The sequence below is a fragment of the Manis pentadactyla genome, chromosome 16 (genome assembly GCF_030020395.1).
Source record: "Manis pentadactyla isolate mManPen7 chromosome 16, mManPen7.hap1, whole genome shotgun sequence".
NCBI lineage: Eukaryota > Metazoa > Chordata > Mammalia > Pholidota > Manidae > Manis > Manis pentadactyla.
The window spans coordinates 59,067,832-59,212,010 of record NC_080034.1 but is presented as its reverse complement, the minus strand read 5'-3'; the positions used below and the strand labels follow the sequence as shown (position 1 = coordinate 59,212,010).

At 36.4% G+C, this 144,179-nt stretch overlaps 1 long non-coding RNA gene and 1 pseudogene across 1 annotated transcript; both read right to left on the bottom strand.

The window, feature by feature from the left end:
- Positions 1-30,086: 30,086 nt before the first annotated feature.
- On the bottom strand, positions 30,087-31,241 carry LOC118914162 (archaemetzincin-2-like; annotated as a pseudogene).
- Positions 31,242-77,819: 46,578 nt separating this feature from the next.
- On the bottom strand, positions 77,820-122,445 carry LOC130681293 (uncharacterized). Its single transcript, XR_008994333.1, has 4 exons — positions 122,319-122,445; positions 90,952-91,093; positions 90,570-90,808; positions 77,820-79,751 (listed from the first exon to the last, which is right to left on the bottom strand). It is a non-coding gene; the product is annotated as an uncharacterized LOC130681293 (long non-coding RNA).
- Between the last annotated feature and the right edge of the window lie 21,734 nt (positions 122,446-144,179).

The window sequence follows — 144,179 nt, the reverse complement described above, 5'->3', positions numbered from 1 at the left end:
GAAGAAGAGACAGAATAAGAAAAGTTTGGGAAAATAAGATGGAAATTTGGAAATTATAACTTTTAGTTACCCCACTATTTTGAGCTAGCTATACCTTGTATATAATTCTAAAGTATTCCTAGTTTCAAATGCACATATACCATTTTATCACTTTTTCATTCATTATTTTGTAAAAAGCTGTTAACAGTAAGCCTAAAGGCCTACTTAAGCTATCACTTCAAAAACTATAAGGAAGGTCATTTGAGTCTTTTAGAAATAACATTGGTGTATTGTGTACAGCAAATATCAACAATTTATTTCACTTTTAGCTTATCACATAACCCATCCCAGTTATTCATGGATGTGGTTAGAGGAGGTTATTTTCCCCCTGACAAAAATGGGCCATTTTTCCCTGTTTAGAGAATCTGGAACACAGATCATTACAGTGCTTTTGGCAGCTAATTTGAACATCAGTGACTCAACTTTGAGAAGAATCTTTTTTCTGCCCTAAAGAATCTCTGAGTTTTCAGACTCCAGTAATTGAAAAATCCCCAAACACTCACTCACAGAGGAGATACACATTACTGCAGGAACAGTCTACAAATTGTAAAGTATTCAATTTACATCCCCAGCACCTCAGGGCAGTTCTGAAGAATTTATATCTTTGGAAACCTTTGAACTAACAAAAGATAACATTTCACAGTAAAGTCAACTTGCATAAAAGTTTTTAACTCCCTTCTTTCCTTTTATAAAGGGACTACTTCCTTCGCTCGTGAATCTGACTGGGGAGAGTATATATTCACTAAGATGCAACCCTTGGAAAAGGCTAGAAGAAAAAAAAAAAAAGCCTAAGTAGAAAAAGAGAGAATGGGAACATTTTTTCTGTCAAAAAATGATGCCTGAATCGATGTTCATTATTCCTGAGCCACTGTGGCATGGTTATGGCGACTCTTTGTTTTAAGATAACAAAACAAAAAGAAACTTTAATTCTTATGGTTGAACTTCAAATTTGAGGAAAAATTGATAAAGGTGATGCAATTTTTCTTTTTGGGATTCTCATCTGGACACATAGTTTTTGGATGAATAAATATGGCAGGCTTTTATATTTTAAAGAAGTTTAGGGAAAAAGTACTTTTATTAGAGCACTCAAATTTGGAATATCCATGAAACCAGTAGATTAACAAATAAAAACTCTTCTCTTTGTTAATTACCACTTGTACTGCCACAGCCAATGTACCTTAAATGATTGTTTAATTAAAAAAATATGGCTTTATAATATTTGGTTCTCCTTATTTTCCAGCTATTGTAAATGAAGCACTAAGAAATTTGCAATGGATTAAATTGGACCTGTATGTTCTAGGTAGGAAACGATCTTTCTCTGCTCCTTCCTGTGGCTTTTTGATCGAAGATGATTTCTCATAGAGTGGTTCAGGCCAATTTTAGCATTTGGGTTGAAAATAGGAAAAAACAAAGAAAAACTCCATTATGAAATCCTTTCTCCCTTCTTTAATTAGCATATTCATCACCAATACTATGGTAACAATAATGAAACAGTTTAAATGCAATATTTTGACAAGCATTGTTTAGGTTAAAAATTGATCAGTGTTTCTGTTAACTAATAACCTAGGAATCAACAATCTCATAAAACTGGTTTGTTCAGCCCAGAAAATTAGGCAATCCATCATGACTGATTTGCTCACATTTCCCCCTGCAAATAAGTGAGATGGAAACTTTAAAACCAATAAGATAATGCACTTTACAAATTCAACTGAGAGAGATGGATAAACTAAGATGCCACTGGCATCAGTTAGGAAAAATCTGTCATGTTTCCAATTATTTGAGCAGATTTTTGTATCCCAATTTGCTGCCAGCCTGGCTGCCTCTATCCCCCCTCCTCCTGTTTTTTCAAACCGAATCATCAGGTCCTAAATCAGAACAGGCTCATCATATCTCACTATGAAAGGCCAACAGGGGATAAAGGACACCAGATGTTATATGAGTTTTCTTTTAGGCTTGCATTTCAGTCTTTCTGATTCCCTGTGCTGTTTTTTCCTTGTCAAAATTGAAAATGTGCTTTGATAGATAACAAGCCTATTTTCTTCACTGGCTGAGCTTAGAGAATACCATGAAGTATTGATATCTAGGGTGCTTAACTAGGGAATGCAATCACAGCAGTCCCAAAATTGGGGTTCTGTTGCATTATTTTGCATGCCAAGATTCTTTGAAGACTCCAGATTAATTTTGTTTTCCTTAAGAAAAAACAGTCACAGAGTTTTAGCCATGAGAGATAGAAGGAAGGGGAACCAAGGCTTGTCCTTCACTCCCTCAACTTCCTCCTGCAGATCACAGCTTGTGCGGAGGGGGTCTGGTTACCCCTAGGAAGCCACACAGAGGTGAATTTTTGAAACAGAATTTTGGCCCAGTCTGCCCAAGAAAATGATTGTATTGAACTGCTTTGTATTTTTGAGAGTTTAGCATTTATACACCTTAGACTTTTTAACAAAGAATGGAAAAAACAAAGGGATCTTAATCATCTGAGGTCACAGAAACCATCTCATCATGCTTGAAGATGATAATGACGTGCGGACGCAGGGCAAATTAGAGCATCTTGATTCCCTCATGAGGGGTTGAAGGTCAGCCTACACTAGCAATAATAATATAGCCACAATAATAATAATAATATAGTTATGTGATTTGATTCAGGCAAGAAGAACTTTCTCCCCTGGCTTCCAGTAAAGCTGCATTTTTAAAAAAATTTCATAAGCATTTGGGATGTGTGTTGTAAAAGGATGCACCAGTCCTGCTTGTAGCCTCCTGGACTAGAGGTGGTGAATGCTCTGCTGAGAGGTAAACAGATGAAAATGAAATTGAATGATGAGAAGAGGTGTTTACCTACAGCAGCCTCAGGCCATGTAAGAGGAGGAGAACCGTGGAATCATGTTTTAGGAGACACACTGCTGTTGTTAGGTCTATAGCCGGGTCCTTAACTGAAGGTGATTCCTCCCTCTCCCGCATTTGACAATGGCGACATTTTCGATGGTCACAACTGGGGGTGTGGGTTTGGGTTCCTGGTATTCAGTTGGTAGAAGCTAGAGATGCCATTAGTTGCCCCACAGAGCAAGGTGTAATTCCAGAGCAAAATACCTTTGAAACAGAGAGCAATCAAAGGGAGAAGTAGAGTGGGAGAAACCCGTTTATTTCTTACAAGCAATCCTCCCACGTCTCTCCAGACCTGGCTGCAGAAGATGAGAGAGCTCCACCCGACCTCTGCAATCCAGAGAGGCCTCCTCCACCCATGTAATCACCATGAAAGCCAGACAAGAGATGCTGGAAATATTGGAATTTCACCCACACAAGGGCAGCCCGCACAGTGATTACCGAGCCTCAAATGCCAATATTGACCCAAGATTGAGAAAGTCTGTGTAAAACATGACAATGGTAAAAGGAGACCTGATGTCAAATACTGAGAGAACGGGAGTGGGAAGGTGGTGCCATGTTTGGCTGGGGCCATCAGTTCAGTGGAAAGTGGGATTGAGCAAAGACTGGATTCCTCTCACGTGGTTCACGTATGCACAACAAGATTGAACCTAAAGGAACTTCCAGGGCTTGTTTACAAAGATTATAACACTTCTGTAACCAGTGGCTGGACTATCAGAAATGATCCAGTAGTAATAATCTGCATGATAAAAAGCCTTCAACTGCTGAGATTAAACCCTGCAATCCTGTGAACCGGACACTACTAAATGGCACGTGGTGGCTACTAGATAAATGCTCATTTAATGAACAAAAGAATAATTGTTTTTTAATTGAATGAATAAACAAATGAGCTGTTTCTGGATGTCCAGACTTGGAGAGGCTTGCTGACTTTCCTCCGTCTCTAAGCCCAGCAGCAGTAGCTTAATGGCAAATACTTTAGGGACTTCAATCTATGGTTTATATGAGGAAGTATAAATTTAAGCCTTGAACACTTTATGATTTGTGATCAACAGCACATTCAAAATTATTTAGAGACCAAAAGTGTGTTGCTAGTTTGTTCTTTGTCTTCTTTGCATATTATTTCCAAAGACTAAGAAGGAAAAACATGTTAGAAATATAAAAGAGGTTAAAAAATATGAAGTTGCTAACCGTATAAATATTCAACCTTTTGACCTGCCAGAATGGCAATTTTATATGGTTCAACCTAAATAAAAGAAGTTTAGGATAAATAAGGTAAAACACATATAATGTCTTTGTGCAAACTATACACTGCAATTTTCCTAATCAGTAACCATGAAAATCCCATCAGCTCAGTTGATGCATTTGTATATATTCCATTATGCCACTGTCACATAGGTTCAGGAAGAGGAGAGGGGGTGAGAGAGAAAGTTATCTGAAGAGAGGATTAGAACTCCTAGTCCAAACGGAGGCACCTTGTCATAGATGAAGACCTACTGTAGCAAGTTAAAGTCAATCCCAAACTGGCCCAGAGATTCAAGGTTCGGCTCTTGTGGTTAGATTAGAAGATTTGGATATAAAGGACAATAACTGTAGCCTCAGATACAAAATTGAGTTTTACTTGGAGAAATCCTCCTTAGAAAAATCCGAGTAAGTGCCCACGTGTTTAATGGCGAGAAACCCTTGGGCAGAAGCCGCCAGTAGAGCGCAGGGCACACCCTAAGGAACATCTTAGAAACTGTAAATGGTTAAGTGCAATCTTTTGAAGACTCATTTTCTTTGGCTTCAGTGTCAGTTCCCATCTGCTATCTCCCTGCTTCTTTCCCTCACTGCCTCCTTCCTTTAACCTTGGTATTACTCAGGAAACCACCTTGATCTCTGCTCTTCCTGTTGCAGATTTCACTAGGGCCAGCTACATTCATGATTTTATTTCTAAGTGTATGTCATATACTGATGACTTTTTAATCTCTTCTCTCCATCCCCATGCCTCCCTTAAACTCCAGACAATGTAGCCAGCATATCTAATTCCTCTAATTCAATATATTTACCACTTACTCAACATCTCTACCCTATATCCCTTCTTACTACAACGAATCTGTTATTCACTATCCTCCTATACATCGAACACTGGCTAACAGTATGACCATTTTGTTTATATCACCTCCTAAAAGTTTCCAAGTCTGTTTTTGCTTTTCGATTGCCACCACCTTTTTTAGCTGTATGACCTGGGTGTGTTATTAAAACTCATTAAGTCTTACATTTCACCTACTTCTTGTCTTGCTTTATAAAATTAATTGTCCAGTTATAGACAGATCTACCTACCAATTATACAGATCCAATCATGCCATGTCCCTGCCTAAAAATATTCCTTGCAGCCTCATTGCCTATCTGCTAACACTCACTTATTTAGAGTTGTGTTTGGCACCATCCCTGATCCCAAAGTTACCTTTGTCTCCTTCCTCTTTTGCCACTTCCTGTCACTCTGATACTTTCTTGCTAGTTTCCCTTTCCTGCTCACATGTGTTGTTTCATGCCTCCATGCCTTTCTTCATAGTGTCCCCCTGGTCTTTAGTAGCCTTCTCACTGTTCACTGTCACCCCCCACTCGTGCTCCTATTCCATCATCTCCTCCTCATAGTATCTGCTGAACCCTGTATTTGGACCAGATGCCTCCTTCTCCTGCTTACCGACAGCATGCTGTACCTTCATTAAGTTGATGATATTATGATTTTCAAACTCACATTGAATACTCATGTCATTAAAGTTCCATAACTGGTAACAACAAGCAAGAAAAGGAAATGGGATTCTGACTCCAGCTCCACCAAAAACATGGAAACTTTGTTTTTTTCTGTTTTAAAATTGTCCACCCAAGTGAGGTTTCATCTAAAGAAAGTTATCTGAAGCAACATGAACAAGAACAACCAAATCCACTGAAAACTGTTTCTGTCATATTGAAAGAAATTTTCTGCTTGTGACATTTTTATAGTCTTTGATGTCACACACCAAACATAATGCTCAGAAACAAAAAATACTTGTTGAAGTGAACAGATTTAACCCATAATAAGCATTGAACACATGGTAGTTGATGGTAGTAATGATAGTTTTCATGCTAAATATTCAAAACTTAATGTTTTTGTATTTGGCAAATTTTTTGCCAAATAATGTGTGTGTGTGTGTGTGTGTGTGTGTGTGTGTATAAGTATAGAAAGTTACATATATTTAACTTTCTTTAAGTGTAGATATAAATATACAGATATATTTATATGAATCAAAATTCATATATAGAAATATAAAAATATATATGTAGATAAATACAAGTGTGTGTCGAAGACAGTGGTTTCCACCTCTGCCAAGTTTAGGGCAAATCCCAGCCCCTTGATATCTTACCCCTCTGGCTTGCCCTCAGCAAGAATGCTGTTGAGTACCTCTAACATGAATCTCCTATAACCCTGCTGTCTCCAGTTAGTAGTTTTTTATCCACCCACTCTGACTCCACTCCTTCATTATAAATCCCCACGTGCCCTTACTGGAGTTCGAGTTGAGTCCAACCTTTCTGTTTCACTGCAAAACTCCCATTGCTGTGGTCCCTATGCCCAACATGATGCCCCCCACCCTTGAATAAAGTCTGCTTAACCATTCTTGAACAGGTGTCATGGAAGACACCTGTTCATTTTTTTCATTAAGAGTTGGGACAATATTCTTTCTTTAACAAGAACATACATATTTGCGTGGACATATACAGTTATAATCAGCCTATAAAAAACATCTTTATCTGAAATTACATAAAGTAAGATGTTGAGTCTTAAAATCCTGCTTTCCCTGTTTGAATTTGGTATAAGAAATCCCTCATGTATTTAAAATTCCCTCATGTATTTAAAGTGGTTTGTAAGTGGGCACATGAACATTCAATGTGATTGTCATAAGAATAGATGTGATGGATTATAGGAAGTTCTTCTTGTCTTTCAACCCAATTGGACCCCATTCCACATGGGTATCAGTTGTAGACACCAGAAGAGATGTATTGAGTTCACAACCTGAGATGCTCTCAATCTGCAAGTGTTGCCATTAGAAATGAAGAGAGTGACTTGCAGGCAACCTGAGACCATCATTCAAACAGTGTGTGGATTTTCATGAAGGGAATCTGAGGCTGCAGCTGATTAATATATGGCTAGATAATCCACGGCTTACATGATGAACTAACAAATAATTTATAAGTTAAATTATAAATATACAAAGTCCAGGACCTTGTGCTTTAAGAAACTAAAATTTGTCACTGTCTAAGCAGGAGATACTGGACAAGAATTTCTGTTATATCAAAACTCATCACCCTAAAATAGAATTCAGGGAAAATTTAAATGGATTTTTAAAAAATCAGTTAACATAATGTATTAGTTATTAAATTCTTCCATAGAGCAAATAGAAGACTAATTTCTCTGGAGCCATTCATGCCCCCAAAAGTTATAATTAAAGACACAAATTGAATGATTTTAATAATGATGAACGTTCACCTTTTTAGTGCTTAGGTATGGTAATGTGATAGTCACAGAAGGGCTCCATCTTCCATTTTCATTTAACTTTCTCTCCTGGGACTTAAAAGGGCACTTTTCCTCATTTATTTATTTATGGTCATTAAAATATCGGGAGCGGAGTAGCTGTTCTTTAAAGATAGAATAGTGTCAACTACTCCAAAAGAACAAAGTAGGTTTCTGAGACGACTGGAGTTCTGAATTTCCCAGTGCACACATCTCTGCTGCTGTTTACCTGTTCATCTCTTTCCAGTTGCACAGGGTCCTGCCAAGAACAAGGGTTTGCACGTATGTTGGCGCATTGCCTCTGTTGTTTCCCTTTTCGCAGAACTCAATTACTGATCACTGATGCCTTCACAGAAATCAGTCATAATGGAAAAATGAAATAAAAATTATTCTTAAGAGATGGTGGCAAAATGCAGTCTTAAAGCTTCCTGGAAAAAAGCAACCTCTGCAAGCTGGTTGGTCAAAATATTTGTATTTTTGTATCATTTAGGAAAATCCTATTATGGCCTTAGCTACAGACACATCCCTGGTGTGCAAGATAGAGGCAGTTCATAAAACACGCAGCATTTTCAGCCAGAAACAGGGCAACCTATTGCTTTCTGTGGATGGCTGTTACACCCCAGTTCCCATCAATAGAACATAATCTCATTGCAGCAGGCAATACTTGGTGTCAATGAAACATGAGTATTTTTAGATATGTGCAGTCTGCTCCTACCTAAAGGACAAAAAGATTTTGTGGTTTTGCAATGACTAGTATCTTCGAAACATATTTATAAAACAAGGTAGTAAAACAAAGGTACAGTAATGAAATGCAGGTACTCAGGGAATTTGGTGTCCTCTTTTCTTTTTCTCTCAATCTCCTTCTTTCTCTCTGTCTTATATAAACTGTCAATTCTCCAAATGCCATTGCAAAACGATGTGAGTCACATTATCAGTTATATAATTAATCTTCCCATCAGTGGATGCCAAATTAGATGTCTGGCTCCATAATGCCCTCTCACTGTTAGGGTAGGGGGACTCTATGTGCATTTGACACTTGATCAGGATAATTGCCCCCCAAAAGTGGGAAAGATGCCAAATTCCAAAAAGCCTTAGTGTGTCTCATACAGAGCTAGGCTACACACCCAATTTGGCCAGTCTCCACCCATGAAAACTAAAATAAATTTTGCTGTGCTGTTATCACAATGATTAAAATATAATAAGCTAATGAGATTACAATAGCTGATTGTGAACAAGACCAATTGTGTTAATTGGAAGCTCCTGAATGGCAGTTTTAGCTGCTGCTGAGTTTTGAAATATAATCAGTTTTACTAATTTTATCTGATTTCTTAATGAAGCTTGCCCTGAGCAATTGCTCTATGTGTTCTTTAGCAAACAGTGTGTGTCATAACTGCTGACATTAATCTCGATTACTTTAGTTAAAATAAATAGTTATACTTGGGTGGCTTTCAGAAAATGCATCATAAGAGATGTAATACTGGAAAGCTGAGCTTTTCTTTCTTTCCTTTTTTTTTTTTTTTGGTTGTTTGGCTACCTTTTATATGGTGCATTCCAACCCTGAAGATTTCCTCTTTGGTAACACCAGATCCTTCCCAGAGTCCTACTGCCGAAATCAAGAAGAGCTACTATTTGTTGTTTTGTGATGGTTCTCCTTTATCAAGTGAGGAATGAAGATAAGATTTACACTGCAGAGAAAGTAACTGATATCAAATGTATCCTGTACACAAGACCAGAAGGGGAAAAAAAATTGTTAAAATATTTAGGGAGCATTTCCATCACAGGCTTTTCTGTTGGGAACACGCAGATCACGCCACCAATACCAGCCACCAGCGTTAATGGCTGTAACTGCAGGAGAGCGGGTGCTCAAGTTATTTATTTTCACAGTGGATTAATATACATTGGATGGCTCCTCTGAGCCTTTTAAGTGCGTTGGAAGCCTGTCATGCCATACAGCCGACAAAACACTGGGAATGCTAAAGGAAAATAAAGTTTGGGAAAGACAAAAATGCCACTTATGCAAGGTAAAGAAACATCTTTCATCCTTTCGATTTTTTCATTCAGCCTTTCAACATCTGCATTTAGGATCGTATATTTAGATTATTTGATGCCTGCGAACAAAGGGTAAATGGGTTTTTTTGGGAACAAGTGAGGGGATAGGATAAAAACAAACCCTTTTGGAATCCCATGAAACATCTAAAATGAGATCATGTAAATTAAAACACTGTGAAAGTTTTTTAAATTAAGTGGTTGCATAAACAAAGGTGTATATAACTCCCCCCATCCATACTAACACTTAAAAACCTTTCTATTGAGTTTCAATATTGCATACATAAATTGCACAAATCTTAAATAATTGGAGATTTTTAACCTATGTATATATCCATGTAATATGATCCATATTAAAGAGATCAAGAGCTAGAGCATTTCTAGTACCCCAGATTCACTTTGTAATTATTTTACCTACGTTGGTGTTTAATTGTCTCTATGTATCTATATTTATAAAAGAAATAAGTTATTCCATTCCTTGTGCTATCCTTAGCTAGGTGTAACGTTGAGGCTATATTGGCCCATACATTAGAGGTTTCCAAATTTTTCTGATTCTGTTCTCTGGAGTATAAGTTACATAAATGGAGAATAAATGTACCAGTTACCCATTATCTCTTTCTTAAAATTTTGATGAAACTCTCCTGAAAAACCATTTGGTCCATCTAGTCCATTATCAATATTTCTGTGATCATTTTCAGTTATTTATCTTTTACTAGAAAATTGTCAATTTGATTTCATCTAATTTTCAAATATATTGGTCTATATTTATTAATCAAAGCATTATATTTACTTTTATAAATATTTACTTTTATAAATATTTCTATTTGCTTATTTGTTTTTGAAAAATACAGTTGAATCTAAAACTTGAATTTTAGAGTCTGCATGTTAGCTGTTAGCAAATGTGGAGGAGCCTTTTCACATTTTTAATGGAATATGGATGTGGGAAATAAGCCTTTGATCAAATAACATATTTGTCCGTGGATAAAATGAAGAAACATATTTGATATTAGGGTTGGAATAAAATGAAAAGCTCTCAATTCAAACTCATGGGCAAACAACACTGACTTAAAAAACAATAAGGAAGTAACACTATTACTACTTGTAGGAAAGTATTTGATCTACATTCTTCAGATAACTGTTTGAAGTAACTGTCCACTGTTTTCACAGCTTTCTGATTTGGTATAATTTCAAATTTACAGAAAAGTTTCAAGAATTAATAAAGGAAACCCATACATTATTTACTATTCACTATTACCATTGACTATGATTTCATTTATTTCCCATGATAATGCAAGATTATCATTTTGGTATCAGAGACGCTTTATAAAGGGGCTTTTCCAAAAGTCCTCCTCTTGGGCAACCTCTTGTTTCTCCAGATACTTCTTTGTGTAATACCGTAATAGTACATAAGTTGCTGTGAAGATTAAATGAGATCAAATATATAAAGGATTTAATTTACTGAGATTAATGGTGATAGTGGCACACAGCTCAAAACACACACACACACACAAAATGCATTCATAAGGCTTACATTTCCTGAAGTTCATTTGGGTGTGTTGTTTTAAGTATGTTTTCCAAATTTGCCTGGCACTGATTCTCAGTATGCATCTAACGTCATGGAATTTTTGTTGTTGTGTGTGTGTGTGTGTGTGTGTACGTGTGTACGTGTGTTATTGGTTGCTCTAGACAATGAATGCCAAGTAATCAAAGACCAGTTTAAACCTCACCAATTATATTACAAATGCTACCATAGACAGGTAATCACTGATAGATGGACAATCATTGTAGGCAATTTTGAGAAGAGCTTACTTAAATTTTAAAATTGTAATTGAAGTTCTAGAATGTGTGTTATTAAACATGGATCATCTTTTTGGAATTCAATCCAATGCATGAAATATTTATAGATTGGTTCAGGTATATGAATTTGTCATATGGACAGGCATGTGGCAGCATTTGTAAATACTTGTCAAAATCTCCTCTTAGTCACAGTGGGCCCTATATTGCCCTCATAAGAATCCAATCATTATACCTATTATGTTTTATTGCTGACAAGAATGAGTTTGTGAATTTTCAAATACATAAAAGGAATGAGTAAAATAATAATAGCACAGGATTTACTACAGTGGCATTTTTATGTCAAGAAGAATACGCATGGACAGTTATATTCTGCTCAATGTATTTGAATAATATAGTTTATTTAAGTTCATATCAGCATATTATATAGATTTAGTTAAATTTTTTAAATCTGTGTTTTACTATGTAAAGCCTCCTTATTAATATTTGGAAAGTTATTATTTACTGATGTTGAACTGTCCCTGATAAATAATCTTATTTCATTTTAAGCTAATTACTCCAATGCTGGATTTCTTGTTTTATGTTCTGCCTTAACCATATGTCATCCAGACTGCAAATTATTCAATATTTCTTGGATGAATGAATAAATTGTATTGAATAAGTAAATTGAGGTGAGGAGAGAGAAAGAATCTGTCAGAATTTCATTTAAAATTATATTAAAAGGAGACGACAGGAAAGTAATAGGAGTGCATGGGTACCATGTGATCAGTAGTTTCTAATGCATATGGAAAATTATAATCCAGCAAACTGGACAACATAAAATAAATGGATAAATTCCTAGAAACATGCAATCTTCCAAGACTGAGCCAGGAAGAAATAGAAAATCCAAACAATTATTAGTAACAAAATTGAATCAGTAATCAAATAACTCCCAAGAAACAAAAGTCCAGCAACAGCTTCACAGAAGAATTCTACCACACATTTAAAGAAGAGTTCATGTGTATCCTTCTCAAACTATTTCAAAAAACTGAAGAGGAAGTAAAGCTTCCAAATTCATTCTATGAGGCCAGCATCACCTTGATAACAAAAACCAAAGAAATTATAAGAATAATTGGAAGTGTGCCACTTTAGATAATTTCAGTATATTTAAACTGTTTCTTCACCTACTGTAGCTCAGTGCACACCATCACCTACCTCTCTCCCATTTGTCCTCCTTAGCTTGGGTTCCTTCTCTGGGAGAAGAATCCATGGTTGATGGGGCACTTAGAATTTACAGGGAGGCTTAAAAAAGGAAGCTAAAAGGAAAATAAATAAAGAAATAAAGACATTTTATAAATTCTTTGCAGTGAAATGAAACATGATTCTCCTTTCTCTCTGAAGTGCTGTGTCCTTCCTCCCCATGCCTCCCTGATTCCGAGTTGTATCCATTACCCTAGGAGCCCCTGGGTACTGGGTACAGGTGCCCCACCTCACTCTGCACACCTGCCACTAGTGTTCCCAAATCAGAACTTGAACGAGTTAAGTAATCAACCAAGTAGTCCTTTCCTTCTTTATCTATTTTCATGTTTTAAGATCATTGACTCTATATTTAGGTTGTTTCAAAAATATAGCTACGTGGCTAAACGATTTGTATCATGTTCTCTCTGAAAACATATATCAAATTATAAAATATAATTTTGAAGATATTTCCCTTCCCACAAGATACCAGAAGGAGTTTAATGAGAACCCACAAATTTCCTCACCATTTTTCAAGTAAAAATAATGCAATATTGCATCTCTGAACTCAGTTGGTGGGAGAACAGTATTAGGAGTTTCTTCCAATGAGAGAGAGTCACGTTTCATATGCCAAATGCATTTCTAAATTCAGCTATCAATTTAGGGTTATGAAAGGGAAAATAACCAAGGGGGGAAAAAGAAGAGTTCCGAGACCACTCTGTGAAGAGAATTGTGCTACATATTGAGTCTCAGCTTTTCCACAGACAAGTCGTGTGATTTGACGCAAGTTATTAAACTCCATGAAACTCACATTTCTCAATTTAAAAGCAAGAGTGATATCACTGCTGTCTCTCCTTGAACATTAATAATCTATCATTCTACACAAAATCACATTCTTATTGACCATCAGAATTTCACTAAAGTATGTTTAAAGAATCCCCATGTACATATAATAGGATTTGAATATTTCAACATCAGAAAGAAATAATGCTGCTTTCCCATCACTGTGCTGGGAATAGAGCATGTGGTCACTTACTCAGGACTGCGGATTGGCTTCGAAATAGACACAGCCCTACACCTAAAATGCTTCATCAACAAAGGAGATAAGGGGGAGGCGTACTGCTCAATGCTTCAGGTACAGGCCAGGGAAGGGAGGCCACATCATGGGTCCAGCATATCAGAAGGGATCTAGAATGAAATTGCTGCTTTCATCTTGAGTCCTGTGTGATCTTGCTTCTCAAATGTTTTAAACCCTTTTTTTGTGGCATTTTAAATTATAATAGTATATGTTTATTGCTTAAAGCAAGAAATTAAGAAAAGCAGAGAATAGAATATGAAAATTCTGTGCTTATCTTTCCCCATGTCCCCAGAACAGCCATGATTATGAAGTTGACGTATGCTTCCTTTTTTTTCTATGCAAAACACACACAGACAGACATGGAAAGAGAGAAGAAAAGAGGGATTTTAATTTTAATATGATTTATCATATCACATGATATTTTGCAACTTCCTATAGTTACTTCATGATATGTGTGAATATACTTCAATGCCAATGCATTGGGAGTTCTCTCACTGAAAAAGAAAATAAAATAAATACATATATATACACAGTTGACCCTTAGACAACATGAGTTTGAATTGTGCAGGTCCACTTATAAGTGGATTTTTTTTCAATAAATATACAATATTTCTAATTGAATGTTAAACAGCAGAACCCTCAGGCGATGTGGCTGATGGAAATGAGAAAATATAAGTAGTTGCCCCAGCATGGGGGTGGAACTCACTACCCTGGAGTTGTTAGCACCTGTTTTAAGCAACTGAGCTAACTGGCCACCATATGAATCAGGCAGAAACACTAGGAGCTGAGAGAAGCAAAGAAGCCAAATCCAGGGTCAGGCAACTCAGAGGAAGAGGAGGAAACTTTTGCTCCCAGAAAGTGCCCCCTCCTAGCTGTGGCTTGATCCACCTGCGAGCAGGGACCAGAAGAGCAGCCAGTTCACCTCTGCCTGCTCTCTCTCCTCTGTTGGACCTCACAATCCTCAGTTTGCCACAGCTGAAGTTAATTGATCCATTTTATATAGTTAGGTTTTCGGGAAGTTGAAAGTTATACACAGGAATTTTTCAGCTGTGTTGGGGGCGTTTGGCACTCTTAGGTCAACTGTATTTTATACTCTTCTATTCAATGGATAAGTCAACATTTATTAAACCATTAGGTATTGATGGTCACCTGCTTTGTTTCTAATATATTGTGTTATCAAACACTGCTGGCCTGCACAGCCATTTTCTGTAAATTTAAGTGTATCTGTAGTAGAGTATGAGTTCCTAGAGGAGCACTGAGTCTTTGAGGGGTGGTCACTTGAGATACCACTAGACTCTAAGGAATTATCCTCTGGAACATGTCGTACCTCTTCATATTGCCCACCTCTTCAAATGGATATTAGAAACCATACAATATTGGAAAAATATGATGAGTGGAGTAGGGGGTGTCACTGCTTTATGTTAGATTTATCTGTCTAGATTTTGTAAATTTCTCACTTATCTTGTTTCTAAACACTTTGTGTTGCAGTTGTAAATTAAATTATCTTAATAATTTGCATATTACTTTGATTATTGGCATTTTAAAGAAATGCTATCGTTATTATACATTTATAATACAGATAGCCCCACTGGTGAAACCTCATATCATTCTCAATAATGCTTTTTCCTTTACTTTCTCTTTTGTTATTGGTAAGGCCTAAGTATTTTTTCACAGTAGAGGTACCAAAGAAGTATCAAGATTTTCCATTAAGTTATTAATATACTGAATTAACTTAATAATTTTTAAAAAGATTAACTAATCCTCACACTCCTAGATACAGTAGTTTTTGTTTATGTATATTATTAGTTGAATACCATTGGTTGAAGTATGTTAATGCTTTATTAAGGCATTTGTCTGCACATATGTAAATTATATTAATCTACAGTTTACTTCTTGGTGTGATTTGATGTCAGGTTTTTGGGTCAGGGATATGCTCGCCTTACAGGCTAAACCAAGGAACTTTCCATACTTTTCCATGTTCTGAAATATTTTTCATAGAAATTATTGAGAGCATTGTAGAATATTGCTGTCAAAATAATAAACTGAAATTTGAACTCCAATACTGAATTATAATACTTATTAGAATAAGAGAAGGCAAGTTCTGTCATAATTCTGAAGGTTTGCTTTCTTCTCTCCCTCTCCCTTCCTCTTCTCCTTTTCTATCCTTTCCTCCACACTTTCATTCTCTCTCTTTTTCGATCTTCCTCCTACTGCATTCTAATAAACAATTTTTTTATTATGTACTAGATGCCATGCTTTAATTAAGAAAAAATGTTATACAGCCTGGAATAAGACAAAATCCCTACTGTCAATAAATTAAAAGGAAGAAGATACACAATTTTAAGAATCACAATAGAGAATAACAATTATGGCAACATGGCATGTTCAAAACATAGATTTTAGGAATGGTTCATCTAGGAGGCGACACAAGAGTCCAAAGCTGAGAAGTTCTCACCAGTCTGGGGAGCTGCGTAGGATGCATTTCAGAAGAGGAAGGGCTGTGTTACTATAATACCAATTACTGTTGGTGAGCCTTCTGAGTTTATGAGAAAAATAGTAACATCTGTAATTGCTAAATAATGCCTACATATGATTATAATTATAGTTTTTCTTCCTGATACGGAAGAGCAAAATAGACTCTCTTATTATATCAGCCTGGGTACTGGAAATGTGCAATGTTTCTCACATGGGTCATATACTTCTTCCAAGTTATCCACGGCTGTATTCACCAATTACTAAATCCAAAGGACATATAAAGTGCTCTTGCTTTGTAGAGCAGGGAAAGAATAGCACACAATTGCCCATAACAAAAACTCATAGTCCGTTTACATATATGTTTATATCAGTCTAAAGCAATGTATGAATAATATTATTTTAATTAATAATGGCATATGAAAATTCTAGAGTCTAATATAGTTCTCTTGCAGATGTCTGGTCCCTCTGTAAATAATGCCTGGTCCCTCTGTACATAGGAAGAAAAAAATATGAAAACCCAATATTTCTCTTTTAACGGAAAAACTGTTAAAATATGGAAAAGATGATTTTTCTATTCCTCATTAAATAGTTTTTACATATCAGAGACTGATGGATTGTTGATTTAAGTAAAATTATTACCCAAGGACGATGCATTTTATATCTCTTCACGTATCTATTGTTATCTTGGTAATAATGCCTCAGCATAAACTGTTCTTGTTTATATAAGTAGAATGTCCCCAGTTTGAGAACTAAAATAAAATCATAAATAAGTTTTTCTGCATTTAGATATGTAGTTTGTACTATTCATTGATCACAGTTTGCTAAAGTTATCCACTGATACTCTTCATATTTTATAGAAAGTTCATCAGTTCAATGTCCTGGAATGTATTATATTTGTTTTTGTATTTGCGTCTTCACACATATGCATAATACCTAAATATATAGAATAATTTGTATATCTTTATAAATGGTCATGAGTGAGATAAGAAGGCATACTTAAACTCCACAACCAGCATTCCCTATCCCTATACCATTGATCAACTAGTATCTCTTCCTCCCTCACATCCATGGCTACTTTATGGTGGTAGATAGAGGAAGAAACAGTCCAAACTTGGCTCAAAGATGGGTTGAGTTTGGTATGTGAAGGAAACCAAAAAAACAGACCACTGCTGCATTATTGCTCCAGTCAGTGGTGGCCATGAGAGAGAGAGATGAGAGAAATGCTTTCAAAAGAGAAAGCTTCTCCTAGCATGTCTAGGCATCTCCCTTGTGTGGAGGGAAGTGACATAAAGATATATAGGGATGTAAGGACTTAGTGGTCATTGCAAGTGATTTGACTGAGTGAGTAGAGACTTGGAAGCATCAGTATTGGAGGATTTAGGACAAGTTGGTCTAGGTTAGAGACATGTGCATAAGTCTTAAAGACCGAGGCTCAAATTGTGATGACCTTTGTATTAGATATTAACTTTCACCAGTGGGCAGTCACCATGAAACAGGTACTAACAGCTAGTAGACAATAAGGCTCAGCCAGCTGACATCAGTCATTTTCTGTCACTGGCTACCCCAGTGCATCAATAGAATAGACATGATGGCAGCATTGCAAGTTATGCATAAACCCAACAGCATGGGGTCCCATTCATCAAAGCTGATCTTGTTTTTGCTGCTTCCTATTCAAACTCTACATACTTCTATATGGCATCATACCTCCAGGAGACTAATTAGCCAGTTGACTGTGAGTTGATTAATTTGACCCCTTTCACTCTGGAAGGAGCAACAACTGATCTTGACTAGAACTGACACATATTCAGATATGAGGTTGCCTTTCTTCCCTGCAGGGATTCAGCCAGCCCCTCTGTGTTGGGGTGTGCAAGGTATTTGGCCCACTGACATGGCATCCCATATAACAGCACCAAACCACAGAGCCCACTTTCTGGCACAGGAGGTGCAGCAGGGCGCACATGATCATGGCATCCAGTGTTCTGTCATATGCCACCTCACACACAAGCTGTCAGCCTGATAGGAGAGATGGAACAACTTTTAGAGGCACTCTTAAGGTTCAGCTGTGAGATGACACCCAGAAAGGATAGATACCATCCTCCAGATGCAATATGCATCCTAAATAAATAATAAGTATAAAATATTGTGCCCAAAATTTGGTAGAATACAATAGTTGGGAAACCAAGTACAGACACAGGGGCTTTAATTACTTTCATTTCAAAAGACCCACTAAAGTGATTTGTATTTCTCTTCCCTGCAATTTTAGGCTGTATCAGGTTAAAGGTATTGGTTCCCAAAAAGGAGATGCTCTCATTAGAGATAACAGCAAGAGTCTCATCAACTTTCAACTATGACTCTCACCATTCAACTTCAGATTCCCAGAGCCAAGAGATCAGCAGTCAAGGAAAGGTGCTCCCATCAGACAGGTGTGAGTTCATCTCCCTGGGAAGAGGTAGGTCTTCTGTGGCAGCAAAGAAGCAAGGAAGATGACAGAATAGGGGCATGTGCAGCCACCTCACCCTACCAGCCTGGTGACCAGTAACTCTGACCCCTCAAGGAGGAAGATCTGGGTAACCCTAACAGGTAAGTCACCTCCGTCAGCCTAGATGCTACCTAAAGGTGAGGGGAATAGAAAATGGGGAGTAGGGATGGGAGGTGATGAGTATCAACTGTACTCTGTAGATCAGCTGTAGCATCAAAGTTGAAATTTCTCCCACTACCCTTACCCATGTTAGCTTCCCCAGGAAAAGGACCAACTAGAATCATGAAATAACTGTTGCTACATGGAGTTATCTTATCATGCAAATCAAGTAAATCTGCATATGCAGCTTACTTAACAGGAAGGCCTTTTTATCTGCTGTTCTGTATTATGAACATGCATATAGGAAACTAAATGATCCCCCTCTGTCCCAAAAATATGTTCATGTCCTAATACCCAGAGCCTGGGAATTGTACCATGATGGTTAATTTTGTGGGTCAACTCACGGTGTTTTTGGGTGAGACTTATATTCAATCGGTAGAATCTGAGTGAAGCAGATTGCCCTCTCAATGTGGGTGGACTTCATCTGATCAGCTAGAAGCCTCGGTACGAAAAAAAAGGCTAACCTATCCTGAGCAAGAGAGAATTCTCCAGCAAACTGCCTTCCCACTTGAACTGGACATTGGCTCTCCTGGGTCTCTAGCAGACAGCTCACCCTGCAGATTTCAGACTTGCCAGCCTCCAAAATCATGTGAGCCAATTTCTTATAATACATGTCTCTCTATAGATAGATAGATGGATGATAGGTAGACATATATAAAAATAGGTATGGATACACAGAGATATACAGAGACATATATACATATATAGAGAGAGAAGGAGACTATAGGATATACATGTAAATATATTTATATATACACACACAATATGTGTGTGTGCATGTATGTATAATCAGGAAATATATATATCATATATGTGTTTAAGCTTAGAGGGCTGCACATGCCCCCTCATATATATGTGTATGTATATATATACACACACACATATATGTATATGTGTACACATATAGATATAACCATGTCTGCTAATAGGATATATGTACCCTATTGGTTCCATTTGCCCGAAGTACCCTGACTATGGCTTTTTATAACAAACAATAACAACAGAAAATGTTTCTTCTTGGGTGAGCATAGCTACATGCAGAAATAAGGGGGGCAGCAAGAAGCACCAGAGAAAAGAGAAAGCTGCTGCACTGATTAAGACTATGTGTGACACATTACCTGCTTTACAGATTTGCCTAGAAGTAATTTTTATGTTCTAAGTAGATACTGAGAAAAGCTTAGCTGGGTTTCTACAACACACCTCTTCACCACTCCTTTCTCTGAACTTTCATATTGAAAATCCAAGAAAAATAATTACTTTTAGAATGGCCAAAAATATATGTAAGATCAGTGTAGCCATTCAGACTTACACAGTCTCAGTCCAGCCACTCACTAGCCTAATAATATCAGTCAAGCTACTTACTAAGACCCAGTTCTTGGAAATATTAAAATGGGGTTAATGATATCTACCTTATTAGTTGCTGTGAGTCTGTAATAAAACCATGCATACAAAGAGTAAGACAGAATGCATGGCATATAATAAGCACTCGGTAAATATTAGGTATTATTTATTTTGAACATCGAAACAGCCCCTTCTGTTTCTTTGGGCATAGTCTGCATTTCCTCTTAATGATGGAAATATCTCCTATTTTCTCCTCTATTATTGTCAAATGCAGAGAATGTAAACATATGAGGTTGCTGGGGAGACTTGACAGTCTTTTCATATTTACTTGGTGTGCTCTTTGCAAATCCAATTTAGGGATATCTCACTAAGAATATGATTTGTTATCTGAGTAAGTCTGTGCCAGTGGATCAGGCCTGCTGAAGGAGCTTCTAACACAGCTGCGTGTATTAAGGGTGATTTACCTAATTTACCTTTGCTTTTGATCTCATTTTTGTCTCTACATTTCTTTGTCATTGTCCTTGTGGTTGTGATTGTTAAAACATTCCTGGTTATAAATATATAAATGTGGATCCTTTTTTAGAACTTGGATCCATGCAGCTGGGCATGCTAAGCATAAAAATTCACAGAGGCGATCAAAGTTAGAACAGGAAAATGCTAGGAAAAGACAAATGAGCAGAGGGAAATAACACAAATGTAATCTATGATTAAGATATAAAAAAAGCTCAAAAATATATAAAAACATGTTATACATTAAAATAATTTAATGAAGAGAATGGAAACTAGGTCTTCATTGATGACACAGTAAGAAGAAATGGATATATCATATGGCATAAAATCAGTAAGATGGATTCCCCGATAAATTGGCTTATTGAAATATTTTAGGGGGCGGAGCCAACATGGCGGCGTGAGTAGGACAGTGGGAATCTCCTCCCAAAAACATATATACTTTTGAAAATACAACAAACACAACTGGCCCTAAAAGAGAGACGAGAAGACGCAGGACAGTGGCCAGACTGCAGCTACACCAGCGAGAACCCAGCGACTGGTGAAAGGGGTGAGATACAAGCCCCGGCCCTACGGGACCCGAGCGCCCCTCCCCCCAGCTCCCGGCGGGAGAACAATAGGCAGAGTGGGAGGGAGACGGAGCCCAGGACTGCCGAACACCCAGCCCCAGCCATCCGGGCCAGGGCGCAGACACAGTATATGCCCAGGGGGCCCTGGATACTGGGAGAACAGGGGGTAAGACCTCAGAGCGGGTGCTGAAGCTGATGCCCCTGTGACAAAGAAAAGCGGGGGCTTTTTGAAAGTCTTAAAGGGACAGGGACTTAACAGCTTGACGGAAACAACCCAGGTCACAGTACAGCAGCTGGAAATTACAGGGAAAACCGGGTGCACTAACCCCCTGGGCAACAGCTCTGAGACCCCTCACGGAGGCAAACAGTCAAGCAGCCCCCCCATCCATTACCCCACCGGGCGCTGTGAAAGCAGAGAAGCAGCCTGAGACAAATTCCGCCCACAGAAAGGGAAATTTCTCCCTCCCGGCCAGGCAAGACACAAAGACCCACTCTACACGCAATTACCCAACACAAGCCACTAGGGGGTCGCAGTTGCCCCAGTAAAGAAAGGCCAGTAGTAAGTGAAAATTTTGGCCCTCCCAGCTGACAGTCAATAGCACCTGTCAACATGAAAAGGCAAAAAAATATGATTCAGATAAGACTAACCCAGACAGCTTCGGCATCTGCTACATCTTCCCCTGAGAAGGAATCTGGGGAGATAGATTTAGCCAGTCTACCTGAAAAAGAATTCAAAACAAAAGTCATAACCATGCTGATGGACTTGCAGAGAAATATGCAAGAACTAAGGAAGGAGAATTCAGAAATAAAACAAGCTCTGGAAGGACTTCAAAACAGAATGGACGAGATGCAAGAGACCATTAATGGACTAGAAAACAGAGAACAGGAACGCAGAGAAGCTGATGCAGAGAGAGATAAAAGGATCTCCAGGAATGAAAGAATTTTAAGAGAGCTGAGTGATCAATCTAAAAGAAATAATATAAGAATCATAGGCATTCCAGAAGAAGTAGAGAGAGAAAAGGGGATAGAAAATGTCTTTGAAGAAATAATTGCTGAAAATTTCCCCAAACTAGGGGAAGAAATGGCCTCTCAGACCACAGAGGTACACAGAACTCCCATGACAAGGGATCCAAGGAGGGCAACACCAAGACACATAATAATTAAAATGGCAAAGATCAAAGACAAGGACAAAGTATTACAAGCAGCCAGAGAGAAAAAAAAGGTTACCTACAAAGGAAAACCCATCAGGCTATCATCAGACTTCTCAACAGAAACCCTACAGGCCAGAAGAGAATGGCATGATATACTTAATGCAATGAAACAGAAGGGCCTCGAACCAAGACTACTGTATCCAGCACGAATATCATTTAAATATGAAGGAGGGATTAAACAATTCCCAGACAAGCAAAAGTTGAGGGAATTTGCCTCCCACAAACCACCTCTACAGGGCATCCTACAGGGACTGCTCTAGATGGGAGCACTCCTAAAAAGAGCACACAACAAAACACCCAACATATGAAGAAGGGAGGAGGAGGAATAAGAAGGGAGAGAAATAAAGAATCATCAGATTGTGTTTATAATAGCTCAACAAGCGAGTTAAGTTAGACAGTAAGACAGTAAAGAAGCTAACCCTAAACCTTTGGTAACCACAAACTTAAAGCCTGCAATGGCAATAAATTCATACCTTTCAATAATCACCCTAAATGTAAATGGACTGAATGCACCAATCAAAAGACACAGAGTAATAGAATGGATAAAAAAGCAAGATCCATCCATATGCTGCTTACAAGAGACTCACCTCAAACCCAAAGATGCGCACAGACTTAAAGTCAAGGGATGGAAAAAGATATTTCAAGCAAACAACAGAGAGAAGAAAGCAGGTGTTGCAATTCTGGTATCAGACAAAACAGACTTCAAAATAAAGAAAGTGACAAAAGACAAAGAAGGACATTACATAATGATAAAGGGCTCAGTCCATCAAGAGGATATAACCATTATAAATATATATGCACCCAATACAGGAGCACCAACATACCTGAAACAAATATTAACAGAACTAAAGGAGGAAATAGAATGCAATGCATTCATTCTAGGAGACTTCAACACACCACTCACTCCAAAGGACAGATCCACCAGACAGAAAATAAGTAAGGACACAGAGGCACTGAACAACACACTAGAACAGATGGACCTAATAGACATCTACAGAACTCTACATCCAAAAGCAACAGGATACACGTTCTTCTCAAGTGCACATGGAACATTCTCCAGAATAGACCACATACTAGGACACAAAAAGAGCCTCAGTAAATTCCAAAAGATTGAAATCCTACCAACCACCTTTTCAGACCACAAAGGCATTAAACTAGAAATAAACTGTTCAAAGAAAGCAAAAAGGCTCACAAACACATGGAGGCTAAACAACACGCTCCTAAATAATCAATGGATCAATGACCAAATCAAAGTGGAGATCCAGCAATATATGGAAACAAATGACAACAACAACACTAAGCCCCAACTTCTGTGGGACGCAGCAAAAGCAGTCTTAAGAGGAAAGTATATAGCACTCCAAGCATATTTAAAAAAGGAAGAGCAATCCCAAATGAACGGTCTAATGTCACAACTATCAAAATTGGAAAAAGAAGAACAAATGAGGCCTAAGGTCAGCAGAAGGAGGGACATAATAAAGATCAGAGACGAAATAAATAAAATTGAGAAGAATAAAACAATAGCAAAAATCAATGAAAGCAAGAGCTGGTTCTTCGAGAAAATAAACAAAATAGATAAGCCTCTAGCCAGACTTATGAAGAGGAAAAGAGAGTCAACACAAATCAACAGTATCAGAAATGAGAAAGGAAAAATCACAACAGATCCCGCAGAAATACAAAGAATTATTAGAGACTACTATGAAAACCTATATGCTAACAAGCTGGGAAACCTAGGAGAAATGGACAACTTCCTAGAAAAATACAACCTTCCAAGACTGACCCAAAAAGAAACAGAAAATCTAAACAGACCAATTACCAGCAACGAAATTGAAGCGGTAATCAAAAAACTACCAAAGAACAAAACCCCCGGGCCAGATGGATTTACCTCGGAATTTTATCAGACATACAGGGAAGACATAATACCCATTCTCCTTAAAGTTTTCCAAGAAATAGAAGAGGAGGGGATACTCCCAAACTCATTCTATGAAGCTAACATCACCCTAATACCAAAACCAGGCAAAGACACCACCAAAAAAGAAAACTATAGACCAATATCCCTGATGAACGTAGACGCAAAAATACTCAACAAAATTTTAGCAAACCGAATTCAAAAATACATCAAAACCATCGTACACCATGACCAAGTGGGATTCATCCGAGGGATGCAAGGATGGCACAACATTCGAAAGTCCATCAATATCATCCACCACATCAACAAAAAGAAAGACAAAAACCACATGATCATCTCCATAGATGCTGAAAAAGCATTTGACAAAGTTCAACATCCATTCATGATAAAAACTCTCAGCAAAATGGGAATAGAGGGCAAGTACCTCAACATAATAAAGGCCATCTATGAAAAACCCACAGCCAACATTATATTGAATAGCGAGAAGCTGAAGGCATTTCCGCTGAGATCGGGAACTAGACAGGGATGCCCACTCTCCCCACTGTTATTTAACATTGTACTAGAGGTCCTAGCCACGGCAATCAGAAAAAACAAAAAAATACAAGGAATCCAGATTGGCAAAGAAGAAGTCAAACTGTCACTATTTGCAGATGACATGATACTGTACATAAAAAACCCTAAATACTCCACCCCAGAACTACTAGAACTGATATCGGAATACAGCAAAGTTGCAGGATACAAAATCAACACACAGAAATCTGTGGCTTTCCTATATACCAACAATGAACCAACAGAAAGAGAAATCAGGAAAACAACTCCATTCACAATTGCATCAAAAAAAATAAAATACCTAGGAATAAACCTAACCAAAGAAGTAAAGGACTTATACTCTGAAAACTACAAGTCACTCTTAAAAGAAATTAAAGGGGACACTAACAGATGGAAACGCATCCCATGCTCATGGCTAGGAAGAATTAATATCGTCAAAATGGCCATCCTGCCCAAAGCAATATACAGATTTGATGCAATCCCTATGAAACTACCAGCAACATTCTTCAATGAACTGGATCAAATAATTCAAAAATTCATATGGAACCACCAAAGACCCCGAATAGCCAAAGCAATCCTGAGAAAGAAGAATAAAGTAGGGGGGATCTCACTCCCCAACTTCAAGCTCTATTATAAAGCCATAGTAATCAAGACAATTTGGTACTGGCACAAGAACAGAGCCACAGACCAATGGAACAGACTAGAGAATCCAGACATTAACTCAGACATATATGGTCAATTAATATTTGATAAAGGAGCCATGGACATACAATGGCGAAATGACAGTCTCTTCAACAGATGGTGCTGGCAAAACTGGACAGCTACATGTAGGAGAATGAAACTGGACCATCGTCTAACCCCATATACAAAAGTAAACTCAAAATGGATCAAAGACCTGAATGTAAGTCATGAAACCATTAAACTCTTGGAAGAAAACATAGGCACAAACCTCTTAGACATAAACATGAGTGACCTCTTCTTGAACATATCTCCCCGGGCAAGGAAAACAACAGCAAAAATGAACAAGTGGGACTATATTAAGCTGAAAAGCTTCTGTACAGCAAAAGACACCATCAATAGAACAAAAAGAAACCCTACAGTATGGGAGAATATCTTTGAAAATGACACATCCGATAAAGGCTTGATGTCCAGAATATATAAAGAGCTCACACGCCTCAACAAACAAAAAACAAATAACCCAATTAAAAAATGGGCAAAGGAACTGAACAGACGGTTCTCCAAAAAAGAAATACAGATGGCCAACAGACACATGAAAAGATGCTCCACATCGCTAATTATCAGAGAAATGCAAATTAAAACTACAATGAGGTATCACCTCACACCAGTAAGGATGGCTGCCATCCAAAAGACAAACAACAACAAATGTTGGCGAGGCTGTGGAGAAAGGGGAACCCTCCTACACTGCTGGTGGGAATGTAAACTTGTTCAACCATTGTGGCAAGCAGTATGGAGGTACATCAAAATGCTCAAAACAGACTTACCATTTGACCCAGGAATTGCACTCCTAGGAATTTACCCTAAGAATGCAGCAATCAAGTATGAGAAAGATCAGTGCACCCCTATGTTTATCGCAGCACTATTTACAATAGCCAAGAATTGGAAGCAACCTAAATGTCCATCGATAGATGAATGGATAAAGAAGATGTGGTACATATACACAATGGAATACTACTCAGCCATAAGAAAAGGGCAAATCCAACCATTTGCAGCAACATGGATGGAGCTGGAGGGTATTTTGCTCAGTGAAACAAGCCAAGCAGAGAAAGAGAAATACCAAATGATTTCACTCATCTGTGGAATATAAGAACAAAGGAAAAACTGAAGGAACAAAACAGCAGCAGAATCACAGAACTCAAGAATGGACTAACAGGTACCAAAGTGAAAGGGACTGGGGAGGATGGGTGGGTAGGGAGGGATAAGGGGGGGAGAAGTAGGGGGGTATTAAGATTAGCATCCATAGCAGGGTGGGAGAAAGGGGAGGGCTGTACAACACAGAGAAGACAAGTAGTGATTCTACAACAGGTTGCTACGCTGATGGACAGTGACTGTAAAGGAGTATATAGGGGGGACCTGGTATAGGGGAGAGCCTAGTAAACAAAGTATTCGTCATGTAAGTGTAGATTAATCATTAAAAAAAAAAAAAATGCAGTTCCTATGTGGTGACCTCTAATGAGTTCTACACAATGATATAAAGGACATATAAAAGTGTAGGCAAAGGGTCTGTTTGTGTTTATACAGAGGATCAAAGCCTAATTTGGCTACCCCGAAAATGAACTAAGAAACGATATGAAAGAGAACTTCCAACATCAGCACTCTCGGGAAGACTCATGCCAGAAGATGATCATCAAAAAACCCCAACAAAGATCCACGCACTGCTACAGCTGTAGATGCACTCATCCCACCAGCTCCTGGACTTGCCATGGGAATGAAGGAGATATCTAAGCTGGCCTGTGCATACAGTAAAACAACAAATTTGACTGGATCTATACTGTTGGAACTCAACCAAGAATTAGGAGAAGTGCAAATTGTAGCGCTCCAAAATCTTACAACTACAGACTATTTACTGTTAAAAGAACATATGGGATGTGAACAGTGCCCAGGAATGGGTTGTTTTAATTTGTCTGATTTTTCTCAAACTATTCAAATTCAGTTAGATAATAACCATCATATCATTGATAAGTTTTCACAAATGCCTAGGGTGCCTAACTGGTTTTCTTGGTTTCACTGGAGATGGCTGGTAATTACAGGTATGCTTTGGTTATGTAACTATACTCCTATTATGTTAATGTGTGTGCGCAATTTAAGTAGTAGCTTAAAATATATACATGCTGAAGTTACTCTACAAGAAGATATGTCAAAGAAATAATCAATCTTCCCATGTTTTCTCCCGCCTGCTACTTCTATAGCTTTTCTTCTTCCTTCCTAATTACAACGAATTCTTAAATAGAATTCGTGCCTCATATCAAATTTACCGAGTATCATAACTCCTCCAAGTGGTAAAGATACCTCAAGACAAATGCTGGGCATAGAAGCCACAGGGCATAAATATGCAAAGAAATAAAAAGCTAACCATTTCAAACAATAAGGCTTCTCTCTCACTTACCAACTTAACATCTCCCTGTATGGCCCCGGAAGATGACTGGTTAGCCAGAGACGGGTAAGATTCCTCAAGGGAGGAACAACCTAAGACAGGCACAGTCGCAGGGGGGCCATCAGGTGAGAAATTGGGGATCAACAGAGGTGAGGCTTAGAACCTCACCCCCCCTGTTCTGAGAGAAATCTTCTGCATATGTGGATGTTTTATTGCCCTTGTCTAGCTTGGATTAACACATAGTCTACAGGCACACACCTGATCATCTACATTTGCTCTCTTACAACACTAAACTATGTTTTCTACCTTTATGTTGTATCTACCTACCACTTCAGCATCTTATTAAAAATAATAAAGAGAGAAATGTGGTATCCACATATAAATCAAGTATAAAAATCAAATGTGTATTCATATTTGAACTGACTGTTTATAGTTCATAATGCATGAGCAAAACCGAAAGTTTCTGTGATGACTGCCCTTGTACTGTTCACCATGTAACTTATTCACTATGTAAGAATTTGTTCTCCATGTAAGAACTTGTTCGTTATGCTTCAGAAGATTGGAGACTGATGAAAATTAGGCTTGGGGTGGATTAATGATTGTGCATTGAGCATTGACTCCCCTATACAGAATTTTATTGTTGTTAACAACCATTTGATCAATAAATATGAGAGATGCCCTAACAACAACAACCAAGAAAAAGTACACACTTCCAATTGTAAAATAAATAAGCAACCGGGATGTAATGTATAGCATAAGGAATATAGTCAAAATATTGTAACAACTTGGTATGGTGATAGCTGGTACTTAGAATTATCATGTATATAAATGTTGAATCACTGTGTTGTACACCTGAAACTAATGTAATGTAATACTGTGTGTCAACTACCCTTCAATAAAAAATAATTATCTAAAAAAAAAAAAAAAAAAAAAAGAAATATTTTAGTGAATAAAAGTAATGTAAGGGAAATGATACAGAAAGTGAAAGTTAAGATTTGAATTTACTTCTATACTTCACTGGAAAGTCCTGGAATATACCCATGTCATGCAATGTCATTTTATAGGAGAGTTTAGATATCTTTGTCATTTGGAGATCTTTGAAAAATAGAATAAACTCATCTTTCAGAATCTTTGTTTTTGTGTGAAAAATGAATGGGTGTTCTGCAGAGAAGTTTGTTTATGTCAATTATAATTAGACACTGTAGATAGTAAAACATACAAACTTTATTTAAACCACCTTTTTAACCACATCTACTTTGAACACTTCATTGCCAAGACCTAAAGCAGCTTATGTACAGTCCTTTCTGGAAAAGAGAGCTTACTCAACATTCTCTGCTCAGGTATCTTAGATCACTCCTTATTTACTGCAGGATTAAAAGTCAAGTCAGAATACATTCCTTTAGGATTCTGACCCTTCACAACCTTGCATCATCCATTCATTTGATAAATGATTACTAAGTGCCTACTATGTACCAGACACATAGTCTAAGTACTGGAATACAGCAGTGATTTTTTAAAATGAAGATCAAAACCAGTGCTCTCGAGGATATTATTTTCTAGTTATCCTCATTTCTCCATAGATTGCCAGCTACTTGAGAATAATAATGTTTCTTTGTGTCTATCCAGAGCTTCTAATGCGATGCTTCATACAGAGTTCACCTCAATGGATTTTTTAAAGAAATAGATTTGATACAAGTGTTGAATCTTGGCGCCTGGCAGAGCCTCACAGCCTTTGTCCCATAATGTCACTGTACAAAGAATTCATTGTAAAATACACTTGGGAAATTTGGCATAAGATTTCTCTTCTGTTGGAGATACAGAATGCTCATTAATATGCTAAAGATCCTTAGAATGCCTACTATCAAGAACTTCCTAGCATTTCCTAAACAATTTTTATCACAACTCTTTTTTTGAGATAACACTACTAATATCCTTCAATTCGTTGGTACATATTTTATTGAATATTGATGTAAAAGTATTTTTTACACTTAATTCTAAGACAAATGCTTCCTATTAAGCAGCCAATAAAGGTTTTTCTTTTTTCCTACAGAGTTTTTATTGTTCAACATGAGCCTCAGTTCAAGGTTTAGGTGGTTTAAAGAAGGTTCTACTCCATTACTCTGAAGCAGCACAGAATCAGTCAACATTTATTCTAATGAATGTGCCAAGTATTTGTTTAAATTACTCCTGTTTGATGGTCCCTATTTTTGGAGCACAGCAAGGCATCTTATTATCCATTCTCTCTATTCCTTAAAGGCTTCCACGGGTTTGGGCAGATTCCCACTATCCTCCTGTCTGTGTTTCGGGGCAACTCCAGCTGCATTAGCGGTCTCGTCAACCCACCTCACCAGCGACTCGTATCTTTCTTTCCATAATGTTGAAGCCAACAGCACACTGCAACTTGCAGAAACAGTTAGGGAAAAGGTTCAAGGGGCGCTGGTTGGCTTCTTCCAAGTGATTGGAGCCTTGCATTAGGCCTGCGAGCCACTGGCAGGTTCTGAGTCCAAATACGTGTCCAATCTCATGGGTTAAAGTCTTTCTGGACCGAAGCAGCAGAACACCAGTCACCTCAGGAGTGTAATAGTTATCAAAAACTGAGTAGTCATGTGAGGGTATCTTCTGCAGTTTCTTCACTCTGCCTTCACTGCGTGAGCTGTAAAACTCACTGCCGTACCTGGCAAAGCTGAATATTCCCACACCATCTGTCAAAGAAGCCTGTCCAAAGACAAAATTCCAGGAGTCTCTTGGGTAAAGATCAATTATTGTTACTCCTACAATACAGAAGGCATCTGCAGGTTTCTTCTTTTTTAAGAACTTCAGGATGTGCCCTGCATGAATTTGTAGGTTCTGTGTGCTATTACTGATGCTGAAGGAACGCCTGGTTGCAGAAACAGCAGTTCTAGGAGTTTTACTGTCAAGTCATAGAAAAATGCCTCACAATAGCCCTTGAGCCATTTAATACATTCCACACTGATAATTGGTGTGTCCTAGAGCTCCAATGCACTGTATGTAAATACTGCATTTCTCCGGAGAGGGTGCCTTTCTGTAAGGATCGCTGAAAAACTGTTCAAAGTCTTAGGAGCCTCAGGATGCGAGGTGATCCAGTCTGATTTCGAATGCAGGGTAATGGGTCCAAAGAGATCACGGTTTGGCTGGAAGGCTTCGTTCATCAAACGCTGTTCCCCAGCATTTAGCTTCTCATACTGTGACACAAGGGCTGGGTTCTTTGACATGAGAGCTCTTCCTAGTGTCTGTTCAGAGTGCCGTACTGTTTCCATAATGGCAGGTGTCTTCCATTCATATCGTGTTCCTATGTAGAGATTTCATCCTTCCGCTTGAATGGTTCAAACAGCTGGTCCACCACGAGCCGGGAAGGCCAGCACAGCCCAGGCTCTGACGCTGCCCCCGCGCTAACCTCCCACCGCCAGGCCTACATCACCCGCCCTCCCACTCCTGGAGCCGTGCAGCAGCCAGTAAAGTTTTAAAAGTAATACCTTGTCAAATTCCTTGGTACACTGGAAATTTGTATCAGATCAGTTGTATGTAATCTGATGACTTTATAGGTGAAAGATGGACAAGACATCATTCCTTTCTTGCTCAGTCCTTATTAATATCCTCCTTGACTTGAAAACATGAAAGGAATTAGTCATGGGTAATCTCGCAGCCCCAGCTTTCTCTCATTTGCTCCTTGCATCAACAGTTTGATCAGCAACCTCTTGACTATTCTCTTTTACGTAGCAAGAACTCAGTCTTCTCTTTATGGACCCGTGTTATGTGGCATTTCATCACCTCCCTAATGCAAGCTTTAACTTATAATGGATCAAGTGCTTATAAAGCAAAACAGATTTAACACATCTCAGATTACAAATGCAGGACAATAAATGTAAAACAGCCTGGTATGTAGAAAGTTTATGTCATAATTAGGAATGGAGAGCAAAGCCTTTATAAACCTATTCTCAATTATCTACAACTCCTTCAAAGCAGAAATCTGGAGCTAAGCTTGGCAGAGCATTTTTCTGGCCAAATGATTATCAATATACACCTGCGCTGTTAAAAGATGGCATCCCTAAATAGCCCATTTTCTTCTCCCTCTCCATTTGGTGCACCAGATGTTTTGGCTTTTTATTTGTTGAAGAATGCATTGAGTTCCCATATGTCCTTTTAAAAAAATCATAGCTTTTAAAAACAAAGCTCTCTTCCTAAATGGCAGTGGGCCATAGATAGAGACCAACATGTGCTGTAATGTCTGTTGCTGTGGTTACATTTTTTATGATTTATTTGTGAAGTACTTCGCAGACACATTTTGGATTTTCCCTTTAACTTTAAAGGAAAGGTGGGTTAGTGCTGCTTTCTCTATTTTGTAAGAAATGGGATGCTCATGGAAGGTGAATAAGCTGACTTGGGTCAACTAACTGGTCAATGGCAAAGCTGAGCTTAGAAGTCTAAAATCTCTCAGCTTTGACTGCATTCATTTTACTCTGCCTTAAGCAATGCAGGTCTCAACTCACTATACCTCCCCTTTCCTACCCTCACCAGTCATTATATCTGAATGTACAATTGCTTTATGCACATTTACTTCCCTCATTGAACTACTCTCTCTTTTCTTTTTCAGTTGAAGAATTTCTTGTACATGAAGATATTCTTGTTCCTGTTTCAACAACTCATCCATCCTAAAATTGCAGTTCCTTCTTCCAAGAGCAACATGGATCTTTAAGGAGTGAGGTATATTCAGGTCCAAATACTTCCCTCATTAGGAATAAAAAAGACAGAGAGGAAGAATAAGCAAATGAATAGATACTATTAATCATGAAATGCCTAGATAAGAACCACCCAAGTTATAAAGTCAAGGAGTAAAACTTGTGCATACAGAGGAAAATGGTCCCTAGTGTGTCACTATCATGAGGTGATGTGTGTCCATGCTAAACATGAAATTGGGAGCTAATCAGTTCATTCACCATCATAAACTGCTGCTCCTCCTATGCATCTAAGCAATTCCCCCTCCAAACCTTTGATCAATATAAGCCCCTGAGCTCAAATGCTATCTTTAAGGGCTTGGTATCATTATACTAGTACCATATAAACTTAGCAAATCTACCTAGAAGATCATATCTAAACTTTGACAATATTTCATCATTATGGCACTTAGAGCTTTAATTTCAAATTAGAGTCATAAACATACTCTCCCATTATGTAATATATTATCCAATTACACAATCCAAATATCATAAAGCATCCTTTGATTATCCTTAAAGTGTCTAACATTGTGCTTTGCATGTAGTTGCAGTTTAATATTTTATTTTTAGAAAAGCAGGGATGTCCACTATCATCATGTTACCATAAAAAAAAATTGAAGGTCCTAGCTAATGCAGGGGAATGACATAAATAAATGACATAGATAAGGGAAAGAAATGACATAGATAAATATAAAGATGGAGCCAAAACATTTTTTTCAGATTATGTTATGCACATTTTTAAACCCATAGAGGCAACTGAGAAACTGAAAGAAAAAAATCTCAAAAAGTTAATTTGAATAATAAGTAGACTTCCTAAAAATAAACAATTGAAAATAAAATGAATAAAGGAAATGTAGTGTGTATAATATTATATATGTATATGTGTGTGTATATATAATGGAATATATATATAATGGAATATTTCATATATACACATGATGGAATATTATATATAATAGGATATTAGTCAGTCATAAAAAAGAAGGATCCTGACATTTGTGACAACACAGATGGACCTGAAGGGTCTTCTGCTAAATGAAATAAGTCAGGAAAAGAAAGAAAAAATACTATATAATCTCATTTTAATGTGAAATCAAAAAAAGTTGAACTTACAGAAATAGAGAGTAGAATGTCAGTTGTCAAGAGTTGGAGAGTGGGAGCTGGTGGGAATGTAAACTAGTTCAATCATTGTGGAAAGCAGTATGGATGTTCCTCAAAAAACTAAAACTAGAAATACCATTTGACCCAGGAATTCCAGGAATTCCACTCCTAGAAATTTAGCCTAAGAATGCAGGAGCCCAGTTTGAAAAAGACATATGCACCCCTATGTTTATCGCAGCACTATTTACAATAGCCAAGAAATGGAAGCAACCTAAGTGTCCATCAGTAGATGAATGGATAAAGAAGATGTGGTACATATACACAGTGGACTATTACTCAGCCATAAGAAGAAAACAAATCCTACCATTTGCAACAACATGGATGGAGCTAGAGGGTATTATCCTCAGTGAAATAAGCCACGTTGAAAAACACAAGTACCAAATGATTTCACTCATCTGTGGAGCATAAGAACAAAGCAAAAACTGAAGAAACAAAACAGCAGCAGACTCACAGAACCCGAGAATGGACCAACAGTCACCAAAGGGAAAGGGACTGGGAAGGTGGGGTGGGAAGGGAGGGATAAGGGGAGAAAAGGGGGGAAAGGGGGAGGGGTAGAGGAGGGCACTGGAAAGGCAGTATAGCACAGAGAAGACAAGTAGTGATTCTGTAGCATCTTACTATGCTGATGGACAGTGACTGTAATAGGGTATGTGGGGGGGACTTGATAATGGGAATCTAGTAACCACAATATTGCTCATGTGATTGTATATTAATGATACCAAAATATAATTAATTAATTTATTTATTTATAAAAAGAGTTGGAGAGTGGGAGAAATAGAGAGTTGTTAGTCAAAGTAAAAACTTTCAATTATAACGTGAATAAATTCTGAGAATCTAATGTACAGCACAGTGACTATCATTAAAAATACTGTGTTGTATACAGTCAAATCATCAAGTTGTGCACTTTAAATATGAACCACTTTGTCAGTTATACTTCAATAAAGCTGTAAAACAAATGTATGGAAGGAAAGATTCAATTTTTGATAGCAAAAATATAAGGTGCCTTAATATAATTCAACAAAAATGTGAAATTTTAATATGAAGAAACTATAATTTGACTGAAAACATTAAAAAAATTAAGTAAGTAATATATCTCTTTCATTTTAGGAAGTAAATCTAAATTATTACACAAATAATTCTCCCTAATTTAATCCATAGTAATTAAAGTTAATAAAATAATAAAATTATTATTTTGCATTACTTTTGCCATTCTAAAATAAAAATTAAAAATTGAACACACAAAATTTCCAGGGAAATTCTGGGAAAAAAAGATATAACAAGCTATAGTCATTACACATCCTTAGAAAGGAATAGATCAATGGACGCCAACAACAGGCCCCAATAAATATATCAGTTTATGATAAAGGGGATAGTTGTATAATTGGGGAAATGATGTATGATGTTACATGGGCTGGATACCCATCTTAAAAAAATACAGATCTTTTTTCATTACTCAGTCAAAGTTCTAGGTAGATTAATTATTTAAATGTAACAATGAAAACACAAATTTGTGGAATAAAGCATGGAAAATTTTTTATTTTTTCTAATTTCAAAGATGTGAAAAGCCTTTGTATGAATGATACGAAATTGAGAAATAATTTTTTTGTTTTAAAACATGAATACATAAAAAATTTATTTAAAATCTGCAGTGGAAAAGGAACATAAGATCAGAAACAAAGCTTGTCCTGGGGGCAATATTTATAAAACAAATCAAAAGATCTCTTTAGTTTATACATGAAACACTCCTTCATATCAATAAAAAATCAATAAAAGCAAGAAAACAATTGCTAACGCCATAAACAGGCAGTTCAGAGGAATGGCAGTACAAATAGTTTGAAAAGATGTCCAGTTTCATGCATAACAAAAAAAGGTATATTGAAAAATTAAAATCCTCAAGAAACACAAATTTTCTCCCATCGGACTGACAGTGATCTAAAAGTCTCATCAGACTGTTGTCAAGAACATATAGGAACAAGCACTGGTGAGCATTCCTGGTGATACTCTTAGTTTTTACTATTTCTAATAGAAACTCAAGGTGTCCAACACTGAATAATTTGCAGGGGAAAGCCTCTTATGTGATATATGTGGTTGTGTGCATAAAATACCTTTTAAAAAGCATAAGAGACAGGCAACAGGGGTTGTTTTGGATTAGGAAAATTGGGCATCTGTGGCATATGAACAGGGTCAAGACTTTCTTTTCACTATATTTAATCTTTAGTATTTGTTAAACATTTCACTACAGATCAAAATTTTAAATAAGTCATTGTTGAAGCAGTAAACACAGAACTATTTTGAGAATAAAAGATTTGACCACTGTTTACCAGGTTACCTAAATACCCTACTATCAATAGTAAGAAGAGCTCAAGATACAACAATAATGAAATGTCCAGAAACCTCATTAATTTATTTTAAATTTATTGAATATTAATTAGGAGTTAATAAATTCAGGGAAACTATATATGTCCAGAAGTCTGAAAATATTTTCTTGTACTTAAAAACACATATTTAGAAAGAGTTCCAAGAGCAGATTTTTTTTTCCATGCTATCATTTGGCAAAAGGATGAAAAAATACTTCATAAAATCTAGTAGTTCATATTTACCTAGCTTCTATAATTTGTCAAGGACTTTCATTTAAAAAATAACAAGCATTTCTTATGAATAAGGGAAATGATTTTCTCTTCTAGCTTTTTGTACTTAGAATAAATAAGTGTTCTTGACTCTGACAATCAAATTTGGCTATCCTGTGTGTGTGTGTGTTTGTGCATGTGTGCGCCCACACATACAAGCAGATATGTACAGAGAAGAAAGACTACAATATTATGTGTTAATCCTAATTATATTTTTCTCTAATCATAATCTTGCTACTAATTCATTGTTTTTTGTCACCATAAATCTTTCTACCCATTCCAAACTTAAAAAAAAGAGACTCCCCCCCTCATTTGAAGTTTTCACTGTAACACTGTTCAACTATAATTATGTTGTGTTACAGTATGCCATACCATCTTATGCTATATGATACCAGTCTGGAACCTGACTGATGAGTTGAATTATTTACCTGTTCAATTAGTTTGAAATTTTCAAATCCAAAATTAGTTCATTAATTTTTTTGGGCTTTCATTCTAATCTTAAGTCCACTCTAGGATCATAAGCAGACCTCTAAAACATGTTCAACTTGAAGTAGTTCACAATGATGGTATAGGAAGACCCTGAACTCACTCCTCCCAGGGACGCAACAAATGTACAGCTGCATATGAAATAATTCCCCCGCAAAAAGACCTGAAAATTAGCAGCTGTTCCACAACAAAGGATAAAAGGGCCACACCAGGATGGGTAGAAGAGGTAGACACATGGCTGCACTAAAACCTCACCCCCAGTAACCCACAAACAGGAGAGATCACACAAATATAGAATATCTTCCTGAGAAGTGAGAGGTTTCTGCCCTGTCTCTACTCTTGGGACCTGTACCAGAGAGATAAGACCCCAAAACATCTGTCTTTGAAAAACAGTGGGGTTTGCAGTCAGAAAAACTTATAGGAACAGAGATTCTGCTACTAAAGGAAGATTTATAAGGAACAGAGATTTTGCTACTAAAGGCCTTGTGTGCAGACTCACTTGCTCTGGGACCCAGCACAAAAGCAGGCATTTAAAAAATATCTAGCCCATACATGAAGAAGATTCTTTTGCTAATGTTAAAGCATCTGCTGGAGGGGCAGGGTTCTGGCATGACTCTCAGGAAGGAGGTGCTGGTGGGTGCCATTTTTGCATTCTCCCTCTACTTTGCTAGTGTTGATATTGACAGTTACCACTTTTGGTACAATCCCTCTAGCCTGCTGGTGTTGGTCATGTGTCCCATCCCCCACTATCCTATGACCATACCAGAGCCAGGAAGCCACACAGAGGATGACCCATGAACAGCTGGGTCTGGTGGTCAGGGAGCATTGCATTTCTGGGCTTCATGGGTCTGAAACTATTGGAAAGACAGTTCTTGGCAGGCTCCCACCCCAAGTCACTGCACAGACAGTACACTGAAACACACCACCAGTCTTTCTGTGCCAAAGCCTATTTATTTGTCCTGAAACTTTAGCTTGAGGGTCATGCTTCAGGATTACTACACATCCAGAGGTTATGGAAGTGCTCTCAAGAGAGTAAATCAGGGAAGGGGTGGTGGTGGGAATGCCATCTCTGTGCTCTCCCTTGGCTTCACTACAGCTTGCAAATACCTCCAAGAAGGGAGCTTGTACACTAGTCTGGAGCTCCAATTTTTGCAATGGTCTCCAAGTGTGAAATTCCCATATTGCCTTGGTTGGGGAGAGCAGAGTTTATGATTACAGTCCTACAGAAATGTATATATTTGTATATATTTGCATACCTTAAACCTGCTGTCTGAGTGTCTAGATTCCAATCAGCCTGTAACTATGGACTGAATGAGATCCCTCTGTCTGAAACACACACAAGGTTTGGCATCCCTCAACAACTGAGATATGTCAAGAATAAATCAGACTGCCTACACAATCACAAAGGTTAGAGAAACAACAAGAGCTATGGCAAGGTTAAACAAAAAGTTTCATCTCCTTCACAAGATTACTTCTTCAAGAATGAGAGAGAGAGCTGTTTTGCTTAACACACAGAAATAAACAAAGAGAGTTAAATAAGATGAAGAGACAGAGAAATATGTAGTAAATGAAATAACAAGATAAAACCTTAATGAACGCTGATAAGCATTTAACTGATAAAGAATTCAAAGTAATGGTCATAAACATGCTTACCAAACTTTGGAGAAGGAATGAACAAATGAAAAAACTTCAACAGATATAGAAAATATAAGAAAGTACCAAACAAAGCTGAAGAATACAGTAAGTGAGCTGAAAAATACACTAAAAGAGTTCAACGGCAGACTAGATGAAGCAAAATAAAGAATCAGAAGAAAGATCTGGAACACAGGGCAGTGGAATTCACCCAAAAAGAGAAGCAAAAAGAAAAAAAAACTATCTTCACTTAGGACTATAGGACAACATTAAAATAACATTTGCTTTATAAGGGTCCCTGAAAGAGGAGAGAGAGAGAGAGAAAAAAAAGGGGAAGAAAACTGATTTGAAGAAAACTTATTTGAAAAAATAATGGCTGGGAACTTCCCTAACCTGGGAAAGAAAACAGACACCTACAGATAAAGGAAGGCCAAAGAGTTCTAAACACAATGGACCCAAAGAGACCCACACCAAGACACATTATAATTAAATGTCAAGAGTTAAAGATAAAGAGAGAATCTTCAAAACAGCAAGAAAGAAACAACCTGTTATGTGCAAGGGAACCACAACAAATCTATTTCAGCAGAAATTTTGCAGTCCAGAAGGGAGTGGCATGACATAGTCAAGGTGCTGTAATGAAAAAAAACTTTCAACCATGAATATCCTCCCTTGCGAGATTATCATTCAGAACTGAAGTAAAAATAAAGAGCTTTTCAGATAAATGGAAGCTAAAGGAATTCATGACCACTAAATTGGCCCTGTAGGAAATGTTAAAAGGACTTCTTTCAGCTGAAAAGAAAGGGTATTAATTAGTAGGAGGAAAACATATAAGAGTAAAAATCTCGCTGGTAAAGGTAAATATATAGAAAAGGTAGTCTATTTATTAGTTATAAAGTTAGTGTGAAGGTTAAAAAGCAGAAAGCAAAAGAAGAAAAAATAAGACTACAATAATTAGTTAAGGGATATACAAGATAAAAATATGTGAAATGTGATATCAAAAATAAAATGGGTGAGAGTAAAAATGCAGAGTTTTAGAACATTCAAACTTAACTAATTATCAACTTAAAGTGTTTTATGTATATATATATTTTGTATATATATATATTTATATGTGAGCCTCCTGGTACACACAAAAAAGCAACCTATAGTAGATACACTAAAAGAAAATGGAATTTAAGCATAACACTGTAGAAAGTCACTAAAGCAAAAGAAAAGAAAGCAAGAGAAGAGGAAAGGAACATAGACATTGTACAAAACATACAGAAAATAGTCAATAAAATGGCAATAAGTGTATATGTATCAATAATTACTTTAAGTGTAAATGGACAAAAATCCTCAAAGTCATCCAATGGCTGAATGGATAAAAAGAAAACAAATGCAGCTATATGCTGCCTATAAGAGACTCATTAAGATGTAAAGACACACCCAGACTGAAAATGGATGGATGGAAAAGATGTTTCATGCAAAAGCTGGGGTAGCTATACTTATATCAGGCAAACTAGTCTTTAAAACAAAACTGCAATAAAGGACAAAGATAGGCATAATGTACTGATAAAAGGGTCATTCTAAAAATATATATAATAATATTTGTAAATATTTCTGCACCCAACATAGGAGACCTAAATATATAAAGTAAATATTAATAAACCTAAATGGAAAAAGTGACAGCAATACAATAATAGTAGGGAAATTTAATATCCCACTTACATAATTGGATAGATCATCCAAACAGAAAATCAATAAAGAAACATATACCTTAAGTAACACATTAGACCAAATGGACTTCATAGATATATACAGAACATTTCCTCCAGACTACACACCTTCTCAAGTACACATGGAACATTCTCCAGGATAGATCCTCTGTTAGGTCACAATATATGTTTCAATAAATTTAAGAAGATTGAAATTATATCAAGCATCATTCTAATCACAGTGGCATGAAACTGGAAATACATTATAAGAAGAAAACTAGAAAAAACACTAACATGGGAAGACTGAACAATGTTCTATTGAACAACTAATGGGCCAAGGAAGAAATCAAAGTAGAAATAATATCTGTTGAGAAAAATTAAAATGGAAAAACAACATTCCAAAATGTATGGGATGCAGTGAAAATACGTCTAACAGGGAAGTTTAAGAGTGATAGGCCTGCCCCAAGAAACAAGACAAATTTCTAGTAAACAATTTAGCTTTGCACCTAAGAACTATAAAAAGAACAAAGCCCAAAGTTAGTAAAAGGAAAGAAATAATACAGATCAGAGTGGAAATAAATGAAATACAGACTAAAAGACAATAGAAAAAAAGAATAAAACTGATAGTCAGTCCTTTGAAAAGATAAAATTTACAGAATCTTTAGCTAGACTCACTAAGGAAATGAGTGGGCTTAAATAAATAAAGCCAGAAATAAAGAGAAGTTACAACTGATACCAAAGAAAAATAAAGGATCATTAGAGACTACCACAACTACAAATGAACAAATTAGACAACCCAGAAGAAGTGGATAAATTCCTAAAACATAGTATTACAAGACTAATTCATGAAGAAAAAGAAACAGAAAAGTCAAAACAGACTGAGTACTAGTCGGGAGATTGAATCAGTAATAAAAAAGAAAAACTCCAGACAAACAAAAGTCTAGGAACAGATGGCTTTACCAGGGAATTCTACCAGACATTTAAAGATTTAACACACATTCTTAAACTCTTCCAAAAAATGGACAAGTTTGGAATGTCCCCAAACTAATTTTATGAGGTATCATTAGCCATGATACCAAAACCAGAAAAGGGCACCATCAAAAAAGAAAAGTACAGGCCAACATCTCTGATGAACATAGATGCAAAAATCCTCAAAGAAGTTAGCAAACTGAATTCACCAATACATGAAAAGCATTATACACCACAATCAAATGGGATTTTTTCCAGGAATGCAAGGATTTTTCAACATCCAAAAATGAAGCAACATAATACATTGTGTTAACAAAATGAAGAATAAAAATCATACAATCATCTCAATAGATGGAGAAAGAGCATTTGACAAAATTCAGTATCCACTTGTGATAAAAAGCTCAACAAAGTGGGTATAGATGGAATGTACTTCAAATTAATAAAGGCCATATATAACAACCCCACAGCCATCATCCAGTGAGAAAAGCTGAAAGCTTATTCTTTAAGAACAAGAACAAGACAAGACTTTTATTCAATATAGCATAGCAGTCCTAGCCAGAGCAATTAGACATGAAAAAAACAATAAAAGGAATTCAATTTGTAAAGGAAGGGGTAAAATCATTGCTTTTTTGCACATGACATGATCTTATATATAGAAAACCCTAAAGAAGCCACTAAAAAACTATTGGAACTAATCAACCAAATCAGAAAAGATGCAGGGTGAAAAATTAATATACAAAAATCCATTGTGCTTTTATACACTAATAACAAACTATCAAAAGGGTAATTAATAAAAAATTTCATTTATAATGCATCAAAAAGAATAAATTATCCAAGAATAAATTTAACCAAGAAGCTGAAAGACCTGTACACTGAAAACTATATAATACACTGAAGACAGAAAATGAAAATATTCAATTCTTGGAAATAAATGGAAAAGGTATTTTGTGCTCATGGGCTGAAAGAATTGATATCATTAAAATGTCCATATTACCCAAAGCAATCTACAGATTCAAAACAATCCCTATCAAATTTGAGAATGTATATGTACCTTTATGTTCATTGAAGCATTATTTACAATAGCAAAGATATAGAAATAATGTGTCCATTGATGGAAGAATGAAGAAGAAATATACATATACATACATACATATATATATATATGTATATATATATATATATATATATATATATATATCCAATAGAATATTGTTCAGCCATAAAAAAGAATAAAATCTTGCTATTTGCAACAACATGGATGAATCTTAATGGTATTATGCTAAGTCAAATAAGTCAGACAGAATGACAAATATCATATTATTTCATTGATAAAGTAAAAACTAAAGAAAAAAACAAAACAGATGAACAAACAAAACAAAATAAAGCTCATTGATACTGAAAACAGATTAGAGGTTTCAAAGGGGAAGATAATTGGGGGTTGGACAAAATATGTGAAGTTAATCAAGAGGTACAGACATCTAGTTATAAAATAAAGAAGTCATGGATGGGAGTAATGCTGCATAGTGACTATAGTCAAATAATATTGTATTGAAAATTTTAAAGATGAAAGAAAATGAATCTGAAAAGTTTCCATCATAAGAAAAAAATGTGTAACTTTGTATGGTGACAGATGGTAACTAGACATTGTGATGATAATTTTGCAATATACACAAATGTTGAATCATTATGTTGAAACTAATCTGAAACTAATACGTTGTATGACATACTTTAAAAAAATAAATAAATAGTAAAAACCAATTGGATTGCAAGCATAATGGAAGTCAGTCTGCTACTGGCATATCGCCTATACTTTATTGGGTGAAAAAATTGTCAATTTCCTTTCTGGCTTGGAGTTCCAAAAAGCCCCTCCTATTATTTTTAAATATGCAAAGGTACCAGGCTCCAGAAAAAGTGGGAGAAAAGAACACTCATCTTTCCACAGGCATAATGGTAAGGCCAAAGCAGGTGAGGCAGGAAAGAATCCTGAAGGAAATGCCATTCGAGCTGAGAGCTCAGGGACCCTGGAGGACAACGCTTCACATAGAGGGGAAGCATGGCCAATGGCTCTCTGGCAGGAAGGTACACAGGCTCATAAGGAGCTGAAAGAAGCCAGAGAGCTTGGATTCTGAAGTGTGAGGAAACATTCACAATTTAGGATGAGATTGGAGAGGTAGACAGGGGCTATGGGAACCATTCAAGGTTTTGTAGCCCATGTTAAAGATTTTGGTGTTTTCTTTCAGAGAAATGGAAACCATCAGATGCTTTTAATTGGGAAAGTAAGAGGATCTACTTTTCATTTGGAAAACAGGACAGTGGCTGCTATGTACTGAATTGACTGGAGAGAGCCAATAATGGAAGGAGGAAAAACAATTAATTAGGAGTCTATTTCAAGAGTCCTGGTAAGTCAGGTGGTCATTTTAATTGGATAGATTAAGGGATGGATATGGAAAAAATAGATGATGGCCCCAGAGGTACTTAGGAGACAATAATTAATAGCAGTTGATAATATTAGATGAATCGGGGAAGAGGAAATTACAAAGATGGTTCCTAATTTCCAGTTTCTTCCTTGTTTTATCAAATTAGGTGGGCAGTGATGATACTAACTGATAGCAAATTTTAAGGAAAATATTATAAAGTTGGTATTACACAATTTTATGGATGAACTATGTCTCCCAAAATTCATGTATTGAAGCCCTAATCCCCAGCGCCTCACAATGTGCACTACTCGGAAAAGTTATGCAATAAGGGAGGATGGAAAAAAGAGAAAAGACTTGTTTACTAAAGTAATTCAAACAACATCATGCATTTCATTTGAATCCATTTTTAATCATCTTTTCATGATGAGAAAATCTGTTTATTATACTTCACATATTGATAGGGACAACTTAAACTGTATGAACATTTAGCATACTGTATTTTAATTACCTTGAATTTCAGTTAACTATGCTTTTAAAAGTGGCCTTAAATATTATTTTTCCTGCTCATATTTGGAACCAGAAGGGTTAAAAGTCCTTCAGTAAAAATTCCTTTGAATTGATTGGACAATGAGTAAGAACATTTTTCTCCCGACAGTTCGTTATTCTTACCTGCTTTAGCTGAATTCTGTTTTCTAGGTGTGTAGGTTAAAGTACCATTTCAGACCATGGTGTGGTGGTGTGGGAATCTCACAAATTGCTCACCTCAAGTTCTGTGGTCAACACATGGAGTTGACCACATAAGTTCGCTATACTTATTTCTCATTTTTAAGCATCTTTTATGAATAACCTCTGTGCTAGGCGAATTACGTATTTTCTTATACTCCCAACAGCCCTATGACTTTAGGAATTTTTGTCTTATTTTCCTGATGAAGAAACTGAGGCCCCGAGAAGTCTGCATCCCCGAGGTCACCTAGGTGATATAAGAGTAGAGCCAGAATTTGAATCTAAGTCTGTCTCATGCTTTAATCCACGTTGGTTTGTTCCAGTACATTAATTGCCAAGAATTGCCGTCTCAACTGAATTGCATTTCCACAAACATTATATGAAGTGTCGTCTTGTTATTAGGAAAGATTAATATTTAGACTCCTTGCAAACTCCCACCTTTGATTAATACAAACCAACTTGACTCTCACACTCCTAACACAAGACAATATCTAAAACGGTGGCTAAAAAAAACCCAAAAAAAACCCTTTGTCTCCATATAAATGCAGTCAAACGACTTATGCCCTGACCCGCCTCAGTTCATTTAACAGATTCCATACCTACTTTTAACAGAGGGGCTGAAGTATCTTCAAGGTGGCTGTCATTTGGAATTTCAGGTCCTTCCACATCACACACTTGCACATCAGCTTAACAGCCACCTTCAAGCTTGTACTACTAGCATACTGTATATTAGTAGAATATTGATACAGGAAAAACACTGTTGTGGGATTCATCATTTGCTAAGTCCTCCACCGTCTGCAGTTTTACAGAGCCATTTAATTAGCAATTTTACGACCTCTTCTCCTCTCATTAAATTAATTAATAATTAAGTTCAAATATAGGCATCTTTAATGTCATAATTATATTTCAGTTTTATGGTCACTGGAGTTTAGCTCATTAAAGAAGGCACTCATAAACCATAGCCTTGTTTAGTGACTGAAGCATGTCTATGTCACCAGGCTGATTCTAGTTGATTTTAATTTCTGTGTTTCTTTGGTAGCACTACCACTTTACAGAGAGAAAGTTTAGTCTTTGTCCTCTGTGGGCATAAAAGAACAATCATAATAACAACATCAACAAATTCAACACAGAGCATGTATGATATGATTCCAAAAGTCTCCTTGATTCTTATGTCTCTCAGAATATTTTTCTAACATTAGCCCCCACTGTGCTTTCTGATTGGATCGACTTCTCCCTCTTTGACACTTGGCATTAAGCACAACGTAACCACGTCAGAGACTCCTGAGTGATGTCCTCTCATTCACTTTATGATTTCCTAAGTCAGTAATGGCATTTCACACAATATGGTAGGCTGTACATTACTTTGGATGGAGTAGATTTATTTCAGTCATTATCACTGATTAAACCAGCTTAGTTGAAGAGGCAAAACAAAACTTGCCTTTGAAATTGTTCTTATTTAATTTTGTTCGCCTTCACATAACCCAGGACAGTGCTAATTATTCCTTGATGGAGCTCATATTTCTAATGTAATTCATATGTAAATTCTAATTTGATTCATATGGGAATGTTTGTGTTCCTTGCTTCATCTCAGGCAAGAACACAAACACAAAATTAAAACTGTTTGGAAATGAAAACTTGATGTTGCCTTTTTTGACCTGGCTTTGATTTGCTTTGCTTTGTTGTTCCTATAACAAAGCTCAATCATTTTTGAAGGTTAAGATTTTAAACTGTAGTTTAGGGGATAAAGCTATCCTTACACCTTTAAAAAATGTGGGGATATTTTGAAGGTACAAATTGCATTCTCTCTTGCTAACAAAAGTCTTACCATGTAAAGCTTTACTCAAGTTTTCTCTGAAAGAAGATATTCTTAAAAATCTAAATTTCTAAAATCACAATAATCATAAACTATACTAAAGGAAAATACAATAATTGTTCTATGTTGTTGACAGCAGGCTGTCATGAAGGTAATATAAGAATGAAACAGGATTCAAACTAAAGATTCTGTCTTAAAAATATTGATGGGTTATTATGAGTTTGAATGGTGTACAGTATTGTAATGATATCTTTGAAGAGGATTGAATTAAAATATGCCATGCTAAAAAAAAATACACTAGGCTGGACCACTTACGTATGCCAAGAATGCCACTTATGTACGCCACAAGGTTAAGAGCCAGTGGAAAAACTACAGGGGGTTCTATCTTAAATCTACAGTAAACTACCAGTGTAAGTAATGCAAAGAGGAGATGGGCAGGTGGCAGGCACATTTTAGGGTACTGAGTGAGAAACTGAAAGTAAGAAGGATTAGAAATGGCAGTGAGGTTGAGAGCATGGCTGGGGAGGAGCCCACAGCCACTTTACCTGTCCTTAAGGGATGTTCCAAGGCCAGAGACTCATAAAGGCTCTTTGCACTTTACCAATGTGGCTTTTAGTCTCTCAGATGTGTGTGTGTGTGTGTGTGTGTGTGTATGCACATGGTGTCTTCTCACTCACACAGTGAGATTGAATTATGCTCTCAAGCCCAGTAAGTATTTATATATTGTTTTACAGACAAAACCTATTTTCAAACTTAAGGATATATCCAATGTAACTAAAGAAAAATAGGGGGAAATATCTAAAATGAACAACCTAAGATTGAAAGGAAAAAGGTAAATCGCAACGAGACCCATACTCTACCTCAACACTTTTCCAAACTGAAAAACTTGATTCCTGTTCCTTTGTCATCTCCCTTCACACTCATTCACTAGACATTGCTTTGTAATGTGTTTCACAGAAGCCAAAGAAAGCTGCAATGTGTCAGGTAAGTAAAAATTGCAAACTGTACAACAGACATAGACAAATAATGACTTACTTGTATTTTGGTATCTGATCATATTTGCACTGCAGCCACAAAGGACATTTTCAGTCAAAATATCTTCACACAGATATGACTTTGTAATATCCAGGACATAATTACACTTACATTCAATATGCACACACACATACACGCACATATCATGCCAACATTAGAGTTGTCCGAAACTATGTTCAATAATTGATTTGCCATTTAATTGAACAGCATGACTGACTAACATAGCTCATTACTTTACTCATTAGTTAATTATCAAAGAAAGTAGGACAAGTCAATAAAATGGAAGGCTGTAAATTCCAATACTAATTAGCACCATTTCCTTAGAGACATATTTAAGGGCAGATTGGCTACCTGAATGTCCTAGGACCTTGCAGATGAAGGGGAAGGGTAGATGCACCATAAATCTAGATTACTGGAAAGGAAGACGAGTAGACAGTTTAAGTAGACACGTAGACCTGTACTTAGCTTCTCTAACTCGGCTATCTGAATGGCAATGTTAAAACATGTAACTAGGTAGGAAATCATTATTGGTAGAAAGGAAGATTCTCCATTTAGCATACATTGAAAACAATTTTTAAAAGAAACTTGCATCACTTTCTCTTCTGAAATGTTTCCCAGTTTGGTCTCCACATCAGTTTGTGAACATTATCAGGGTAATTGACATTTATGCAGAGATTTCTTATAAATGGCTCCCATCTCCCATATAGTCCTTTTAGAGAGAGAGGTGCATTTGGAAGGTAACAAGTTATTTTTGTCAGGAGAAAAGAGGCCATTTATGTCTATTTAATCTACATTAACCTCATGTAACTAACAGATGTCTCTATGTACTCAACATAGTTACATGTATACACCCACATACATGCACATATATGTGCATGCATGCACATACAAACATGTGCCCACTTAAGCAATTTATCATTCTTATTACATATAACTGGACTCAAAGCCTTATATGCACTTGGGAAAATCTTCCATCTGTTGGGACTCAAGATTTTCTTATATATATATATATATATATATGAAGCTATCCGATGACCCAGAATAATGTTGATTCAGTCACAGTAAAATATCATTTGTAAAGCAAGGGTTTCTGGCCATGGAATCACTCTTTGGTTTTTTTTTTTAATGGTTGGAACCCATCATTAGCTTTTAAAAAGAATCTTTCATCTAAGATCTGTTGCACTCTAGTTTCATCTCCATCCCATCTTCATGGGCCTGCTTATGATGGCTTCTGCAGTGTGCTGAGGATATGACCTGGATCGCACAACAGGTGAGCTCTGTCGGTGAGGCAGTGCCAGCATCCCCTGCCTGGCTGCCATGGGCATGACCTTTGGCAGAGCATTTCCAGTAAGAGACGGTCAATTACTCTTGCATTAACCTTGATCAGTTTTGCCTTCAGCCTCTCAAAGGTTGTTCATTTTGCTCATGCTGTTGTGGAACCAGACCGAATAAGAGTGCACATTTTCACACTGAATTTATACTTAGCTAAATGAAGCTGTAAAGGAAGAAACTTCAACATCTGTATAGCTTGTGAAATGCTCCCCAACTATGTAATGTTCAGAGTATATTAAACTATTATTAATCTGTATTATAAATAATAAAATTGGGTGAAGATAGTCAAGGATATACAAACTAAAGACAAAGCAATGATTGAAATTTACACTTCCCAGTTTTCAGTGTCCTTTTCATAACCACAAATCTTATAGAATATTGTATCTGGAAGGACATCGAAGGTTTGCAAGTCAATATCTCGGTTCAGAAAAGGAAATACAATCTCTGAGGTCTCTGAGAGGTTAAGAGGATTTTGCAAACCTTGTGACTAGATGTTTGCAAAGTTTGGTCTAGGTTCTGGATCTCTTTACCTTATGTCCCAGTGTGCTTTTCCTAGGTCACATCTTCCTCCCCTGGGGATTTGCCTTAATCTCAGTCTATTCTTTCTTGGTCACTATTCTCTGCTTCATCTCTTTTCATAGATCTGCAGAAGGCCGGGACTCCGTTTTGGCAGAGCAGTGCTGGATCTAAGAGGAGAATGGAAAAAAAAAATCCTATCTTAAATAAAAAGCTGTGGGTTCCTTGATTTTGCTTCTATGGGTGTGTTACAGCTTACTTGGGGGTGAATATGCGTATTCATTAGACTTTTTAGTTTGTGCAAGAGGACATAAGTGAGAAGAGCTGAGGGAAAATCTCCAGACTTAGCTCTGTAAATTCTGCATGCTCTCTTGAGCTGCCCATGTGCTAGATTTCCAGTCTTACACTCACTCTTGTCCCTATAGCTTCTTGTGTTCTGACCATATCAAATTCAAATTCACACAGTGCTCCATGTGCTTTCACTTCTCAGGACCTCTGTTCACTCCAGGCCCTCTATCCAAAATGTGTTTCCTTTCTATCTTTACTGACCAAGCCCTATGTATTAATAAGGCACATTTTAAACATTACCTCCTTGAGGAAACTCTCCGTGACTCTTCAAGAGGAGTCATTCTTTGACCTCACAGAGGATTTTACTAATACTAAAGTCCATACCCCAGAGTATTTTAGTTAGCTGATTCCCCCACAAGATCATAAAGGCACTGGAGGCCTCTTATTCTTCTTTGTTTGCTCAAATATGTAGCACAGAATCTGGTACAAAATTTGACACTTGACAAATACTAATTCAAACATTGGGTGAGTAAATGAATTAAAAAGGAGTGAAATGGAATAATTGAATGACTACATTGAAATGTCTTGCTTTTTAAGAAAACTGATTTATTAAAATCACATGGATTTTGTCATATTTATGGAAATGTTTTTCAAGTTTGTACCTTTAGATTTTGAAATATAATATCTTAATATGCACCTTAAAATATTTTGGTTATAATTTATTTTTTAAATATATTTTTATTGAAGTATAGTTGATATACAATATTACATTGGTTTCAAGTATACAATATAGTGGTTCAACAGTTATATACATTATTAAATCCTCACCCCAACTCATGTAGTTTTTATTTTTCAATATAGAAAAACTATTGGCTGTATTTTCCATGCTATACTTTCATCTCCATGACTAATTTATGTTGTGTTTGAGATTTTGTGCCTCTTTATCCCCCTCACCCACCCCACCTACCCACCTCAATCCCACCCCCATGGTAACCACCAGTCACTTCTCAGTGTCTACTAGTCTACTATTGTTCGATTAATTTTATTTATTTATTGTTTTTAGATTCCATGTATTAAGTTAAATCATATGTTATTTGTCTTTCTCCACCTGGCTTATTTAACTTTGCAAGATATCCTCTAGGTCTATCCATTTTGTCACAAATGACAGGATTTCTTCCTTTGTGTGGCTAAATAGTATTCAATTGTGTATATGTACATCTTCTTCACCCATTCATCTATTAGTGGGCACTTTGGTTGCTTCCATATCTTTGTTATTGTAAATAATGTGGCAACAAACATAGGGCTGCATCTATCTTTTTGAATCAGGGATTTTTCTTTCATTGGGTAAATTCCTAGAAGTGGAATTACTAGGTTGTATGGTATATCTATCTTTAGTATTTTGAAGAATCTTACCTACTGATTTCCATAGTGGCTGCACCAATTTATATTGTCACCAACAGCGTAGGAGGGCTCCTTTATCTCCACATCCTCACCAACACTAGTTATTTCTTTTTTTGGATAGTGATCGTTCTGAATGGAGTAAGGTAATATCTCACTGTGGTTTTGATTTGCATTCCCTGATGATGAGCAATGTGGAGCATCATTTCATGTGCCTACTGGGTATCTATATGTTTTCTATGAAAAAATGTCTATTCAGGTCCTCTGACCATTTTTTAATCATGTTATTTATTTATTTGTTTATTTTGGTGTTGAGTTACATAAGTTCTTCATATATTTTGGTTATTAACCCTTTATCAGATATATCATTTATGAACACATTTTCCCATATTGTAGGTTGTCTTTTTGTTTTGTTGATGGTGTCTTTTGCTGTACAGAACTTTTTATTTTGATATAGTCCCACTTGCTCATTTTTATTTTTGTTTTCCTTGCCTGAGGAGACATGTCCAGAAAGAAATTACTCATGCTTATGCTCAAGAAATTTTTGCCTATGATTTCTTCTAAGAGTTTTACAGTTTCACATTTTATATTTAGGTTTTTAATCCATTTTGAGTTTATTTTTGTGTATGGAGTTAGTAATCCAATTTCATAGTCTTGCATATAGCTGTCCAGTATTTCCCCACACTTTTCTTCATTGTACATTCATGGCTCCTTTATCATAAATTAATTAACCACATATCATGGGTTTATTTCTGATCTCTATTCTGTTCCATTGATCTATGAGTCTGTCCTTGTGCCAGTATCATACTGTTTTAATTACTGTAGCTTTGAAATATAGCTTAAAGTTAAGGAGCATGATACCCCCAGATTTGTTCTTCTCTCTTAAAATTGCTTTGGTTATTCAGAGTCTTTTGTGGTTTCATATAAATTTTAGGATTATTTGGTCTAGTTCATTGAAAAATGTCATTGGTATTTTGATTAGGATTGCATTAAATGTGAAAATTTCTGTGGGCACCATGAGCATGGGATAGATTTCCATTTATTACTGTCTTCTTTAATTTTTCTCATCAGTGTCTTATAGTTTTTAGAGTAAATGTTTTTCACCTCCTTGGTTATGTTTATTCCTAGGTAGTTTATTCTTTATGATGCAATTGTAAAAGGAATTGTTTTTCTGATTTCTCTTTCTGCTATTTCTTTGTTAGTATATAAGAATGCACAGATTTCTGTATATTGATTTTGTATCCTGCAACTTTGCTGAATCCAGTTATTAGTTCTAATACTGTTTTGATAGGGTCTTTAGGGTTTTCTACACATAGTAGCATGTCACCTCAAATAGGACAGTTTTACTTCTTCCTTAAAAATTTGGATGACTTTTATCTCTTTATCTTGTCTGATTGCTGTGGCTAAGACTTCCTATACTATATTGAATAAAAGCAGTGAGAATGGGCATCCTTGCCTTGTTCCTGATCTTATAAGGAAAGCTTTCAGCTTTTTACTCTTAAGTTTGATGTTAGCTGTGGGTTTGTCATATACGGTCTTTGAGGTATGTTCCCTCTACAGCCATTCTGAGAGTTTTTATCATGAATAGATGTTGAATTTTGTCAAATACTTTTCCAGCATCTATTGAGATGATTATATGGTTATAATTTCTTACACACATAATCATTTAAAATAAATTTTGTAATAAACCCCAAGTTAAATGAAAAACAAAGTCAGAACTTGTTTTCTTTGCCATATTATAGTTACAATTGGCATTATTCTGCCACCACAAACAATAATTTCTCCTTTTCAAACATGTTTTATAAGTAGTCTATTAAGCTAAGCTCTCTAAGGATTATGTGGGGAGATTTTATCAGCGTTTTTGAGAATTAGGCCTTAGGTTCTAATAAATGAAAACTGAGATTTAAAGGGGGAAATGTGGTGGGATGTTTTAATGAAAATCTCATGGTTAAAATAGTAAAAAAAAAAAGGAATAAAAATATTGTAATGACTTTAGCAAAAAAAAATTTTTAAATACACAACCTTGTATGACATTTAGAAATGTCATACAAAGGAAAAGAGTCAAATGGCCCATTTCACATAAAATCAACCTGGAGGAAGCTAAACAAACTACATTTCTGCAATTAAATATTTCTTTTAATGCATAAATGTAATCACAACGTAGCTTGTATTTGGAAAACAAGCACCAGTTGAAGAGGCAAGAAATTCCAAATTTAAATTCTCGGCCCACATGAGTTAGAACAACAAAATCTGTCCAGAATCAATGAAAGTAAGATAAGAAGAAAAGTGACAAAATGTCCTATATTTGCCGGAAATCTTTTCACATGGAAGAACTTATGTAATGGCACATTATATAGGGAACTAGAATCACAAATGGTTATTAGAATAGTGTAAATATTGACTTAAGTATATATATATATAAAGAGTTTTTATTAAAACAATTTCCTAACCTGCATAAGGCAACTGAGTTAAAAAGTAAACAATTGGTGTCATGAAATTATTATTGGCCTAATTACATTAAATTAACTAAATTTAAGCATTTTAGCAAAAACATTATAGATTCAATACATAAACCTACCACCCCAAATAAGATAATTTATAGAACATAACATTGAAATGCATATAATATGTAGGTCCATTATTTTATTATGTGGATATTAGCTTTATCTCAGAACATTTTTATAGTAGAAAAATTAGAAATTCACTATAAAGATAATAGTGAAGTATATAAAAACTTTTAGTAAATAAATGTCTAAAGAATGCTTAAACAAGTTTTGTTAATTATTTATTTTCCTAATGTATAAATTTGATTTTGTGAGTTTTAACTTTATTAAGGAAATCACAAAAATTTTTTGTTTCCTTAACATCTGTCTTTTACTGCCAATTCTAACTCTTTATTATTTTGCATTATTTTTATAAAAAATTAGAAGCCTGCTCAGGGAAACATTAACAATTGTATTTGAAATGTATTTTCAGAGTTTCACATGCAATAAAATACTATTATAAAAAATCTAAGCTCCTTATCTCCATGCTTTACCTCTAAATTATTTGGCATCCAGACCTCTTTATTCCTTTTTGGGGGAAAAGAACAGAAAATAATAGGCTAAAAGGTTAAATATGACAAACTTATAAGAATAGTTGAAATTAGTTTTATTCTCTCCCTTGATTGTTTTAATTGATGAGGTCAGAGCTCGTGAGGTCACAGGTGTGATGACATTTCACTCTAAATATTTTCATTTTTCGTATTGTGGGAAAAACATATATATTCTACAACTTTCCATTTTAATCATTTTTAAATGTAATTGACCTTACCACTATCCATTTCTGGAACTCCTCTCTCAGCCCAAACAGAACCTCTTCATCCTTTAATCAGTAACTCACCTTCTCGTCTCCCACTAGTCCTTGGGCACATCTAATGTATTTTAAATTACTGAATTTGTCTACTCTAGATATTTCATTTAAGCTATAAAATATTTATTCATTTGTGTCTGCTTACTTCATTTGGCATAATGCTCTTAAATATGTTACATGTATAAGAATTTTATTATTTTTTAAGGCTGAATATTTAACTGTACATACGTACTACATTTTCTTTGTCCATTCATCTATTGATGGACATGGTTCTTTCCACTTTTTGGCTATTGTGAGTAATGCTGCAATGAAATTGGTGTACATGTATCTAAGTCCCCGTTTTCAATTCTTTTAGAGTATATTCCTAACAGTGAAATCTCTGGGTCATATGATAATTGTATGTTTAGCTTTTGGAGAACCAACTAACGGTTTTGCACAATGGGTGCACCATTTTACATTACTACAGCAATATGAGAGGTTCTAATTTGTCCACATCCTCACCGATACTTTTTTCCTTCTATTTTTTTCTTACTGTACTCATCCTATCATGTGTGAAATGGTATCTTACTGTTTTAATTTTCATTTTCCTAATGACTAATGATATTTAACATCTTTTCATGTGCTTTTGGTCATCTTTGGAGAAATGTCTGCTAAGGCCTTTGCTCATTTTAATTTTTTGCCTTTCTATTGATGAGGTGTAGGAGTCCTTTATAGATTCTGGGTAGTAAACTGATCAGATATAGATTTGCAAATATCTTCTACCATTCTATCTTATCATTTTCTTGACAATGTCCTGTGATTTTATTGTGACATAACTTGTTATTTCATTTAGGTCATTTAATTTTCTCATTTTGCAAAGTAGTGTTTTATATAATTACCTTATTTTTAAGGAATCCTTCATTTAGGTCAGTTCAACAGGTACATTTGTGAGAAGTGACAATACAAATACAAAAAAGAAGAATGTAGTTCTTGCCCTCAAAGAACTTAGAATCTTAGAATGTTGCACATAAACAGATAATTTGTTTGACATATGCAATAACAAGAAAGTAATTTCTGAAGTACAGCTACAGAAAATGAAGTAAATCCATAATTATCAAATATAGAGGCACTAGATTTACATAAAGAGCAAGGGCAGGAGGCTGAAATAATTAAATACTAGTTGTGCTATGCAGTAGCTCTTCCTTACTACCTAAATTGAGGTATTTTAATTTCTTCATTTGTAAAATTGGAGTAGTGATTCCTCTCCTAGTTTGTGTGATTATTGTGTAAGATCACATAAGATAACAGATGTAAAAAAATTGGGGGGATTTAAAGGTGCTATGCAAATGTAAGGTCCATAATAATGTCCTATTTTGATGTACATTTAGGCATCAATTACTTAGCATCATAATAGTTGGTAATAATCATTAAGGAGCATCATTGGAAATGCAGGCATGTCTATACGTTAGCATGCAGTCTTTGTGTTTGTGTACACAGGACATGTGCACACTTGGGTACATTGGTACGTGCATTTATTTCCCAATCAAACCATACATTTCTTTTAGTAAACGCTATTTGACTGCTGGCTTTCATTCTGCACAGCCTTTTTACCAGTGCAATAATCCTGATATTTCCACAGTAGCCAGAGTAGAATGTGCAGCTGGAATTGTTCACTGGGTTTTAGTGGTCCTCTTTCAGAAACTGGGCCCTCAGGCCTCAACAGCTTTAAGCAGCTGTAACTGGAGTGAAGCTGTCAGCCCGTGCTTGTTCTATGTCAGTTTTAGTACCATTTAGAGCATCCCTGATAAATGTACAGTACACATGTAAAAGTCAACCTGTGAGAAAGAAAACCAAACATCCCTCAAACACTGAAAGAAACTTTCTCAGTCATGTCATGAAAAATCCATTGTCTAGAAACTCCAGTGTTGAAATAGAAGTTGGCAACATGTGAATAGTAAGATGGAAAACATAGCCATCTTGATACTGTGATACAATATTGAAGGTTTTTAGGAAATGTGTATAAAAAAGGAATAAAGAAAGAAGAAAAAAAAAAGTTGGGATGGACAATGTGCATGAAAAGAAAAGATAAAATGCCAAGAGGAAGTTCCTCTGATTTCTGCCTTGAATTAGAAGAAAACCTGAGGGCATGTTCTCTAGCCAGAACATGGAAGGTAGAAAGTGTGTAGCAGTTTTGAGGAAAGAAAATTGACATGGTAATTTGGAAGTACCAGAATTTGAAAATTGCACTTGAGTTAACATTACATTATTCACTGTGGAACCGAGAGAAATCAAGAAGGCTAAAAGGCAATTTTTAGACTCAGTTTTCTGATCTATAAAATGAGGATAAAATAATTCTGACCTTGCAGAGTTTTTGTGAAGATGAAATGAAATAAAATATGGGCTTCATAAACTCTAAAACACTCAACAAAATTTGGCTAAGTTAATGTTGTTTGCTAGTGTCCTAAAAGGCTGTCAATCTACCAAAAAAGAACAATTCATTTTACTAAGAACTCTGATATTAAACATGAGTTTAATTAGAACTGCTTAAATAGAATGTTCCATTCACACTTAAAAGCATAGTCAAGTTCAATAAAGCAAGTGTTTGGTGTCATAGGCTGGGTCTATAGTCACTTGGTGGCTTCTTGGAATGAGGAGTGAACATTTTCAAATCTTTAAAGCAGCTTTTCCCAAAATATGTTCCAGAGAATACCAGTCATGTGAAATCAAAGCTTCCATGATGAAATAAATTAACTTTATAAATGTACTACATTATCTCCCTAATGGAAAGTTCTAACATGTTTTATCACATCAAAGTTCTAAAAAAATCCAGCAGTAAAGAAACCTGTATAACATTTTAGAATCATTCACCAGTTTGGATTGTGTACTCTAAAATTCCTGGTTTAACAGGTTCAGTACTTGCTGTCAGTAAAGGAAGGGCAGTCAAGTCAAATAGATGCCCATTCCAATCCTGGTTTATGCACTTATTTATTCTGTGGCCTTAACAAGTCATTAAATTGTTCTGTTCCTCTTTATCTAAATATGGATACCAAAAGCTATTTCAAAGGGCATCTTTTAATGAGATAATCCATACAATTAGCTCAAGTGTTTACTATATGTTAATGTTGTTATTATTGTGAAATCCTATATTTTCTTCACCAAAGAATTGGAGCTACTGACTCTCCATTTCTTTCTTTTTTTGGAAGAGTGGCATACCTCTTTTGAGAGGGGTATGTGAATATACTTTTCCCTATTTAATGTCTAAAATGAAATTCTGAGTCCATGATAATACATCTGATGAAAATAATTAGAAGATTGTATTGAAAGTAGTAGTAAAAATGTTTAACCCTAACCTTCCTCATGAACAGACATATCAGTTATGCACAGAAGTGATACACATTTATTCATTCATTTCATTATTCATTTATTTAAAACTATGTATTCAAATCTTAATTATATGCCAGATTCTGCACTACAGAGTCATTTCCTTATAAAAGAAAAGAAAAAAGTACAAATTATTTCCTACCCTCATACATTCAATAATATATGGAATAATATATACCCATTTATTCACTCATTTCATTATTCATTTATTCAAAACTATGTTTTCAAACCTTAATTATACACCAAACTCTGTGCTAGACAGTCATTTTCTTATAAAACTAAAGGAAAAAGTACAAAGATTTCCTACCCTCATATGTCCAACAATATATTGAATAATTTATTTAATATAAATATGGTCCATCTTAAAATTCTACATATCTATATAAGGCCCTTAGAAAATCCTATTATTAATATCAAACATAAAGAAAATACTGGAAATAAATAGAAACAGCATAGGGAAGAGACAAGATGCAACAGGAAGAACATCAAACTTGGACATAAGTTAGAGATGATCTAGTCATGAGTTGTCATTTCACTACTTTTTAGCTATGATTCAAACAATAGATTTAAATATTTGAATAATCTAGTTCCTCATATGTAATTGCCTGAAAACTAAATGGTCAAAAAGACCTGGAGGAATCTTAAATGCAGCTTACTGTGAGAAAGAAGCCAATCTGAATGTATGATTCCAATTACATGATACTCTGGAAAAGGGAAAATTATGGAGACAGTAATTTTGGTTGCCTGAGGTTGGGGGTGGGAGGGCTGAATAGGCAGAGCATGGAGACCTCTTTGGGCAGTGAAAATATTCTGCATGATACTATGATGATGGGTACATGTCATTATGTATTTGTATTTTCTTTATTCATTTCTTATTTTTAAAAACAAATATTTCCAATATCATTTCCTTTTTTTTGTATCTTTAAAATATGAATCTTTTTTCAAAAACTTCTGAAAATTTAACTTCTAAGTTAAATTTTTTTAGAAGACATGATTTATGTCTAGGAACACTGTGCGTTGTTACTGAAAGAGAATGATCTTAATATTTTCCAATACATTTTTTAAACATTCCTATTTTCTATTGTGAATGATGGGTTATGCTTCTTAAATATAAAGTAATGTTTTATTCAAAGAGAGTTGTGAGTAGATAATAAATTTCTGAGAATCAGAAAAATTTAACTTTGACTGAATCTACCAGTAACAAGGTATTGTGTTAAACATTAAAGATCAGTCTGGGTACACCTTTATCTGAAAAGATAAGAAAAATACATATGGTCATCTTTCCTATATTATCTGGTTATTTCAAGATTAAAATTTATCTGTTTATGTGAGTTAATTCCTGGTGATTATATATGTATTTTTAAATAATGATGGTTTACTATATAACCATGCCATAACTACCATTAAAGGAGAATTCAACTTTGCATTTTGTTAAACTATGGTTTGGGGCCTTGCCCAGTGAGGATCTATGGACACAGAAATATGAATGGAATCACAACTTATGTCTACAATATCCACTTCTAAGAATATGAGAATTTTTTTTGCACTTTTTGGGGTGGGTTTGGTGAATAGAATGATCTTTTTTTTGTATAAAGAAGCATTTCATTGAAGTAACACATTGTTGGAGAAGAAAAAGGTCTGAGATTGAGCTAGTATCCCATCCTCCAAAATAAGAAAGTCCTCCCTAAGTGTAAAAATACTGAAAAGTATCCTAGTAAACATGGTAACTGACTGCAGGAATGGGACCTAAAAGTGCACAGTGTTAGAGGTGATAGAACAGAAAGGCATTATTTCTACATAAATGGACAATAAAGAAAGAACAAGTGCAGAATGAGTAGTAAAGGGGGAAAAACAAGAAATGTGGCAATCTGTAAGTCATTAAAGAATTAATAACAGTCAAAAGACACATATGCTTCCCTCCACAAGATCTTCTCAAAAGAAAACCATTGAAGAAATTTCACTTTGTTACCAATAAAGATGCTCATGAAATAGGAGTTATACATACTTCTTGCCTCTGCACTAAATGCAGGGACTTAAAGCTATTAGAATATTATGAAGAGAAAGAAGAAAATCAGGATAAAAATATTTCAAAAACACCAAAAGACATAACCACACAGCAGTTGAAACTATATCACAACATTCCAAGTTATATTACATAACTATTTGGAAATATGAAAAACCATGAAATTAAAAAAAATTAAGATCAAAAGAAAGAGGAAATGAAGCAAGACTTTACTCAAGAAATGGAATGAAAGGATAAAGCCCTATAAAAAAGTTATGGACTAACCAAGAAATTGGAATATAATTTTTATAAGGAGCACTGAAGACAAAAGGAAAAAACAACTGGGTGAATGTAAGTGAGACAAACAAAGAAGTGAAAAGGATCAGAAAATAATTAATCAACCAAGATGAGCTAATGAATGTATAATTGGAGACCCTGGAAAAAAGGCAGAAAAAGCACAAAAACTAATATTTAAAATCATAATGCAAGAAAAAATTTTGAAATTACATACATGAATCTATTCATTGAAAGTATCATCTAAGATTTTACTGTACATAAAATTAAGCCATTTACATTTACATATTTGAAAACCGTTTTAGATACTCAAGGCAAAAACAGTCAAATAATTTATAAGTACAAGAGAGATTTCCTGGCATAAGACTTTTTCAAAAACAATATGTAGGAGATTATGGGAAGATGGTGGATTAGAAAGCACCAGGAATCTGTCTCCCCTTCTAGACAAAAACTGCATTGACTGAATCTATCTGACATAATTATTTTGGAATTCTGGATATTATTGAAGGCTTATGACTTCCAAAAGAAGGTTTGAATGGTAAATTATGGTTAATTTTGGTCAATGTCAGGTCTTAGCTAGGAAGCGGCTACTCATAACCCACACCCCAGCCCTGTAGCAGACAGCTGTGCATATACTATTGCAGCAGCTTGCACACAACTTGTGGGAACCAGGATGGGCACATAGGACCCTGTTCTCCACATGTCAGGAATCTGTACTCATATCACTGGTCACCACTTCTAATCCAAAAGATATAAACAAAGAGGCAGGTGGCCATTATTGTCAAATCTACCTACATTTTGCAAGCCCCTCCCCCTCTTGCTGACATGATTTCCAGGGGATTTAAATGTCATGCATCTGTTATCCTCCTTTCATTTTTTTACCCCTTTTTGGGATTTGGGCATTAAAGACTAAAACAGTAAAAGCAATAGTATATGTGGAGGGAATTAGAAAGCCACCACAAAAGCACAGGGAAGGGAATAGGCTCAGAAAAGACTTGAGAAGAACTTAAGGTTATACCTCAGATTGATCCTTGGCACAGACAGCCAACAACAATTTAAAAAATGACAAAAAAATAGAAAATCCCAGGGAAAAGGAGAAATCTAATATCCAGAATTAATGCATTATTAGATTCAAATACCTAAATTTTTAAAAAATCACAACACAAAGAAATAGGAAAGTATGGCCCAACCAAGGAAAAAATTAATAAGCTTATATAAACTGTCCCTGAAAAAGACCTGATGATGGGTAAAGACTTTAGATCCACTGTTTGAAAGATGCTCAAAAATTAAAGGAAGTTGTGAACAAAGTCAAGAAAATGATGCATGAATACAAGGAAATATCATAAAGAAATAGAAAACATGAAAACAAAAGTAAATTTTGGAGCTGAAAAGTACAATAACTAAAATGGAAAATTCACTACAGGGATTGAAAGGCAGAGTTGGACTGGTAGAAGAATATATCAGTAGATTTGAAGACAAGACAGTGGAAATTATCAACTTTGAGGAAAACAAAGAAAAAAATGATTGAAGAAAACTGAACAGAATCTAAGAAACCTGTATGACACCATTTAGTAGACCAACACATGCACTGTAAAAATCTCAGAAAAAGAAGTGAGAAAGAGGCAGAGAATATTTTAAGAAATAATGATGGAAGCCTTCCTAAAGACAAAAATATAAACATACAAGAAATTTAGTAAGTGCCAAGAAATATGAAATCAAAAGTAACCACACTGAGACTCATTACAATCAAACTTTTGAAAGACAAAGACAAAGAGAGGTTCTTAAAAGCAGCAAGAGTGAAGCAACTCATCACATACAGGGGAGGGTCCCAAATAATATTATCAGATGGTATCTAATCAGAAATTTGGAGGACAGAAGGCAATGGCCAATGTATTCAAAGTGCAAAAAGAAAAACAAAATGTCAACCAAGATTCTAATATCTGGCAGAAGTGCCTCTCAAAAGTGAGGGAGAAATTAAGATATTACCACATAAATAAGGCAAAAAGAGTTTGTTACAATTAGACATGCTCTACAAGAAACGCTAAAGGGAGTCTTGTAATTTGAAATGAAAAGTCACAGACAGTAACCTTAATCTGTATGAGGGAATAAAGACCTCAGTAAATACAAGTACATGAGCAATGAAGAATATTCATATTATTATAAAATGATTTGTGACTCCAATTTTCATTTCCGATATGATTTAGGAGGCTAACATGTTTAAGAGACTAATGCATTTAAAAGGATTATTAGCTTACATTTTTGTACATACGATTTATAATTATGTAACTTTGTGACATCAAAAATTGAAAGAGGTAGGGATTGAGCTATAAAGAAGCAGCGTTTCTGTATGTTATTAAAGATAAACGGGTATTAATCCAGATTATAGTGTTATAAATTTAGGATTTTCAATATAGTCCGCATGGTAACCATAAGGAAGATAAAGAACACATACAAAGATAAATGAGAAAGTAATTTAAATGTTTTACTTCAAGAAATCAAATAAACATTAAAGAAGACAGTAATGCAGGAAAAAAGTGACAAATAACAATAAGACATATGGACTACAAATAACAAAATGACAGAAGCTCTTCCTTATCAATAATTACTTCAAAAACAAATCAATTAAACTCTCCTTTCACAAGGCATTGATTAGCAGATGAATAAAAACATCTAATCAAAAAATCAAATCTGTCTAGAAGGACTCACTTTAGATCCAAAGACACAAATAAGTTGAAAGTGATAAGATAGGAAAAGATATTTCATGCAAATAATGACCAAAGGGAACAGGTATTGTTATAGTAATATCAGACAAAATATAATTTACATCAGAAAGGTAACAAAGGAAAGGGATGACAGTGTATATTAATGAAAGTTTGAATACTGTAAGAAGATGTAAAAATCATAAACATATGCATCTAATAAACCACAATAAAAATATATGAAACAAAAATTGACAGAATTGGAGGAATAAATAGTTTGACAATAAAGATGAAAAATTCAATATGCCCTCTCAATAATAGACAGAACAATCAGTAAGAATATAATTAAGAAAAGGGACTACTCAAACAATTCAATAAAATATCTAGCTCTAACAGACATATATAGAACACTCAACCTAACAATGACAGAATACACATTCTTCTCAAGTGCACATGGAATATTTACAAGAACAGATCTTATACTAGGCCACAAAAAGAGACTCAAATTTATTAAATTTACTAAACTTATTAAATTTCTATTAATAAATTTAAAAAGATGGAAATTGTACCAACCAACTTCTCAGAACAAAAAGGTATGAAACTAGAAATAAATTATGCAAAGGAAATGAAAAAGCCCACAAATGCTTGGAGGCTTAACAACATGCTCCTAAATAACCAATGGATCAATGACTAAATAAAAACAGAGATCAAGCAATATATGTAGACACTAATTCAACACTGCAAAATCTGTGGGATGCAGCAAAGGCCATGCTAAGAGGGAAGTCTATTGCAATACAGGCCTACCTCAGGTAAGAAGAAAAATCCCATATGAACAGTGTAAACTCACAAATAATGAAACTAGAAAAAGAAGAACAAATGAGGCCCAAAGTGAGTAGAAGGAGGGATATAATAAAGATCAGAGCAGAAATAAATAAAATCAAAAAGAATAAAACAGTAGAAAGAATCAATGAAAGCAGAAGCTGGTTCTTTGAGAAAATAAACAAAATAGATAAAACCCTAACCAGACTTATCAAGAAAAAAAGAGAGTCTACACACATAAACAGAATCAGAAATAAGACAGGAAACTTCACTATGGACATTACAGCAATACTAATTATGAGAGAATACTGTGAAAAAATATATGCTAACAAACTGGAAAACCTAGAAGAAATGGACAACTTTCTAGAAAAGTACAACCTTCCAAGGTTGACCAAGGAAGAAACAGAAAATATGAATATACCAATATACCAGCAACGAAATTGAATTGGAAATCAAAAACAATCTAAGAATAAAACCCCTTGACCAGATGGTTTCACTGCCGAATTTTATCAAATATTTAATAAAGAATGAATACCCATTCTCCTTAAAGTTTTCCAAAAAGTAGAAGAGGAGGGAATACATCCAAATTCATTCTATGAGGACAGCATCACTCTAATACAAAACCAGGAAAGACACCACAAAAAAAAATTACAGACCAATATCCCTATGAACATAGATGCAAAAATACTTAACAAAATATTAGCAAACTAAATTCAAAAATATGTCAAAAAGATTATCCATCATGACCAAGTAGGATTTATTCCAGGGATGCAAGTATGACACAGCACTCGAAAATCCATCAACATTATCTACCACACCAACAAAAAGAAGGGTAAAAACCACATGATCATCTCCATAGATGCTGAAAAAGCATTTGACAAAATCCATTCATGATAAAACTCTCAACAAAATGGATATGGAGGGCAAGTTCCTCAACATAATAAATGCCATATATAACAAACCCACAGGCAACATATTTAAAAGTGAGAAGCTGAAAGCTTTTCCTTTAAGATCGGGAACAAGACAAGGATGCCCACTCTCCCCACATCTATTCAACATAGTTCTGGAGGTCCTAGCCAAGGCAATCAGACAACACAAAGAAATAAAGGCATCCAGATTGGTAGGGAAGAAGTTAAACAGTCCCTTTTTGAAAATAACATGATATCGTACACAAAATACCCTAACGAATCCACTCCAAAAATACTAGATCTAATATCTGAATTCAGCAAAGTTGCAGGATACAAAATAATACACAGAAATCTGTTGCATTCCTATACACTAATGAAGAACTAGCAGAAAGAGAAATCAGGAAAACAATTCCATTCACAATTGCATCAAAAAGAATAAAATACCTGGGAATAAATCTAACTAAGGAAGTGAAAGAACTATACTCTGAAAACTACAAGACACTCAAGAGGGAAATTAAAGAAGATACCAATAAATGGAAACACATCCTGTGCTCATAGATAGTAAGAATTAATATTGTCAAAATGGCCATCTGGACTAAAGCAATCTACAGATTCAATGCAATCCCTATGAAAATACCAACAGCATTCTTCAATGAACTAGAGCATATAGTTCTAAATTCATATGGAACCAAAAAAGACCCTGAATAGCCAAAGCAATCCTGAGAAGGAAGAATAAAGTGGAGGGGGGCATGGGGGTTATGCTCCCTGACTTCAAGCTCTACTACAAAGCCACAGTAATCAAGATAATATGGTACTGACACAAGAACAGACCCATAGACCAATGGAACAGACTAGAGAGCCCAGATATAAAGCCAAGCATATATAGTCAATTAGTAAATGATAAAGGAGCCATGGACATACAATGGGGAAAGATAGCATCTTCAACAACTGGTGTTGGCAAAATTGGACAGCTACATGAAGAGAATGAAACTAGATTATTGTCTAACCCCATACGCAAAATTAAACTTGAAATGGATCAAACACCTTAATGTAAGTCATGAAACCATAAAACTCTTAGAAGAAAACATAGACAAAAATCTCTTGAATATAAACATGAGCAACTTTTTCCTGAACACATTTCTTAGGCAGGTGACACAAAATAAAAATAAACAAATGGGAGGAGAAGACAAGATGGCAGCATGAGTAGATCAGTGGAAATCTCCTCCTAAAACCATATATATTTTTGAAAATACAACAAATACAACTATTCGTAAAAGAGAGAGCAGAAGATACAGTACAACAGCCAAGCTACATCTACACCTGTGAGAACCCAGCGCCTCATGAAGGGGAGCAAGATACAAGCCGCGGCCCAGTGGGACCCAAGCGCCCCTCCCCCCAGCTCCCCAGCAGGAGGAGAGGAGTCGAAGTGGGGAGGGAGAGGGATCCCAGGACTGCTAAATACCCACCACTAGTCATCCACACTGGGAGCGCAGACACACAGTGTGTGGTGTGCTGGATATTAAGGAAACAGAACAGTAAAACCTGCAAGCAGGTTCCCACAGCCAGTGCCCCTGGGACAAAAGAAAAGTGAATGCTTTTTGAAAGTCTTAAAGGGACAGGAGCCTCACAGCTGGACAGAAGCTTCCCGGCACACTCAGCCCAGCAGCTGGGAATCCCGGGGAACTCCAGGCGCCCTAACCTCCTGGGTGGCAGCACAGCTCTGAGACATCTCATGGTGATGAGCAGCTTCCTGCCTGCTCCCCCTCTGGTGCTGCCCTGCCATAGCAGAGCAGCAACCTGAGACCAGCCATGCCCACAGCAGCCATGCAGAGCCTCCTCAGCAGCTGCCTGGGCCAGATTCAGAGGCCCCGTTGCCACGCAGCTGCCCAGCACAAGCTGCTAGGGGTCACCATTCTCACTAGAAGGAAGGCAACCAGCAAGCACGAAGGGACTTTGTTCTCCCAGCTGACACAAGTACCAACTACCTACAACTACCTCTATCGCCATGAAAAGGCAAAAAAATTTGATGCAGTCAAGAATAACCCAGACATCCCCTGAGAGGGAACCTGGGGAGATAGATTTAACCAATCATCTTGAAAAACAATTCAAAATAAAGGTCATAACTATGCTGATGGAGCTGCAGAGAAAAATGCAAGAGCTAATGGATAAAGTTGGGAGGGAGAATACAGAAATTAAACAATCTCTGGAAGGACTTAAAAGCAGAACAGACAAGGTGCAAGAGGCCATTAATGGAATGGAAATCATAGAATAGGAATGCAGAGAAGCTGAGGCAGAGAAGAGATAAAAGGATCTCCAGGAATGAAGGAATATTAAGAGAACTGTGTAACCAATCCAAACAGAACAATTTCCACATCATAGTGGTACCAGAAGAAGAAGAAGAGAGAAAAAGGGGTAGAAAGTGTATTTGAAGAAATAATTGCTGAAAACTTCCCCAAACTGGTGGAGGAAATAGTCGCTCAGACCAGGGAAGCACACAGAACTCCCAACAGAACGGACTCAAGGAGGACAACACCAAGACACGCAATAATTAAAATGGCAAAGATCAAGGACAAGGACAGACTATTAAAGGCAGCCAGAGAGAGAAAAAAGGTCACCTATAAAGGAAAATCCATCAGGCTATCATCAGACTTCTCAACAGAAACCTTACAGGCCAGAAGAGAATGGCATGATATATTTAATGCAATAAAACAAAAGGGCCTTGAACCAAGGATACTCTGTCCAGCACGATTATCATTTAAATAGAAAGGGGGGATTAAACAATTCCCAGACAAGCAAAAGTTGAGGTAATTTGCCTCCCACGAACCACCTCTACAGGGTATTTTAGAGGGACTCCTCTAGATGGGAGCACTCCTAAGGCTAAATAGATGTCACCAGAAAAAATAAAATCACAGCAAAGAAAACAGACTAATCAAATACTAACTAAAGGCAAAAAATAAAATCAACTACCCACAAAAGCAGTCAAAGGAAACACAAAAGAGCACAAATCAAAACACCTAACATATAAAGAATGAAGGAGGAGGAATAAGAAGGGAGAGAAATAAAGAATCATCAGATTGTGTTTATAATAGCTCAATAAGTGAGTTAAGTTAGATGGTAAGATAGTAAAGAAGCTAACCTTGAACATTTGATAACCACGAATCTAAAGCCTGCAATGGAAATAAGCACATGTCTTTCAATAATCACTCTAAATGTAAATGGACTGAATGCAATGATCAAAAGACAAAGAGTAATAGAATGGATAAAAAAGCAAGACCCATCTATATGCTGCTTACAAGAGACTCACCTCAAAGCCAAAGACATGCACAGACTAAAAGTCAAGGGATGGAAAAAGATATTTCATGCAAAAAAACAAGGAGAAAAAAAAGCAGGTGTTGCAGTACTAGTATCAGACAAAATAGACTGCAAAACAAAGAAAGTCACAAAAGATAAAGAAGGATATTACATAATGATAAAGGGGTCAGTCCAACAAGAGGATATAACTATTCTAGATATCTGTGCACCCAACACAGGAGCACTGACATATGTGAAACAAATACTAACAGAATTAAAGGAAGAAATAGAATGCAATGCATTCATTTTAGGAGACTTCAACACACTACTCACTCCAAAGGACAGATCCACCAGACAGAAAATAAGTAAGGACACAGAGGCACTGAACAACACACTAGAACAGATGGACCTAATAGACATCTATAGAACTCTACAACCAAAAGCAAGAAGATACACATTCTTCTCAAGTACACATGGAATATTCTCCAGAATGGACCACATACTAGGCCACTAAAAGAGCCTCAGTAAATTCAAAGAGATTGAAATCCTACCAACCAACTTCTCACACCACAAAGGTATATAACTAGAAACAAATTGTACAAAGAAAGCAAAAAGGCTCACAAACACATGTAGGCTTAACAACATGCTCCTAAGTAATCAATGGATCAACGACCAAATTAAAATAGACATCAAGCAGTATAAGGAAACAAATGATAACAACAACACAAAGCCCCAAGTTCTGTGGGACGCAGCGAAAACAGTTCTAAGAGGAAAGTACATAGCAATCCAGGCATATTTAAAGAAGGAAGATCCCAAACAAATAGTCTTATGTCACAATTATCGAAATTGAAAACAGAAGAACAAATAAGGCCTAAAGTCAGCAGAAGGAGGGATATAATAAAGATCAGAGAAGATATAAATAAAATTGAGAAAAATAAAACAGTAGAAAAAAATCAATGAAGCCAAGAGCTGATTCTTTGAGGAAATAAACAAAATATATAAGCCTCTAGTCAGACTTATTAAGAGAAAAAAAGAATCAACACACATCAACAGAATCAGAAATGAGAAAGGAAAAATCATGACGGACCCCACAGAAATAAAAAGAATTATTGGATACTACTATGAAAACCTATATGCTACTAAGCTGGAAAACCTAGAAGAAATTGACAACTTCCTAGAAAAATACAACCTTCCAAGACTGACCAAGGAAGAAACAGAAAATCTAAACAGACCAATTACCAGCAAAGAAATTGAAGCGGTAATCAAAAACTACCAAGAGCAAAACCCCTGGTCCAGATGGATTTACCATGGAATTTTATCAGACATACAGAGAAGACATAATGCCCATTCTCCTTAAGGTTTTCCTAAACATAGAAGAGGAGGGAATACACCCAAACTCATTCTATGAGGCCAGCATCACTCTAATACCAAAACCAGGAAAGAAACCACAAAAAAAGAAAATTACAGACCAATATCCCTGACGAACATAGATGCAAAAATACTCAACAAAATATGAGTAAACCAAATTCAAAAATACATCAAGAGGATCATACACCATGACCAAGTGGGATTCATTTCCAGGATGCAAGGATGGTACAACGTTCGAAAATCCATCGACATCATCCACCACTTCAATAAAAAGGACAAAAACCACATAATCATCTCCGTAGATGCTGAAAAAGCATTAGACAAAATTCAACATCCATTCATGATACAAACTCTCAAAAAAATGGTATAGAGGGCAAGTACCTCAACATAATGAAGGCCATATATGATAAACCCACAGCTAACATACTGAACAGCGAGCTGAAAGCTTTTCCTCTGAGCAAGGGAACAAGACAGGGATGCCCACTCTCCCCACTTTTGTTCATCGTGGTACTGGAGGTCCTAGCCATGGCAATCAGACAAAACAAAGAAATAAAGGACATCAAAATTGGTAAGGAAGAAGCCAAACTGTTAGTATTTGCAGATGACATGATATTGTACATAAAAAACCCTAAAGACTCCACTCCAAAATTACTAGAGCTAATATCTAAATTCAGCAAAGTTGCAGGATGCAAAAATAATACACAGAACTCTGTGGCTTACCTATACACTAACAATGAACTAACAGAAAGAGAAATCATGAAAATAATTCCATTCACAATTGCATAAAAAAAAAATACCTAGGAATAAACCTAACCAAGGAAGTGAAAGACCTATATCCTGAAAACTACAAGATACTCTTAAGAGAAATTAAAGAGGACACCGACAAAAGGAAACTCATTCCATGCTCTTGGGTAGAAAGAATTAATATCGTCAAAATGGCCATCCTGCCCAAAGCAATCTACAGATTCGATGCAATCCCTATCAAAATACCAACAGCATTCTTCAATGAACTGGAACAAATAGTTCAAAAATTCATATGGAACCCCCAAAGACCCAAAAGAGCCAAAGCAATCCTGAGAAGGAAGAATAAAGTGGAGGGGGTGATCTCGCTCCCCAACTTCAAGCTCTACTACTAAGCCACAGCAATCAAGACAATTTGGTACTGGCACGAGAACAGATCCACAGTCCAGTGGAGCTGAATAGAGACTCCAGATATTAACCCAAACATATATGGTCAATTAATATACGATAAAGGAGCTATTGACATACAATTGGGAAATGACAGCCTCTTCAACAGTTGGTGTTGGCAACACTGGATAGCTACATGTAACAGAATTAAACTGGATCATTGTCTAACCCCATATACAAAAGTAAATTCGCAATGGATCAAAGACCTGAATGTAAGGCATGAAACCATAAAACTCTTAGAAAAAAACATAGGCAAAATTATCTTGGACATAAACATGAGCGACTTCTTCACGAACATATCTCCCCGGGCAAGGGAAACAAAAGCAAAAATGAACAAGTGGGACTATATCAAGCTGAAAAGCTTCTGTACAGCAAATGATACCATCAATAGAACAGAAAGGCATCCTACAGTATGAGAGAATATATTCATAAATGACAGATCCAATAAAGGGTTGACATCCAAAATATATAAAGAGCTCATGCACCTCAACAAACAAAAAGCAAATAACCCAATTAAAAAATGGGCAGAGGAGCTGAACAGACAGTTCTCCAAAGAAGAAATTCAGACGGCCAACAGGCACATGAAAAGATGCTCCACATCAATTGTCATCAGAGAAATGCAAATCAAAAGCACAATGAGATATCACCTCACCCAGTAAGGATCGCCACCATCCAAAAGACAAACAACAACAAGTGTTGGCAAGGTTGTGGAGAAAGGGGAACCCTCCTACACTGCTGGTGGGAATGGAAATTAGTTCAACCATTGTGGAAAGCAGTATGGACGTTCCTCAAAAAGCTCTAAATAGAAATACCATTTGACCCAGGAATTCCACTTCTAGGAATTTACCCTAAGAATGCAGCAGCCCAGTTTGAAAAAGGCAGATGCACCCCTATGTTTATCGCAGCATTATTTACAATAGCCAAGAAATGGAAGCAACCTAAGTGTCCATCAGTAGATGAATGGATAAAGAAGATGTGGTACATATACACAGTGGAATATTATTCAGCCATAAGAAGAAAACAAATCCTACCATTTGCAGCAACATGGATGGAGCTAGAGGGTATTATGCTCAGTGAAATAAGCCAGGTGGAGAAAGACAAATACCAAATGATTTCACTCATATGTGGAGTATAAGAACAAAGCAAAAATTGAAGTAACAAAACAGCAGCAGTCTCACAGAACCCAAGAATGAACTAACAGTTACCAAGGGGAAATGGGCTGGAGAGTATGCGTGGGAATGGAGGCATATGGGTAATAAGGGGAATTATGATTAGCACACATAATGTAGTGGGTGGGGCACAGGAAACACAGTATAGCACAGAGAACACAAGTACTGATTCTATAGCATCTTACTATGCTGAAGAGCAGTGACTGTAATGGGGTATGTTTTGGGGCCTTGATAATGTGGAGAATCTTGTAACCACAAGTGTTGCTCTTGGAATTGTATATTAATGACAACAAAATTTAAAAAATGGAAGATAACTAAAAAAAAAAAAAAAAGACACTATCAACAGAGTACAGAGGCAATGAACAGAATAGGAGAAAATACTTTAAATCATACATCTCATAAGGGATTAATATCTAAAGAACTCTTAAAATTCAACACCAAAAGAAAACAAACAACCTGATTCAAAAATGAGGAAAGGACTTGTATAGACATTTCACCAAAGAAGACAGATAGCCAAGAAACACATGAAAAGGTTCTCAGTATCATTCATCATTAGGAAATGCAAATTGAAATTACAATTCAACACAGTACTGGAGGGCCTAGTCATAGCAATCAGACAACCCAAAGAAATAAAAGGCATCCAGATTGGCAAGGAAGAAGTCAAACTGTCATTGTTTGCAGATGACATTATATTGTACACAACAAACCCTAAAGAATCCATTCCAGAACTACTAGAAATAATATCTGAATTCAGCAAAGTTGCAGGAGAAACTTTGAATGAAATACCGCCTAACACAATTTAGGATGGCTGCTATCAACTGCCCTCTTCAAAAAGATCAGAAATTAAGTGTTGGTGCGGGTGTGAGAATTTGGAACCATTGTTACTATTGATAGGAATGTAAAATAGTACAGTTACTCTGGAAAATAGAATGGGTGCACCTCAAAAAATTAAAACTAGAATTACCATATAATCCAGAATTTCTACTTCTGGGTATATGCCCCCAAACAATTGAAAACAAGGTCTTTAACATATATTTATAATTCCATGTTGTTAGCTGCATCATTCATAATAACTAAAATGTGGAAGTAACCAAAGTGTTCATTGACAAATGAAAGGATAAACAAATGTGGTATATACATACAATACAATATCATTCAGCCTTAAAAAGGCAGGAAGTTCTGACTTATGAAACAGTAGGGATCAACTTTGAAGATGTCATGCTATGTGAAATAAACCAGTCACAAGGAGATAAAAATCATGCAATTTCACTTATATGATTTTCTTAGGGTAGTCAAAGTCATAGGGACAGAAAGTAGAACGATGCTTTGTAGGACCTAGAGGCAAGGAGTAAATGGGAATTTACTGCTAAATAGGAATGGAATTTTAATTTTATACAATAAAAAGAATTCTAAACAAAAGGTGGTAGTAGAAAGTACAGTATCGTGAATGCATTTAGTACCACTGAACTGTGTACTTGAAAATGGTTAAGATGGTAAATTTTATGCAATGTGTATTTTATGACAGCAAGAAATAAATTGGAAAAAAAAGACAAAGCTAGGCAATGAATGGAGAAGCATTTTCTCAAATAACTCAAAATAAAAAATGTAAATGAACATAAGTTTCAGGCACACATCAAAAACGCCAAAAGCAAGCAAACAAACAACCTAAAAAAAGAAGTTTAAACATACAATAATTTAGGGAAGACTTTACTGCAAAACGTCCTTGCTGAATTTACTAGACTATAAATACCATTCAGCTAAGAGATGAATGGGAAATCTTTGATAAACCTACTTGTAGGAGTTTATTCTAAAGGTTCACCTGTGATGATATAAAAAATACATATAAACAAAGTTACTCATAGCAGTATTGCTAACAACTGTGAGACCATGTAAATTTTCAAGAATTGAAGTTTGGTTCAATTAACTGTAATAACACACAAAATGGATTGCTATACTCTGTAAAAGGAAAAGAGGAGACAAAGGAGAGGAAATAAGAATTTGATCTGTATGAACAAATAAGGAATCATTTCTAGAAATTATCAAATATAAATGAGTATATATAGTGGTTTACCCTTTGTGTAAGGAAGCAGGGAAAATAAACTAATCAAATTTGTTATGGCAAGGGGTGAGTGGGAATAGGATGAAAAAGCTGGGCATTGGGAGTCACTCTATGAGTATCCTTTTTTTGTGGTTTTGACATTGGAGCCATTTTTATACTTTATATTTTCAGAAAAACAAAATAACATCAGCAAGAATCAGGGAAACCCTAATATGGAATACACACATGAGCCAATGAACACATTTGAAAAGACTAGCCTAATCCTACAAAGGGGAGAGGTAAGACTGGTCTAATTCTCTTTTGAATGCAGTACTTTGATAACGTAACTCGAGAATGCAAAAACAGTAAATTCACTTTAAACTCTAGTTAGTAGGTGTGTTTTTGTGCTGGTATAGATGAACAGTTATGAAAAGACTTTTGATATATTCTGGGGCTGAGCAAGTGAGTGAACATGCAAGCCACATGATGGGAATGGAGAAGACCGGAGTGAATTCAGCGGTGACCAGTTGGAGACAGAGGCATAAGTGTTACTTGTGGTTTTCATCTCTAAGGAGTAGATATATAACAGATGATAGTCAGATGACTAGATGGACGATAGATGTTAGACGGTAGACGATAGATAAAAATAGATGTCTATTGCTAAATACACAGCACTGTGAAAATAACAAAACAAAATCTTCACTTTGGGTTGTTTGCTTTAATCTGTTTTCTGCTTAGCTTCTTAACCTTTTACCTTGTACAACTTACAGAGTCAGCTCTTCTCTTTATCTTTTCTCTCAGAAATCACAGTCCTTCATGTTGGGATTGCTTGGTTGTCTTGAACTCTTACTGCTGCTCTCTTGAGAGTCCCCAAAGTCTGCCATCTCTTAAGTCATCCTCCATCTGATTTCTAGACCCCATGCCAACAACTGCAAAATATTCTGAAGGGAGACGTGTCACGCAGAATATTGGTCTACCTAAGTGGGCTTCCCTTTTCTCTAGGATCTTTCTCTTTAAAACCCTACCTGCTTTGTCATGTCTTTAATACCTTCTTTTGAATGATTTTTGTATATCATCTAACTTCAATGGTTGCTCTTGATGGAAGCATTGGTCTGTTACAAACTTTTCTACTATGGCTTGAAACAGAATCTAGAAGACAAAACTTGTTTCCACATTGATTTTAATTTAGTTATTATATTAGCAGTGTATGATAGTGTTTAAGTATATGTGCCCGTGAGCTAGATCTATGTGGGTCCAAATACTAGGTCCATCACTTACTATGTAACCTTGGACAGATGTTTTAAATATTCCTAGGTTGATTTTTTATCTATGACATGAACATAGGAATAGTGACTATATCATAGGAATTGGGTTGCATAACTGTAACAATGCACAGGATATTAAATATCAAGCACTTCTGTAGCTCCTATAGTATAAATAAAATTTTTATTATTATTGAGATCAGTGCAGCTGACATTGTTCTGCCTCTGTCATACACTGACCTCAGGTTAACTCAAAAAGGAACTAACCTGTGCTTCTAGGACCTTGAAATACTTAGATCCATGAGTACAAAAAGGAAATATAGATTCTTAAAGTGCCCATTTACAAAAGATTCATATGGTTTTATTTTGAATTGAATGCTATTCCACTTTTGAAACTACACATTGAATAATCAAGTTTTAAGTACTGTTTTTACATAGCACATGCTTTAAGAATTATAGAACTATGGATCTTTTATACAATATTATCGTCACAGGATAGCTCTTTGGTCATTCATGAACTACATTTAGGGAAGAACTTTGGGGAAAAGGGAACATTAAGAAATGTGTTTGGGAGGGCTCTGCCCCAAGCCTCATATTATTTCATAATTTTACTTGACTAGGATAACAAGAAATGTTAAATAAAATTAATTCAAAATGGCTTTAAGTAATCAAACCTGATAAATAGACCCATGCAGCCCTTTTTTTCTTATATGTTTTCTTGTGTGGTAGAATTTATAGAAAGTTGGAAGTGAGTGTAAAGAATTACCAAAGAGTTTATAAAAGAACATGTTTCTAACATGGCACATAAAATTAGTCTTTAATTAAAAGAAGTTAAAATATATGAAATTAAGTGTTTTCTCATTGTACCCAGGAAAAGAATAAGATTCTTCTAAATACATTGTGATTCTGCTCCTGAGAATTGTTGGGAGAAATAATTCTTCAGAAAGAAAATGCTATTTTACAAGATATCTACCAATTATTATAATAATAATAGAATAATATTTCCAATTGGAAATTTTATTAGAATATTGGAAATAGCAAGTTGGAAATAACTTCAACATGTAACATTAGTATGGACACTGGGTAAAAGAGTAACATGTCCATATTAGAACATTAGATAAAACATAAGCACTAATTGAAAGTCTATATAACTATATGTAAAATACTTATGTGAACAGAAACAGCATATAATATCATATTTATTCCATAATCAAAATACATAAAATTGTGTGTTCACTTTGATATGGACTGGTAAAAATTTAAATAAAAGCATAAGAATAATTATTACTATGGAATCTGGGAATTTCTAATTTTGTTCTGATTTCTGTTACTGGTATGCTATTGCTATGGATTCATAGTTTGAAACACAATAATCCTATGACTAAATGATGCGTATGGAATAAAAAAGGTAACTCTAGTAAAAATATCTTGTGGTTATAACTCATTATATTCTGACACTAGGAAGTCACCAGTACCAACGTCTTTCAAAGATAATAAACATTAAGTACTCTATGAAAGTAATTTTATACTTAAAGTTCTCATCTCATAATTTAAATATTAAAATCTAATCAAGGAAATAAGATTTGTTTAAGTTAAAGAACTTTAATTAATATATTCCTAAGGAATCAACTCTTGAACTACTAGAACAAGGAATAGGCCTTTATAATTTTCTATTAAATTATCTTAATGTCCTGCCTGAAGATTTTACCTATCACAGAATTGGAAGAATATCCACTGCATTTAAATACTAGTAGAGACAAATGATTTATTGTAAGCACCTTATTTTATTAGAAATTTGGTTATCATGAATTTCAAACCATGTTCTGATATATATAGTGATGTACTGTTCATTTTTCACCATGATATGAAAGGCCTATGGAAAACCATTATTCTCATCCTCAGAAATCAAGATTCACATAGGATTCATCTTCATTAACCATTTGAAAAGAGGACTAAATGCAAAGCACACGCTCTCTCATGCAAGGGTAAATCCAGTTTGTCAATCAGCTTGTAATAGCCTTGTGGAGTTGAGACAAAATAATCTAAAAAGCTAAAATCATTATGCTCAACTTCAGATCTTTAGTATAATTTGCTTAATGAAAATTTGTTGCCATTGTTTACTAGAAAAAAATTAAGGTAATTTAAATGCAGAATTCCTTACCTGATAAATGACTTGAATCCTCGCTATAAATAAATAAAACAACTGTTCAGAATCTTAGAGAATGAAAGGTTCCATAAGGACTGACAAATGTTTTAATAACACATGAATTTTTATGCCATTGGTGATATAACTGGAAATCAAAAAGTATATTAAATATGAACAACATATAGAAATATCATAGTTTATCATTTCAAATTTTTTTATTTCTGCATATCCAAACGAACATATGAAATTTGTGATTGAAAACATCTCATTCATTATTCAAACCTTATTTAAACCAACTCTGCACAAACCAAAGAAGAGGAATTTTCACCTCTTTCCAATACAGCGATAGAGAAATGATGACTAGAATCATTTATCACTTAGGTTGTTTTTCAGGAACAATGGACGTCAAAGGCAGGAGCTGATGTAACAAGTATCTCAAATTTTAAGAAACCCACTGACATGCATTTGACATTCTATTTTGCCCCCTCATTCTGTAATAAGACTACTTTTTTAGATACCTTCATTCCACAATTCCTCACATTTCAGGTGATCCTCAAGCCAGAACTGGTAGATTAAAAAAAGATAAAAAGACCACTGAATAGTCTCAAATATTGGGAAAACATGCAACAGCTTTAAACGGGTTGATGTCAGAATTGGGATTACTTCATTTACTAATTAGTTGAAAAAGGGGTTCAGACACCATAAAATAATCATTAACATAAAAAATTGCCTAAAGATTAGAATGAAGCAATGAAAGACAAAACAAATGAGAAAGAATATGAAGGAGAAAGGCAGCAAAAACAAAGTTTGCAATGGGTGTTTGGAAGGGAGAGAGCCATTTATTGCTCATGCCCATGACCATTGCCAGGTCAGATCCCGGCCTCTAAGGAAATCGCTGTGTTATGTGAAAAGGATGCTCACCAGCATGGTGAGGGAATCAGAGCAACAGAAATCAGAATCCTTCAGGTCCAGGACTTTACCATCTACCTCAGGCAGGTGATCGGCCATCAGAAACACTATAATGGAGACATTCAAAATATTCTTTAAGCAAAACCAATTTAAACTGTGTTTGTTTTATTTTGACAAGAAAAAGTTAATTGGATAGTTTACAAGTGTTTTCCTCAAACAACAGTTAATTAATGGATTTTCATGAAAGGAGGTTAAATCTTAACACACAAAAATCTCTTATCTAATGCTTATCTTAAGATCTTAAGATACCTGCCCCTCACAATGGAATCTGTATTTCCTGAAGTCTCGAAATCTTCTCCTAGCATAGGGCTCTTTGCATGTAGAAAATGCAGGAGAGGGAACAAAAAACAAACAACATTGTCTTCAGTCAATGAATTATTCAATTAATAAAAAAAGCTCTTATTTTATTTAATTGTTAAATTTCCTTCGGCCTCCATTCATTTGACATTTGCCTTAATTGTTAAAGTAGTATAAATTATTTCTCAAAGTAGAATTTTGCTCTCATCATTTGGAAGAACTTTCTCTCTACACCATAATTTAATGATTAGGTTAAAAGGCATGGCAGAAAATAAGAGTGATTATATTTATACTTGAGATCAATATAGATAAATTTCAATATATCTATCTTATTTAGAGCCCAAAAGTTTTAAAACTGTTTTTTGTTTTTTATGTTACAGGAACTCACATCTTGCATAGTTGTTATAAACTTTTTAGAGAAAGGTCAAAACCGATAAACAAATTTAAGAAAATATTTACTTCTCACAATACTATTTTTGAACAGTTTTACCAATGGATTTATGACTGTTAGGGAAAAATACCTATTCTTCCTCCTTATTTAAAAGGTGTATTAATTCAAAACTTCTAAGGTTTGCCAAAGACTCAGTTTGACTCTTCATTTTTTATTAACTTATCCTTTACCAAAATAGTCTATTTTGTAGCCAATAGAGATATATATTTTTAAAGATTGACTTTTCTTTTTCTAACATAATCGACTTTTAACTAATAACTAATCTCTAGAAATATTTATTAGTTAAAATATGACTCACCAAATGTCTTTCACCTTTATATCATATTAATAAACTAAAAAATATCCCAGAAGACATTTTATACTCAAGATATTTGAATTTCCAGGCCTGAACTCAGATAATATATACTTCTCTCATTGGCGCAGTGTTAACCATTTCCCTGCGTTTTCTCAAAGCTCAAGCTGCTATGAGAATTGTAACTTTGGTGCAATTTCCATAAATCAATTAACTATGGGTCGTTATCTGTCCTGAGGATGAACAGGGAAGTGGATGGAAACGGAGAGAAGAGAGACCCACACATAGAGGAAAGAGAAGCTGAGGCTAGCAGATCTGGGGGCCCAGAAGAATGGGGTCTCACCCCTAATGAGCAGAATTAGGCAGCTTTAATTCATGGCTTTTTTTTTTTTATCGCCCTGACCACAAAAGGGAAATACAGGACCCTGTTTAGGACGGGTTAGATGAGTCCTATGTGGTCAAAGGGAACAATACTGATGTGTTAGTTGCTCAGAAAGATGTTTTCACACTGTTTCTCATAGATGGTCCCTGGAGACAACTTTCTTTCTCTCTGTCTGTCTGTCTCTCTTTCTCTTTTTTTTAATTACCAAGCATGACATTCATGGTTATTTCTTCTTTCCGCCCAGTTGACCACAAAGGGTCCAGCTCCTCAGCCCCTCGTCGAGGAAGTGACAGAAGGCTCCCCGCGTTTACTGTCGCGGCTTCCCGGTGTAATCCGGTTAATCACGTGGCTAATGGGAGGACACCCCGGGTCCCCACACACTGTGCTCCACAATGAGGGCTCATTCATATTTAATACAATAGAGTGTTTAAGTCATTCCACGCTTTGTGGAGAAGATTGGCTTTCTTTGTGCGGCGTCTCCTGAGAGGCCCGGCTCCCCTCCTCCTCTTTCAGACGGGCATATGTTCCAGCCCCTGCCTGCTGCAGCTGGACAAGGAAAGAGCAGGCGCCTTTCTTTTTTCTTTTTTTTTTTAAACCGATGAATTGATTACTGCAGTGTGAAATGTGGGCTGAAATGCTCCCCTCTGCCCCGTGGATGCATATATTAGCCTTTTGGTATTCTAATAGTTCACAGCGAGACATCTTAAGAGGAAGCGGGCTCATGTTCCCCAAGTTTTCCATTGTGTGGACAACAATCTGTTGAGCACAAAAGAAAAATAAATAAATAAAAGCTGGTGAGACGCTGACCTTGTTCTCTGGATATCGTACTTGTACGGGGCTCCTTAAGCAGTACTCTGGAGGAAAGATGAAAGGGGTGGGCCTGGGTGGTACAAAAATAGTCCTCATCACAGAATTTTAAAACAACCGAGTTGAAGAGAGAATGTCATCAAAACCTAGTACATGGCCCTTGGATCTAATTATAGAGGGAGAAAAATGAGGTCTCAGCTCTAACAGGGTAGATAATAGATACACAGACTGTCACACTCCATTGGATAAACTGACATTTTTAAAAATAATGGAAATTAATGACTTTTGATTCCTTACAGATTTTAATGTTCTTAACTCTTAGACTTTTTTCCCCCAAATTTGATTCCAATTAAAAATCAACTGAAATACTACATTTACCATTTCAAATAGACAACCATCCTCCAGCCACCCTAATGGGAAAACTGAGACAGAAAAATAAGGCGTCACTCCGATTTACGTAGTAGGGTAGTTTAACCTCTGTTTGGATGATATAAGGGTGGACTTTCAAAAAAACAGAAAGTGCATTTCGACACTTTTACTTCCAAATATTCTGAGATTACCAAGATTTCAGAGTTCTAAGATCTTTCATAAACTGTTATGTATCTTAAATCTTCTGGCTACAAAATCTTCTATAGTGAATTTTTTATAAGAAGGGTCATGATATTTCTTTTTTAAAACAACAAACAAAAATTCTGAGTTAATGAACTTAGATTTGCAACTGCAATGGTTTTGATTCAACCAAATATTGCATTCTGCTGAAATGACAACATATAAAGGGATAATCATAACTATGTACATATAAATAAGCCCCACTCTCAGATTAATGAAAAATGGGGAAAGATGGGCTCTTGGACTGTACAATCAGAGATGATGACCTTCATTTTTAAAACAATACAGTGTTTCCCTGGTCGAGAATCATGTTGGTGTGATACAGTGCAGAGCAAGGGATAACACTGGCTGGTTGATCCCATTCCTTACAACCTAATTCAGTAATAGTACACCCTGCTGTGTTAGCAACAAAGGCAGTGGAAGCCATTTACGCAGCTTTATGTACACCTGGGCAGAGGACACTGGGCTCCCACCACAGGATTCATTTTTTTACTTGCTTGTGTTGGGAAACAAAAAGCTTAAAACATGAAAGAGTTCATTTAAATTGGTCATTAAAAGGATAATCTTTACAAACTAGCTAAAGTCACAAAAGAATTTCACAGATGCTTTGGCTGATCCTATAAACCGCATGTGAAAATTGTTTGTATTTTCTATTTATATAAGGCCCTGTTGCCTCTTATTGTCATCAAATGATGGGACGTTAAGTTGGATACAAAGTACAACTGCTTTTTTTATTCTTTAGTGCTCATACACAAAATTATTCTTAGTGGCAAAAAAAGAAGGCATTGCCTCTGTATTTCCTTATAATTTTATAGAAGTCATTGGGGAAAACAAATATTTGAAAACAAATGAAAGAAGTTAAAATGAAGGTGTGCTTCTAAGTGCAACTTATCAATCAATCAATCAATCAATCAATCAAGTTCAGGATAGAGATTAACCGAAAAGATTCTTCCACAAATGCTGGAAAAGGAAAACTGGAAAGAGGGAGTAAACTCTGTAGGAAGAAAAGTTGAAAGTCTTAAATTAATTTAACTTACATAGGAAACCAAAGTGAACCAAAACCTTAATTAAAGTTTACCCTCATGAGCCTCTCTCCCCGCCTGCCACCCCTTACCTCCCCAGCTGAGAGGTTCCTGTCTCCTTACCCCCCACTTCATTAAAGCCTTAACAATCCATTATCCATTTCCTAATCCTCCACAGCTCCTAGGAGTGAGGTTATTAGAGTCCTGGAAGGGTGGCTGTCATTGTGATGGGGGTGTGAATTGATCACTGAGATGACAACTGGTGACAAGTGTGGTTTATTAGACTGTTACTTTGCCTCTTAATTACAACTGATTAGCCTTCCTGTTAGAGGTGGAAAACAGAAGAGTTGGCTGTTTTTGTTCTTGTCATCAACTACATTACTTTATTGTTTTGATTTCCTTTTCAATGAGACTCTTTTTTCCCCTGCCAAGCCACTTAGATATTTCCCAAAGACTATAATAAATATCCTAATTTTCCAATTTTGGAAAATTATTTCAGGAAAATCTGTTTTTAGATTTTCTAGTCAGAAAATTTTCATTGAAATTGATCTCAAGAAAATCTAATTTTAACTGAGAAATTATTTTGCATGTCCCCAACTGAGATACTAATTTGGAATTACCTGTATACTTGTTTCTGTCAGTCTTATTTCAAAGGGGGCAAGTAAAGTTTTGTGAAAAACAATATATTATCTATACTTTGGTTGATTTTTATTAAAGAAGAGGGCCAACTGTGGCTTCCATATTCCTTCTTTTGCTTAAAAATGCTTTGAAGACTAATAGATTACCTACAAAGTAATTGCAATTTATCCTTTTATACCTAAGGTTAGCATGGGGACACACAGTGACTTAATCCCTGACTGTACAATTGGCAACATCAGTATTTTAAAATATTGATGTTTTTGTTTACAAAGAAATATCCATCCTAATTTTACTTGTTTTCATCTCTCTTTTGTCTCTCTCTTTTTTTATTTTGGTCTTTTCTCACTGCACTGACTGACTTGTAAAGCTTTGCTTGATGTGTGGTTTGGTTCACCCTCCTTCTGATCAGGTGTTAAATGAAACTATTTATTCAGCATACAACAAAGTGAAATTTTAGATTGCCATGACCAATTGAATTAGTTAAAACAGAGCAATACTAGATCCAAATTCTGGTTTAGCATCAGTTAAAAATTATGTTTTTGCTGCTAACTAAGTATCTTAAATTTCACTTACAGTGAATGTTAAAAATTTTATTTTTAAAAAATTAGTTATTTTAAACATGTAACTAAAGTTACAGTAGTCATATCAATAAAGACCTCAATACTGGAGATGATTTTTTGTTTTGAATCTAGAAATAGTATGTAAGAAATGGCTAGATTTCCCTTCCCTTTGTATTCTTTTATTCCTGTTTCAAGCTCAAATCAAAGAAATCAAAAAGAAGGATCATGACCTAAGAAAGAGCTGGCTTCCTGACCAAGATCAAGGAGGAAAGTTGGCCTTGTTATTCTTAGCACATCCAATGGACCCTTGAAATAGCAATATCTGTTTTGATTATAAACATTATAAAATGTTTATTCTGCATAGACCAAAATGGGCAGTGATAGCTGATAGATCTCAAGAAATGAAATTTTAAAATTCATGATAATTTTTTGTTAACTGTAATAATTTTTTACAACAAATTTTATGGAATAATAAGGTGCTAAAGTTAGATCTCTTGGAAATCAAGCCAATCCCTCAGAGGGAGAGAAGTTTTAAAATATTAATATAGATGCATATAGAGAGAGAATCACACAGATAATCAGTATTAGGGCTATATATGTTATTATAGTCTTTGAACTATATTTTACTATCATTTTATTAATTGTGACATTTAAAATTTTTTGAAACAGAGAAAACAGTTGTCTATAGCTAACAATCAAAAAATCATCAAATTTTAAATTTCATGCACAATTCAAAAATTTATAAATCAATTTTTTTAAGTGTTAAGCTAACTATAGTTCCAGTCAACGTAATTTAACTAATAATCATTGAGGCAATATAGAGGGGCAGTTAAAGTGGATTTTGGTGTCATAGTTTCTCATTTTAATGCTGACTCAACCACTTACTAACTTTTATGACAGTTATTGCATTAATATATATTGTCTGACTTATAAAATATAAATGCTTGTAGATATTATTCATATTGCTGGTATGAAGATAAAAATAAATACTATGTATAAGACATTTAGATGAGTGCTTAAAAACCTTCAGCCAATACCATTTTTTGATCATGAATAAATAAAGGCTTTCCTCCTGAGATAAGGAATGCCTTCCCCTGCCACTTCTATTCAACATTGTACTGGAGGTTTTAATCAGGGTAATTAGGGAGAGGAAAGGTAGACATAAAACTCTATTTGCATAGCACGTGATATCTTATATAAAAGATCCCAAGGAATCCATGTAAAAAATTTCTAGAACTAATAAATGAGTTCAGCAAGGTTGTAAGAAAGAAGATCTGTATCCAAAAATCATATTCACCTTAATATTCTAGCAATAGATAACAATTCCATTCACAATAGCATCAAAAATAAAGTAAAATAAGTAAAGTAAAATACTGAGAATTCAACCTAACAAGAACAGCAAGACTTGCATCCTAAAACCACAAATCACTGTGGAGAGAAATTAAATAAAAATGAAAAGGACCTAGTGTTCATGGATTTCAAATCATAATATTGTTTGTATTGCAGTACTCCCATAATTGCTCTACAGATTCAGTGCAACCCCTATCACCAATAGCTCTGCCAATTTTGCATTAATTGAAATAATCATTCTGAAATTCATATAGATATTCAAATTCATATCTCATACTCATACAGATAGGTAAAGCAATAAACTTTGATTCTCATCTCACAATATATAAAATGTTATTAAAATTAGTCATAGGTAAGAACTAAAACCATAAAGCTTCTAGAAGAAAACAGAACATTTTCATGATCTTGGATTAGACAAAATGTTATTAGACATGACACCAAAATGCAAGCCATAGGAAAAAATTTATTACTTGGATGTTACTAAAATTCAAATTATTTGTGTTTCAAGGTCAAAATTAAAAATAAATAAAAAACAAGCTACAGATTGGGAGAACATATTTACAAAGTATTTATATAAGGGACCTCTTTCCAGAATATACAAAAAAATCTCACAATTAACAAGAAGACAGAAAAATCCGATTTTAAAAATGGAAAAAGTGATTTTAATAAATATTTATCCAAAGAAGATAAAGACATGACTAATAAGCACATGAAGTTGCTAAATAGTAGTCGCTGGGGAAATGCAAACCAAAACAACAATGGGATGCCACCTCACACTCACTAGGTTGGCTGCAATCCCAAAGACAGATAGCTACAAGTGGTGACAAGGACATAGAAAAACTAGAACCTTCATATATTGCCAGTGTGGGAATGTAAAATGGTGCAAGCACTTTAGAAAACAGCTTGACTGTTTCTCAAATCATTAAATAAAGAATTAATTCATGATGAAGCAATTCTAGTCCTAGCTATTCACTTAAGAATGATTAAAAAATATATCCACACACAGAATTGCATATGAATGCTTATGGCAGCATTATTTATAATATAATAATAATATGATAAAAAGTGGAGAAAATTCAAATATTCATTAACAGATTAATGGGTAAACAAATTGGTCTACTCATACAATGGAATACTATTTGACAACAGAAAGAATGAAAATTTAAACCATGCTACAACTCTGGATTAGCCTTGAAAACATTACTTGAAAGAAGATAAAATTTAAAATTTAAAAGGGAGAAAACTTGTTCTCTTTTTTTTTCTTCTTCAAATTCCTTTCCAGGAGTATCCTGCAAACCTCCAGAAACCCCACTTAGCAACATGGGGTCCAGGTGAAGGAGACTTCTAGAATCTTTTGTCAGGTGACATTTTGATAGCGCTCTATGATTTTCTCTTTTGATTTTACATCCACCAAGTAATTTACTGCTTAGATCTATTACAATAAGAGCTTGTACTTAAGCAAACATTATATATTAGTCTGCTAGTCTAGTCTCTTTCTCATTTTAAACTAATAAATTGGAATCTTGGGTTATATTTATGTCTTTTATGACTCCAGTTAGTATAAATCTGGCCACTTGTGCCATTGAAAAAAATATACATCTCTAATTCTGTGCATAGGTATTTAGGTTCCAGACTTGGATGAATTCACAAAAGTGTCTGCACTTTGTAGTGTCTGAGTGAAAATTCAATGTTCCCCATTTGCATTTCCCCACTGCTCTGCATTCTGTGCACTGGATGTCTTTGGAATCAAAACATTTTTTAAAAGGGTTGTTTTCAAATAATTTTAACATGATTTTCTTACAAAAAATAAAGTTTTTTTGATTGTTTCTGCTTTCCAAATTCTGCTTTATTCTTATTTGAGTATCTTCTTCACTTTTGTTTTGTACATCTTTGTCCTTTTGATTTATGGAATAGAAAAAAGGATGCTGAACTGAGAACTGAGTAACTTAGCTCTCTTTGTTATTGCTAAGAAAATAACTTGACTGTAACACAATTATTATGGATCTTAGTCTTTTTATAATTAAAATGAGAATTAGTGATTCCCCAAACTGGCAATGCATTAGATTTTCCAGGAGAGCTTTAAGAACACAAAGATGGCTAGGTGACAGATGGATAGAAAGAGAAAGAGAGAGATATAGAATAGGAGATGATAGATAGATATACCTATCCTTATTTTTCAATCTATTACCTACAAATAATGTGCAATTGATAGATATAGATATACAGACATAGACCTAAAGATATATCTTACCATTACCCAGGCCCACAGAATAAATACTCTGGGAATAGGGTCCTGGGATCTGTATTTAAAAGAGCATCCCAGTTGCTTCTTATGCTTAGCCAAGTTTGAGAAGCTCTGAACTTGGTGATTTCTTAGATCCCTCTAGCTGTTAAATTTTGTTTTCCTGTTTTATTGGTTTTATTCAGCAACGATAAAGGAGCCAGCCTCTCACCGACTTCTTTTCCTTTTATCAGCCTGCGCCGCCGGATTCCTATCATCAGTATGGAATATAGAACAAATCACTAGGTGACCCTCGCATTTCAAATTCCAATTCCTCCTCTTTTGCTGATGTGGGGGCCCTTGGCTAAGCTTTTCTCCCATTTACACTGCAGTAATACCCCTTCAGGATGTCCTCCTGCTCTCGCAATTAACAGACTGCAGCTGGACAAAATGCTGACACCAGGATTCTACTGGAGCATCGTACAGAACACGCACATAACTCCACTTCTGCTCTATTAAACTGCTTGCCAATCAGATTACAAATTTTGCTTCAATGTCTTTCAGCCTGCCAAGCTCTTCTGAATCTATTTTTCTCTGATGTGCCAGCACCTATCACAGCTCAGGTGGCCAGACAGCCCGCGGATGCTGATTTTTTTCCCAAGATCTGTAGACCAAGTCTAGATTCTTGATTGCATGTGTTCACCACCAACAGGGGGTTGCAAAACAGTGAAAATTCCAAGGTAATCCCAGAGCCTCCTCTTAATCAAGAATTGCAAACTACCTGCTTACCAAACCATCATGGCTAATTTGCATATTATTCCTTATAATTACTTTATTATCTCCTGTCTATCCTCAGGTGTGGTGAAGGTGCTAATGAGCAGTGAAATGAATTAGGCATAGGAAGTACAAGGAATCCAGAAACATGATAATTAGTTCCTAAGTAATGGAAATTGGGAAGGGGTTTACAGTTCCATATTCTTTTCTTGATACCCTTGCTTTACTTCTAATTGAAGACAGCAAAGATACTCAGTTGCATTCAACAAATATTCATTCAGCACCTTCTGTTGGTCAGAACTGTGCTCAGCCCTGACCAGTTACACAGAGAAGTAAAACATATTGCACATTCTGTACCATAAGGGGCTAGTCAATGCAGTTAGGAGATTAAGACATGTAAACTAATGGTTATAATCTAAGATATAATATGGACATTTCTCAGTTCCTCAGTTTTTTGCTAGAATTTATCCAAATAAGTATTATAAGCACAGCTCCCTACTAATGTTTGCAATCTAACAGTGCCAATATGAACTAATGCACTCAGTGGCACAGACAGCATAGAATGGTTTCATTTGCAACTTTTGTTCACCATCCAGTCTTGTCAGAGATACTGATAGATGGTAGATAGATGAGAGATTGATAGATAGATACAGATACATGCAGATGGTAGATATAGATACACAGATGTATATAGCCAAGCCTAAGAAGCTCTGAATTTGATGGTATTAGATTCCTTCAGTTCCTAAATTCTGTCATATAGCAGGCCTAATAATTATGTACTCAGCAACTTGGAGAAATTTTGGTGGTCCAAAAATGATGAGCAGTTGGTTTTACTTTGGGTCTGCTAACACATATGCAACCCGAATTGCAAGACCCACATGCATGCCTCTAAATTTTGAGGAAGTTGTAAAATGTATTTCTGCTACAATGCATGTGCATCCTGTTATCACTATGAGCAAGATGTGGCCTAAACTAAAATGTAGAGATTAGAGCTCAAAATCAACAGTAACAATAGAAAAGCATACATTATGTGTTTTCATGCAGGAATTTTACCACTTGAATATATGAAAAAGTGAAGACAACACAAGCAGTAGTTCTGGTGAAATGGTAAACAAGTAAGTTTTTTTAAAACTTGGAAGCTTTTAAAGTCACTATAAGACATTTTTCTACTACAGTAGTGATTTCACTTTAATTATTATTAACCCATATAATGTTGTTTAAAATTAATTCTCTCAAAGGTGCCACCAACAGTTCCAATATTCAGAAGTGTGCCACATCAAGAGGAAAGGACTGCTGGCAAAAGACACACATCAAAGAACATTTATGAATGATATACTAAAACAATTTTTAAAATAAAATAAATATAATGACAAATGTCCCCATCCTAAAGCTGGCCTAGAAGGACCCTTGACTGAGCTGTCTTGACTTGAAAAAATGTATCAATTAATATGCATGACTTTCTTGGTGCCCTGGATTTTACAGAAGTGTCTTCCCTCTGATAATGTGCTTGCATGCACACGCATTGAAATATCTTTACCCACATCAGTGGTTTTGATGCAGATTCAGAAAGTCTGTGGAGTTTTTGTCACTATTCAGTGCTACTTTTTCCTACTATTCAGTGTGGGTTTCCTATTTTTACTGTTCAATGGTATTTACCACTTCCTTTTTCTGACATCAGAAGTAATGATTCAAAATTTGCATCTGTGATATTGTTATATAATAGGAAATAAGTATTTGGTCTTTCTTCCTGGTTTCTGGCACATGGTACCCAAAACTTTCGTGATTTCCTGAGTGATAGGAATATCTTTTTTTATAATGTTTGGCCCAGTTCCTGATACAAGAGTCTTGGAAGTGCTTGGAATCTCTGAAATGACAATAGCGTCTTTTTGTATGCTAATGGGATGGCTGGTGGCTGGAACCCCTAGGTAGCTTCAGGATGGGGGCTGGTCATCATATTTGAGGATTGGAACTTTCAGTCCCACCTCTAACCTTTCGGGAGTTGAGAGTGGCTGAAGAAGGAACGAATCACCAATGGCTAATAATTTAATCATTGGCCTGCATAATGAAACCTCCTTAAAAAACCCCTGAACTATGGGTTTAAAGAGCTTCCAGGCTGGTGAACACATCAAAGTGCTTAGAGTGGATACACTTGGAGAGAGTATGGAAATAATTCTGCACCCATTTCTGCTATTATACTTTGCCTTATGCATCTCTTTCATTGGCTTTTCCTTAGTTGTATCCTTATAATGAACCAGTAAATGTAAGGAAACTTTTCCTGAGTTCTCTGAGATGTTCTAGCATTATCAAACCCAAGGAGAGGGTCATGGGAACCCCTGGTTTATAGCTGGTCAGTCAGAAGTATGAGAGGCCTGGAGCTTGCATTTGGTGTTTGAAGTGGGGGCAGTCTTGTGAGTCTGAGCCCTTATGCGGTGGGATCTGCACTCATTCTGGTTAGTGTCATAATTGAACTGAATGGTAGGACCTCTGGTTGGTATCTGAAGAGTTGAAGAACTGATTGATGGGGAAAAAGAAAACCCCACACATTTGGGGTCAGATGTATTCTCTGGATACAAAACAGAGTATAGCATCCTGTTTTGAACTGCTTTGAGAAACACTTCTTAATTCTCATCCGGTACCACTTACTGGTATAGCTATTTCCCCTGGTGAGTGCAACTTCCATCAGGAGTGAAGAGAAAACCATTATCACATACTTCTTTCTCCAGGTTGTAGCAGTAGACCAACTATTTTCTCTTGGGTAATCTTAGACAAGTCACCATTGATAACTTCATCACTTAATTCACCAAACATGTGTCGAGTGTCTGGTTTGTGTGAGGCAATAGCTCCTGTGATTGGGATGCCATGACGGACAGAACAAATAATGCCTCTCATCACAAAGCTCAGACCTTAATGAGTGGAGCCATCCATGTTGGGCCAAAGCAAGCATCTCCATTCTCAAAGTCCATTGATTCCTACTGGGCTCTGGGTAACCTATTCACCTTCCATTCCCCCTAGTAAAGCATGCCCAGCCTCTCCCTTGTCCCAATCCAAAGTCACTTTGGTGCCAAGCATTTTCTTAGCAGTTTCAGTGCAAGATAACTCAGTTCTCCACCTTAGTAATGTACCGACTCATTAGGGCCATGGAGGTGAGATCCACAGTGCTTATCAACAGGAGAATAAGGAAAGGAATTGAAGAGGGAATGCTTGTTTACACATCAGATGTCTGCGATATACAATCCCAGATACCCACTGCAAACAAAATTGCCTCTTTGCTGAGTCTATTCAAAATATCCAGAGAAAGCAGATTTTAGAATATTTATTTTATTACATTTTAATAAACTCACTTGAAAGTTTTCTTAATGTTTTCTCTGAGTTTCATGAAAATGTAGATGTAGTCATTATTCTGTAAATAATTCCTTCTTATGGCATAACTGAAGATTAAAGCTTACTTTTTCACATTTAATCATTCCTATTTAAATAGCTTTTCCATGCATCCACAATAACAGAACTTTTTCTCCATTGTTATGGTTATGGACAAGGAAACATTTCTCAGTATAGAAATCTAAAAAAAATTATCTTTGCAAGAATCTCTCACCCAGAAAGCATATCCCTGTTTCCAGGGGTCTGTGTTCAGTGGCACTTATCCAAAGAGTCCCAAACTTTTGGTCACATTCCTTGTCTCTCTGTGGTCACCCGGTACATCTCAGCCGAGCTGCATGTTCTGCTCTGGGACCAGATGATTCAGTGTGCAGGCCGAGGAGGACCCTCTAGTCTCCACATATCCAAAGGGAGAGTCTGTTCTCAGAACACTTGTAAAACACTTTCAGTGTTAACCTGAATTGGAAAGCACATAACAAATGAAGGTTATTTGGATATTTGAGTACATTATTTGTATCTTTTAAAAATAATTTGTTTATTGTCTGTTTTTTCACTTATTCAGATCTCTCATATGCTTGTTTGGAAGTGGAGAGTTTTACCTCATGTGTAGACTGGAGTCCTACATGCTTGCTGGGCTTTACAGTGGGTTCCACCGGGATATTCACTCTGCAAACACACACCTTGCTCACTTTACCTCAGCAAGTGTCAGTGGCTTTAGGGAGAGGAACAGAGCACATGGTTCTATGTGAAAGAAACAGGGCATAGGAAAATAAATAAGAAAGACAGGAAGAAAGTCCCTGAAAAAAGGATTATCTTTCTGTTCTAAAGGGAAATGCTCCTGATTTAGTTTAGTCACTCTTGGCAAGAGTGGAGTATTCTTTCTTCCACTCTTGAGTGGTCATATGTACAGAAGACACTAAACATACCCTGCTTCTTGATGGAAGCACTTTTTCAGCATCATGCAAATTGGATGCTGGGTATTCCCAGAAATTGGGATTTCTTTCTTAAAGGACAGAGGTTTTGATGCGTAAAGCTTGGAAAGTTCTGGTGAGATTGATGGTTCTGCTCAGAACACTGACATTTGGAATAAAGCAGTACAGAAATGAATCTTGGATTTGACATTTAAAAGGGAGGCTTTTCTACTGCCTGTAGTTTCCTAAATCATACCAAAAGGAACTGTCATGGCAGTTCCTTTTGGTATGAAATCACTTTCCATTCGTTTCTGTATTTTCCCACATTACGGCCAATGAATTGAGACTCACTGTCATTACATACTTGGTGTCCCAATAACATACAAACTAGTGAAGCAGTTCACAGATGCTAACAATTGTTCCCTTTTTTATAGATATAATAGCAAAATTTGATTTGCCAACCACATCCACTGGGATCTTTAAGAAAGCATAACATTTAAAATGGCGTTCTTCCTTCTTACTGGATATGTGTAGTTCTCTTTGGTACTTTTGAGAAGTGGGGTATTTAGTAAGTAGATATGAACTGCTACAATTTAAATGTTGAAAAGAGTGAATTTCAATGAGTCTAATGAAATGTTTCATTTGTTAACAAAACATTAAGAGTCTTCACTCTGAAATGAAGCCATCCATCATCTCGGTGGTTGTATTTATACATGGCACAAGTTCAAAATCAATTAGTACTGAAGTCCAACATGTTTAGTAAATCTGGTAAGATAACTCTCAAAATTTTAGAAAGAAAATTTTTGAAATTATTTTCTACAAAATGTTATAGGCATTTAAAAGGACAAAATATGCTTTTCAAATCCCATGGGTTTGAGTGTGTAATAATGATGAATAAGATCAGAGCATATCTTTAAAGTAAAATCACTTACCTCTGGCTAGGTTATGCAGGAAGATTCTTGTTACACTTACAAATATTTCAATTTAGGTATCTTCTTCCATGAAGCCATAGCTATAATATACTTAAGTCATTAGTAAAATTGTCCATATAATATGGTATTCTTTACCAAAGGCTATTGAAAAGATGAATGTAATAAAATGTGTGTGTATATGAGGGTGTGCATATATATGTATATAAAACTTAAAGAATCTAAAAAAAAATTATCACATTTTCTGAACCTAAAAATATTGATTTAAAAAAACATATTTGAAATTGGAGCTGTACCTGAAAAGATTGATTGCACATTTAATGTAGCTTTAAGGCAACTAAATTAAAATAAACCAGTAAAAATATATTCACCTAGTGGCTTTCTCTTGGGTTCACCTCTTTGTTTCACAAATTGAAACCTCTTTGTTCCTTCCCTCAGTATATGCATCAGCTCCTCATTTCACACAATTTTCTCTGCATCCTCGTGTGATGCCTAAATTATTCATTCACTTCATGAATAGGAAGGAAACCTATTGTCCTTAAGTACTTTTGAATTTTAAAAATAAAACCCCCTTTTCTCCTAAATAAATGTATTTGGGTTGTGTCTTTATGGGAAGGTAGTACCGCACTGGGCATGTACTATCATTGTGCTCCTCATACATCCAATTTCAGTGATTCATACCTGTACGAGTTGCCACTCCCTTAAGCTATGTAGCTCTTTTCTATAGAAAAGAGCATAACTTTATTGGAAAATTTATCACATGATCAGTGTGTACCAGTCAGTATGTTAGGTGCTGGATATTCAGAGAAGAAAGGTGACACAATCCCTTTTCCAGAGATCTCACAGGCTTGGAAAGAGTCAGGTAGCTTAACCATCCCAGAACAGAGAGGTGGGCACTGGAAGAGAGTTAGGCACCGTGTCCTCTAAGGGTATAACGCCTGAGTGGTGGACCCTGACTGGGGATTCAGGAACCATCCCTGAATGAGATCAAATTGGAACTGACTTTGAGAGATTATTAGAAAGTGGGGTATTTGGGGATGGTGGTAAAGAGAAGGAGTGTTTCATATAAAGGAAAGCAAGAGAACAAGATTTTGGAACTGCAGTGCTCCCTGCCATGTTCCGCAAACTACGGGCCGACCTGTAGCCCGGCAAGAAGACTGAGAGTGATGGGAATTGACACTGAGTAGGTAGGTAAGGCTCAGATCATAAAGGATCTTGGGTGCCAAGCTAAGGTCTTAGGGATTCTTTAAAAAAGGAAAAAGAAAAAGGGGGCCATTTAAAGATCTTAAGTAGCAAAATTAAAAAGAAAAAACATTTTAGATCTAACATTGGGCAGTGTGGAGAAAGGACTGGAGGAGATAGGAACTGAATTAAGGAAGAACACTTGGGAGGTTGTTACATAGTCCAGTGGACATGGGGATGGTGAGGGAAGACAGATCTGAGAGATATTAAGAAGATTGAATCCACATACATTTATCACATATTTAATTTGGACCTTAAAGGAGAATAAATCAAGATTTTGCCTACCAGTCTTCTTGGACATCTTAATGGATGGTTTTGCCATTCAGTGAGATGGATGAAAGAATCTGATGCCAAAGCATAGGGTTTGAGGGGAGATGAGTTTAAGTCCACCATGTTGAGTTTGAGCTAAAACCTTCATGCTTAGGCAGTTAGTTGAATTTATGGGTGTGGAGCTCAGAAGAGACACTTAATCTTAGAATTGAGAGGCATTATTTTAAGCTATAGAAAAAATAGAGTTTCTGATGAGAAATGTGTAGCTGAAAGATAAGAATGCTGAGTATGGAAATCTGTGAAACAGACTTTTAAGCTGATGGTGAAAGCCCCTATGTGAGCAACTAGAAACAGGACAACCCAAAGAAGGCTCAGTCGGCAGAATCAAGGTGAAGGGGCGTGCTCTGGAGGTCTGTCTCCTGCAATCCCTGTGTAGCTGTGTGTATTAAAGACACATTAATTAAGTTGTATATATAATGTAAATATGGAATTAAATATGGTATTAAATATAGAAATTTAATCATTTGATTAAATAAATACACATGGAATGCCAATAAAATCTAATTTCTTGGAGAAACGGAGTTCGTTTCATGTCACTTATTTCCCAACACACATGTACCCCACATTCTACTGAACTTTAGCTTTGTCATCTGGTAAGGCCTCTTTGTTTACATCTCATTATTAGGAGCTTCCATGTGCAAGCTTGTGTTTCATTTTTCTATAATAGAAGAGATGCAGTTATTTAATCATGCTCCCATCTTTGGGAAAAAAATCTATTGGCATTTGCACAAATTTTTAAAAAGAAACTACCAGAGGAGCATTAGCTTTATTATATCCACATTCTATCGTTCTCAGCTTTTCTTTTTCCCCTTGTTCTTTCCCTTTGCCCTTGTCTTTTAATTGTTCAAGAAGCATTATTTTGCAAGGAAAAGAGAGATCCCAACATACTAGATAAGAATATTACCCCTTAACCTTTCATTATATAATTCAGGAGGAAAAGTAAAATCAACTTTTGCTCTCCAGAGAACTTTAGTGAAGATTTCATATTTCTTCACTATCATCCTCAGTGGCACTTTCAACTTCAACGAGATCAATAAATGCATACATAAAACCCTCCTCTTATGAAAATCATCAGTCACAAATTAATCTCAGTATCAATAACTTGTATAAAATTAAATAAATGCAAAAAAAAGTCAACTTTTATTTTCCTAAAACAAGATAAAGAGTGGAATGAAATTGGTAATGGGTGAGTAACTGACACTTGGGACACACTGTAGACATAGGGACTCATTACTCTTAAGAATCCCATGGATCTAAGTCATTTTGTCTTTAATGGATATATTTCGTCTTAAGGGTTTTATTTTTAATAATGAAAAAAATACAACTGCACCTTAAAATAGTTATCCCATAGCCCATGAATATGTATTTTATTGACACAAAGAAGTAACGAAAGGTTTGTTCACATGTTAAGGTGCCCTTTGGGTCATTAAATTTCATTTTGTCAACAAAAAAGGATAGTTGGTTAAATGATTAAAGATACATAGGATCTGGCCCTGCAACTAGTGGAACACCTCTAGTTTGTCAGACTTGGTGACTGTATTGATAACGATGGGTTGAGTATGCAGAATGGGGAGCAAATTAAGATTGTCACATAGGTATTGTCTGATCTGAATATTCTCCACTCATTGCACAATTTTCCATTTGTTATCTCTTCCTCACAAACTGCTAAATTTAGAAACTATGTGTATCTATTGTGCCCAGTATTTTTACTCTGATAAAGAAGAAAGAGGAACACCTTATAGAGAGTATACGTTTCAGAAAGTTGTGAGACATTTGCACAGAGGCCACTAGTTAAAGAAAAAGGAGGAGACAGAGGGTTCCTCTCCTTTCTAAAAATGTATAGTAAGACACAAAAGTGTTGACTGATCTTTAGATAGAAAAGTAACCTCAAAGAATATGATATCTTAATAAGATTGCTGTTACTGCATCTCCTGGGTACACAGTAGAGACAGAACTATTAGAAGCACCCATAAAAATGAAGTATACACCCTCTTAGAAATTTCTGCTCTTGCTTTACCTTTATGTTATCATGATCCTCAAACTGTGGGATTAAACTTTGGGAAAGCACATACCAGAAATTCTGTATGCATTAAAGGGAATTTGACTATAAAATCTAGCCGAACTGATCATAAGTCTATTTTAAAACTTTAATAAAACCTCTTACTGAGGTCTAGAATTCCTTGGACCAATATCTTGCCCCAGATTTAATCATCAATTTTCTTCCTTTCTCACTAGAGTACTTTTGCATGGGGTTCCTTATTAATTAGCCTTGTTTAAAGGATAGCCTTTCCTCTCAATCCCAAATTTATTTTACACTTATTTGAACATTCACACACCAGAGTTCAGAAAATAAATGATCCATTTATTAAGCAAATATTTCTATCATATTTCCTGTTCCTAATTTTCAGATAAGAGTCTATTAGTTTCTGAAATGGAAGCAATATAGGTTTATCCATGCCTTGGCAATTATTATTTTGACTATTCATCCATATATTCATTTTTGTAGGGTGGGTTCTCTGGCAGCAGATGTGGAGAGTTTGAAGTGTAAATGTTTCTTAGGGATTAACGTCTGTAAAGTAGTGGCAGGAAAGGCACCGCATTCAGCAGAAGCAAACCAGGGAAGGAGGCGGCACGTCCGTCCGCAGGGCATAAAGCTCTGAAGCGTTGACTGCCAGAGCACCTACGTTTGGACCAAAATGGCTCAGCCTTTCTACTTTCACCCTGCTTGCTCCTCACCTGAAACATGGAGAGAGTAATGGTACCTAGAAACAGAAATGTTTTTATAATGGAAATAATTAATATGTATAAATCACTTAGCACAAATCCTGGCATGTCGTAAGTGATCAGTAATACAATTTTTTTGCCAATAGTGTCACTCTTATAAGTTATTGTTGCTGCAGTATAGAAAACAGCTACTGCGGTCCAAACAGTATGGTGGGTACTGTGGAAGTTATCAGCGTGAGTCAAACATAAATTCCGTGCTTAGGGAGATTCCAATATGGTATAAAAATAATTAATGCACATTAATTATATGCAGTATATTTTATAGTCAGCTTGGACAAGTAGACTTTAAAGGTTCTAGTCTCCATGACTAATTTTTCATGTTATCATTGTATATTAATACATTGATGACTTAGAAATATACATAGACAAATATGCACATATATAGATCCTACACGTTTGTTTATAACAGGTCAAGATGAAGAGAGGAAAATATTTTAAGTACTTTGAGTAGTTTCTAAAATCTACATATGTTTATTTAATATAAATGAATTTGGGTTTTGTATACCAACTTTCTGAAAAAAAAAAATACATCAAACTATTGACATTACAAAGTATAAAGCTGCATGCCTGCTATGCACCTGCTGAAGTAATTTTAGCCATTGGTTAATATCTGTTCCTGGTTGTATTCTTCCAAAGCATGAGTCATAATATTAAACAGAAGAAAATTCTTCATCTCAAAATAAATGGTCTATTTTCAACTCATTTGTGCCATAACCCTCCCAGTCATTAAATGTATTAATTTGTTTTACTTTATTATAAATAGGATGATTTAATGGCAAGATATGATCAGGTTGGACTTCGTTGAAATTTCTTCAGGGCAGGAATCATATCTTATTCATCTGTGTATGCTTAACAGTGGTTTGTATATAAACGGCCTTCATACATTCATAAAATGAATGAATAAACCAAAAGACCAATATATTTTTTTCTTAGTGGAGCAATGGTGCCTGTCAAGGTTGTTAAAAACACCAGGGTTGGTCTCTGAACCTGTATTTTTCTAGAAAACTTTTTGCCAGTGTTCTTTAATGAGTTGAAATGCTTATGCTGAGAATATAAATCAACTATCTTACAGATACACAGTTTTGTTCATATATATGTATTTGCTTCTTTGTTTCTTTGGGCAAGACTTTCTCAGTAAAGGAAGTATTATAATAACTTATAATTATATAAAACTTTATATTATAAATTTATATTATAATTATATAATAATTTATAATTATATAAAAACAATCTTAGCTCATCGCAGGCTGGTACCAAACCACTGACGTGCTCTTAAAAGTAGCACTGATACAGTATCTATAGACTAAGTAACTGATATTACCATCCTCAATCTTGGGTGATCAGGTGAGTATCTAGAAGTCACTGAGAAAAACATTTACAAGTAATTTTTTTCTCATTGCTTATATTTTTATAAAGTATAAACTTTTCTGGCTTTTATTTTAAGTTACTTGTCATGCATTTGCCTCTTACACCAACTGTACTCTTCAACAATTCCAAAGGAAAATGTTGCAAGTTCTTGTTCAAAATGAGTGCTTTCTTTTTCCAGTGTTACACGGCCCTAGTCATGATACCAGCTGAAGCATTAGCATAGCGCCATAGGGGAAGGAGAAAAAAAGCAAAGCAGCATGGGATTGGAGAAACTGGTTAACCTCCAGGGCCTGCCACCCAGGAAGCAGTGTTCAGTTTAGCAAACTGTATCCAAAAGGACATGAAGACGATTGTTGAACAACGGAAAGATTTCTCCAGTGACCACAGATATGAATGGTGTCCCTTACGGTCGCGCAGAACATAAACAGTACAACTCCATGCAGCAGCCTGCAGTTCTGGGCCAGTGTAAATAACGAGGAGTTCCAATCAAAAGGTTGGGCAGGAGAGCGAAAGTGTCGGTGCTTGAAAATGTCAAGCATCAAGGTCGACAGCAAGGCATTATGTTCAATCGCCAGTTCTGCTGGCAAATATGTATAGAAATTGGGATCCACCTCTCAGAGGGAATCAGGTTTCATAAAATCAAGGCAAGTTTTCATAGCTTTAGCCAAATTGGCTGAAATTTCTGACAAAACTCATCTCACCAAAAACAAGCAGCCCTACAGAAAAACCAGAAATATTATAGCTGATTGGCCACAGGGAGTGCACATACATCATATGTATAGAGAAATTACAATGGGGATGAGACTCAAAATATATTTAATAATCAGGATGGTTATTAACCAATCAGGATATATAGCTAGGGAAACCGATCTCAGAAAGTCTTGCTACGCCAAAAGTTAACTCCCTAGTTACCGGATCACAGTGAAGTCTTGGAGGATTGGTCCCCAAACACGGCTGTATATTGGAAACGACTGTGCATTTGTTTTGAATGCTGATGGATGCTGGTTGCCATTCTTAGAAATTCTGACTCATTCGTCTTGGGGAAGGCCCAGGTGTGGGGGTTTTAAGAGCTACCCGGCTGTCTGGTACCCAGCCATGTATGAGTCGTTGATAACAGCGTTCCAAATATGAGAAGAACAACAAAGCGGGGTATACGCACACACAGAGTATGTGAAACACTGATTATCTGCAATCTGAAAATAGCTCACTTCGATTTCAAATGTTTTTTTCTTAATTTCCAGGAAAATGGATCATGGTTATGATTTCATGTTCTCTTATTATCCTATTACTCTTATTATCTTCTCATCACCATCTCAAGATCCTCTCATCACCTTCCATCTTCCAAGTTCTCCTCAGTGTCAAGTATTTGTCTCCTGTCTTTGCTTTGTAATGGGGGCTAAATGCTTTGCCTTACAGTTTACCCTTTATTTCCCAAAATAGTGTGAAGAGGTTTAATTGCCATAGAGTATTAACATCATTTATGAAGTCATATTTCTTTCATTCTTAAGGATTTTTAGTCAAGGAAAATCCTTCCAACTGGGCTCTCCTCTCCCAGAAGAAATTATGCATAGAAATGCTTTTCTTACAAGCTTTCCTTAACACCTGAAATCAATATCTGAAATGTGCTCCGTAGTAGAAAAGGTAGTGCTCCATGTTTTGTCTCTACTAGATAAAGAAATTAAAGTTAGAGGCCAGTTTTTGGATAAGCATGAAGATTCTTTTATGTGCATTAAGAAAACATGCCTTTGAAACATCTTGCCAAAGGCTTTTTCATCTTCTGGTTCTTATATGAAAATGTGGTCCTCCCAAAGGGGTTTTAAAAAAAAAAAAAACAACGAACTGTTTCTCCATAATCAGATTCACAATCATGTCCTAATATAATTTGTCCTAATCCATTTCAGAGAAAGACAACAGTTTATGATTCCCAGAGACATGTGGGAATAAATGTGGCTTAATGGAAATCTCCTGGGTGTTCTATATACTATATTTACCAGTTCATAAAAAGGCTAATTACATTTCTGAAAAGAACACTATCTGGGTGCAATGTGTATTTTAGTGCAAAAACCCTTCCTTGGTACCCACCAGTCACATGATCCTATTTGCTCGCTGTATACAGATTGTATTTTGGATCTCAGTAACTTATTTTAGAATAAGGAGCACATACATAGCTGTATTCGCCTGATCACATATGTCAACGTTTGAGAGACAATCTTATTTTTAGTTATTTAACTGGGAAAAAAATAGGCAACACTTAGCATAGTAATAAATTACCCTGTAGTAAAACAGAAACTGATTGGTCCCAGATTTTTCTCTCCTATGCCTTGACAGATAAACACATAAAATGGTTTGTTAAAAGAAAAACAAATTTTTAAAAAATGCCCACCATATTGTTGTGTCTGAGAAACGTGAAGCCAGGGGTAATGAATCTACAAGTTTATTTTGCAATGAAATCCTTTTCCTCGGATTTTATTTTTCATTACAGACATGTTTTTGCAAAAGCAATGTTTTCTGTAAACAGAACTGGTACTAGATGACACACTACTAAAACAAGGCAGAAACAAATAATCAAAGGATTTTTATTTACTTTTCTGCAATATTCATGAAATCATATTGGCCTAACATTTCACCATTTATTTATATTTCATCTAATGTACTTTTTTCTTTGTCTCTGGTGCATTTTCATGTTCATTTGTTACTGAATGAACGCCTCTTTGCTCTCCTCGGCCAAAGGTGCTGTATCTTCCTCTTTAAGGAATGACACTGTTTCATAGGCCAAGCCACATGCCTTGTTTCCATAGTAAGCATATAGGTCTTCATTGTTGCATGATTTCAAGGATCTCTGGAAATCAGATCTTCTTTCAAAAATTTGACAAATTACGAATTCACTAACTGACAAATATGATTTTGTCTGGGCTAAAACATAATAGCTAAATTTCGATCACATGGTATTGACAAAGCTTCTCTATGCCATGACTAGAGGTGTATTATGTAACTATTTAATTTTTTTCAATGTTTGGTTATACCTTTGGTCAACATTAGGGCTTACATTTCAGGCCCCTGACCCTCTAAAAACTTGATAAATGAACTTTCCTCATCTTGCCTCCCCACTCCCTAGTTACATCACCAAAGAATTACCTTAATCCTTCATCGAACATTCTTCTCTCCACCTTCCTCCTTCCTCTCAGGAGTCCCCAGTGACTTCCTGGGAGATAATTATGCGTGTAGCTCAGGGACCTAAAGTAATCACCAGCCTTGGCATGAAAGGATGCTGGAATGCAAATTGGAGTGCCAAGCAACAAAGATGCAGTACAGATACTAGGAAGAGGGAGTGCATTACAGCAATTACTCAGTCGACCTGATTTCTACCAGCCTACAGGATACAGTAAAGAGGCCAATGCATAAACACCACCTAGTATTACTCATAATGACTCACTGACATTTGCTGTTCAGAACTCAGTGGAAGTCATTGCACAAAGATCTGTACTATGGTAACAAAACATCCAAAAAAAGAAAAATAAATCTTATAGACGTTTGACTTTTTTTCAGCATATGATCAACTTCTCTGTGCATCTCCCTTTCAAGGTTAAGGTTGCTCTAAGAAGCTGTGTTTAGAGAAGCTGAATCATACACACTCATGAAAAGCCAGGAGGGGCTGTGAGAATGAACGGTTAGCTGAGTTCTAAGAGTCTGATGCAGCTGAGAAGAGGATTGAAAGTGTGATTGCTGAATGGGGCTCTGACACTCACACAGTCACATTCTACAAGCCGAAGCCCTACCAGCCACCTGTCAATGTTTGCTTTTTATCACAGGGGTCGAAAGGGCACAGAATCATGAACTTAACTTGAGAAACCCTCTGGGTGCTATAATACTAGTATAGCTGTCACCCCAGAAATGTAACATACGACAAAGGAGAAGAGAGGAGGTATAAATTCTTTGGAAGAAAGTTCCAGTTTTCCCAAGTCTGTCTCCATTTGCCTGGGACACCCTCGTTTATACATTTTTGCTGGGTGTAATCACTAGTTTCACTCTAAAAGTGAACTAGTTTAGACAATGAACCATATATATAGCCATCCTTGCTTTAATCCATTTGACATGACTCAAAAGCGCCAGAAAACAGATTTATTTTGAGCTTCCTTGATTTTTCTGGTAGACATCACAATGTTCTGTTGAAAAGCTCTGTATTAGCTATATTGTTTAAACAAAGGAATGCAACATGTTCAATTGGATGATGTCAATACACAGCAATGAGTGTGCTTAATTGCATAAGTAAGAAAAATCATGGGCCATTTTAATCCTGATTTTTAGTTTATTCCTAGAAATTTTTCTTAAGCTATACAAAGTCCCTGGGAAAGGATTCTCAAAAGTGAAACTTATGGAATTAAAAACAAAATCCTAAACTTTAAATGGGCCAAATTGTTCCACTGGCTCCAACCCCTAACAGTCACTCAGCTGAGTGAAGATAACCAAAATTATCAGATGAACTATCCCACGTCCCAGTTGGCAGCTTAAGGCACTAAATAATGGAATCCATTGAGCACTAAATACATCAATTATCTATTTAATTTAGGACATTCATGGCCTGTTATAATTGTTCTGAATACTGGCAACTTTATCTCAGGAATAAAGCTGTAGCATTAGCTAATGTTATAAGTTAAAACACAATTTTTTCTGTTTTTTTTGTTTCAATAATAATTTTTGTGCCAGACATATGCATGCCTTTCATTCAAGATGGTTTCCTTGGACAAGGAATGTAAAGCCGGGCTTACCCATGATTGCCAAATGTGACCATAATATGCCATCTCCTCATTTATTACAAGTTGTGAAGCAGTCTGCATCAATCGTTTAACTAGATAAAATGTTTCTTAGGTGAAGGCGGGGACACATTTTGCAGGAAGCTCTTCCTGGCAGAAACTGAAGCCCTGAATGATTATTATAATCAACACCGCTGCTCATAACACAACTAATAAGCCTTTTGAAGCAACACTGTGAGCAGTTTTCTTTACTTCCTACAATTGAGATTCGGGGCCACATACACAGACCACTGCAACAACTGTCTGAAACTAGCTGTTTTGGTTTAACCACTCCCTAAACAACTAAATGCATTTGTACTTTGTCTTCTCTGTGCAGGGTAATTTGTTATTAAATGATATCAGGATGATCTGGGTCCATAAACTACACAATTTAAATGCATGCGGTTTTTATAATTTACATTAGTGTTGGTAACATGTTCACCACTTTTCCCTTTCATTTTAGGTGTAAAATCACCAAACTATCAAAGTAGCTCATTTTGATTTGGTACAGTGCTTTACCTCATAACCCATAAGAGAAGCGACTTGACTCCAAGCTTTTTTTTTTTCAATTATTTTGATTTTCAAACTTACAAGAAACTGTCACAATGATTTTAAAACAGTTTACTCCTAAACAGTAAGTGTAATCTTTGATACAACTGGGCCAATTAGAAGCATCATACAACAAGTGCAGGACTGGAAAATTAGGTCAGCTGAATGCTCCAATGGTGAAAATAAGACATTGTGCATGGATGTTTTAAAATACTTACTGTGATAATTTGCTATAGACATGAGCCTTGTGAAATGAATCCGAGAGTTGCCCATGCGCCCGTTCATTTCACTTACCATGTATGGATATGGCCTAATTTCCATATTATGGCAGTTTCACTTTACTCTTTCAAGGAAGAAGGAAGATTAAGATTTTTCACCAAGGCACTTTGGTATCAATTTTTCCAGTGAAAGCAACTGGGCACTCAATGCACCAGAAGAAAAATTATTCAAATTTAGAAATGAAATAATCGAAGAGTCCAAGTAAAATAATTGATCTTGTATTCCTACAGATGTTAAACTCAAAGCTAAATTAAGGTGAATATTCTTCAAATCAAGTTATAACTTGATTATATATCCATATATCAATTTTGGTCTTTCAAGCCTGAAACTTAGTTTTTAAATGATCACTAATTTTCCTTGTACTCACTCACTAATCATCCTATTGTCTATGTTATGTCATGCAGGTCCAGCATACTTTTTACCAATAGAAATAGATAACTATTTATACCCATGTTTCATAATTAATGCGTTGCTTATTTGTTCATCAGATGTTTGTTAAGCATCTATTATGTGCTATCCTCATTCTAGGAACTGAAGATAAACTGATTCACAGGATGAACAAAGGCCTGAACTCTGAAGTTTTAGGCCAGGAAGATGGGCAGTTATGCAATGGTAATAATAACTTTAATTGTGAATTTGATAGTGGATGTCAAGTTTGCATTGCAGCACAAAGGAGCCATGTAGTCTGAGGTGGGGGGGCTCATGGAAGAAATGACATATCCATACATAGCAAGTGAAATGAATGAGTTTATCACGAATGCAAGTGGAACAGAGCAACATCCAGATGCAGCTCAACAATTGTTCTTCCTAGGTAGGGGGCTCCCTTATCCCAGCTTCCAGGGATAATTTAGGAAAGTTACCTTCTATCCCCGGCTATCCCCAAGACCATTCAGCCTTAGCATCAGTGCCTAGTCTACAGTATTGTGATTGCTTTAATCACAACATTTAGAGATTATTTTTCACATAGAAATCCACAATTTTGGTTACTCTCAGAAAATTGGAAGCCCTGGAAATAGCAGGATTGCCTTGCTGAGTAGTAGTTAATCCCTTTAGAGCAAATCTGAGTTCTCTGGAGCTTAAATAGCTCCTGTCATTCTTTGCTAATCCTCAGTACTGAGACTTAGTGTCAACTAATATTTAGTTTTTAACCTTATCATTCTCACTCATTTAGGTCACTTTCCTGGCTTCTATAAGCATTTCAGTTCATGACCTAGGCTTAAAGCTATTCTAGGTTTTGAGTTAAGGAAACACCTAGTATTTCATAAATTTGGGGGTGTTCGTTTAATCGGGTCCTTTCTTATTGCAGGGTTTATGTATGTGGCTATGGTCCATTACATTTAATATTTAATTCACATTCTCATCTACAGGAAACATCACCCTGGATATTTATTTAGCAATTCCAACTTTCTTGTTCATATCTTGCCCACATATCTACATGAATTTTCTTATTGTTCTCAATTGAACTTCAGTAATGTGCTTAAATAAGACACACACTCAAATATACAAAGTGCCATTTTTAAGTAAAGGGATGTGCATGAACTCTAAAGCAAATAAGGTTTTAAAAGAATTTAAAATATACTCAAGTTTCACATATTTGTACTTTGTGAATGATTCTCTCAAACCTGTCTAGGCAAGCCAAGTTCATTGAGGAATTTTTTGAGGAAAAGAAACTCTCCCACTTGGATATTCAAATGAACAATATGAAGGACATCACACAAAGACAGATTTGGTAAAGGCATCTGGACAATATGTAGGGGTGCATGCATATATGAGGAAGAACATAAAAATATGAAAGTCTTAATGAACTCATTCACCATGAGCACACACTTTAGTGTCTTTTTGTGAGCCCTTAAACTGTGTATCAGACATTTGGAATTAAATCAAGAATCATAGTGTGAGAGAAGAGGGACATTTCAAGTTTGCTCTCTTTTTCTTACTTGTTAATAAGAAAGGACTAAGCAAGCGCTATCTGAGGGAGAAAAATACTTTCTTACTGGCTAGGAACTCTGGCTAGGAACTCTGAATTCTTGATACAAAGGTGGCCCCTCCTAAATATGATGTAGGACATTTGATTTGATTGAAGTATAAAGTATTTTGAGCCAGTAGGAAACAGTGAATGGACAACAAGAAGGGGATGGGGGGGATTGTCCTTCCAGTAGAATACAGTTCACAGGAGGGCAGTATATTCACAGGTCACTCGATCTGGGGGAGGGAAGGGAAGTGAAGAAAGAAGAAAACAGAAACCGTATCCAGGATTAAAGATGGCAGCGTGAGAGGAGAGACAGAGGCTTCCTCCTAAAACCGTATACAATTAGAAAATATAGTTAGCACAACTAACCCTGAGAGAGCAACAGGAAAGAGGACTGCGCCAGACTGCATACACCTGGAAAAAAGAGCAGACCTCATGGAACAGGGTAACGTACCAGAGCTGTGGCCTGGCGGGGCACAAGCCCCTCCCCCACCCCAGCTCACCGACAGGAGGAAGAGAAACAGAGCAGGGAGGGAGTGGAGGCCTGGGACTGCTGAATACCTATCTCCGGAGATCTGCTCTGGGAGCACAAACCTACATTTCATGGTGCTTTCATGATACTCGTGTGATTATGGGGTTGGAAAGCTAATACAGGCAGAATTCATGGAGAGACTGAGATTCCAGCCACTTGTGGAAAGCAGGGATCCATATCTGGCTGCTCTGGGACAAAAGCTTATACCTGTGTGCTCGGCCCACTGGTTCAGGCAGTGGAGACAGGCACAGCAGCCGGGAAGCAGGAAACAGCTCTTTCCTGCCCCGAGGCACCAATACTGCTCCCCTGCGACCCCCCGACATTGCTTCAGCGGCTAAGCAGCTCCAAAGAGTAGAGCTTCTGGACACTAGAGGGCACCATATACAAAAATGAAATGCCAAAGGAACCTGGTCCAGAGTAAAATTAATACAACTATGAAGAGAGATTTAAATGACATGGACCTTATGACTCTTCCTGAAAGGGAGCTCAAAATAAAAATCATCAACATGCTAATGGAGGTACTGAAAGATATCCAAGAACTCAGGAATGAATTCCGGTAGGAGATCCAATCATTGAAGAGCACAATGGCGGGTATTAAAAGCAGGTTGGATATGGTGGAGGAGACGATAAATGAAATAGAAACTAGAGAAGAGGAATACAAAGAAGTTGAGGCATAGAGAGAAAAAAAGGATCTCTAAGAATGAAAGAATATTGAGAGAACTGGGTGACCAATCCAAAAGAATACACATAAAACTAAAAATAGAAATACCATTTGACCCCGGAATCCCACTCCTTGGAATAAACCCAAAGAATACAACTTCTCAGATTCAAAAAGACATATGCACCCCTATGTTTATCGCAGCACTTTTTACAATAGCAAAGATATGGAAGCAACCTAAGTGTCCATCTGTAGCTGAATCGATAAAGAAGATGTGGTACATATATACAATGGAATACTATTCAGCCATAAGAAAGAAAGAAATCCTACTATTTGCAACAACATGGATGGAACTGGAGGACATTATGCTCACTGAAATAAGCCAGGTGGAGAAAGACAAATGCCAAGTGACTTCCTTCATTTGTGGAGTATAACAATGAAGCAAAACTGAAGGGACAAAATGGCAGCAGACTCAGAGACTCCAAGAGTGAACTAGTGGTTACCAAAGGGGAGGGGTGTGGGAGGGCAGGTGGGGAGGGAGGGAGAAGGGGATTGAGGGGTATTATGTTTAGTATGCATGGTGTGGGGGATCATGGGGAGAACAGTGTAACAGAGAAGGCACATAGTGGATCTCTGGCATCTTGCTGCACTGATGGGCAGTGACTGCATTGACGTCTGGGTGGGGACTTGATAATATGGGTAAGTGTAGTAACCACATAGTTTTTTCATTTGAAACTTTCATTAGCGTGTGTATCAATCATACCTTAATAAGAAATTAAAAAATAAAAGAAACTGCATTCAGCCTATATCTTTAGCCCATGGGCTGGATATGGCTGATGGGCACTCAGCACCCAGTCCTACTTCCTTTCTATACTCCTCCCTGTACAACAGAGCTGGAGAGTTAAAGTCCGCATTTCCTAGACTCTTTTACAACTAGGGTCATGGTCAAGAATCAGTTCTCTCTAATTAGATACACCTACAGAAGATCTGAAAGGTAAAGGTTAGACAGAGGCTATCACCTTGATGTTGATTCTAACAACAAGAAAGATCACAAAATGAATCTTGCGGCATATTCACAAAGGCCAGCCTTAGCATTGTCCTGGCTACCTGAGACCTGTATTCCATCTCTTTGGTCTTGATCTGAGCAGACTGAGAGCTGTCTTCTTGTTTCCTGCTCTTCTGCTCTATTTAATCATTTCTGTAAGCCCCTTTTAGCTTAAAATACCTAGAGGGATCTCTATTTTCGGCACTGAACTAGACTAATACAGTTCTATTTCCAAAATCTGCAGATAACAGATGGAAACGATCCAGTTGGACAGTTGCCTACAGAAGAGTTAAGATGGCTTTGATCATTGTTTGGAAAGATCTATTTATAAACAGTATAATCCAGGCCTTTAGTTTAGAGAAGGCTTTGGAGACAAGGGCTGGCAGAAACTGGGTGCTGCCCCACAGAAGCACTCGAATATTAGAGGTTGTGTCAGAGCAACAGATGGGCAGTGAAAAAAAAAAGGAAAAATTAGACTGAAGTATTATTCCCTTGGCTTAAATAATGGGTTGGCAGTACTATAAAGGGAATCTATAATTTAGAAGCTTAAAAATAAATAATCCCAGGCTGTAGGTTGTGGATGCCAGAAAAGATGAAGGAACTAAATAAAACCGATCTATAATGACTAGTCTCTAGATCACATGTCTAGAGGTACGCCTGAACTCTAGAAAAGTGAGTGATATATGACCTGACAATAATAAGACTGGCTCCAGAACATACTGAGATTACAGGTAAGGAACATGATTCCGGAGGCTGATTCCTAACCGTGTATGCTCCTGCCTGGCCTATAACTGATAAGTGTGCAGAGACAGCATTGCAAGTCTGATATTCTAGGAAGAGTTAGAGAGGAACAGACAAAACCAAGGGGTAAGGGGATATTGAAAGGAGATGAATACTAGAAGAGGCTATGAAGGGCAGGATGAAGGGAAGAAAGTACAGGGGAAGAAGATTATAACTTTTATTTCAAGAGAATCATTCAAATTTATAGCCAGAAGTCAACTGAAGGCTTACAAAATTGAGTGATCTTACTCTCTACAAGAGAGAATGTCCTCCGAGCCATTTATGAAGAACTGTGGTATATATTTTTCAAGGATGTCTAAATTACAGCAATCAGTAAAGCACTTTTGCCTAAAATCTTTATTCAAATATAATTCTATCCTCCTTTTAACTTCAGTAATTTATTATGTCGGAAGTTACATCAAAAAAGCTTTCAAACAAAAAGCATAGACAGATAAAATTTTCAACTTGAGATAGCATGATGTAAGTAAAAGATCTGGATAGGAAAATGAACTTATTGAAATTATTAGCTGTGTATATTTGGACAATAATTAAATTTTTCTGTCCTCCAAAGCTCCTGATGGATAAGAAAGGGACTTGGGTTACATAATCTTTAAGATCAAGTAAAGATTGATTTTAAACTATATACTTGAGATTTTTTTTTTTAATGGGCAAAAGAAAAGCATTAAATAATAATACCCATTTATCTCAATGATGCTGAGAACCTACCTCCCATGTTGTGGTTGGTAATATTAATCTGTTCACACTTTCTAAAAATAATTTATGATATTCTAGACATCTTAAAAATGTACAATGTGAACTAGTAATGCTATATTTTGGAATTCATTCTGAGAACACCATATGACAAAGTATCCTTCACATCATTTTAGTATTAGAAAATCATACAACTAAATATTAACAAGAAAATACTTGGGTTAATATAATAAAAGGGTTTTATTCAAATACTAAAATTACCTTTAAATGAGATTGTAGATATATAGTTTTGTAATATTTCATTAGAAAGCAAATATAAAATTAAATATAATAACTATGTACAAATGTCCCAAGAAGGTTTTTTTAGGAAAAGAATGCTCCATCTCTTCTCATCACTAAACTGAGGGGTCCCAGTTGCAATGCAGCACTTCTGCCATTAACCCTGGTCTCCACTGGGCATGAGGAAGTCTTACCCTCCATACTGGTTTATCTTTAATCACTTAATGAGGCAGTGGCCTTAGGGCCCTTGCTGTGAACACAGCTGCCTGGTGGCTTTTCTGACTTTCTGATTCTTTCTAAGCAGCCATTGCATCAATGAATCCAGACAGGCTCTGATGCCCTTGCCGGCATGAAAATCCTATGTTGCAGAAAGGTATCCAATAATAATAAGCACTCCTCTATCCAGCCTAGGTTCTGGACCTTCTGTGTCACCATGTTTTCACCTTTTCTTTATTTTCTTTCTCTTCTTGCAGGTACATATTCCCCAGGACCTGTAAATAATTTGGTGAATACTCCATTTCTTTCTGTGTAGGAACAGGACTTCCCTATGTAAGCCATGCTGAGAACTGTTTCTTGTTGGCCTAGAAATAATAAGGCAAGATGGGTGTAGGTCTTGAAAAAAAGCAGTACTTTGTGAGGCATGTGCTTTATGTGAGCGCATTGGATGACTTCTGGGATGAATGCACCCTTTCTATCATTCAGGTGGTTCTAGGGATGCAAACTCTCAAGTGCACCACTCAAATGCCTTTATCTTGGTTCTTAAGGGTCCTTTCCTTCCCTATTGGATCTGACTTTCATATGGAAAACTTGCTGAGGCTGTGGACTGAGTGTCCTTGTTAATGCCGTCATAATGTTCAAATCTTGCGCCTGACTTCATTACAGTCTGTTCTCTATGTGCGGGATGAAGAGCTCTAACCTCTGCCACGACTTCTGTACTTCTTGTACTCGTAAGTTAAGAGCTAGTTGAGACTGTCATTATCTTTTACTAAGATTCTTATAAAAATTAACAAAACTCAACCAACTCCATGATCCTTATAATAATCATTTGTCACCACATTGTCCAAGCATTGATATATTCCCCTCACCTGTTCTCCATTGTTTTCCAGAACAGATGAGTTAGTAATTGTGACACAAATGTTATCGCAGTCCTACTTATCACCAGGATAGTTACTGTCTCATCAGTGGGTCATATAATTCTAGAATTTTCATACAGAGGGGCTGCTTTTTAGGGGACTGACTCTCTAGTTTGTGTTCCCTCAATGGCAGAGGTTAAGACAGGATTTTGGTTCATGTAGTTTATTTGGGAGGTGTGGAAGCACGGTGATGAAGTGAAGGAGTCAGGAAAAGAGTGGTGTAGAGCAAGGAGGTTACCACCTTGGGGTTCGAAGCTCTGTCCCACCAGAGACCCTTTCAGAGACTAAGGAGAACATATCTCAGATTCATTCCACCAAAGGACAAGGAAGCTGGCATATTTATCCACCAACTTCCACCTCTCATTTGTTGAGGGCCATTCCTTGGACATTAACACCTTGAAACTTCCATAAAAAGAGAATTCTCTGGGGCAGATGAAGGCAGGAAGCCATTGGCTTTGAATAGGACTGTTAGCAAGTGCCCCTGGCAGTGAACTAAAGGGATATGGGTGGAGTACTAATGATGTCTGATACAGGAAAGAAGCTAATTACCAATGAAGAAAATAGTACAGTCTCAGCTCATACTTAAGAGCTTTCTGGGGTGCTTCACAATATTTGACAACATAGAAGTTGCATAGTTTATAAACTAAAGATATTTTGCATAATCCTAGGAATACCTGCAATATCTTTCTTTAGAATATGAACAACCTGCAGTAAAGGGAAAATGAACAATAGCAAGAAGGCATCTAAATTGGAGCTCAGAGTGACTCTCAGGATGTGAGGATGGACTTTCACTTAGAGACTATAGAATCACTGAAAAACAGATGAGCTGAAAGCACTAGGTAAGTTCCTAGAGGAATAAAGACTGAATGAAAACAGAGAAAATGAAAGAACCTAATAAAGTGTTTAAACTTCTACTTTCTCTTGTATATACATGATGTAACTCCAGAGAGAAGAAATCCTGGGACAAAATATCTCTAAAACCAAAAGCAATTAAAGGGCAAAATAAAGTTTAAAATCTGCTTACAAACTGCTGTCCAGGGCCATCTCTCTTTCCTGCTCCGGCAGAAGCAAAACCAGCCCTCCCCCTTACCTCTTAGGTTCAGATAAGCCCTCTATTGCCCAGATAATTACCCATTGATACGGAGATGAACTGTTCTCCACCCCTGAGGAATGCCTGTTAATATGCAGATGCACTAAAGCCAGGAGAAATATTCTGGGAATATTACAATTTTACCCACACATGACTACTGTGTGCATGTATTTTTATTGGTTGTCAAACATATAAAATATATATATGCATATATGATGCATACCTCCATTATGGAATCACTTATATATGTCAATTTCTGTACTTCATAAAAATTAATCTTGTGTGTTTATTAGACCAAAACCACCTTGTTTAAGACCCAAAGGTCAAATATAATGACCTTAACTTTCCCTTCTTCTAAAGATTTATGATCTACTGAATAAAGGAAATTAGGTAGATGGATGAATGGATGGATGCATAAATGGATAGAGGGCTGAATGGGTGGGTAGACTGGTGGGTGAGAGAGTGGGTGGGTGGATGGATAGATGGATAGATACACAGATACAAAGAATATAATCTATATAGTTATATATCATTAAAATATAAGAATGTCTTATGGAAGTCCAGAAGAAAGTGGGATTACATGAATTTTAACTGAGTGTTGAAAGAACAATTAGAGTTTGGGCATGCAGAGTTGGAATAGGACAAGAGCAGAGATAGACCCCATCACTCCCTGTGGACCAAACAGCTTACACAATGAGTTCAAAGAATATACCAACTAAAATAGTAACAACAAGCTTTGTACTTCAAAATGCACTGTCCTAGGAATCACTGTACAAAATTCGAGCTGAAATATCCCATGGTCAAATGTCTACCTCTGGTGTTTCTTTGAGGCTCAAACGAGATAACAGATAATGTATGTAATCGTACATAATTACAGTGAAAGGTTACTGCCCATGAAATGGCCACAATGGGTATTAAAATAACAAATGCCTAAGTGGTGCTTCCTCGCTCCTTCTGCCTGGCACACTGAGTCAGTTATTGGGGTAAAAAATCAAGAGCAAAATGATGTCCACTGCTGATTGTTGTCCCCTTCTGGCTTATTTCCCTTTTGACCTTTTGGGGTTCAGACGGCACACCCTTTTCTGTTCTCTTCCTGGCTTAGCACTCAGTGTTTCTACAGCAGATTAATGACAGCTAATAATATCTGATATATCTGGACATTGCCACATAATGAGTTGCAGTCCCACTGGGTCTCAGAAGTGTCACCACTAACAAATTCACCAGGCCTGCACATAATTAGCATGTAAAGGGAGTGATCATACAGTAAATCTGTAGGGGAAGATGGATAGCCCAGGAGAGAAAATAAAACGGGGGGGAAAATCCCTCTTTATTGTGCCTTACTAAATATATGTTTCTTGGCAAGAATATTTTCTTGATAACAAACTGTGGACAGGTTACCTTTACAGTAACATTATTCCTTCCATGGCTGATAGGCAGAATTTCATTATGTCACTGCTAATGTTTCAATATTTCTGCGAAATGTCACCATATGTAAATTAGGAGAGGCTAGGGTTTCCCTTGCAGTTTTCTTTAAAGATGTACGGTCCCCTTTCCACAGTGGCTTCAGTGCTTACTTACACACACTTTGACAGGCTGGAATTTAGTGATGAAACACACAAAAATGTTGCCCTTACCTTACCAAGAATAAATGAAATAGTATAGATGCTCACAGTCCACTGCTCTAAAAGCTACAAATGCAACATATACTAGGGGAAAATAGAGAGGGGGAATCCAGAAACCCACAGCGCACCTAGCATAATTACTGACTTGGAGTCCTATTTCTCAAATGATCCTGAGCATTTACATCTACATGGCAATTTTCAGATTTGTCTCATACCATCAGAATAAAAATGGAAATGTTTCTGTTGATGCTTGGCATGGGCTGGAGGGCTCTGCCCTTCATCCTTCAATCCCAGAAGGCAAGTCCACACTAGGGTAAGACACACTACTTCAAAGATAAAAATATGGCTGTTCTTTAGAAATAAGCCTGTTGAGCGAGATTCTTCTGAAATTTGGGTTAACTCTTCTCCTGCAAGGATATCGTGACACTAAGCCAGAAGGCCAAAGCAATAGCACAAAGAACTTTGAAAAACAAGCTGCAGAAGGAGCATTTCTGTATTGTGACTCAGAGAAAGGTGCTCATAGAGGCGCCCTCCTTCCCTTTCACCTTTGACTTGAGACATGTGGCAGTGTCAAGCCTTGTATTTTACACCTCACAGTCATTCCAACATTCAGAGGGATGGGGGGATTAGAATTGTTCCTCAAACTGGCATTCTATAATGACAGTCCCCGATGCTCAAGACAATATCATAGGCAATCAGCACTTGTAACCTGATAATTACCCTACCAGGTAATCAGTATGGACTCTGAAGACAGCGGCTCTTCTTTACCCCTCAACCCACTACACTCAGGTTTCTGCCTCTTGCTGCACTGATGCTTGACATCAGTGACCTCCAAAGTGGTCACTGTTAGGCCTCTTTTGATTTTCATGTTCTATATCTTCAATGAACAATTCCATTCATACACATGGTTTCAACTATCCTTATGCCTGCTAATTCCCAGAAGCATGCTTCCAATTCATATCTTTCTCCTGAACTCAAAACCCATTTAACCAAAGGTCTATCTACTTCTGAATGGTTCAAAGGCTTCTCAACTCCACTGTATCTAAAGTAAGAGTCTGTCAGTGAGCACAGCCCAGCCTCAGCCCTGCTCCTCTCGTGTTGGAAATGTGATGATACCTCAAAGTACCCAGTGTCCAAAGCCACACTGGCTGTCATTCTCTCCTCAGACCCTCACACTCAGTCAGTGATCCTTGATTCAAGTCTTCTCTTTTATCCGTCTTTCCCCACTTGCTACCTGAAAGTTCTTTCTAAAACCCAAATACAGCCATGTTATTCCATTACTGTACAGACCTCAGTGGCTCCCTATTGCCACAATAATCAAACTAAAATTCCTGAACTCCTTAATATGGCATGCACAATTCTCTTTTGTGAACTCTGACCATCTGTCTCATCAGCTCTACCATTTTTGTTGTAAAAAAGTGCAGAATCTCAGGCTCTACTTCAGTCCCATTGCTTCAGAATCTACATTTAAGATCTTTCAATGATTTGAGTTCATATTTAAAGTTAGAGAGACACTGCTGTAACATGCTGGTTCTCAAACTTGGTTGCACATTGGAATTACTTGGGAAGCTTTTAAAAGTTATAATGCTTGGGTCCTGTTCCCAGAGATCCTCATTTAACAAATTTTTGTATATGACACCAAAAACAGGGATCACAAAGGAAAAGAAAAAATATGACAAAATTGGATTTCATCAAAATGAAAAACATCAAAAAAACTGTCTGAAAGACACTATTAAGAGAATGAAGACAGGCCACAGACTGGGAGACGATATTTGTAGATGATATATGTAATAGAGAACTTGCATCCAGAATATGTAAAAATGACCCAAAACTCAAAAACAAGAAAACAACCTAATTTAAAAATGTATAAAAAAGATCTAAACGGACATTTCACCAAAAATAACATATGAATGGATGATAAGAACATGGAAAGATGATCAACATCATTAATCATTAGAGAAATGCAAGTTAAAATCATAGTAAGATACCCACTCTATTCATACTAGAATGGTTAAAAGTAAAAAAAGACGGACATCACGAATTGTTGGCAGGGGTCTGGAGGAACAGGAACTCACATCCAGTGCTCGTGGGAATGTAAAATGCACAACCACTGGGGCAGTTTGTCAGGTTCTAAACTTGTTAGGTGTCTACTTTCCATATGACTTACACATTCTACTTCTAGATATTTACTCAAGAGAAAAGGAAATATATATGCTTACACACTAACTTTATTTGTAATAGCCCAAAGTTAGGAAAAAATGAAATGTCCACCATAGGAATGAATAAATGAGTTGTAATATATATGAATCACTATCTGGAACTAAAAAGGAATAGATAATTGGTACACAAAGCACATGGATGGATTTCAAAATAATTACATGGAATGAAAAAGAGCCAAACAGAAAAAAGATAATGTATGGCATTATCTATGTAAAACTCTAAAAATGGAAACTAATTTATAGTGCTACAAAACAGATTAGTGGTTGTTTGGTGATAAGAGATGAGGGCTAGGAGGACGCCAATGGAATTTTTGGAGGCTGATGGGTATGTTCACTAGTTTGATTGTGAGGATGGTTTTACCGATGTGCATGTGTCAAGACTTAACAAGCTATATGCTGTAAATATACACAGTGTATTGTATGTTAATTATATCTCAAAAAAATTTAATAAAATTTAAAGATAAATTGAAGTGCTCTTGCTAGACCAATTAAACAGCTTTATCGTCTGCCCTTTATGTATACTTTATGTTCTAGCAATACAAATATGCTAAATTTTCTAGTGTCTTACATATCTCCTTGAATTTCCATGCACCCTCTTCACATGAATCCTATCTGAAAAACTATTCATGTAAAGATTCCAATCAGTGGTCACTTCCTATGTGAAGTCTTCCTAGTCCTCCTTGACTAAATTGGGGGACTCTATTCTTTATGTCTGCCTATATTTATAGTGCACATGTCATGTCGTTGAAACCTTTACACGTATGCCTCCTATATTAGATGGTGAGCTTCTTGTGGAAAGGGACTTACATGATTGATGCAGGGTAGTATATGGCAGATGCTAAGAAATATTCAGTGCACAAAAAAAATTGGATGACATCAGCCTGAGCCACAGTATCTGTTAGTGAATAAACTCTGGTAATAGCAACAGGCATAGGGTTGGTAGGTAGGTTTCAGGTTATGACAGGATCCCCTTAAGTATTTTCAGACATTAAGGAGATGTTTGTATATATGTGTGTTTTCTAGAAAATTTCTTGCCTCAAATCACTAAGCTAAGTAATAAGCACTTTCATCTCCAGTTCCTTTCCCCAACCACTGTTCCCCTCATACATAAACAACAGCATAGACAACCTTTATGACAAAAAGAATGTCCTATATAGCTTTATGTCTATTTTTTTTGTTTGCCAAACATAATGTTTTCCTCAGTTTTCTCCACATACTTAAATCTTAGGTATCTTTTAGGACACAAACATAAATCTACTTATTCCCTTAAGCCTCCCTCTCTACTGCTGTCCACAAAGATTTCTTCCTTCTCTTGATTCTTTACAGTAATAATTATTATGTATCTTGATAACTACATGGAAATTTAAAAATAAAAATAATCATGTATACAGGAGAGTAAATGATTCCTCTACAAGAAGATTATAAGCAATTGAGATGAAGTGTTTATTAGTCTTGTATCAAACCACCAGCTGAAGTGCCTTGCATGTAGAATATTTGAGAGAATATAAAAACAAGCATGCTTTGAAAATGTATTCCTCTTCTGTCATGTCCAAATAAATATGATGCTTAAAATTGTTCAAAAGAGACAAGGATGTTTGAAAAAGTCCAGATTAAAAAAACAACTTATTTTCTTGGAATTAACTGTAAGGATGGCAGATGGATACATAAGCAGTTTAGTAAATGCATCAATCTTAAGATAAAATCACCCTTCTATTAGTCTTAGTTCAAGAAAATAGACAAGTATCCATGTTCTTTCTGGTGGAGGAAAGAAACATTCACAGGAAGTTAATGAATTAAATAAATCTCAGGTCTTGAGATTATTTTGAATTATTTGTAAATTATTACCTATTATGTTTTGTTATTACCCCATAATAATCACAGCTACCATTTATTGAATATTTATTGGTGCCAAATACAATAGCAACCACTTCCACATTTTTAAGCATATTTATTAATCACACAATCCCATGAGGAGGGTTCTGTTACTATTCCCATTTCTCAGGCAGCATATTTATACTTGTCAGTTTAATTGAATAAGATTTTCCATTTTAAACAGCTGATCTTTTTAAAAGTACTCCCTATTCAGCCAGATTTCCAAGATAGAAATTTGGGGTTATGCTCATATTCCACCCCAGGTTAACCCTTGGCAAGGTTGTCACTTGTCTTTGCTATTTCTAGGGTCTCTCAAGGATGTCATTCCTCCCCGTGTCTCTACAGCCTCAGCCCCACCCAGTTTGCCTCCTGGTCTCATCGGAGAACCTGCCCTATGTGTTCTTTCACACTGGCTTTTCACCACTCTTCAGTCAGGTCTCAAAACAGCATGTCGCGCCTCACCCAACCACAAACAGGACCACAGAGCCCCCATCTGCCCTGATGCAAGATTGGCATTGGGAAAATACCTAGCACCTCGCATGAAGTCATGACCTTCATCATGCTCTTGACCATGGCCCATGTTATAGAGATCCTTTTCAAGCAAAAAACAAACATAAAAACAAAATAAGAAAAAGTGAACAGTATCATTTATCTCAGCATATAATGACTAAACCTTCCCATGACGACCTTATTATAGCTCTGACTTGTTAAGGGACTTGTCTAAGGTCACATAGCTCCTAAGTGAGAGCACTGAATTAGAACCCAGGAATCTCACTCACCCCAGAGCCAGCTCGGGCGTAGGCCACTAAGTGAGTGGCCCTCAGCCCCACCTAACTCAGCACTCTGTAATAATGGATAGTCTGTAATTATTATTACAGTAAATAGTTCTATACTATTCTGAAATGAGATTCATAGATAACATAAGCTGCCTAAAACTGTGATGAAAAAAAATTAGACAAAACTCTAAGTTTAATATAAAGGAGTATTAGGACAAAATTATTTTCTGAGAAAATAATATGCATTTTGTTATGTAAATATTTGGGCATAGCAATACTAGAAGGCATAAGAAAGAAGTCAGATGTTTACAACTGAAAAGCTGTAAATGCAACAGCTTTAAATGTAGAATGATACAGATGGGCTATATTGGTGACTGAATGATGATGTCAAGTGATGTGATTTTCTAAATGGTGAACAAATTATGGTAATTTTCCAAAGGAAGCAAAGTGACATCTTATCTCAAATTATAAGGCAGTTGTATTCCTAGAACACCCAATGTAGGTTAAAATTGAGTAAAAAAACATAAAACAAAAACAACACCAAAATACAAACAACTTTTTGTTCATATGTTATCTGAGTTAGGCTCTCAGTTCAGATACACAGATTTTCATTTGCATGAATTGTCAGCAAGACTAACAAAGTCATGTGATGTACAGGCAATTCTTCATACGGCTGTAGTGAACTACAAAATGCAGTGGACACTAAATCCTCTGGCTTCTGCCCACTAAGTGCTGCCAGCATCCTTTCTTTAACCATTGTGGCAAGCAGCAATGCCCCCGCAAACATCTGAATTGTCCCCAGGGTTGATATTGCCCCATGGAAAACCACTGCATTTCACAATAGCCACTCTCATATAAACTTAAGATACATATTTCTTTCTTGATAAACAAGGACCAAATTTCTTCCTTTCAACTTGGAATCTCAAGATCATTAATCATACAAACACAACATTGCATTATTTAAAACAATTAGCATCTTGCACAAATGGAACTAGCAAGGAATTCAATTTTAACTAGAAACTGACACTACAAAGAAAATGCATCTCTTATTCAGAGATCACACTATGTACGGGATCCAAGATGCTTCTTTGGAATAGAACTGAGAAATACTGTAATAATTGACAGATATGCACAGCCAATAAAGATGGGCAGGTTACTTGGAAATTTGTGGATGTTTTATGTTTCTAATTAAATACAGTTTTTGAACAAATTTGTAACTTTGAAAAGTTAATTATTTGGGGGTGCTCTGCTACACTGGACTGAACCAATATTGTTCAGTTTGATCCACAGAAAATTTCATTTAGTAAAGCCATTCTTCCATAGGTTACATTTCTTACATTCCTAGCCTGAAAGGATACATTACCTTGCAAAGTAATGTTATCTATTGCTTTTGTTTTATATTTTTAAGCACATGTGCATTTATGTATGTGTGAGTACATTTATATGTGTGTATAAGTACAACAAAAAGACTTTGTAAGTAACTGTGATTTTTAATGTATACTGAAGGAATGTCAAGAATCACCAAAATGCCAAGAACTTTATATCCTTTCTTCAATCCCTACAAGAGCCCTGAAATATGAGTATTAGTAATTTCATTCTGCAGATGAGGAAACTGATACTCAGAGAAAGTAAGTGGCTCCCCCAAGCCCATCAGCCAGGAAGCAAGTTAAGATAAGGCAAGTGTCAAGCCAGGAAAGGCTGACTTTAGACTGTGTGCCTTTTCTACTAGACCATGTTGTTGCAAATGAGCTCAATGATGTTTAGTCAGACTTGGGAGACCAACTCATCTCACCAAAGACAAAATTAAAAGAAATAGAATCCTTCCAGTGACCCCCCAAAACCCATAGATGCAAACCTGCTTGGATGACATCCAACTACCAGCTCCCAACTACCTATGAGGCATCTCTGAAGAACCCGGATGCTCCAAGGGAGGCAGTTCTCAAACTAGTATTCCAGAGCCCAAAAGAGAATCTATAATGAATGGTCTTGTCTCTGGAGTTCAAAAATGTTAAGACCGTCACTTTTTAGAACTTTGAAAACTGTGGTCATAAAGACTTAAAAAATACAGAAAATGAAGAAAGCATTAGAATTCCAAATTATATGTACCCATTAACATATTTATACATATGTATATTTACACATAATATATACTTATGTAAAAGTAAAACCCAAAGTTGCACAGTATTTATATTTTAATAACATGAAAGCCTCTGTTCATACTTTAAAACTGGCTTACATCTCAGAGGAATGCTCAGAAGTTGGTACTATTTTATTCATTTTGCAGATCCGGAATCGAGGCTTAATGTGGCTTATTATTTGCCAAAGGTTATGCAACATGACAGAAGTGGAGCCTCAGTCCAACTGTGTTACCCCAAAGCTGATGCTTAAAACCAGTGCATTGTGGGCAATTGTCTTGCTGCCCTACTGTTTTGGTTTTAAAGGGAGTCATATGATATTTCTCATTTAAAATGATTCAGAACTGACTGTTTATCTTAAGTAAAATTTTTTAAAAGCCTCTACATCTCATAATTGACTTACAACAATTACTTAGGTTCTACATGAAAGGGAAATTGAAAAGTATGTATTTATTCATCAAATTTGTTTCATGCAGAAAGTTTACTCTCATTAATTCTTGATAAAATGTGGAATTGAAACCCAAGTTTTTAGTTGGCTAATAAAACAATTGTTTCACAACTGCTAATTATGTGCAAAGTTCTTAATATAGTGCCTGGCACATCGTTAGTACTCATAGCTGTTAGCTGTGGCTGCTGTTGTAATTACATAATGAGAGCAATCTGTAGTTCTTCTGGGAGGATGACTTTCCTGAGTCTCCTGTTTTTTTTCCAATTTGAAGAAACCCTCTGTGTCCTAAATAAAACAATGATCCTTTAACAAGTCCTAAATAGTCATACACTTTTAAGCTGAAAAGCCAAACTCATGGGAAAATTATAAGTCAAAAGGTTTAATTGGGATTCTATAGACAACATGACTGGCTGATTGGCAGAGTATTTCACAGGATTTTGGCATGTAGCAAATTCTTTGAAAAGAATTTCAAGATGGTTCTGCCATCACATGATCCTAAACTATAAAGGCACACAAAGTGGGTCTTTCTTCTAGTAAGAGCCACACATAAGAAATAGACATAGGATAATACCCCTGGAATGTGACCTCACAGTAAAAATGCCTTCGTTTTATCTCAAGTTTGTCATTTTGAAAACAAAATGCATCATTTCACAACAGGAAACCACTGAGGATGACGAGGGGCATAAAATATGTTCAAACAAATTAAGCTTATTTAATGTTTTGACTCTTCCATTTTTGTTTTCTTCTCTAAAACATGTAGTCCTTTGTTTACAGCTGTTGTACAGGAGAAAAACAAGCACCTTATGTGCATGAGAGATCTGTCATATGATTACCTGGAGGAAATTAAAATGATACACAATGTAATAAGGCAAATGGAATGTTGAGCAATTATTCAGGAAATCTGATTGGCCAACGTACAGGCAGTCATACCTTAGACATTCCATTCTTGGTGAGATTTCATACTACCCTTAGAGGTGGGCAAAAAAAAAACACCTTGCCTATAGAACAACTATGGGAAGCCAATGCAAATCAGTGTACTTTCTTTTTCTTGTTCTGCGTAAAGGACCTGAAGGGAAAGAAACGTGTCACGAAAGCACCACAGAGCCTATTATTATTATTACTACTAAGAAGAATAAATGGAACCTTTGCATCTATAAGTAAATCACGGGAGGTGTATATTTTTCTTAGCCTTTAAAGTCAGTAATAAGTATCAGGGCATTTTCTTGGGATTAATCACTAGCTGGAGTTTTGTTGCTTTGATATGGAATGGCATCCAGTCATTAATCCTGAAGAAATTCTCCGCTTTGCAGTCTGGTGTGGGCCAACGTGTGGCTTGCTGCCCCCTCTGCTGGGCTCAGGGATGGTGATTTAAAGCACTGGTCTAGGCACAGAATTTGAAACAACAAAAAAAAAAAAAGAGAGAGAGAAAAAGAACTCCCAGCTCCTCCTGGCTTATTTGCTGGAGTCAGAATGTAAATACAATTTACCAGGTCGATCTTTTATGGAGAATCTTACCGTGCTTCTGAGGACCTGCAAGTCCGACATTTTGTGAAGAGTAGGTTTTGCAGCAGCCAGCCTGCCCAGGCTCCTTTTACGTCAGTAGTCGGTGGAATAATTCCCAGGGATCAAGGGCGAATAGCATCACTTGTAGCTACTGCCACGTTATCAACCCTCACCTGAAGGGGAAGAAAAATGTGTTAGGGAGGAGCTCATTATCAGTAACAGCCATCCCTGCAGGGGTGAACACACGTGTGTGTATTTACTCATCAGAATTATGGGTGTGGTGGAAGAACAGTGATGATTTCAGGAAATAGGTAAACATGAAGTTTCATAAGAATATTCAGTGATCATCAGCTATGACATTAACCATAGGGGTTGAAGGTTAATGTTTCTATATGGTAATTGCATTAGTTATTTCCTTTCTAATTACACATATGTGTACTAGTAAAAAATTACTTAGATATTTTTGATAATTCTTCAGATGCATTTATTAAGGATTAAGAGAACAGTGTTATTTTTCTGTGATACTGAGGGAACAAATGATTTGGTTATTGGGAGTATCTAACTATAAATGAAGAGGTAATGTAAAGGGGTCTCCACACAAATAGATGGAGCTCACTTGAGAGCCCGTGATTCCTCTCCCAAAGCTGCACCGGACTTTGTCTCCGAGGACTTCCTCTTTTTTGGACTGAAGTATCAAACCCAAGTCCCTACAAAGAGTCAAACACTAAGAATAGATGCAAAATTTGAAGTTGTGGACTGATAATTTCTCAAATATCTTTACTAGAAATCACAGTTTGCAAAGGGTTCTTCCTGTTCCCTTCCTCGTAGCTCAGGGAGCAACTATATCAGGTAAGAAAAATTAAAAATCATCTCATTATCTCAGAGACAGCGTGGCAAAGAAGACAGTACACTTTCTGTGAAAGTAAATAGCCCATCTGTGTGGAAGTTGGGGTTCCTACGGCCAGGATCCTCCCTGAACTTAAACCACCTGATGGTGTAACTGGCCTGTTGCTGGGCTGCCGCTTCCACACCTGTAGGCAATGAGCTATTGCGCTGTATAGAGAGCTCGGCCCGGTGCTCTGGGCGGAGGCAGAGACGGTAGTGCTCGACCTACCGCTGGAGAACAAGACGGGTTATAAACCCTTTCATCCCAAGGAAAGTTTTGCTGTCAATTTCTTTGGTCACACTGAATCCGTAGCGAACTTGCCCGGGGCTGAAACCCATTGGCAAGAAACCAGCCCACATGCCAACTATGTCCTGCTTGTAAAAATGTCTCTTGATCTTGGTGATCTGTTCTAATAAATGGCTGATAGTACTAGCTTGGCCTCAAAGAGCATTTTATGGTTTTCAAACACTTTGTCATGGAATTTCAAATATTACCATCCTCATTTTTCTGATGAAACTAAAAGTAGGAAAAACTGAGGGACTCTCCAACACCTAAAAGAGTGACAGCTGATAGATAGAAAACAGTATATGTAGAACACAAATCAGCTAAGCTCATTTCTCAGAATCTTCTCATTAGACTAGGGTCCTTTTGCCTTCAGGAACACACTAACCCAGGGCACAGGCTTTAAAAATCTCTCTTCAGACTCCAAATCCTATGATAATGGTGTAAAAGGAGTACAGGTTCACAGAAGAGAAAAACTGTTCAACTTTTTATGCATTTTCAAAGACAATTGGAAGCAAACAATTCAAAGAATTATGTGAGAACAAAAATGAAACAGTCATAACTGACTTTCAAGTTGAAAAGAGCTTAATAACTGATCTAAAACCATAACTATGACTAGTGGAGCCTGAAAAGGGGCTTCCTCTGCTTTTCCTATTTTTTTCCCTTAATCAATGACATCAATATCCATTTGCCTTCCAGCTTAGAGATATCCATATCATCAATGTTTTCTTCCTCTCTACCTCCTGATCTACTTAGTGGGTTGCCGTGTTTGGATTTTTATTGCTACTTATCTCTGTCTTGGGAGTCCCGCTGGTGATCCCAGGGTCAGCCCCTCAGTATCTTTCACCTGAATGACTAAAGTAAACCCTTGTAATGCAGTCTCTGCCTTTAGTCTGTCACCAGCCACCTTCCTAAAGTGTAGCTCAAACTGTAGATCTGGTGGGGCCTAAGAATGTGCATTTCTAAAGAAGTTCTCAGGTGATGCTGATGGTCTCAAGATCACACTTGGAAAGATATTCACCTAGGAAAATATATTGTAATTCCTAACCCTAATTTACATTTAAAGTTTCATTTGTCACTAAGTAAATTCATAAGCACAATAATTGAGTCTAATGGGAGTACTTTCCATTTGATATGTCATATAATGTAATACTATAATTAATAGTAGTATAATACAACACTACTATTTAGATAGCTCAACAGTCAGATGCATGGATTTAAATCCTGCCTTAGATCCTAAAAGCAGTGTGAACTGGACTGGTTTACTCAGTATTTTGTATCTGAGTTTTCCCAGGAGGTAATAGTATGTTTTACCTAAAAAGAGCACAAGAACTTAATTCTCTGTAAACATTCAATTATGTTGGTTACTGGTATTATTTATTATTTTGCCTTTTAGATGCTGAACTTTGGGTCCTTCTCCTTCAGATTATTTCTAATTCTTACTGTAATTCTGTGATGTAGCTATTTTAATGCCAACTTCAATAGATGAGAAAGCCAAAGCTCAAAGAGGTTAAACTGTTATCTGTTTGGTTAAAGATGGGTCTTTTTCCCTCAATCATGTTGACCCCTTTAGATTGCCTTTGATCATGTCATTCCCCAGCTTCTCATTTCTCAGAATTCTGTTCCTCTCTGTAAGATGAATCAAGAAGACTTCCTCCATGTGGGCGACCCCTGGAGAGCTCTTGGCTGCTTGTCCACTATGGCACTGCTCTCCTTCTGTTTTGGTGTCTATCTAGCCTAAAAAACATGTAAGAACAACTCCAGCAACCTCTGTTCTTGGAAACCCTCATACCTCCCACAGTAACTCAGTCAGAGCTCTAATTAACATCAGTGCTTCAAAGTTTGGTGAATTTGAAAAACAAACTCTCAAGAAAGTCTAAATTGAAATGAAGCTTTATGTGGCTTCTCCACTCACCATTTTGATTCTGATGAGATGAGATGAAATGTACATTGCAGTAAAAAAATGGCTGAATCCTTCTAAATCATTTAACTTGGACACATCTAGTGGAGCAGTCAATTTGAATTCAGCCATTGTGTGAATGATGGCTTATATTCCCCATCCTCAATTTAAATACTTGGCTAGTTAAAATGAAATGAAAGTGAAATTAATATCAGCAATACTAATCCCTTTTTATATTCTTGACATCCATGATTAAATTTAGGTAAAAGTAAAATTTATTGCCCAACACATTTTAGCTTTATTCTTGGTCTTTTTACTGACCTAACAATTACCTCAGTTCTCAGTCCTCCCTTTTGTAAAAATCTTCTAAACTGATAATCATTCCCATCGTTTTTAAGTGGCAGCAGATATGTCATTTCTTCATATTTGCTTAGAAGAAGCAAATATGTCTTAGAACACATGCCTTTAAAACCAAATTTTTGGTGGTTATTATTTTCAAATTATTTTATCTAAAGGAAAAGTTCAGGGATCACTTCTTTTATACTATATATATATATGTATATATATATATATATATATAGTTTTTAATCTACCTCAAAACTCTAATTTGAGTTTTTGAGGAAACTCAAATATCTTTATCATGGGATTTATTTCTGGATTTTACTGTTTTTAAAAAACAGTTTCCTCTTATTTCTCACTCACTAAATTCTGAGTTAACATTTTATCATCTCTTTCACAGTATGGAAGTCATAGGATAAAGTCAATGAATAATACACACAGAACTTCAACATCCTGAAAAGAGTAATATATAGTATCTTGTATCCCAATTAGGTGTAACAAATATGCTACAATTTGTAATTATTATAACTGTTACCATTATTTTTAATGAATCTATTCTTGAATTAAAGTTCTCTTTGGTTAATTCACAGTATTGTAAGGACTGTTATAAAAAATGAGCAAGGCTCTCAGCCATTTATAATAAAAGCTGAATGACTAAATAGACCTACATTTTTTTATTTGCATTAATGAGTTCATCCCCAAATATATATGCAATAATATATGAAATTAAGTTATAAATGTAGGGATGTGCTCCAAGTCACTATGAAAATCTGCATGTAAATGCATAATAATCACAAATCTACAATATTACAATATTAAAAAATACCCACAATTAAATTATCATGTGGAAATAATCATAATGTTATTGGAAACTCAATTATTGTGGCAACCCTTGTCGGGGAATTAGCAGAGTATGGCAAAGGGAAGTCAGACCCGAATTCATCAAATATATATTATCACAATATTACACGTTCACTTCGATTCCATGCAAAGACAAACATCCTCCCTCACTAGTATCTGCCCAATGCATTTGTATTATTCATGAACAACTCTGTGATCTATTATACATACAAAACTGATTGTACACTTCTTGCTGCAGGGTACAATGCAGAGACACAGAATTAATTTTATTATATATACATGCATGATAATTGTGAAGGATTTAGTCAAATACCAAACTCTGCTCCCATGCCCCATTATCCCACTCCCACCCCCATGCAAAAAAAAAAGGTCTAAGGTCAGCCACAATTTTTCTTCATGACAATAAAACACTTTGTCATTTAGAGTAGAAATAGAAAGTTCTTGGGTACTAATGAGCCCCAAACAGTGAACAGCAGTCCATATACATTTTACCAACGCAAGTAAGTTCATTTTGTGGATGCCCTAAAAACTTGGCCAAGCAACATCACTATTAGGACTATTTGAGAACTGGTGGTTGTGACCAGCTCCCCTGCAGAGACCACTGAGTGAGATCTGACACTGACAAGAACCAAAGCAGGGTTTAAAGGTGACATCAGTTTGCAACTCTGACTCACGACTTCCGCAGCCAAGTGCCCTTCCCTCTTCCATCATTTCCTTCCTGTGCTCATTATCGTTTCCTTTCCTCGGTTGGAAATTCCTTGAAGACCTTGTTTATCATGACTTTTTCATCTTTCTGTACCCCGTGCTTTAAAGAGTGCTTGCGACAGATAAGAAAATACTTTTTCATATAAATTATTATTCAAGTACAGTTGTCTGTCATAATCTTATTTTCAGGTGGCTTTATGCCAGTACTGTCCAATAGAAATATAATGCAAGCCATATGCAATTAAAAAATTTCTAGTGCCTCTGTATTTTTTTATGGAAGTATAGTTGATATACAATCTTACATAGTTTCAAGTATACAGCACAGGGATTGGCCAGTTAACCACATTATTAAATCTTTACCCTAACTAGTGGAGTTACTATCTGTCAACATAAATGTTACAGAATCATTGGCTATATTCTCCATGCTATTCTACCATCCCTGTTACCGGTTTATATTATGACTGAGAATTTTTGTGCCTCTCCTCAGCTTGTGGTTACAATAGAAAAGGGTTGGTTGAGGTGCCTATATTTTTTAAAAATGCGAAAAGAAACAGATAAAAATATTTTTAATAATAGCCCAATATACCCAATAGACTATTACTCTTACAACATAGACTCACTGTGAATATTTATGAGATAATTTACTTTTTTGTATAAAGTCTTTGGTGTGTATTTTATTCTTACAAACACACGTCAATTAGCACTCACCATCTTCGTTTACTCAGCATCCAGATGTAGCTAGTGGCTACCATATTGGACTGAGGTAGGTCTACGTGCTGGTGAAATTTACTGTCACTAAACAGTTAAGTCAGAGTAGGTGTGTATATTCCAGATGCACTGATTGTGCCTCCACTTTTTAATTGATTTTCTGTGTCCTGTGGGTATAGCCTCAGATTCAGGTAACATTTTTTTTCTAATTAGAACAAATAAAAATAACTAAAAAATAATAAAATAACTTCTAGAAAAGACGCTATGTTGCTTTTGTGATAGGCAAGTCTTTTAGAAGAAACAGGTGGGGACGTCAGTCTTATACACAGTCCTCCATTTAAATTATTTGAGTAAAATGTGTATATGGAAGGAAGTGTGACATCAGAGAAAATGAACATAACCTAGTCAGACAAATATAGGGCAAATCACTTCTGTCCATTAGGTCATATTTCTGAGACTTTGGTTTCTGAACTCTAAGGGGAGGTAACAGTACCTAGCTTTTGGGTATGTTGTGAGAATTAATGAGATATGAGATACTTAGGATATACTAGGTACTCAATAAATGCTAACTACTATTATTTTTGTCATTGTCTCATGATTACTTAAAGACATCTAAAATGTTACTTACCTCTTTCAATATAAGTCTTAATAAAAAATGAGAATTGTAAAAACAGTGCTTCTGGATCTCAGCTGGAAAGATGAAGCATGGTTAAGTGGGCACATATGGGAAAGTCACAAATCACCATGTGCAGACGGGCACTTCGTTGCTTTTTTTATGCTGGTGACATTTCCCTTCTACATCTAGACCAGCCAATTCAATTGTTTTAATGGATGCTTTTCAGGACCTTCACTGGTTGAAGACCATTAAGAAGAAACATCTGCTTCAGACTAACAAATAAAAACACTTGCACTGCATGGTAGATAATTGGTAACTTGTAGATTTGTGTGAAATCTAAGAAGCTTTGCATTTAAAATGCATATGCCCTTTTATCTTGCTATTTTTAAGTTCTAGTATACCTTCAAGTGTTCCCTTTTCTTCTTTTTCTTTTTCTTTTTTTTTGATATGGAAGCACAGTTGCAGTAAATGAAGAGGAACACTGCGCATTTCTAACGCAACAACATGGGTATGTTTTCTACCTCTTCACCTAGGACCACTCAAACAACAGACAGGTATTGACTAAATAAAGAAATATAGCTTTCCAAAGCAAATGAGTGTGTGAGGATTTCTTGGAAATTTTAATAGAGAATTTCAAAATGCCAAGGAGATTTATAATTTTTTTCATCTCCCTTGGAGTATGAACCTGTCACCTCCTCCCTCCTTAAACTTGGACTCTCTTCTATACCCAAGAAAGTGCACATTTGAGAAACAAATGTTATAGAAGATGTACATTTGACAAACAAATATGGGGAGGAACATAGTGTCCAGTGTTAAAATCTGTTTAAAATCATAGATTCAAGTGTTGTAAAGTTGAAACTCTTTTTCCTGTGTTTCCATATGGTTCTCTGGGCTTAACCATGGTTTACTGTAAAGCATTTACAACAAGCTCTAAAGTACTGCCGAAATAATGAAGCTCTTCTCAGCAAGTAGCAACACGAGCATTGGCACAGGTGAGGCTCAGGGAGACGGTCTTAGGAGATCTTCCCTGGAATATATTAGCTCCAGAACTTCCTGACAAGCTTCTTTGCTGCTTTGTTAACTTCCCACAAACTTAAAATGTATAAAAACCTTGTAAATTCACATTTTTTGGTTGCCCTTTAACTTTGGTTCTACATATTAATGATATCTAGAACCTTCCCTAGCTTCCCTTCCAATTTTCTCATGTACACATGCTCTCTAGTCTCTGAACCCCTTGTATTCTATGAGTGAGTTCATTTCAAGTTAATCTTGAATCACCAAAGGCTTCATATTAGCTGCAGACACTTAGATGTTTAGGGAGAGGACACTCCTCAAGGTGCATGGCATAGATTCTTATCAGCGAGATGAGGCAGCTAATGACATATTTGCATCTGTTTAATGATATTTGTAAACCTAGTGTCTAGAATGCGGCTGCATTTTGGCTGATGTGTTGTAATAATCTGAGGAGAGCCTGTTGGAGTTTGTTTCTTATGCTTCCTGGTTTTGCCTCGTGGGATAATCACTGTTTGTCATGCCATGATGTTTTCTCTCTCCTTTTCTATTTAATCTTCTTATTCACTATCTGTTCCATGTACATTCAGCTAGCAGGAAATAAATTTAAAATACACTTTTATTGTTATCCAGAGTTCTTCTCCTAGTAGGGCAGCCCAGTTTTGTCCATAAGAAACATAATCTGAGGCACAAATATGAGACACCTATGAAATCTGCAATTTCCTAGTAGCTTCATTAAAAAAGTAAAAAGTAACGGGTGAAATTAACTTTAATAATATATTTTATTTACCCAAATAGATCTAAAATGTTATTATTGCAACACGGGACCAACATAAAAAAAATATTAATGAGCTATTTTACATTCTTTTTTTTTAAAATCCTGTGTGTATTTTACACTTCAAGCACATCTCACTTCAGACGAGTCCCTCTCCAAGTGGCAGTTAGCACGTATGTCTCGTGATCACCACATTGGACAGGAAGCTCTAGCTCAACTTTTTGGACTTTCTGAGCCTGAACTACAAACGCTGCTACCAATAAATTAAGCAAAAGCTTTCTTTTCACAAAGCCTCACTCCTGAATGCTGACTGACATTTGAAGAAAATGTCCTCACACTTAAGCTTCGGAACTATCACTTTTCTAATAATGCGCAACCTTTGGGTCACTTCAGGCCATTTCTCATGATTTGCATTAGGTGTTCTTTGAGACACAACATTAATCCAGTAATAATTAAAATGATATACTGTACTATTAACATTCTCAAATCTCTAAAGCAAAGTGATCTATGCCTGCAGCACTGCCCAGGCTGGCTAATTAAACAGCATACAGTTGTAAATGGCTATTGTAAGCAGTTCCCTATTTAAAAATACAGCTCTGGGAAGCGCAGTTTATAATGACAGGGGCGCTCCCAGGATTGATCAGCTTTAAATAGAGGCCGATGCAGCACAAACAGCAAGTTTGACTTGAGAGACTGGTATCTTGTTTTGCTGCCAACATGGGGTGTTGGCCGCAAATGGGCCTCCCTTTGAATGGCAGGCTGTGGGCCAGTGCAAGCCAGACACCCCGTGGGGCTGAGGTTGTGGGATGACAGTGTTCTGGGCGCAGAATCATCTCCTTGTTTTCTCACATGTGAGTCAGCGTTCCGGGACAACACAGCGACCAGCCGAACAGAGGCAACACAGGGCCCACTCCACCCAGCAGCCTCTCACCGGCCCGATCTGTTCCTGAGCCCAGAGATTTGGGTGCGGAAACTGTAAAAAGACTTGCCTCCATTCTCTCTCTCTCGGCCTCCCTCTTTCTGTGGAATTAGAGCTGAATTATTTGTTGCTTGTTCTCCTTTCCCTCACTTGTTCTATTATAAAAAAATTAAAGTTACTCACTTCTCAGGTTTTTTACTCTAACCTTGCCTTGTTCTGAAAAGTATGCAGTATTTGAGTGGCCTTAATTCCTTTCAATGGAGTTAAAAATGTGGAGGCAGCTAGGCCACTGGGGGGGTGTGGCCCTCTTGTATATTTCACTTCCTTTCAGGACCCTACAGAGAAGACCTCAGATAAACCTTATTAGCCCTAGGTGAAACCTGGAAGTGAACTTGGTGCCATTGTCTTCTCTATTTCCACATGCCAATCACCCTGTCATGGTCTTTAGATTATCAAATATTATTGCCCATTCGTCAGGGATGTGTAAATGGTCTGGCTACAGTCACAGTGCCTGGTATAGAGAGAGTGCTCTTTGAATGAATGAGTGAGCAAGTAGATGAGTGGATGAGTTACTGTCATCTCAGAGTAAGATATTCTGGTGATCTCTCCTGAGTCTTGTTCAAATTTTGGTATTTTAAATATTATGTCAAATAATGTAACAAAACTTAGGTTGTAGAAACTTAGTTGACCTTTGTTACTACTTTTGCTCTTCTTCTCCATCCCCAAGACTAGAATGCAAGTGAAAATATGTTTTTCTAGGTCAAATATGAAGTAGAATTAAGAATAAAGTACTTCTTTACTGGAAAAAAGATTGGATCTATGGTCCAAGGATGATCGTTAAAGAGACAATATAGGTATGTATTTACTCAAGATAATAATTCTTCTAGGTGTGTAGGTATCCTGAAGTGCTATTTTTAAAACACCTGTCTGGGTAAGTACAGGATTTGAGTTATCCCTTTTGCTTTACAATCCATATACCTTACATTTACACAACATGTCTATTTAATCTGAATAGTGTAGTGGAATAATACATACTATACTCCATATGACTCAGTGGATAATACACTAAACCTTGGGTGTGTTCTAATACACAGCTCTCTAATGCCTCAACTTGCCCAAAGGAAGAGTGAGAGGGCTGATGACTGAACAGATGCCCTGCAGTACTTAGATGATTAATACAGGATCAAACTCCAGCCATATTTTATAAACACGTTCTAGATGATCCTTTTTTATCAGAGTGGGTGTCATTTCAGTAGTTCAAACTGTTAGATCTGCCAGGGTGGCCACACTTAAATAATGTAAGATATGGTCAAATACAAAAATGACATTGATTGTGGAATATCATTTTAGAGTAGTCTTGTTCTGCCCACTACTTTGCATAGTTTAGCAAAGTGGAATCATGAGGTTCTACCTGAGCCTCAGTCAGTCTGATGAAGATTACAGTTGCTGTGTAAAATAAAACTTCAGAGAGCAATAAAGAGCTGAGGAGAAAGGAGACTGAGAAATCATATTTAGGGACTGAGTATTGAAATCCTGAGTGATCCATTTCCTAATAGGATATTCTCTAAGAAATCCTGTTTGGAGTTAACTAATTCTGAAGGACACGTAAAACCATTATATATGTAAGTGTGTGTGTGTGTACATGTATACTGGATATGTTCACACACACATATGTAACAGCTTTATGTATATAAACACATATACATATATATAAAACAGGTTTAAAATAACACCTAAAATATTCAGGTGACAAGAACAGAGCTTATATATTTTGCCATTAGTCAAACTATTTTCATATAAATATGTAAGTCCCTGACTTTTCATTTAGCCCAGTGACTAAATAAATAGCTCATTATTTTAAAAGCAAATACTTTTACATCATATAAACATAAGTAGTCCAAAATAAAGCAGAATGTATGCATCACGGAGCTCTAGTCTAAGATACTTCCTGTTTGGGGTGATATTTAAAAACTATGTGAGAAAATTAATCATATTCTAAGTATCAACCCCTCCAATTTATGAGTAATAGCATTAATTTGGTTCTAACCTGTTATTCATCTCCTTTGTGTAGTTTTCACAGGGCATAAATAAAATTAGCATCCATACAATTGGTATCATAAGGGAAATGCAGAACACCAGCTTCCTTGAAGATCAGATGAAACAAAAAGAGTAAAAACTCTAGATACTATGATTGGTACAATTAGTCATGTACACAATCACAGGAATAAGGAATTTTATTTTATAACTATCTACATTCCTGATGATATTTATTGATATATCTATTCAACCTTTGCCCCAGTCCACTCCCTTTTAAATATCATCAAGCCTACCATATTCAGGTTATGCCAACTTCATGCAGTAAATATTTTCATTGAGAGTATTATTTCCTATTGAAGGAAAATATGAACCTCTAAACATTGACTAAAACCTCCTGGAAATATATTTCAAACCATGACTAAATGTAGTGATATATTTTAAATAAACAGAAGTTCAAAATAATTTCAATGTCCCATAGCCCTTACCATCAGCCTCTGTAAAAACAGATCAATGAAAAACAATATAGCAGAACAGCAAACATAAATACTGAAACATTATTTGTAGATGGTTACTATAAATGTAACAACTACCATATAGAGAGAGACATATTGAAAAAGAAGTGTCCTTTTCAGTAAGTGTACTGATTCCTGGGAGAAATGTAAACTAAGTGTTATAAACACATTATTATTTTAAAGCCAACATGAGATAGCTGCTTCCAGGTTTATACTGAAGAGGAAAATGTCCTTTTGAGTAATTGAATTAACTAATGGACATGTTATATGCTTGATTGTATCCAAATGATATCACATAATCTTACCAGTTCAGTACAAAATTTTCAGTTAACTAATTATGTATGTTAAGAGAAAAAAATGCAGTGTAAAGTGAATTGATTGGATGTATTGGAAAATATATAGATTGGGACATTATCCTGATTGGTTATAACATTTTGGCTCTAAAATATCACAAGGTGCACCAAAGTGATAAACTTTGCCATAGAAATGAGAGTCCCACCGTTATTTCACAGACCTCCTTCTGCAGTAATGGTCCATTATTGTTTTGCATGCATTTCATCCCTTTTATCTTCATGTGAAAAATCTACAATTACATCCAGAATATGAGTTATATCCTTAAATACCATATATTCATGAAAGAGTCTTTGTAACCTGAGTCATTTAACAGAATATAAGGGGGAAAAATTGAACCTGACAGTGAGTGATTTTTCTAACAAGAGTATAGTCTCTCCTCCTCTGACCTCTGATGTTATTTCTCAGAGACTTGCATAGAAAATACCAAATATTTTTAGCTAAACAAGTAAACAAAAGACAGAATGGATGAACTGACTACCCAGGCCCAAGTTGATGGCCTGTGTGGTATTCAGTCTTGGAGACCTGGTGGCTGGGGAGACCTCGCACTATCCCTGGGTCATGGTAACTTCATTCTCCCATACCCCCAGCCACTCTCAGCCTCCCTCCTTTCTTGTGGGCCTTCCCTATAGAAGGTGCATACTTAGCAGATCAATGGGGTTTCCCATCTCCAAATATTCTTCATAATTTGTTTCTCCATTTAACTAATCTATCCAGTTCTCCATCCCAGTCATGCAATTGAATATGGTAAATGTAAGAAAGAAGAATACTAAAATGTTTAATAGCAAGCTCTTCCTTTAAGGCAGGTGTGTGCATAGCCCCTCTTTTGATTCTCACAACAGCCATAGGTAGTATCATGAATCCACTTACATGTATCAATGTTACAGCAAAGAAACACAACTTGTGGAGAACAATCACCAAATAACTTACTTTGACCTTCTACATCCTTTAATATGTATTCTGTGAGGCTTGTTCTTCCCTCATTCCTGTGGTTGTAGTTATAAGCCACTTACTCTCCCCTTGCCCATGCCTGATACTTTTACTCCTGTTCCCCATCTTGCTGAGCTTGGTGTCTGACCCTCCAGGATGGTTCAATAAAGGAGGGAAGGAGAAGGCTGGGTAGAGGGGAAAAGAACAGAAAGGTCTTAGTAGATAAGCACTGTTGTGAGATACTGTTGGCTCTCATTGAACATGGCAGATATTCCATGGATCTCTTGTGGGTCATTTTGAGTCCATCCTCCTATGCTGTTGGGAATTCCTCCTGGGCTGTTCCCTTGATTTAGGCAAATGCATCCTCCCTTGAGGTCACTTGGCTACTTACCCCACAGGTGGGAACAGCTGTCCTCTTGCTTCAAACCCTAACCTGTACCCATTACCTTCAAGACTGAACTTGAACCACCATATTGAATAAGGTGGCCCTAGCAGCTCACGCCTGAGCCTCTCTGTGCACAGTGCCAAGGAATCTCATGCCCACGACCATCATAGCATTTATCATATGGCACTGCACTTAACTGTTCTGTGTTCCTTTAGGAAACTCTTTCAAACAGGATCTAAGAAAATCCTAGGCCAGCTCTCTTATGTAAATAGCCCACACCTGGGACAGGGTTAGGATCAAAGATGCAATCTAAAAATCATCTTTTTTGGATAATCTTTTTATTTTAATAACAGAATGAAGTGCTCAGAAAAGTGCCACAATATTCGTTCCCCCACTTGTTTTTGCAAATCTCAGTTTGGTGGGCAAGCACATCACTTTGGTATGTGCCATTTATTATGTGGAATCATGACTAAAATCATTACCTGTTAACATTCTATTATCTTGCAAAATATGAAAAAATAATAGAGATTTGGCAGTTTTAGAAGTGAGAATATTTTTTCTAGCTTTTGTCTGACAAAACAGAACTTCCAAGCATTCATTTGAAGCGTGGTCTTTCATTTTAAAAGAAAATTGGACTAAGCCGTAGTAATTTCTGGTATTCATAAAATGAACATAGCATATCCATTTGAGCTTAAGATGTACTAATAGCTTCTGTTGTTTCCTCAAGGGTGAAAGTCTCCTCCAACTCAGTTAACTATAATCTCAAATACGATTTTATCTGCTACGAATCCTCTTTAAGAACTTGGAACTCATTTGCATATTTCTTAAAACTCAACTGGAAAAAAAAGTGGCAAAACTGTAATTATGTTGAGTGTCAGTTCCTAATATGTTGAGAGAATATAAGCATTACTTTGTTAATATTATATTTTTTTATTGAAGTATAGTTGACATACAATCTTATATAGTTTCAGGTGTACAACATTTTGGTTCCCCAATTATATCCATTACATGGTGCTCAGTAGGGTGGCTATAGTTACTCTCTGTCACCATACAAAGTTATTACAATATTATTAACTATATTCCCCATGCTGTACTTTACAAGACTTATTTTTTTTTTTTAATTATTTTTTATTGAAGGGTAGTTGACACACAGTATTACATTACATGAGTTTCAAGTGTACAACACAGTGGTAGAACATTTATATACATAATTCTAGGTTCCAGCTATCACCCTACCAGGCTGTTACAATATCTTGACTATATTCCTTATGCTATACATTACATCCCGGTTACTTATTTATTTTACCATTGGAAGTCTGTCCTTCTTTTTTTTTTTTTTTTTTTTTTTTTTGTGAGGGCATCTCTCATATTTATTGATCAAATGGTTGTTAACAACAATAAAATTCTGTATAGGGGAGTCAATGCTCAATGCACAATCATTATTCCACCCCAAGCCTAATTTTTGTCAGTCTCCAATCTTCTGAGGCATAACAAACAAGTTCTTACATGGAGAACAAATTCTTACATAATGAATAAGTTACATAGTGAACAGTACAAGGGCAGTCATCACAGAAACTTTCGGTTTTGCTCATGCATTATGAACTATAAACAGTCAGTTCAAATATGAATACTCATTTGGTTTTTATACTTGATTTATATGTGGATACCACATTTCTCTCTTTATTATTATTATTTTTAATAAAATGCTGAAGTGGTAGGTAGATACAAGATAAAGGTAGAAAACATAGTTTAGTGTTGTAAGAGAGCACATGTAGATGATCAGGTGTGTGCCTGTAGACTATGTGTTAATCCAAGCTAGACCAGGGCAATAAAACATCGACGTATGCAGAAGATTTCTCTCAGAACGGGGGGGTGAGGTTCTAAGCCTCACCTCTGTTGATCCCCAATTTCTCACCTGATGGCCCCCCTGCGACTGTGCCTGTCTTAGGTTGTTCCTCCCTTGAGGAATCTTACCCGTCTCTGGCTAACCAGTCATCTTCCGGGGCCATACAGGGAAATGTGAAGTTGGTAAGTGAGAGAGAAGCCTTATTGTTTGAAAAGGTTAGCTTTTTACTTCTTTGCATATTTATGCCCTGTGGCTTCTATGCCCAGCATTTGTCTTGAGGTATCTTTACCACTTAGAAGAATTATGATACTCGGTAAATTTGATATGAGGCACGAATTCTATTTAAGGGTTGTAATTAGGAAGGAAGAAGAAAAGCTATAGAAGTAGCAGGCGGAAGAAAACATGGGAAGATTGATTATTTCTTTGATATATCTTCTTGTAGAGTAACTTCAGCATGTATAGGTTTTAAGCTACTACTTAAATTGCACACACACATTAACATAATAGGAGTATAGTTACATAACCAAAGCATATCTGTAATTACCAGCCATCTCCAGTGAAACCAAGAAAACCAGTTAGGCACCTTAGGCATTTGTGAAAACTTATCTATGATATGGTGGATATTGTCCAGCTGAACTTGAACAGTCTAAGAGAAATCAGACAAATTAAAACAACCCATTCCTGGGGACTGTTCACATGCCATATGTTCTTTTAACAGTAAATAGTTTGTAGTTGTAAGACTTTGGACCGCTACAATTTGCACTTCTCCAAATTCTTGGTTGAGTTCCAACAGTATAGATCCAGTCCAATTTTGTTGTTTTACTGTATGCACAGGCCAGCTTAGATATCTCCTTCCTCATTCCCATGGCAAGTCCAGGAACTGGTGGGATGAGTGCATTTACAGCTGTAGCAGTGCATGGATCTTTGTTGGGGTTTTTTGATGATCATCTTCTGGCATGAGTCTTCCAGAGAGTGCAGATGTTGGAAGTTCTTTTTCATATCGTATCTTAGTTCATTTTCGGGGTAGCCCAATTAGGCTTTGATCCTCTGTATAAACACAAACAGACCCTTTGCCTACACTTTTATATGCCCTTTATACCCTTGTGTAGAACTCGTTGGAGGTTACCACACAGGAACTGCCCTTTTTTTTTTTTTTTTTTTTTTTGCTATCACTAATCTACACTTACATGGCGAATATTAAGTTTACTAGGCTCTCCCCTATACCAGGTCTCCCCTATAAACCCCTTTACAGTCACTGTCCATCAGCATAGCAAAATGTTGTAGAATCACTACTTGCCTTCTCTGTGTTGTACAGCCCTCCCTTTTCTCCTACCCCCCCATGCATGTTAATCTTAATACCCCCCTACTTCTCCCCCCCTTATCCCTCCCTACCCACCCATCCTCCCCAGTCCCTTTCCCTTTGGTACCTGTTAGTCCATTCTTGAGTTCTGTGATTCAGCTGCTGTTTTGTTCCTTCAGTTTTTCCTTTGTTCTTATATTCCACAGATAAGTGAAATCACTTGGTATTTCTCTTTCTCCGCTTGGCTTGTTTCACTGAGCATAATACCCTCCAGCTCCATCCATGTTGCTGCAAATGATTGGATTTGCCCTTTTCTTATAGCTGAGTAGTAATCCATTGTGTATATGTACCACATCTTCTTTATCCATTCATCTATTGATGGACATTTAGGTTGCTTCCAATTCTTGGCTATTGTAAATAGTGCTGCAATAAACATAGGGGTGCATCTGTCTTTCTCAAACTTGATTGCTGCGTTCTTAGGGTAAATTCCTAGGAGTGGAATTCCTGGGTCAAATGGTAAGTCTGTTTTGAGCATTTTGATGTACCTCCATACTGCTTTCCACAATGGTTGAACTAACTTACATTCCCACCAGCAGTGTAGGAGGGTTCCCCTTTCTCCACAGCCTCGCCAACATTTGTTGTTGTTTGTCTTTTGGATGGCAGCCATCCTTACTGGTGTGAGGTGATACCTCATTGTAGTTTTAATTTGCATTTCTCTGATAATTAGCGATGTGGAGCATCTTTTCATGTGTCTGTTGGCCATCTGTATTTCTTTTTTGGAGAACTGTCTGTTCAGTTCCTCTGCCCATTTTTTAATTGGGTTATTTGTTTTTTGTTTGTTGAGGCGTGAGAGCTCCTTATATATTCTGGACGTCAAGCCTTTATCGGATGTGTCATTTTCAAATATATTCTCCCATACTGTAGGGATCCTTCTTGTTCTATTGATGGTGTCTTTTGCTGTACAGAAGCTTTTCAGCTTAATATAGTCACACTTACTCATTTTTGCTGTTGTTTTCCTTGCCCGGGGAGATATGTTCAAGAAGAGGTCACTCATGTTTATGTCTAAGAGGTTTGTGCCTAAGTTTTCTTCCAAGAGTTTAATGGTTTCATGGCTTACATTCAGGTCTTTGATCCATTTTGAGTTTACTTTTGTATATGGGGTTAGACAATGGTCCAGTTTCATTCTCCTACATGTAGCTGTCCAGTTTTGCCAGCACCACCTGTTGAAGAGACTGTCATTTCGCCATTGTATGTCCATGGCTCCTTTATCAAATATTAATTGACCATATATGTCTGGGTTGATGTCTGGATTCTCTAGTCTGTTCCATTGGTCTGTGGCTCTGCTCTTGTGCCAGTACCAAATTGTCTTGATTACTATGGCTTTATAGTAGAGCTTGAAGTTGGGGAGTGAGATCCCCCCTACTTTATTCTTCTTTCTCAGGATTGCTTTGGCTATTCGGGGTCTTTGGTGTTTCCATATGAATTTTTGAATTATTTGTTCCAGTTCATTGAAGAATGTTGCTGGTAGTTTCATAGGGATTGCATCAAATCTGTATATTGCTTTGGGCAGGATGGCCATTTTGACGATATTAATTCTTCCTAGCCACGAGCATGGGATGAGTTTCCATCTGTTAGTGTCCCCTTTAATTTCTCTTAAGAGTGACTTGTAGTTTTCAGAGTATAAGTCTTTCACTTCTTTGGTTAGGTTTATTCCTAGGTATTTTATTTTTTTTGATGCAATTGTGAATGGAGTTGTTTTCCTGATTTCTCTTTCTGTTGGTTCATTGTTAGTATATAGGAAAGCCACAGATTTCTGTGTGTTGATTTTGTATCCTGCAACTTTGCTGTATTCCGATATCAGTTCTAGTAGTTTTGGGGTGGAGTCTTTAGGGTTTTTTATGTACAGTATCATGTCATCTGCAAATAGTGACAGTTTAACTTCTTCTTTACCAATCTGGATTCCTTGTATTTCTTTATTTTGTCTGATTGCCGTGGCTAGGACCTCCAGTACTATGTTAAATAACAGTGGAGAGAGTGGGCATCCCTGTCTAGTTCCCGATCTCAGAGGAAATGCTTTCAGCTTCTCGCTGTTCAATATAATGTTGGCTGTGGGTTTATCATAGATGGCCTTTATTATGTTGAGGTACTTGCCCTCTATTCCCATTTTGCTGAGAGTTTTTAACATGAATGGATGTTGAACTTTGTCAAATGCTTTTTCAGCATCTATGGAGATGATCATGTGGTTTTTGTCTTTCTTTTTGTTGATGTGGTGGATGATGTTGATGGACTTTCGAATGTTGTACCATCCTTGCATCCCTGGAATGAATCCCACTTGGTCATAGTGTATGATCCTTTTGATGTATTTTTGAATTCGGTTTGCTAATATTTTGTTGAGTATTTTTGCATCTACGTTCATCAGGGATATTGGTCTGTAGTTTTCTTTTTTGGTGGGGTCTTTGCCTGGTTTTGGTATTAGGGTGATGTTAGCTTCATAGAATGAGTTTGGGAGTATCCCCTCCTCCTCTATTTTTTGGAAAACTTTAAAGAGAATGGGTATTATGTCTTCCCTGTATGTCTGATAAAATTCCGAGGTAAATCCATCTGGCCCGGGGGTTTTGTTCTTTGGTAGTTTTTTGATTACCTCTTCAATTTCGTTGCTGGTAATTGGTCTGTTTAGATTTTCTGTTTCTTCCTGGGTCAATCTTGGAAGGTTATATTTTTCTAGGAAGTTGTCCATTTCTCCTAGGTTTCCCAGCTTGTTAGCATATAGGTTTTCATAGTATTCTCCAATAATTCTTTGCATTTCCGTGGGGTCCGTCGTGATTTTTACTGCAACCCCTGCTTTCTTCTCACTGTTGTTTGCTTGAAATATGTTTTTCCATCCCTTGACTTTTAGTCTGTACATATCTTTGGGTTTGAGGTGAGTTTCTTGTAAGCAGCATATAGATGGGTCTTGCTTTTTTATCCATTCTGTTACTCTGTGTCTTTTGATTGGTGCATTCAACCCATTAACATTTAGGGTGACTATTGAAAGATATGTACTTATTGCCATTGCAGGCTTTAAATTCGTGGTTACCAAAGGTTCAAGGTTAGCCTCTTTAGTATCTTACTGCCTAACTTAGCTCGCTTATTGAGCTGTTATATACACTGTCTGGAGATTCTTTTCTTCTCTCCGTTCTTGTTCCTCCTCCTCGATTCTTCATATGTTGGGTGTTTTGTGCTGTGCTCCTTCTAGGAGTGCTCCCATCTAGAGCAGTCCATGTAAGATGTTCTGTAGAGGTGGTTTGTGGAAAGCAAATTCCCTCAGCTTTTGTTTGTCTGGGAATTGTTTAATCCCACCGTCATATTTGAATGATAGTCGTGCTGGATACAGTATCCTTGGTTCAAGGCCCTTCTGTTTCATTGTATTAAATATATCATGCCATTCTCTTCTGGCCTGTAGGGTTTCTGTTGAGAAATCTGACGTTAGCCTGATGGGTTTCCCTTTATAGGTGACCTTTTTCTCTCTAGCTGCCTTTAACACTCTTTCCTTGTCCTTGATCTTTGCCATTTTAATTATTATGTGTCTTGGTGTTGCCCTTCTTGGATCCTTTCTGTTGGGGGTTCTGTGTATTTCTGTGGTCTGTTTGATTACTTCCTCCCCCAGTGTGGGGAAGTTTTCAGCAATTATTTCTTCTAAGATACTTTCCATCTCTTTGCCTCTCTCTTCTTCTTCTGGGACCCCTATAATACGGATATTGTTCCTTTTAGATTGGTCACACAGTTCTCTTAATATTGTTTCATTCCTGGAGATCCTTTTGTCTCTCTCTATGTCAGCTTCTATGCGTTCCTGTTCTCTGATTTCAATTCCATCAATGGCCTCTTGCATTCTATCCATTCTGCTTATAAACCCTTCCAGAGTTTGTTTCATTTCTGCGATCTCCTTTCTGGCATCTGTGATCTCTTTCCGGACTTCATCCCATTTTTCTTGCGTATTTCTCTGCATCTCTGTCAGCATGTTTATGATTCTTATTTTGAATTCTTTGTCAGGAAGACTGGTTAGGTCTGTCTCCTTCTCTGGTGTTGTCTCTGTGATCTTTGTCTGCCTGTAGCTTTGCCTTTTCATGGTGATAGGAATAGTCTGCAGAACTGGGACGAGTGACGGCTGGAAGGACTTCCCTTCTTGTTGGTTTGTGGCCCTCCTCTCCTGGGAGAACAGCGGCCTCTAGTGGCTTCTGCTGCGCAACTGCGCGCAGACAGGGTTTCTGCTTCCTGCCCGGCTGCTATGGAGTTAATCTCCGCTGTTGCTGTGGGCGTGGCCTGGCTCGGGCAGCTACTCCAAAATGGTGGAGTCGCGTTGGAGCAGGAGCTGCTGGGAGGCTATTTATCTCCGTAAGGGGCCTCCCTGCTCCCTGAAGCCCAGGGTTAGGGTGCCCAGAGATCCCGGATTCCCTACCTCTGGATTAAGTGGCCCACCCTGCCCCTTTAAGACTTCCAAAAAGCACCCGCCAAAACAAAACAACGACCACAAAAAAAAATAAGAAAAAAAATTTTTTTAATTAAAAAAAAAAAAAAATTTTTAATTAAAAAAAAAAGGTGGTCGTTCGTTTTTCTTTATTCTCCGGTGCCAGCCTCAGGCCTCTGCTCACCGGTCTTTCTGCCCTGTTTCCCTAGTATTGGGGTCCCTGTCCCTTTAAGACTTCCAAAAAGCGCTCGCCAAAACAAAGCAGCAAAAAAGCAAAAAAAAAAAAAAAAATGGTCGCGCGCTTTTCTTATGCCCTCTGTCGCCCAGCCTCCAGTGCCTGCTCACTGTTCTTGCTGCCCTGTTTTCCCAGTATCGAGTGCCCTGCGCTCTGGCCCAGATGGCTGGGGCTGGGTGCTCGGCAGTCCTGGGCTCCGTCTCCCTCCCGCTCTGCCTGCTCTTCTCCTGCCGGGAGCTGGGGGGAGGGGCGCTCGGCTCCCGCCGGGCCGGGGCTTGTATCTTACCCCCTTCGCGAGGCGCTGGGTTCTCTCAGGTGCGGATGTGGACTGGATATTGTCCTGTGTCCTCTGGTCTTTATTCTAGGAAGGGTTGTCTTTGTTATATTTTCATAGATATATGTTGTTTTGGGAGGAGAGTTCCGCTGCTCTACTCACGCCGCCATCTTCCGCCCCTCTCTACAAGACTTATTTTATAACAGGAAGTTTAACCTGTTTATCTCCACCTATTTCACCCCTAAGCCCACATCTCTCACCTCTGGCAATCACCGGTTTGTTCACTGTATTTATGAGTTTATTGCTGTTTGTTTGTTTTTTAGATTCTACATGTAAGTGAAATCATAGAGTATATGTCGTTTTCTTTCTATCTTATATCACTTAGCCTGAAACCCTTTAGGTCCATCCATGTTGTTGCAAATTACAGAATTTTATTTTCTTTTAATATTGTATTTAAATTGCATATGTTCAGTATTCTGAGCCAGGGTGAGTGATCTATGTTTAGATGTGTGTGTGGGTGTGTGTGGGTGTGTGTCCATGTTGGGTGTCTGTTATGT